The following is a 118,133-nucleotide window of genomic DNA, read 5'->3' as shown; positions in this document are numbered from 1 at the left end:
GGGACCCGGCGCTGCCGCGGTGTGAGGGGTCCGGGCTGCGGGGCACGGCGGGTCCCAGCCGTGTCTAAGGGAACCGGCCGTGAGGCCTGCCCGCGTTTCCCACCGAGTTCACCCCGCCTCTCTGCCAGGTGTCACCCTGGGGTGACAGCGCTGTCACCAGCACGAGCAGGGCTCTCACCATGCTGGAAGGAACCCCTGGGGATCAGCCAGTCCCACTCCCCTGCCTGGGGCACCCGGGGCAGGTGGCACAGGAACGTGTCCAGGTGGGTTTGGAAGATCTCCAGAGAGGGAGACTCCACAGCCTCCCTGAGCAGCTGTTCCAGGGCTCTGCTACCTTCCATGGAAAGAAGCTTTTCCTCACATTGTGGTGGAACATTTTGTGTTTTAGTTTATGGCCATTTTTCCTCCTCCAAGAAGCACCACCAAGAAACGTCTGGACCCATCCTCCTGGTACCTGCCTTGGAGATACTTGTATGCATTGATGAGATGCCCTCTCAGTCTTCTCCAGACCAAAGAGGCCCAACTCCCTTCAGACTCTTCTTGTAAGAGATGCTCCAGACCCCAAATCATCTTTGGGCCTGTGCTGGACCCTCTCCAGCAGCTCCTTGTCTCTCTTGTCCTAAGCAACCCAGGATGAGAACCAACATTGCAGATGTGCCTATCAGGGTCGAGTAGAGGGAGAGGTCACACTCTTCCTAAAGCACCCCAGGATCCCACTGTCCCCCAGGGCACATTACCAGCTCATGGTCAACTTGTCATCCACTAAGACTCCCAGGCCCTGCTTTTGCTCAAATGGGACTTTCCTCCCCACTCACCATGATCCTCATTCAAGCACAGATGACTTTCCATCTGCTCTGGCCTTCAGCCCGTGCAGGCTGTGCAAGAACTGCATTAGACCCAGAGTAACTTCACCCTTCAGGTGCCTGTGGGCATCTGTATCTCCCTTATTCTCATTTGGGTTTTCTTTTGGATCGCATTTTGCAAAGTTTTACCATCTGTGTTTATTTGTGACTCTTTCTTCAAAAGTCAACTTTTAACCATCAACAAATATAAATAATCATCTTTATTTGCTTCTAGAGAATATTTATAAGTTATGTGCATAAACTGCCCAGTATTTAGAAACATAAGCTGCCTGAGGAACAGTTATGTTCTCCCCTTGTGTATCTACTGTATCTTTTACATGTGTGACCAGGAACAGGACTCAGGAACAGCTGGAGCTGTGTCAGGGAGGGTTAGGTTGGATATCAGGAAAAGGTTCTTCCCCCAGAGGGTGCTGGCACTGCCCAGGCTCCCCAGGGAACTGGCCCAGCCCCAAGGCTGCCAGAGCTCCAGGAGCCTTTGGACAATTCTCTCAGGGATGCACAGGGTGCGATTGTTGAGGTGTCTGTGCAGAGCGGTTGGACTCAATGATCCTTGTCAGTCCCTTCCAAATAATGAGATTCTATAATTCTATCACCTATTATTAGGTGTCTTGTTAAATGAACTGCCTAAAACAAGCTGATGGAAGTCCAAAGTACACACAAATCAATAAAACTGCACTGGCACAACCAAAAACATGAAGTCTGGGGATTGTGACCATCAGGCCCCGCAGAACCAGAGACAAGTGACAGAACAGACTCAGGGTAAGGCTGAGCAGGGCTTGGGAGAACCTTGGGATGCCACAGATGCCACACAGTTCACAACTGGAGCAGGGGTGTGATAGCAGCAGCACAGGAGTTTTAGGTGTCACCTAAGCAAGGAAAAAAGCTGTGGATTATTAAATGACTGTACACGTACCAACGTTGCCTCAGACGGCCAAATTGCTGGGTAGTGGAAACCTTTAATTACAGAGGTACAGATGAGTGACACAAAGATTAGGGAGATTGCCAATCCATATGCAGATGTGGTACAGAATGTTTCTCCTCTGCTGCCTAAAGAAAAATAGAGATACGATTTACATTTAGGAGATACGATAAGCAGCAGAGTAAATAGAACAGAAGATGGAAAAGTAATGGGGATACTGGGAAACACCAGTAACAAGATTAGTTTCTGGTGGAAGCTCAACTACTTGTGTTTTTATGATTATTGACCCAACTCAACAGAAAGAAACAGCATTTTCAACACCACAAAAGGACAGGAAGCCTTCACTGCTTCACCAAATGGGGTAAATTATAGGTAGATCAGTGCAAATGTGGAACAAAAGGAAGCCTCTCTGAGCACTGTGTGTAGTTACAGACCCTGCATTCCCAACACACATGAGCTGGGAATTTCCTGGATGCAAAAGCCAAAATAACTCTTCCTGATTTATAGACCAGCCAGCAAAGCTGAGCAGAGTACCTGAGCAGGGTATTGGAGCTGTAATTTTCAGTCTCACACAACAGGAACGGTAATTTAACTCCAGCCATGCTACACAGGCAGATTTCATCCCAATTAACCTAAATTCCAGGCTGTCAGGACACCACGTTGTTGTATGTACACACAAATTACTGATTTTTACTTGCTACACTTTTCCAAAGGTGGCCGTTAATTCCTTTGCGCTGTTTTGACCACTGGCTGACCCCACATGGTGCACACCAGGTAAAGTCAACCAAGACAAATCAGAGCTAATGATACACTGCCTGAATTTCTCCATTTTCCAATTGCAATACAATTTCTGGCATGTGTTCTTAGCTTAGCATTCACCCATAAAATGTCTATTTTATGGCTTATGAAAGACTATGCAGCTGCTTAGTTTTTGTATTGAAAATATCTTGATGGGCACCCTATTAAAAAAAAATTATCTCAACCCATATTTATATTTCCCATGGTTGTTTCCATCACTGGGATCAGTTGTATGAAAAATCCAATTCTTTTCATACCCAGTACCCAGTGGTTAATGTACCGTAAGATTTTTTTTATTATTTTCAGTGTGATTCTTTTCTTTAGCAAAGACAATCTACAAGGCCATTTTAAAGTCGAAAAATCTTTATACTCTTCAAGGGTCCTTCTACCAAGGTGCCCATGGTGATCACGGCCCTGGACCGCCCCAGCCGGGGTCCCCGAGCACCCAGGGACACCGATGGCTGCTGCGGGGCTCGGGGCTTGCTCAGCCGGAGCCCCACGGGCAGACGCCGGTTTGGACCGCGTCCCGAGCACTGCGGGGCGGGGGCCCGGGCACCCCGACACCTGCAGAGCGCTGGCCGCGGTGCCGGAGGAGGCACCGCTGGGTCCGCGAGGGAAGGACAGGGAGAGGGACAGCGACAAGGACAAGGACACGACCCCGCTCCCCTCACGGTGCCCCCGGCCCCGCCCGCCGGTCACGCGGCGCGGGGGGCAGCGCGCGCGGGGCCGTCACGTGAGCGCGCGCGCGCGGGCCGTGACCTACTTTGGGCTAATGGCGGGGCCGCGGGCGGGCGCGCGCACAGCTCCCTCAGTGCCCCCCGCGCCACCCCCGGCACGGCCGAGCAGGGGTGTCCGTGTGGGAAAAGGGGCGTCCGTGTGGGAGAAGGGGTGTTCGTGTGGGAAAAGGGGTGTCCGTGTGGGAGAAGGGGTGTCCGTGTGGGAAAAGGGGTGTCCGTATAGGAAAAGGGGTGTCCGTGTGGGAAAAGAGGTGTGCGTGTGGGAGAAGGGGTGTCCGTGTGGGAAAAGGGGGTGTCCGTGTGGGAAAAGGGGTGTCCGTGTGGGAAAAGAGGTGTGCGTGTGGGAGAAGGGGTGTCCGTGTGGGAAAAGGGGGTGTCCGTGTGGGAAAAGGGGTGTCCGTGTGGGAAAAGAGGTGTGCGTGTGGGAAAAGGCATGTCCCGGTGGGAAAAGGGAAGTCCGTGTGAGAAAAGGGGGTGTCCGTATAGGAAAAGGGGTGTCCCGGTTGGGAAAAGGGAGTGTCCGTGTGGGAAAGGGGGTGTCCGTATAGGAAAAGGGGTGTCCCGGTGGCACGGGTCCTGCTGAGGGATGTTGTCCTGCCGAGGGATGGGGATCCGGCCGGGGAGGGGGCGTGAGCGGTGTCCTGCAGGAGGAAGGGAGTGCCCAGGCGGGAGGCTGCCCTGCCGGGGGCTGTTATTGTTGCCCTGCCGGGGGCTGTTGCTGTTGCCCTGCCGTGCCGTGTGTTCCTGCCGCCTTGTCCCGTCATCGCCCCCGTGTGCCCCCAGCTCCCGCCCGCCGCCTTGTCCCGTGTCCCCGTGTCCGGCCCCGGGGCACCGTGCGGGATGAGCCCTCCCTAGGGCAGAAGCGCCCCCGGCCGCTGCCGCTCGGAGCTGTTCCCGCTGGAGCCGCGCACGGAGCGCTGCGGGTCACACCTGGCTCTGGTCGTGACTGCGGGGACAGCGGGCAGTGCCGATGTCGCGTTTGGGTAACCCTTGGCCTGGCCTGCACTCAGTCCTGCCCTTAGGTCTGAATCTGTTCGTGCCCCTTTGCTGAAGGTCCAATAACCACCCCCGCTCCACTCCAAGTTATTTTAAACTCGTTTTAGAAAGGAAGGACTGCAGGCTTTAGGTAAAAATCTCCAGCACGGTTCATGAGATTCATTTTCTCCTCTGTTTTGCAGCAGTTCCCATTCTCTTATACATTGCCTTGGCATAGCCTGTAATGGAAATTGGGAATTCTGTTCTGAAATATCTCCTGGAAACATGACTGCAGGGTTTTTTCTGCATCGAGAAAGCTGGAGTGAAAGTAGATTTTTTAGGGATCCATCTGGCCAGTATGTTTCAAGGCACCTACCTGTATTTTCTCCATAAGCATGGATAAAAGTGGGGCAGGAAGATGATGCATTAATCATGGCTCAGCAGAATTATGGTCACTGATAGATGGAGAGACACCCACTGCCATGCTTGGAGACAGGTACTGTACAGTCAAGCTTATGATCTAGAACTCTGTGTGTATTTAAATACATACTGCTCTGAAGAATTCAGGCTTTTCTCTTTCTCTCTCAGGGTTAAATGGGAGCCAGTACTGTATGTGCAGTGAGAGATCTCTCAAACCTGAGATCAAAGCTTCTTAGTCAGGTATCTGTATGGTCACAGCTGAACTGCTCCTGTCACTTCATTCCTCTGTTAAATATGTTCTGTCTGGAGAAAAGAGTTACAAAAGTAGGCGGGCAGAGAACAAGCTGCAAGATGGAGAGGATAAATAATGCAGAACAAGTGTTCGGGTCAAGGCACAGGACAGACGGAAAAAGCAAATGGTTTACAGTACCTTAAATACCCACTGGTTCATCCACTGAGTGGATCTCCACTTCAGCCCTTTGGGAGCCAAAATAATGGATTAGAGGATTGAGCTGAGATGCTCAAAAAAACCCCCAAAACCAACAGAAAACCAACCAAACAAAAACGCCAAACCAAACCAAACAATTTAAAATAAAACCAAAACCAAAAACACCCCAAAAAACAACCCCCCTCAGAAAACTAAACAGGAGAGAATTGGAAAAGGCTCATGATTCAGCCTTTGTTTTAGTTCTGATTTGTCCCAAACAGTGCAAGTTCCCAGGCTGGCCTCTCAGGGCAGTGCATTTCCAGCTGTGTGACGCAGAACGTGGAGGGCCATGAAAAGCCACATGAGAACGCTCAGATATCCACACCCAGCTGAGCTGGAAAGCAGCAGCTTTTGAAGAGAAGGTCGAGAGACACCGAGGAGCAATGCCTGCCCCCAGCTCCCTCCCCTCCACAGAGGTGCTGCTCAGAGCCTCACTTGGCTTTCCAAGTGAAAGCCACTACCCACAGCACTGAATTACTGAAAAATGGATATTTACTGTCCCCTCAGCAAGCTGCTGGGGCTCCTCACAAGACAAAAAATGCCTGTTGAATGAACCACGCTCCTGCCTTTTTTTTAAAATTATTTTTTAATTTTTTTTTTTTAAGTTTAATTGAATGTGGGAGAGACAGGTTTGGAACTGCTTTTGGGTGATGGCAGAGGAACTTCTCTTAAGTAATCTGGGGTGGTTCCAAAAGGCATTCCAGTTCTCAGAAAAATAGGCATTACTAGTCATTGCTTATATGCTGTGAGTTGAAAGATTAATAATTTTCTCTGCCAAAGTTTACAGGCAGCCTTTACCATGACAGGGTAGATCAAATACATGCTCTTGCCTGGGCAGCTGACCTGGTTTGAACTCAGTAAGTGTGGCTCTCAGTGATGACTGCAGTTTTGGAACAAAACTCTGCTCTGCTTTTTAAAGCAGCCTTCCCCCTGTAAAGCATTAACCAGACTCTCAAGGCCATTCCAGGCACCTCGTGCCTTTGGTGCCTTGGCAAATTATTCAGACCCAGTAGGTGTAAGCAGCCAGATGACAGAACTGGATTGAGACAACAGATAACGGAGTAGCTGGCCCGTTTTTCAGTCAGACCTTCCCCTCAATAAGGACAACTCCCAGCTGGTGCCAATGGGAAAAACAACTTGATCCTTCCGTTTATTCCTCTGCACTCCATTCCCCTTCCTTTTTCACTCTTGGCTTGCGTGCTGCAAAAAGACAGTTTAGAAATAGCTGTTCTTACATGCTCAGGCTGTTTGATTTTGGAATTTGGCACTGGTTTTACTGGAGACAGAAGAGCACCCACGAACACAGAATAAAGCAGCCCATCCCCAGGCAGAGCTGCAGCAGAAGGGAGGAGTGAAAGGTACAGGAGCTGAGCATCATCCCCTCCTTAATCAGAGTTTCTATTGAAGTCAATGACCCAGATTTCTCTGACTTCAAATGGCTGCTTTCAGAGAGCTTGCCGGAGGCACGGTGCTGGGGAAGGTCAGGCAGAATTTCGCCTGAAGAATTCCACATGCATAGGCTTATCAGCTCGGGATCTGTACAGCTTGATACTGCAAACCCGTGCTCTCCAACGAGCTGTCTCAAAGTCACTGAAGTGATTGCTGCCCTGGGCTTCAGGCTTGCTAGGCTGCCCTAAGCTTAGGATTTCTTTCTGTGATTAATTCTGTGACATCCACCTTGCTCCCAGGTTTCCCTCTCGAAAAAACAAAATGCAGAAAGCAAAGACCAATTCTTAATCATATGGGTTTAAATTATTAAGAACTCAGAAATGTGATAAACCTTTCTTATCTTTGGCAGGAAAGCCTGACCTTCTGTGGAAGACTGGGAAAATTCCTACAGACAAAAATCAGGCTTCTAAATATAAAGGCATTAAAGTCATGCTATGTCTTTTAATGAAAGAATTACTGTAACAGCAGCAAGTAGTGCAGAAATGCACGTTATTAACTGTATGCAGTTTGTCCTGCAGGTTTGGATTAATTAAATATTGTTTCTGAGACTGGGGGTGCTCTTTTTCCCCTCTTTTTTAATGCACTCCCCCTCTCATTTCCATGCAGATTCCTGACACAGCTGCCAGCCCACAGTGCCCTGTGGGTACCCCAGGTACACCCAGCCAGGGCATTCTGCTAAATCACCACCTCTCTTATGGCCCATTTTGTTCTATTTAAATCTCTCATCAGGAATTTCAGCTGGTAACTAGTTGCCATATCATATCAGAATATGTTAAATATCAGCCTACCAGGCTTCCCAGGTTTTTGAAAACCTGCTTATGCAAATATCAGTGCAACATAGAGACTGAACACTATCTTAAGAGGCAAATGCACCCTGGATTCTGTGTGTGTTTATCTCCCTACTTTATTTGAAAAATAGAGTAAGTTGGACCTTTTTAAAAATGTATATTCCACCTCAGAAGCAGCTTTACTGATAGAAATACTAAGGCTGGATTTCAGTGGCATGGCTGAGTGTTTATCAGAAGGAAAGTTAATTGAGATGAATGCAGTGATAGCTGTATCTGAACAACCCCTCAACATCCACAGGCACAAGGAAGCAGAGCAGCTCTGCTATTGTTTGTTGCTTTGTTCTGCCTTTGACTTTTTTTTTTTTTATGCCATGATTTCTTTTAAAGTTATCTGCTCTGATCTGCAGCGATGTGGGTGCATAACTGACTGTATTTGGACTAAAGATATTCTTGTCTGTATGTTTTCTTGGCCAGGCATTTAGACTACAAGCTGTATGGAAAGCATCAGGCAGTAAGTTATGCAGAAAACATCAGACAAAACTGTTTTAATATTAAACCAGCTTTGTAATATTTTTATTCCCATTAATTTTTTAAAACCTTAAAAAAAAAACCCTACTTAATTGGCTTGCAGAGTAAGTTAGTTTTGAAGGCTTAAAACTGTCTTTTTCATAACAAGTTTCTTAGGTTTGGGGTTTTTTGTTTGTTTGGGGTTTTTAAAGAGCATAAACATATAATTTTCTACAGCCACCGGACAGCATCCATGCAGGGAGATAAAGATGTCCTCATCCTGTATTTTCCCTTAAATGACTTTGACCTGGAGAATACATTATGTTGATTGGCATGAGAAAGAAGGCTGTGATCTTATTTTTACTGTTTGTTATAGCAGCTTCAAACTTATCAAAGAAAGAAATAGAGGCTTTTTAGATGGCTGCTTGCCAACAGCACTAATCAGAATTTTAATGAGATTTTTTTGAGGCCTAAATTAGGTCTAATTAACAATGTATAAAGCTAATGTATAATGCCATAGAAGCATGTAGCCTACTGCATATAGAATGGGTTCTGATCTCTTTACAAATAGAAATGTTGAACAAAGTGCACATTTTTATGCAGGTTTACAAATCTGCAGCTCCCTAGTATTTCTACTGCTATGCCTTATTAATAAATTGCCTTTGGAAAATGTGGCCCTCAACTTCATAACAACTTTGGCATCCATTCAAGGGAATAATGCAGCAGGTTCTTATGGCTGAACTCCCTGTGTGGTTCCACTGACTGACACAGACTCCTGGGTCCTGCAGTGCTCCCTTTGCTATCCCCTCTCCCTGTGGGCCAGTGTTCCCATTGTTTGTGGGAGAGAACTGGCCTGGGACTCCCATTTCCCAACCAGCACTAAAGGCAGGGTTATATTTAGTCCACACTCACTGTTTTTCTCCAAGCATTTAAGACAGAAAATGATTAACAACTCCAAAATGTCATCCTCAAAGCATGGTCTTGTTTCTGCCCCCAAAGAGTATTTTGATGAACTAAAAGGATTTTTCTCTATACAGGAGTTTGCAGTTATTTATGGTACCACAATTCAGTTTTCTCTTTGTCTGGCTGAGCTGCTACATATAAACTATTAAAAAAAATAAATCTTGTATCCCAGTTGCTCATATGAAGCTTAATGCAATTAAACACCTCAAAGTATGGAATTGCTGCTTCTGCCTAAGTAAACATTTTTATTCACATACTCAGACCATTAACTGGGAACCCTCTTGTAAAGCCTCTTTCCAAATTTCATGTTTAATAAACAAATCTCATTTCTTTATGCCAGAAAAATCAATACCTCTTCTGATTCATTTAGCTCATGAGAGATGACCAGGAGCAGGAACAATGGGGGCAAAGAGCCCAATGGAACAGGCCAGGGCAGAATGAATATAAACCCCAAAATAAACCCTGCCCCTCTCACAAACTCAGGCTCATCAGTACTGGAAGTGTTCAGAACACTTGAATGGGACTTCAAGTGCTGCTCCAGAACAGGTTTATCTGCAAAGTTGTAACCAGAGCTTCCACTAATTAATAGAATCTGTCGTTAATGAGGCAGTCTGTCAACTGACCATAAACCTTGAACCAACATCAGACACACTCCAAGGAAGCTTAAATAGCCATTTCAGATGTGTTTTTCTTGAAGTGTTTAAATAAATATATTCACATCAAGTTTAAGGAAAGAGCCAAACCACAGGGCAGAGGGAGCCAGAATCATTTTGCATCTGTTACAACACTCAGAATAATGTTTGGGTTGATTTATGGGGGAAATATTTGTTTTTGAGCTGGAATTTTGGTAACTCGGAACAGATGTTCACAGTGTTGAAATACTGTCTGCCCATGCAGCTCTGTTAAATCAAGTGCTGCTACACATTTAAACTAATCTAGGAAAAAATTAATATACTGTGAAATTGCTAACCTTACAAAAGGTACATACTAATAGGATTCCAATTTGATTATCTTTCCATTTTATTGGAATCTCAAGCCATACAATAACACATGCAAAAAATTACCAGAGCAGTGAGATTTCATCTGGTTTGTGACCCTGAATGGAGAGGAAGTGCTTGTCTATCACTATTTCTTTCAAAGCATTTTTAAAAGTGTTGAACCAAAACAGCTTTCTGACTGCCGAGCCAGGGGATATTTAAACAGTGCGGAGAGAAGAAGGTTCTTGTAATGAGAGCGTTATTTGTGCCTCCTAAAAATCATTAAGAATTCGGTACAATATTTTTAAAAAGTCCTACTTCTATCTCTTAAAGAGCTCTGAGTGCAGAGCAGCCTGAAGGCGGCTCTTTCCCCGCTCACACCCATCGCCGCTCAGCCGGAGCAAAGAGCCCAATGGAACAGGCCAGAACAGAATGAATATAAACCCCAAAATAAACTCTGCCCCTCTCACAAACTCAGGCTCATCAGTACTGTGCTGTTGGGCTGAAGTGTTCAGAGCACTTGAATGGGACTTTAAGAGCAGCAGCGGGACGGCGTCCCCAGCCCCGTTCCCTCGGCCGGGGGAGCAGCGTGGTCTGAAACCCACAGAGGGCTTTGCACCCGCGCCAGGGGCGCTGAGCCCCCAGCTCCGAGGCAAGTGGCGCTTCTGTCACTTTGGGGACGCTGCCTTTTTGCCTTTCCCCCTTTCTTCCCAGGCAGGCAAGTTGCAGTCTCCTCTGCGAGCGCAAACATCCCGAACAATTTGCTGATGCGAATTCCAGGCTGCCAGCAGAGCTCTGCCTGATGGCTTTACGAGGGCTGCGGTTCCTTCTAGGAACTTTCAGATATTCTAGTGCTGTGTTCTTCCTTCCCAGGAGAGACCCAGGTGAGGTGGTGTGCAGCTGTTTTATGGCTGTCCCATTCGCCCATTTACCTATTCCTCCTGTGCCATCACTCTGTTTTAGTGACCGATGGCACTGCCCTTGCCAGGGCTTGCTCCTGAGTGAAGCAAACATTTGGAATTACTGAAAGCTGAGCTCTTGCAGTTGTACCCAGGTGCCCTCCTGGCTGGCACGGCACGATGCCCCCCTCATGGATGTGCTGCCGCTGCCGGGGTGCGATGTCCCTGAGTGCCACCAGCTGGGACAAGGGGAGGCAGAGCAGGGGGACTGTGGGGTCTCTCCTGTTGCACACCAGTATCTCATCCTGAGGGATGCCCTGGGAATGCCGGGTGTTTCAAGCTTGTTGCGCAAACACAGTACAAATGCAGATTTTACTCGTGTGCTCTTTGCAGGCAAGTTTGTATTTATAGTGGTGCCGTGAGTCACCTCCTCAGCTGCCATGGATACAGAGTCCCATCCGCTGGCTCCATTCAGCACAATCAGCCCCTCACAATGCTCTGCATTTGTGCTTGTACAACTCGGGGATTGTTTTTTCCCTTGGGGAAATCCTTCCTCTTTGTCCTGGAGCCATCGGGCAGGGCAATGCCTCCATGGCCAAGAAGCTTCCATGCAACAGAAACAAAACGTCAGCTGCTGCAGACTTTTAGACAAGATTTTGGGAATATTTCTCTGATGCTTTACTCAGATATCCAGCATCATTATTTTATCTTGGTCATTATCTGACTTGTCAACTATTCTGTTGTGTAAATTCTTTCCTGGAAAACCTGTCCTTTCTGCAAGAAGTTCATATTGTCTTATTATTTTTATTTTCTTGAGCAGGAGATTAAAAAGTTAAAAACTTTTTTGAACTACTGGTTTTGAAGAATATAAATTTCTTGTAATTTAAACCTTTACACTCCATCTGGAGCCTTCACTTACTGAGACAGTTCAGTGCAGGGCTGGAAGCACCAGGCTGGTGACCTTGGCTCTCCAACCCCTGCCACCACTTGCTGCATGACCTTGGAAAGGTCACTGAGTTTTCATCAGGGTTGTGTCCCTCTCTTTGTCCCTGTTCCTTGTAGGATCAGGTAGGGGGGATCTTAAGAGGGTAATGTCTGTATGCCAGGTGAGTGTTTGCCAAAGTTAACTGTGGGATTTCTTAGATATGTAAAGTAACAAGGTCTGTTCTGACACTGACAGGTTGCAATCCTCTTGTACACAGCAGCCCGGTACTTGTTTCCAGTAGGAAGTCTTACAGCAGTACATTAGACTTCTCTGAACCTCACAGGAACATCTTTTTGGATGAAGATCCTCCATCTCTCAAGCCCCTTCACTGAACTGCTCAGAGGCTGCTCAGTAACAGCATCAGCATCGACCTCAGTCACTGCAGATTTCTGCACAAATGCAGAAATCTGCATTTGTTACATTTCTCTTACAATGCTCCTCATAGGAAAACTGAACTGCTGAGACCCCAGCTGGGTTTGTGGTTTTTGATCCTGACAGGTGCTGGGGGTTGTTGAGAGCTGAGCCAACCTCAGCCCCTTGGAGCAGGTGATGGACGTGGCTGGTGGGGGTCCAGCCTGGGACAGGGACACTGTGAGATGCTGTCCTGCAAGAAAACACCTTGACTGGTCTGTGTTGTGAGTAGGTGAGACTGATTTACTTAAGAGTTGCACTGAGGTCCTTTGGAAGTCAGTCAAAGGCCTTGTTATGCTAAGATTAGTTGCTCTTGAGTAATCTCTACTACAACAGTTCAACAGTTCACTCTCACTGTTGAAACGCAGCTGCTACAGCTCCCTGCCACAGCAACTGCATTTGAAATTCAAAGAAATCTGTGGAAATGTCTCATTTCTGGCATAAGGATGAGAAAAGGGTCTATGGTGATGCATACTACTGAAAAGGGAACACTGGCTTTATTATAAACATAGGATTTGCTGTCATCTGAGTGTGCTTGTAAATTTGAATAAAAAGTAAAACATGCACAGTTCATGGAGAGGACCCTGTAACTAACACACTGTGGTTGCAGACATAAAATGCTGTGGTTTTGCTTTGTTTAGAGAACAAACTTGTCAGCAGAGACCCCTTTGTGATACAGCAGCAGCACCAACAACACTGATGGGAGTTTGAAATCAACTGAAAGACCCATTAGGCTTTCCAGTTTTATATTAGTTAACAAGAGATGTGATTTCTTTTTAATATTTTTAACACTTCCCCTCAAAATTACAGAAATCAGACTGATTTTTATTCCAGTTTGCAGGTTCTCCAGGCAGAGGACTTTGTCTACAAGAATTGAGAGCCCTGGCAGCCTCTCCCTGGCTCACGGAGCGAGGCTGTGACAGAGCATGGCAGGAGCTATTCTGAGCTCAGAAGTCCTCCCCAGTGTCACTTCCATTCAGGCATGGATTTCTCTTTTCTGTTCCACTAGCTGCTATTCCCTTTCACAAAGAAAGATGTCAGCTGGGTTTTCTGTAGCAGAGCTTGCTCTGCTCGAGCCCTGTGTGCCAGCAGCCCCTTGGTTTTTAGGTGCTGTTTTCAGCTGTTCAAGTGGCTGCTGTAAAGATCAGAGGGACAGCCTGGCACTGGCCTAATCCATCAAAACACTGGGTTTTTTCAAGAGCAGTAAAGTCTCACTCCAGCTCTGGATGTCACCAAAGCAGATGAGGTTTACTGGATGATAATGTTACTATGGATGACAATGTTTGCCTGCCTTGAGAGCTGCAGAGGAACGACGGCGTTCCCACGAGGATCAACCTTGCCGGGAGCACAAGTGAGGCTTCCCTGGAAATGTGGTACCATTCCAAGTGGAGACTCCGGGGAGAAGTCTGCCAGCAGCCTTTTCATCTTCCTGCACCCTGACTCATGAATAAACATAGGCAGAGAGGGAGGAGATGAAAAGCAGCCAGGACCGTGTTGCTGCAGAGCTGTGCATCTTCCCGGGCAGTGCGTGCCTATAAATGGCTCCTCTCTTTCGGGGCTGCCCAGGGTTTTAGCAGGTGCTCCGGTGTCTCCCTGGAGGGAAGCAGAGCAGCCCACGGCACCCACGTGCTAAAGCAGCTCCCGCTGATTTTAGGTCACATTAACAGCAAATCTGGGATTTGCTCCGCTCCCTCTGCTGCCGCGGCTCCAAGCACCAGCCGCGTCTGATCTGCCTTCAAGGGAGGCTGGAATGTCTTTGAATCCCGCTGTTACCTAGAATTTAACACCAACTCCACCTCCCAGAGCTGTGTGAACCGGCACAGGGCTATCGTGTGCAATAATCTTAAAAATCTTGGCAAGTTAATTTTGAAGAAAATCTCTGATTAGGCAGTAGCTCCTGCTAGCAATTACCAGGCTTTTATCTGTAGCTGTCAGTGCAGTGTAAAAAGTGGCAGTTACTCCCATTTTACAGAAGAAGCAGATGTTCCAGGGACATTTGAATAGATTTAATGCAGAAATTGCATGCCTAAAAGGTGTTCTAGAAAATCCCATCATTATCACATGACTGATTTTATTCAGTGCACCCAGGAATTCAGATCTGCTGGCTGTGGTTTGCTTCTCTTATTTGTTTTAAAGCAATAGTTCCTAAGTTTTCATTTTGTTTCCCTGCTGAGGCAGAGGAAGAGCTGGAATAAGACTTTTTATTTTTTGAGGCAAACTTTTAGGTATAGATTTATTCAGAAGTTCTTGAGGTTTAATTTGGTTTTGTGATCAAGAGGCACAGAAGTCACATTTGTGAAATCCAATTAGGCTCCAGCCCTGGCAGGGACACGACATGAGGCACGTACATCCATCCCTGTGCCTCCCTGCTTCTAAAGCCCTCAGCTCCATGGCAGAGCTGTGCTTCTTATCTCAGGTATTTGGGATTACCGCAAACTCAATTTACCCACTTGGGAGCTCTTAGAGCTGCAGTCCTTCCCTTGGAAAGGTGGCAGTGACAGGGAGAGTGAGCTGAGCACTGCTCTGCTCCAGGGGAAGGATCAGAACTGGCCAGGGCAGGAGAGCTGTAGATGGATGGGTCCAAGAACAATTTCTGGGTGCAGTGGGCACAGAGGGAGGAGGCTGAGCCGTGGCCAGGACTGACAGCCTGCTCTGCACATCCCTGCCTGCAGCTGCAGCTTGTTGGTGCCTTTGCAGAGCACACTCGTTTTTGGATTCAGCATTTTCCACTACAATGAGCTAAAAGTTGTCAGAGCAAGGAAGAGCTCCCCTGGTAACACTTCCTAGGATCCAGCTCTTATGGAGGTGGTGATGCTCCTGGCAGGGTGTCCCTGTCCTCACTCCAGCCCCAGAGCCCTTTCCCTTCTGGCTACAGCAAAAAAAGGAACTCAGCCCTTCTCCTTACCTGGAGAGCTGTGATTTCCCTCAGCCACATCAGAAGCTGAATTGCTGATTCCCCCTGTGCTCCAGGCAAGCGTCCCTGGCCCAGAACAGCTCCCTGGGAGCAGCCACAGGTGCTGTTCAAAACATCAGTCAGGATGACTACTGACTTTTCTTATAAACGAGAACCTGCATTTTTATGAATGCGATGAAATTACCACAGCCTTTTCCTCCAGTTTCCTGTAAGTGGGTTAAATTGTGTATCCAAAACATTGGGACAAGCAACAATAACAAACCTGGCCTGAAACAGACTTCAGGGTTTTGTACTGAACAGCCTCTGAGCACAGCAGTAAAACATTTTTCTGTTACCCTCAGCCAGCCACAGGAGTTTTCCTGTTAGGGAACATTTACTATTGATTTCATTTTTGGCTTTTGTATCATTCTCTGCAGGACTCTAAGTGGTTATTGGAAAGAGCAGAGCCTGCAGGACTGTGCTGCTTCAGCATCTGCAGCCAGAATGGGTTAAGCACAGGAGAGTTTAGGTTCAAGGGACTGGACTGCACGCCCAAAGCTGAGCAGAGGAAGGAGCAAGAGATAATTGCATTTACACATTTTCTGTTAGTACCAAAATTCCTTTTGGTTGCATCTTTCAATTAGCCAAGTAACAAGATAGGCATTCTTCAACAGTTAGGGCCTATTTCCTGATCCTCTGTATTTTTATTATTCACAAGAGTTCTGCATTGCATTGATGGTGTAATATGGTCTGGGAGTGCCAGGTCTGGGCCCCCCTGCTCCTGCCATGGCATCAGTGATGAGCAGCTGTCTGTGGCTGGGAACGTGGGAGCCCCACAGTGACCAATTACACCCCTAAGGATGGGTCCCCAGGGCTCAGCCTGGAGATTAAAATGTGCAGCTCAGCCAGGGCCTGAGATCTCCCTGTCCCTGGAGAACTCCCTGCCCCTGCTGTTCTCAGGAACAGTGGGCTTGGAAAGGAACAGGGATGCATTACCAGCCTTTGGAGTGAAAATGAAAACATCAGCAGGAACCCCAATACTTTGCTTGGATCCTTTCTCTTTCCCATAGAAGTGCTGTTATTGTTACATTTCTATTTCAGGCAGGAAACATAATTTTATTTCTTTTTCCATTTCAATCATTTTTTAATGAATTCTCTTCACATACAAGAGCAAGGATAGTTCTTGATGATAATAATAATTGGACCACAGGGAAATACTGCCTTGTGAGTAGCTGACAGGCAGGGTACTTGAGAGGAGATGAAGACAGCTCTGATCAGAGTGTAGCTTTTGGGGGTCAGGGTGAAATAGTGACTTATGTGAAACAGCATCAAAACTCTGATTTTTCATGGTTTGCTTTTAGCCAAGAAGCCTAACAATGAAACCAAAATTCCCCATAGTGACTGGCTGGAGAAATTGCATTCCTCCTCATCAGGATGAGGGGTCACTGCAGCAACCTCCCTCGCTGGAGCCCTCAGTGAATAATAAGGATTGTGTAAGTGCAGTTCAACGTCTCTATCAGATATCCTTCTTCAGGTGAAGGAAAAACACAGCTTATGTGTGCTTTGGAAAAATGCTGGACTCAATTCTCTGGAGTCTCAAGCATTGCTATAAACAGCATATTATCTTGTAATAAAATAACTAAAATAACACCTGTATCATCTTGTAATAAAATATCCTATCTTAGATGAATGTTGTGAAAATACCAACCTATTAAATCCATGCCAACATCAGCCACTGTTGGAGGAAAAAAATCTAGAATGAGCAACAAATAATCAAGCCACCAGAAAACACGAGCAGAGTCTGGATGATACAACCTGTGAGCTGGCTGGTATTTTTAGTGTTACATGAAAAGAATCCTCAGGGAAAGGCAAAGCTGGTTACAGAGGACAAAGGTGAGGCTTTAGTCACTGGTATTTGATTTTTGGTGCACTATCACTGCAAGCAGCCAGGGGAAAGATTTACTAAGGTATTTAGGTACCTAAACATGCCTAGCAGCATTTATAGCAGCATCTAAGTAGGTTAGGTGCCTAATTCCCATTAACTCCACGAACATGTTTAAGCTGCTAAACATCTCTGCAAAGCTGGCCCCAGTGCCTGGCCTGACAGGTGCCAGTCTGAACTGGTGTCACTGGTGTGACTCCTTTGGAGTGGGGAGTGTTGGGGACACACAGGGACCAGGAGCACACAACCCAACAAAGGCTCCTGAGCTGGCTTGAAATAGAGCCACACCAAAGTCACTCAGAGCAGCACTTGCAAAAAGGCCACTGAATTTTGGAGTCTGGTTTGGAGTCCTGTGTGTCTTGAGCTGAGGGTTAAGAATCCCATCAGCTCCCAGAAAATGAAACATTTCACAAGCCAAGCCAGAGCAGCATTTCCTGAGCTCCTGGAGAGTCTTGCCCACAGTCAGCCCTGCACAGCCCAGCCTGTTCCACAACCACAAATATTTTTCTAAAAGGATTTTCCTTTCCTTACCTCAGTGGCACCAGGCACCTCCTGAGTGTCAGGAATTAACCAAACCATTCCTAAAGCAGTCTGTTAAAAAAGGTTTTTCAACAGATGGAGAATGTGGGACAGATTCATTACAATATGCAGGTGTAGTTTTATTAATTTAAAGGCTATCACATGCACTTTAGTATCTTTTCCACTTAATTTTTTAAATTCAGGAATACAAATGAAAATTTGCCATTTGCAGTGCTGCATATGTTGACAACTGCTCTTTACAAATCCTGTTCCAAGTTATGCTAGAATCATTTTCTCAATATACACAGTTCAGCTTAAGCAAAATAATTTTCACAAAACTATTTCACATAAAGGAAGAGATAAGGGGAGATCAAGAGAAATAACCTAGGAAACAAGTATACCAGAGTACAAAAATAGATTGGAACATTTGGAGATGGTAGGTAAGAAAATGTATTCTCAACCCCAGAGAATGTGAACTGGTGGATTATCTGAGGAGGGAAACGCTCACTGGAGCAGCTGAAGAGATGCAGAGATCTATTTCTAACATCTTTCATTTCTAGGCAAGTTTATAAGAGCGAGAGAGAGAGGACGAGGCTGCAGGTTTGTGCCACACGGGGTGTGTGGGAGGTGGCAGTGAGAGGAGCAGGCAGATTGTCCCCGTGCACAGCAGGGCAGCACGTGCAGAGCTGTGCCCGGCAGCTGATCCACAGCACAGCCCTGAGCTGCTCCCCCTGCCCTGCAGAGCCTGCCTGAGCCCCCCTCCCCAGCCCTAGGGAGCTGCTCCCTTGGGCACCCAGGGCTGCAGGAGGCACTGCTGGCTCCAACCTCTCCTGAGCAGGGCTGGGGAGCGCAATCTGTGTGCAGGCTGGGCATCACTGGAGGAGGAACAGAAAGTGCTGCCATAAAGCATCCAAATGGCTACTACAGCAAATACCACAAGGAATTCAGATGACATATCTTCTGTAGGTCATGAGTCTGGGCCATTCTGAGAAAAGGGGTTTAAATAAAAATGCTTCTGGATTGTCCAAGCCTGAGATGAAGCACATGCTCTGTCCCTTTGGCCTGAGCTCTCTGGGAGCACAAAGGAGGCTGTGGAGCATGCAGGAGCCACTGGAGCAAATATGGCTAAACCATTCATGTGCTATTGCTAGGAGAAGTTTTCTTAGAAATGTAAGTTACTGTAGGTCTGCTGAGCAAGCTTTTTTTCCCTAATCCACACCACCTGTGTAGATTCACAGATAATTTGGGTCTGACCTAGTTGAAAGTACAAAACAAATTTTTCCTATTTGCTTATTCAATATACCCTGACATCTACTTCCTGCAAAGCCTGTGAAGGCCTCTTTTGTGGGCTTCAGGAAGAACATTTGGTGATGTGCTCTCCAGCTCTCTGGCCAAGTGCAGGAGATTACTGGGCTGCTATTCAGAGGCCTGACTTGGATTTCAAAAAAAGGTGAATTATTTTGGTTCAAAAGGATCAACTGTTCCAGGGAGCCTGACCTGGCACAGCTCTGCACTGCTGAGGACAGAGAGCATGGTCAAGGCACCAGAACTGAGAGTGAGTCTGGTTTTCATATTCATTCCTCAGAGGACAAGGATTCTTAACTCCAATGCCACACCTGCTGAAGACAGACCTGACCAAATGTGACTGCAGCCTGTGCCCTCCTCACACTGCCACAATCCCCTTCTCCCTCCTGGACTGAAGCAGAGATAGAGATTTCCTTTGGCATATCCATCGGTGCTCCTGCAGGTTCAGGTCTGTCTCATTCATTAGTAACACCCACCATTATATACACAACACACATAGAAAGAGCCTCCAGAAAAATGCAGCACAGAATCATACATTTGACAAAGCTGACATCAGACATTGTGCTGTGAATAATGAGATTTAAAATATCCTGTGCTATTGAGGTACACAGAAACCTGTTCATTAACTTGCACCCCCCATCATTTTCTTTATCCTCTTTAAAACATCACTGATGTGTACAAAATGATTTTGTTCTACTTAAAAGACCAGTTCTGAGGAGGTGACTGATTTCTGCTGATCCTGGAGGTGGTTTCACAGGTTTCATTGTACTTGAAACTTCACAGCTTCCACTGAAGTATTTGATGTGTGTCTGTATCGGTTTAGCAGAGCACAAAAGTAGAATAATTTTCATATTGCCTCATATTGTTGTCAGAGTATGATGTCCTCTATGAAAACTTTCTTTTTACTTGACAACTTATCAAAGACACATTTTCTAAATCGCAACAACCAATCTTAGTAAGTATTTGTTTAAAAAGTCATCAGGGCTCCAATATTCATAATAAATCACTGAATTTCTAGTAGCAAAACTTATTTGAAGATTTTTCCCATAGAAATATGAGTTTGCAGTTAAATTATCTCCATTATTCTCACTAACTTTGGTTCAAAACCCCACCTCACTTTGCATCTCTCAGTCAACCATCAGTGGAATGGAATCTGGAATCTACCACCAGTGGTCCCACCTTAAATCTCAAGTTGCTCAGAGCTGTGAAAATTTCAGCTGACCTGGAAAATTCTGCTCCAGGTCAGGGAAATGATGGGTCCGTGGGGAAATCATGAAAAGATGGGACTGGGCCCTAAGGTGAGACTGATCCTGTGGCACCTGCATCCTTTGTAGCACACATCAACAAACCCACCTCAAAACCAGCAGAACTTCCTCCAGCTCGATGAGGAGAAATGTCACCAGCTACTACTACATCACACTAGAAAGCAGGTAGATTAAAACCGGTGCATCTGCTCACTAAGGGACTAAAACCAGACCGACTCCTCTGTGTGCACAGCTGTCCTCAGCTCTTGGGGTCTCTGATGCCATCCTCCTCCTCCTCGGAGCACAGCAAGCTCAGGGCGCTCGTCACGGGGTGGATCCAGGACGTGGTCTGTGTCACGTGGCTGAAAACCAACAAGAAATGCTATCAGCAACCCCAAAGAGGCTTCCCCATCCCAAAACAAGGAATTCCAGCTGGAGCCTGGAGTTGTAACAATCATTAAGACACCTTCAAACAGAATTGTCTTTTTCTGGCTAAGAAAAAAAATTGTGGAGTCTGCAGAGAGCCAGAACCTGGACTGGAGGTTCCAATTCCCACTGCAATAAAGAGAATGCTTTTGTATGAGACTCCTGACACAGACTGGTGACATTTCTTGTTAATTATTGCAGCTGCAGACAATTAACACAGCAGGGTATTACCATGGCCATCTCACTGGTTACAGCCTGAGGGAGGCAGGGTGGTCAAGGGGAAGTTGAGCAAATGTGGAATCCCATTGTAGAAACACACTCAGCTTTTTAGAACAGGAACCCTGGAAGAGTCCAGGGCCAGGCTGGATGGGGCTGGGAGCAGTCTGGGATAGTGGAAGGTGCCCCTGTCCATGGCAGAGGGTTGGAATGAGGGGGTATTTAAGATCATTTCTACCCAAACAACTCCATGATTACTATTCTAGCATCATTAACTAATTCCCCTTGCAGAAAGAGTAAAAACTAAAAAAAAATTATGTTTTTTACATGTCCTCTAGCCCAAATTCTGGACGTGCTCCCACAGCCTTTACACACACAATAAAAGTGCATCAGTGCTGATTTTTAAGGTTTAAACCCTACACTTGACACGCAGGCTAAGCTGCTTTATAGTCTCTGGAAAGCTTCTGTGTGAATGGAAAGAGCCCAGGCAGGGCTCAGTAAGGACAGACACAGGGACAGGTTTGGAGTCTGTGGTGAGAACTCTGCACACCTTGTGAGTGGTGTGTGCATGTGAGCCATACTGTGTGTGGGCAACACACTGCCTCTTCTCCCTTCTGGAATAATGTGTTCTTGGGAAAGGAAATAGCTTCTTTTCACTTGGAAAAAAAAATCTTGCTAATAAATTCACAGCTTTTATAGTAAAGTCAGTGCAAAGATTAATTTTGTAATATAAGTTCACTACAAGAACAAGCTGAAAAATATTGTAGGTATAATAAATGCCATGAAGGACAAATGGCTCTTCTCACATGTCCTAACAGTGTCCCTAAAGCCCAGGTCTGCACTCACTTTCCAGGTGCATTGGTTTAATTAAATTTGAAGAGTGACTCTGGATTTACCTTTTCAAGTGAGAACAGGTTTTGTCTTTCTCTGTGTGAGAACACTCCCTTGAATAACTGAGTACAGGAACAGAGATAGTGAAGCAGGAATTCGAGTCAGGGTTCCACTACACCGAGTGATGGGTTTGAGGTCACTGTTCCCATCACCATGATCAGACTACTCACACCTTTCAGCTGAGTGCACTGAGCTTACAACCAGCTGGGTGTGATGAGGATGACAGTGTTCACCAAAAGGTAAATATAATCCTCATGTAAATCCCTGCTCTGAACAGGTGATGTGTGAATTCAGGCACTACCTCAACTGAGGCAATGCCTGAGCAAGGACCACACAAGGAAGACAAAGTGGAATACAAAGGCCATACTCTCTATTCTCCCCAAAGCTCAAGTTATGTGTAAAACCAGTTCAGAAGTGCTCTTTTGGTGGGAGCAGGACTGGATGGACTCCATTCCTTCTTTTGTTACAAAAATATGCATTACTGGGGCTGTAGGATCAGTTTCACAGGAGCTAAAACAAAAGGAAAAATTAAAAACATGTTCCTACAGAAAATACACTGCAGCAGACAATGATCCCTCTTAAGGACAGTAATTCTTTCATTCTAAGAAAGCAAATGTACTTTTTTTACTAGGAATAAGAGCAACTTGCCAAACATTTCCAATGTTTACCTTTAGAAAGTCAGGTGACAGCCAACATGAACATGAAAAGAGTTGTTTTACAATGTTTTATGAGAGACTTGGTAATAAAGTCTGTGCAACCAAGAACACTGTTTCCATTATTCCACAACACAGGGAAATGTATGCATTCATATTTATGTTATGAATATATTTACATTTGTAAATATACTCAGAAAAATATCTTTGCTGCATATTTCTGCAATGTTTTCTATAATGTCAGGAAATGCCTTGTTTCCCAATTAAAATATTCAGTCAATAAGGCTCAGTATTGGAGATGTGCTCCAAATTGAAGTCCCAGGATGTGATTTATTGGTATAACACACAGCACTTCTTCCAATACTGCAGAATTACAGGTGCTGAATGAACTGGATTCCATCCATTCCACCTCTGCCAATGCAAGACTTATTGCCTCCAGCACTGTTTTAAGTGTTTATATTGCCTACTTTTATCAAACCATTTCTGAGCAATCCATTACTGAATTTAAATAAGAACAAAATGATTTTAGAATATTTTTCTTTTTCCCATTTTACTTCCTCGTGTAGCATGCCCTGACCTGCTGTGTACCTGAAGCCCTGGCTCCATTTTCACCTGAGCATGCAGCACCAACCCTGTGAAATGGGAGGGACTGCACAGGAGTCAAGAGTTACATGGAAAGGCATCCACAGATCTTTGACATATCCAACTAAAAATTCTTTGTAAAGTGTTTCTTCTTCAGAAGATTTTTCTCCTACACTCTCCAGGGCCAGGAGGCAAATGACAGCATGCCCAACTTCCTGCTGCTGCTTTGAGAACTTCAGTTTGCTCTCACACAAATTAAATGCACAAAATTCTCCAGATTTTTAACAGTGCAGAACTGTGGCACTGAAATCTGGGTTACCTTTCTCTGTATTTGATGGCATAAGATTGTTTCATCACTGGTAAGAAAGAAAAGAACCAGTTTTCATTCATTTTTAAGACACAGGGCCCAAAAGTTTTGCTCTGTTGTCTGGCTGCAAACACTTCTGGTTTGAACCCAGCTCCTTTCAACTTGCTCTAGACTTTATCCCACGGGCAATTCTCTTAAGACAGTTTGGTTTAAACCCTTTGCCAAAATCCTTCCTAGGAAAAGAGCTCTTATAAATAAACATTAAGTCCAGATACCATGTCTCACATTGTAGACAGACACACACAATACGTGCAGATTATTTAGGTAGAGAATAAATGTATAAACCCTGCTGCTGTTTATTTTTAGCTCTCCAAAAGTGCTGTGACTAAAGAGCTTTGACATAATCAGTCCGAAGAGATAATCCCAGATTTACTGGTTTGGAGAACATTCTTGTATTAGAAATACATCCTCTCTGATTTGTGTGTTAGGGCCAGCAATAAAAAGTGAGAGGGAGTCCCAATCTACCTCTAGGTTTTGTTTAACTGATGCAACTGATTTGAATATTAAAGGAATATTTGGAAAGCCAGCATTACAAAGTTTAAATGTACAACATTTTCCATTTGCAAATGTTCCTGTTCAAAAGTCTAATTTAACATTTTCAGAGCAATTAGCAACATTTAAAGATTTTTAGGTTTTCAAACAAATCACTGCTATCGGAGGGCAGCCAAATTTATTGCTAGAAAACAGAAACATTTGATCTGGAAATATGTCAGTAGATTAGGCTGTCTTTTTAACATTAGCAAACTGCAGGACAAATTTCAGAGCTTGGGAAAACAAAACATGAGCACAGAGGGATGTTTTGGCAAAGAAATAGTAGTGGATTATTTCAAATGCCATTATAATTACTCTCCTTATGGCTCTTCCTTCTTCACATGGAAAATTATTTCTTTTGAAACTACAACCTCAGACAATCTTTTAAGAAAAGAATAACTCAAAAATTCAGAGAAAAGCTAGTGGAAAAAATATCTGCACATTTTTTAAAAGATTTTAAGCATTATCAAGACATCTTTTTCACCTTAAATTGTGCTCTCCAGCCAGGGCCAAAATCTGGAGCCTGACAGGGAACTGTGAAGTCCTGCAGACAGCACAAGTGCTGTGGGTCTCAGTGCAGGATGTTGCCCTACAAACCTAACATGAATTATTGGAAGTTGGTTTTTTTTCTCCCATTTTGATATGAGATGACATTCACAACATCTGGCTCAATGTTTCAACTGCATTCCCAGGGTTCCTGAGCTGTCAAAGGAGCCACCTTGTGCAAGATCCATTTGTTTGGGATCAGTTCTGAGAGGAGATGCCACCATAAGCAATTACTCAGTCAAACTCTCCTAATGGACAGGGACCATTACTCATTAGGGACCAAAAAGGATTTAGCTGTATCTGAACTTAAAATGCTAAATTCTGGCCTCAGATGAGCCCTGTTCTTCTCTACCAAACTGAGCAGTATGGAAGATGAAAGTGAAACTCTGCTCATGTAAAACAACAAAAACCCCATGTTTTCCTCCTTAATGAGCATACCCCATAAACTAAATCCATGTAATCCATAGTAGTAATTTCACTAAACTTTTAATCTGCCTTTGCTTTTTGATTTCCCAATCTTCACTAGCCCTTTAACACACAAGAGTGCTCAGCTGAAGAATATTGATGCTTGATGAAGCTGTTCCTGATCTCTGCAAAGGGCTGGTGGCCCCAGTGCTGCTGAGAGCAGGGACACTGCACACCCTGGGAGCTTCACCCTTTGGTGCTTCACTGTTGCTACTGCAATTTTCATTAAAGAATGCAGCAAACAGCACTGTGAGGTGTAGTAGATGCAATGGGTTTGAAGGGGATGTGCTCTACACTACCCAGAAATCTGTTCCACATGGTGCTTTGGTAGTTTTCACACTTGAACACATCTCCCTGTGGGAAGGGCTGGGGTTGCTGTGGAAGGAGGGTGTGCCATCTGCCAGAGGGCAGGGAACACCAATCCTCACTCCCTCTTGCCCACTGGCATGCAGGCCTGGGCACTGCTGGCTTGGAGGCCAATGAGGGCCAGAATACAGGGAAATAAAGAACAATGCCTCTGAATGAAGGTCCTGAAACTTAATCCTCCATGCAGAGGCTCTTCCCTCCTCCCTGCCTGCTCTAGCACAGGCTCTGTGTCACTCTGTGCTGGACTCCACACAACATTTGCTGGAATTACTGCCTTTGGCTTTTGTTGTCAGGCCCTTCTGTTCCTGCTCCCCTGGTGCTTGGGACAGCCCTTTGCTTTGCAAGGATCCTTTATCCCTTTCAAACCCTCTTCCCCAAATTTCACACCTCAGAGAAGGCTCTCAGCTCTTATTCTCATGCTTCTGTAAAGCAACTCTCTTAAGCCATGAGCAGAATTCCTTGGGCACATTTGGAAATGTTGTATAATTAGAAAATATATAATCAAACATAGATCCTGCACTATAGTGGAGCTGTCTCAGCTTGCAGCAGCATCTTAAGGACCTTCACATCCTGGCAGGGAAGGAGAATCACCCTTCCCTATCAGAGCAGGTCACAATGGAGCAGAGTTCCAGGAGTTGCTGCTCCTGAAGTCCATGGGATCAAGGCAATAGCTGGCTCCCTCACATGGCTGTGGAGTTTAGATGAATACAGCAATATTTGGTAGACAGGATGGCCAAAATGCTGGAAGTGGGTCAATTCTGTTGCCCTCAAATCTCTACCTGCTTCTAAATCACTCCATTACTCTATTAAATAGAATATGGAGCTGCTGGTGCTGCACCTCACACATCTCAGGAATGCACTTAAACTATTTCTCAGCTTTCCAGAGCCAGTGCTTTAACACTTTGCTGCTGTCCCTTATGAATTTAAACTTGGTATATTCATATTTTGTTTCTCCAGCTCTTGGAGGCAGCACACACCAGCCAAGGTGTCTGTCATGGCTGGAATCCCCTTTGGAAAGGCCAGGGGCTGGAAAGCAGACACTAAATGCTGTCAAGCACTGGAAAACTTGCTATTTTGAAGAGCAAATGCTGGGAGGATCTGCCAGGAAGAACTTATTCTGAGCTGTAACTAAAGCATTTTAATTTAGCAGGTAAGCAATTAGAGCAAAATAAAACAACTGAGTGACATTGATGCAAGTATTATCTATCAATCAATCAATCAATCAATCAATCCATCAATCCTGAGAGCATCTAAGGATGACAGATACCAGACATGAATCCTCAAGGCAGCTTGAGAAGGGTTTTTGCACTGCATTTATCAAGATAGGATTATTTGAATGGAAACATTCATTTTTTCTTTTTTCTTTTTTTGTTAAAATTCATTTCAGCCTGTACCCTCTTACAAAAGGAAAATGCAACCTCTAATAGTACCCCAGGAGATGCTGGGCAGGTCCTGGAAAATGTCAGTGACCTTAATTTTACTGGTGTAATAAGATCAAGAGCACTTGTCACCTCATGGAGCTGTGTCCTGAGGCAACATAAATGTTTCTTGTGTTTCCCTCCGAGACTGCAGATTTTGCTTGAGTATTAATTAAAGATTGAGGGATATAAAGTGAAACCCCAGAAGACAGTCTTGCTATTTATTCCTTGATTAAACCAATTAAACCCTTGTCTACTCAGAAAAATCTATGAGCCATTTCAGAGGGCACTAATCACTAGGAAGAAGATTTATCCAGCCAAATAGTGTGTGCTGCATCATTAAAAACTGTCAACAATAAACAAATTGCCTGAACTAAAATAAAATCACTAACAACAGCAGGATCTGAGCCAAGGCTGAATCAGAACTAAGGTTTGAGAGACATCCCAGGCACTTCTCAGCTTGAAAGTACCACCTGAAATCTGTCTCCCCCAGAGAATCTCTCTGAATCTACCTGAATCTACCTGAAACTCTGAATCTATATGAATCTACCTGAATCTCTGAATCTACCTGAATCTACCTGAATCTCTGAATCTACCTGAATCTACCTGAATCTCTCAATCTACCTGAATCTCTCCCCTCAGCCAATGCTGCTCCTCTGGCAGTGCTGGTTCAATGTGTGCAGTTACTCACAGTCCTGTGTCTAAGTGAGCTGCACAAGAATTCCAGTGCTGTGTATTTGCAAATGCATCAGAGCACGTTCAAGGCTTTTGTTTAAACTCCTGTGCACTAAACTGACACGAACCTGGAGCACTGACTCTGCTCAGATGAAGCACATCCTAAAAAACCTTGCTGTGTGCTTTGATCTGCTTCTGACAGCACTCCCAAAACCCAGGGAGCAAAAGAATTTCACTTTCTTGTGTTTTCTCACAAAAGAAATTTTAACAGATGCCTTCTGTGACAGGCCAGAAGCTGAAAGAATGTTTCTCCATTTTGGTTCTTGATATTAAAAAACAAACAACCTCCCAGGAAAAAAAAAGATTGCCCAACCAAAAGCAGCTTAAGGTCTTAACATTCTTGTATTACAAGCTCATGTTATCATAAAATCCAATGCCAAGTTTCCTAGTTCTACATCTGAGATTATTTTACTTACAGTCATGCAAAATGATTTCAGTGAGAATCAGAGAAACTGAATTCCAGAAATCTAAGAGAAACATGTCAGGACTAGCCAGATTCACAGGGCTTCTGCAGAAGGAGTGTGAGCTGATGCTGAGCTGATGGATGGACACAGCTCTGGGTCCCTGTACTTTAAACAGCAATAATAGCAGACAGCACCTGGTTAGTGCTCAGCCAGCTCTATTTAAATATTTGCCACTTCTTGTGACTATATAACTATTCTTTATTTTCATTCAGGAGAATTTGAGGATGACAGGTAAAAGGAATTGTTTTCAAAAACAACCTCTTTTTTAATGAAATGTACAATTGGAAAAGTCCAAATTTTAAGAGATGCAAAGTAACTGCAGCTTTCTTTGAACTTGGTGGAACCAGCACTGCATGCCTCAAATTACCCATCCCTACCCACAAAACATCAGAGTTAAGATGGGGACACCTACAATGATGACTTGATAACTGCTAATTTTGGTGCAAGTAACTTGCCTACTGCTTTACAAGGAGCTGGGAACAGAGCTGGCACTGGATTCAGTCCAGGGGAATTTCAATTCCATGCTGAAATCAGTATGGCAGATCATGAGTTTCCTTAGTTTGCTACTCTGAACTGACTGGAAACTAAGTGGAACACAGAGAAATTTACTTCTACATAAGGTCTGCTATGATTTGAACTTAACTGATTTCTTCTAGCAAGAGCCACAACCCTTGCTAGAGATAACCTGCAGATAACCAGGATATTGTAATACACCAGAGTATTCAGGAATGAATTCAGAAATGAACACACCTCAGTGTGTTGGGATTTGCATCCTTCATTTATAAAGCAGTAGAAATGTGCAGAGAATATTTAGGAAAAGAACCAATTTATATTTTCAAGTTACCATGCAGTAAGTAAAATCAATTGTGATTTATTTCCTTTTATGATGACACCTTTAACTCTGATGCTGCAAACCATCAATGTTTATACTACAGAAGTTCTTCATCTATCACACATGCTCTGCTATTCTTAGCTCAGCTAAAATGATAAACAGTTTCTATGAATGCCCAGTTTTCAGTAAAGTGAATGGTGTCTCTTTCCCAAGCAAGACCAAACAAAATAAAATTTTATAGTATCTAAATACAATGTGTCTGCTTTCCAAGTAGAAACCTGATTTGTTAGGCATGATTTTAAAATCCACCAGAACACATCATGTGTGGTTTTTATTAATCTGTATTTTCTAAGTATTGACTTTAGGCTTCTACTTAACCTGGAGCAAATTCTCCACCTTCCAATGGAGCACCTGAAGTACACAATGCCTCCATGGGAAACTTCTGATTTTTAGATAAATTGCTGAAGGATAACCCTAAACAAAGCATTACTGTTTCCCCTTGGTTGTAAGATAGAAAACATCACAGGCCCTAATACATCTAAGGGGAAAGATCCTAAAAGTTTTAAAATATTTGAACTTCTACTTGCCTTTTGTGAAAATTTAAGATAAGCATTCTTGAGGAAAATAGGTGTTAATGTAGAATATTTGAAATCTAGTCCTATTAAAATGCTAGAGAAACAGTGTTTACAGGGGCAAAATTCACAGCTGGTCCTTACAAACCACATACATATGCAAGGAGTGGGTGGGAGTAGGAGGGAGCATAGCAAGGGCCTGCCTAATTTTAGGTGCCAGCCTTATGATACAGAGCTGCCATATGTTAAAGGTGAACACAGTGGGAGGATGGAAGAGATTAACTAGAATGGATTTTCTGGGGAAAAATGAGTTTGTCCCAGCTATGGGGTTTTATGCTGTTCTTGTGTGATTTTAGACTATCAGGATGAAACCATTAATTAGCATTATGGTGCCTCCCTGGGAGGGCAGTTCTGCACAGACTCCTTCTCCTATTTGAAAATCAAACCCAGAAATTCCTAATTCACAAAATCAGTTCAGTGGCAGAATGAATAGACACTGTTTGCACTGCAGGATTTTAGTGCTGGAGCATACAGCAAAAGTGAGATTTTGTTCTAGTGGTGGTTGGTTATAACACTTTGTAAACTCATTTAACACCTGAACTATGTCTGGGCAAAACCAGCCACATGAAAACTTCAAAAGTGAATAAGATGGCCTTTCCCCTCTTTACAAAACTTTTCCCATCCTAATGCCTCCCAGCTGACTCTAAGTGCTCTCAACTCATCTGGGTGTAGGGGATACTTTATGAGGGCTCATTGGCCCCTTTGTGTTTCTGGGACTTACAGATGAAATGTCTGTTTGGGACAGAAATGTCTATTTGAAAATCAGTAACTTAAAAAATGCCTTCATCAATCACCTCATAGTCAAATTAATTAATGAACTTTTTAACCTTATTTTGTGGGGTCTCTTCAATGCACTGATCCTCCAAGTTCAAGACAGAGAAGAGAAAAATGGGGGAGGATCCAGAGGAGGTGACCAAGGTGATGAGAGGGTCGGAGAACATGGCACATGAAGAAATGTTGAAGGAACTGGGTGTGTTCAGCCCACTCTTCTCACAAGGATGTTGGGCACAGACAAGAAGCAAGGAGCACAAGTTGCTTCAGGGGAAATTTTGTCCAGGTTAACAAAATATTCTTCACTGTGAGAACAACTAAACATTGGAATGGGATACCCAGCCAGTATAAAAAGGATTGAGATTCCAAATGTAAATTGGTGAGGAAACAGGCACCAGTGCCTTGTTTCTCTTGATGGGGCATGAATCTGGTGCCATGTGTGAATGACTGGTGGTATTGCTACGCAAAAACACAACAGTGCTTGTCCTCTCTGTTATTTTAAAGTAAAACAAGTTATCTTAAAATATATCTGGGCCCAAATTCCACCTTTACTGCCTGGAAGGAGGGAAGTTACATTTGCAGTGAAGCTGATCTCTATATACTGTTGGAATTTTTGTCCTTTGGTAACTGTTAATTTATTTCATTTTAGTAAGACACTTGAACTAGTGTTTTTCCTAGTGCACACTGAGCTTTAACTCAGAGAGGCTTCAATTCCAGTTTGCTATTCCATAGTAAAGCTGTAAAAATGAGTTTAATGCCCAGCCCAGGCTCAGGTCAGTTTTAGAAGTCTAAAGGGTGGTTTCTCACACTTGCAGCATTGCCTAGTCCTGACAATCTGGTTGATTGAAAATAATTTGCTGAAGCTGAAATGATTTGCTGGATAAAAGTGGTGATTTCTAAAGTTTTCCTGAAGTCAGGATTCATGGACAAGATTCAGCTTTCCCTGGTAGGTACAGGGAGCTGCTCAGCCCGATGTAAATGTTTTATTCATGTCAATTATTCACATAAGTGGGTTTCACTTTAGTGTGTAACACAAGCCAGCTGGTTTGCTTCTTTTAAACTCTGATTTCTCATGCACCTCATATTGCTACACCCCTTCAGAGATATTTATGGAAATTTTACAGCAAGCTGTCTCAAGCTTATGTGCTATTAAGATTCCTTTCTGGGGTGTTTACTGCATTAGATTTATAATGTATAGATTTATGGACTCAGCTACTTGATGGCCCAATAAAGCATGTTGGAACTGAAGGCAACTGCTAATTAAAATAATATTTGATTGTATATTTGTATACAGGAAGTGGGCTAGTGTTGAAATACTCTTAAGCCCCTCATAGCCTTGGCTGGGCTAAAAATGAATGAAAGGATTCTAAAGTAGAATAAAAGGATTGACATTCACAGCCAAAGAGAACAAGAAGGTTACAGCATTAGTACCAGGGCTGTGAAGTATCAACTATTCTGATAATCCCCATTTAAACAATTAAGATTAAATCCTTCTGGAAAGGATCAGCTGATAAAATGGCCCCTCAAGCTAAGTTCCTTCTAGAAAAAGGATCTTTTCAGTGTTGGTTTTCACCCTGAAATCTCCACCATTTGGTGTTAGAAACAAGGGACTGTGCAAGCCGTGCTCCTTGCTCCAAACAGTTGACAGCTGATTTCATGTACATTACACAGTGTAGTAAGAGGTATGGACTGCCAGGCATGCAAACAGCCTGGCTTACACTCTGCAAAGGCATTTGGAAACAGTGATGAAAGCAAAACAAGGAAACAGTTAAAAATAATATTAATTACCATGATGTGCTATTGAAATGCTGAGTTAATTCCATTCTAATGAGCTGCATTGAGAACTCTAACACTACTTCAGTGTGGTGACTCCACTCAGAAGAAGTTTTTAACCAGTGGTCACGAAGGGTGATTTCACACCCTTCTCTGCCATTAAATGGATAAATTTTCCTTGCCTTTCTTCCTCACAAAGACTGACAGGCAGAAATTTTTAGGACAGGTTACAGAAGGTAACAGCAATGGAAAACCTGGGCACTGTCACCAGAAGCAAATGAAGAGAGTCACTAACAGTGAGATCTACAAAAATTCCTGAAAAAGCTTTTTCATGTGAACTCCCGAGTTCCAATCTGTAGTTGCAACAAGGATAACATAAGACGCAAACATCTGATGCTTTCTGCAAATTAGGCTTGCACCACCTAGAGTAGCTGAGTTTCTGCTGTTGCTAATAAGCATCTGCTTGTCACATCTGTAATGGTTCAGCATCCAAGTGAGCTCAGAAAGACCTGTCTGCACATATCCACCAAATCCAGCTTTCTGCTGAGCCACTGAGATACATAACCATGACAAACACAGGAAAAAACAAAACAAAAAAAATCCCAGGGGAGATGCTTCAAGAATGTGTCATTTGTGTCATTTCTTCTGTTCTGATTCTAAATTTTATTTGCCTTTATTGATAATACCATCTTCAAGCTCAGTTTCCAGTCACACAGATACAAACCCATAGCATTACCCAGAAAAGAGTCCAGCATCCACCTTAACTTCCCAGCTGTCCTCTCATGGCTCTCTGCATGAACAGAGAGCCCAAGGGAACAGTGCTCTATTTTGATAGAGCCTCCTGTATTTATTTCCATTGCTACGAAATTGGCTTTTAATTCACTTTCATTTCCTAAGCTATTTTTCTAGTTTTTGGGGTTTTTTTTTGTATAAATCTCATGTAGTAACCTACATCTGTCTGAAAAGAAAAGGCACCCTTTGATTAGAGCTGGAATGCAGGATCATATACAGTGTGTTTGGAAACCTCTGCAGAAAAAAACATGTCTGCTTTAATACATCTCGCTCGAGGCAGCACGGGGTGAGGCAAGGACAACTGAGCAGTGTGCTTGAAAAAAAAGGAAAAAACCCCTGCTTTTCTTTGCCAGTTAATGCATCAAGTTCAGTGTTATTTACGTGACTTTTGAAAGAGTTTGGGATAAAATAAGTTATTTGCTGCCCTTCCTCTCTTTTAGGAGACTGCAGAACAGTGTTTCCACCTGCAAAACTGTGTTTCTGGCACCTATAAGAATTAAATACCGTGGAAATTTCGGCAGCTAGAATAACTTATTATTACCTAGATCATTATATATATGGAATGGAGGTGAATTATATTTTTCACCATTTCCTTCAGTCTTTAAGAGGAATAATTATTAAAAAAACCCTATAATATAAATTAATCTTCACTATATTCTAGAAAAAACAGCATACAGTGCAATAAATGTTTCCATTAATTCCAGGACTGAAAATATATTTAGTCTGATGTGCTTCTATTTCAACTCTGACCCGTTCTCCCCAGAACTACTCACTTGATAAAATATTTGATTCCATCAGCTGTATAAGCTTCTTCCCATCCATAAGGCAGACCTAAGAGGAGATAAAGAAATAAGAAGTCTCTCAAAACTCAAGTGAAACAGAGAACATAGTTTTGAAATACTGTAAGTTACAATGCTGTCATTTCAAATATAAAAGTTTAGAAATCAATTCCTATTTTTGTAATAGATAATGATATAAACAATACAGTTTAACAAATACTTGCTGTGCCACAAAGCTACTAGTTTTGATGATTTATTAACAGATGATACTTTTTGATAAGTATCATTTGATGATACTTCTATTACTAGAATGATGATTAATACTTCTAGTAGGGTACTATTCTATATTCCTTTAAAAATTAAATTATCCTAGCAAATCTTTATATTTTTAATACCCATTTGTTCAAAACTAACTCTTTGTAAGTAACTAACTCTGAAAAGCGCTGGAGAAAGAAGCATCAGTCCCTGTGTCAAAATGCTCCTGCTTTTGTGATAATGTACTGTAAAGTACATAATGGCAAGTGCAAGGTCCTGAAAAACTGGATTTTTTGAGACTACAAATATATATAAAATTTAAATGAGCAAGATAAATTGTTCTTGAACTGTTTTGCCTGAAACTCATCTCGAAATGTTAGTGTTTTAGGAGTTAAACTATTTTTGTTCAAGTCCCTGTGTATCTCAAAGACCAGCTCATTAGAACCATCTGTGAGCCTGCTTTTGGTTTAAAACTTTTATTTGGAAAATGTGCTGGACCGCACGCACCATCTGAGCTTTGAAAGCTGCCTCCTCCCAAGGACTGCCCTAAGTGCACATGTTTATTTTTTTAAATTTCTTTTTTAAAAGGCTGACTTTCTTCTGTTGTCACACCTTTGTCCCTAGTGTGGTTCTTCTTAAAGGTCTGGAGAGGGGTAACTTCAGTTCTCCAGTATGAACAGAGCTCATTACAGCCACTGAATGAGGACTGGGCACACTGCAGCTGGTACAAACCCCCTGGGAAGGAATTACACCTGCAGGCACCCAGTGAGGAGCAACAAGGAACCAGAACTCAGGAAGGGAACTTGAGAACTGGGAACTAGAACAGCACTGCCATCAGTCAGTACAGCTTGGAAAAGAAAAAACCCATTGGATTAATTTATTTTTTTTCTATCAGTTTTACCCCCATTAGTCACTTATATCAAGCTTTTTCACATTTTCAGTTTAGAACAGATCTATACAATCTGTTCCTCAAAACACACTACCCACTGCCTTTCAAAGAGAACAATCCACAGCCACTTCCCTTTAAACACAAAGCAGCTGCTGTGTAGCAGCTCTCAGGCTCTGACTCCATTATGAAGGGAGGAAGAAAAGGATGTTTAAACTATAAATATGCCAGACATGCTCACTGGTTCTTCCTTCCTCTCCCATGAAAGATGGGACCTTTATCCAGCATGGGTATTTTCTGATTATTTAAATGGCTATGGGATTCATCCCTCAATTGCTTCCATCTGCCCTGGCCTTTCCTTTTTCCTGCATGAAGCATGCATATCCAAATAAATGACAAGAGATTTGCTCAATTATGAGTGAAAGCCCAGGATCTGCTCTGTGCTCACACAGATCCCCTACATCACCTGTTTCATTTATCAGTGATAACTGCACTTTTTTCCACTGGTGATTTGATTAAAATTATGGCCCTTTTTTCCTCTTCTAACTGAAGAACTGTACATAGGTAGCAATAAACGTTCTGTACTCTTCCCTTACGCACTGAAGACTTTGCTTTTCAAATTCACTGAATACATTTGTCACCTAGAAATGGAACTCTGGAAATATCTCCAATGCTTTATTTGCCTTTTTGACTTTGTATGCATTAGGTTGTGTATCCTATCCATTCTTTGTATGTTTCCACACTCCACATACATCTATAGGTTTTTTAATGCTTTTATTTTTCAAATTTTTTACTTGCTCTCCACTAGGTTTTTAGTGCTGTTCTCTTTATTACTTCCCTTTCAGATTTGTACTTCTATTTCTTGTATTTCCCCTGGTAGCTAGGAACCTCTCATGTTTTGCATCGTATTTCCCCAGACATCATCTCCACTTCCTCCAAGCTCACTGTCTCCATGAATCATTCATAAGTTGTTCTACTTCCTCCTGCTTTATTTTTTCACACCCTCCAGGGTCAAATTTGTTGTTTGTCCCAGGACTTGCTTTGAAAGGCTGCTAAGCTCTCACCTGGAGTAAATGGGAGGTAAAGGAGCAGAAAAAGTCAGAAAAACAGTCTGAAATATACAGGATTTAGCCTACATAAACTCCAGCAATCTCAGATTTCCTGCATATTTATAATCTCTAGTGTGAACTGCTACAGTCTCCTTGATGAATCTTCATAAATAATATATTTGGCTTCAGTTGTCTGCATAGATCATCTTAAGAAATCTTGGATTTACAGTATTTAAAAACTAGTTCATTTCAGCAGAAAACAGGGAGCTTCTTGCTATTCAAACACTTGTGACTATTTACCTTCTGCAAGGTAAAGAAAAGGTAAAACTGCAAAAGCAATTGTGCATGCAAAAGGAAGAGCAGTCTCCTGAGAGAGAGCGCTTTAGTCAAAATACACAATAACCTACCAGCATTTTGTTCTGAGTATGTGCATTTAATTAGGGTTAATGCCAAAGAAATGTCTGTAATTCTCTGTGACAAACACAACCAAGGAACCAGTTGCTGTTGTTTGTGCCCCAGCAGTCCCCAGCACAGACCCCAGGGTCCCTGGGGACTGCTCCTCCTTCCCTGAGCTGCCAGCTGGGATAACCCCTGAGTGGATAACCACTGCTCTGCAGTTACATAAAGCTGAGGGGAAATGAAGCCCTCGGGCAAACAGAACCTTCCTGATCCCTGATAAGTGTGGAGCTCATCGATCTTCATCACCTCCTTGGCCTAACAGGACAAAACCTGCACCAGCACTGACACTGTGGGTCCCAGAAAAAAACAGAGATGAGCATCAGCCCGAATGATAAACCTGTAGGAAGTGACAGACATGGAAGGCTTTGCCTGCAGCTCCCAAGAGAAAATGTGTGTGCTCTCCCTCAATAACACCACACATGACATGATCCCTCATGTGTCTAAAGGAAAAAAGGGGGAAATACAGGTATTGGGGGAAAAGCCTCATTTTCCTGGCCAGTTATGAAACCTAGAAACTGCAATAATGTAGTTGGGTGATTTCCAGCCCCCCCTAAATAATCTAGTTAAAAATTATTAAAGCAAAAGATATGTGGAGATCAGCAGATGAAAGTACTAAAGCAGATACAACATCAGAACATTCAGTTGACTCAACCACTGCAATCCTGACATCAAAATACTGCAGTCCATAAATGCTCTATTTTGCTTAATTTTTGACAAAATTACTCAAAGGAAATGAGATATTTAGAGCCTATAGTAAGAATCTCTAAAATGAATGCACTGTGCACTAGGATTCTATCTAGATTTGCCCTATTTAGATGCTTCTAGATAAGTATGTCTTTAAGTGCTTTCTTTTGGCCTTGGGGCCAGAGTTTAAAACCCTCCTTCCATTGCAGCAGGCACCAAAGAGCACTGATGGACCTGGAAGGAGTGCTCAGGGACAGCTGCATCCCAGAGGTGCCAACCTCACCCTAAGTGCTCTCCCTGTGAAACACAAACTGATTTCCAGCATTGTTCACACCTCTGCTATCCCCCATTAAAAGGGTCTCTGGCTGTGATTCCCTTCCTGCTATGGGTAAACAGCATCTGGAATATTAATCAAGTTTAAGGGATGTAGTATCTACCTGCAATGCTAAAGCCACATTGTACACATATTCTGTATCACAATGAACCACTCTTTGATCAACAACAGAAACAAGGATGTCTTTGTTACATATCCTTTTATGACTTTTTCAGTTGTACATGTCTTTTTCACATACTAGATTATGGGCCAGCTCATACCCTTTATTTATCTCCTGATAATTTATTTGTATTTAGTATCAAGTCTCAAAAATGATGGGTTTTTTTAAGAAACAGGAATTACCTCCTAAAAGGGTTCTGATACAGAAGATTTGCTAAATGACATTAAAACCAGTTTTCTCTGTCACTTGATAAATGTGGTTCTGAATTCTGATCTCTTTTCAATAGCCATCAATTTCAGCTCTTATCAACATTTAAACCTTCCTCCAGTGGGTTCAATAATAAAGGAAAAGGTGTTAATTAAGATCCCCAGTGCCTTTGGCTCTTCTCTTCTGAGCTTTAAGCAATGCAAAGAAGATGGAATGCTGAAGGACTGATTTGTTGGTTCTAACTTGCCTGGTTTCAGTCTCCTGAGTGCTACTGGAATATCCCAGAGAGGTATCATGGTGTGAGACTAGCAGAGGAACCCCTGTCTGTCACTTATGGAATTTGACACAACTAAAGCAAAAATCGGCAGAGAAATATCCACCCTTGTTCATCCAGAATGTTCAGAAGGGTGCAGGCACAAAATGGACTTTTATTTTTTGAGGCTATCAATAATATAAGCTGTTTTTAATTGGTAATATTCCTGCTTTTTTGTGAATTAAATCATGAACACTCAGGTTCAGGAAAACAGCTTTCAGCAGTGAATATGCACTTCTGGCATTTGCTTGTGTGTCACTTTAGATCATTTCAAGTGCTCTTCCCAAAACCAAATATGTTTCCTTTCATAAATAATACTCTGCTGAGGGGACATTCCATTCCTTTTTTTTCACATATCAAATTCCTTTTAAAAAAAAAATTGGTTTTCTCTTTTGTTTTTGGTCACTTAATAAAACAAAGATGACTCAGTAGTCTTCTAGTAGAGACATCTGGGAAATAGTAGCAACTGAAACTTCGGCTGATTTGGACTATGGGTGGCAGATTGGCTTGTGTCCCTTCAGTCTGTTCCTAGAAACCAGGCTTCAGGAACAGTATTTGTCTTATTTGGACACTCAGGGCATGGTGAAAGATGAGCTTGTGTTTTTCCACTACTTATTAATCATAACATATTGACCCATCTATGTTGGCAAACTCATTAATCATGGATTAAAACAATTACAACTTAAAATTTAGGAGGGGTTATTAAATAGCTTGTGTTTCATGCTGAAGGATTATATGAACAACTTTTAGATCTTTTTGGTAATTCTGAAATGACAAACTGTTATAAATGTCTTTCTTCTATTCTAATACTTGTCTGTGAAAAGCTTGGTACAGTTAATTAGAAACAGTTTGAACACAAGAGCAATTGCAATTTATGAACAATGACCAGTCAACCGAGTAAAATTTAAGGAAATAAGAATGACCTCAAACAGCACATGTGGTCAGACATTACTACAGACATTTTCCTCTCCTACCTAACAAGGAAATCCAAAGTCACAACAGACTCTGCACAATTTGAAGTTCTTCAGAAATGAGTGAGAGCTACAGTCACCTGAGCAATGAGGTTTGTGCTGTGTCTTTAAGAAGGAGAAAGAATTATCTTTAAAATTGTACCTTTTCAGAAGCTGAATGTTGGAAATACAACAGAAAAAAACCCCCAAAGTACATATGTTTCAGAGAAACTAATTATCTACTTTCACAAAACTCTTAGGTGCTTAACAAGATAAGCAAACAGAGGAAGCAATGCTCATTTTAATCTGTGCAGGACGTTAGTAGTAGTCAAAATAATTACAAAATAATTACCTCTTGGAAAAAAAGTAATTCTTTAGCAACTTGGATCAAAAAAACCAAGCTTATTTCAATATGCTTCTAATCAACTGGCTTCCAAAGTCTTTCCACATCACACATTTGATGGTCAGATGTTCAAAAAAGGCTTTTGAGGAGGCCAAGATACCATGAAGCTGCTTGTCCCTCAGTATTATAACATTTCAGTCATGGGTGCAATACATTTGTTAATGCATTAGCTCAGGAGAGCATAAACCTTCAAAAGTGAGGGATAGTGGAAGCTGGGAGGGATTTCAGACCAGCTTCTTCTCACCAAACAAACACTGGATTTTGTATAATCCACTGGCTCTTAGAATTTGCTTTTAAAATGCATTTAACATACTGATTATTTGATGCTGACTTTTGTAATTTTCACCTACACTGCTTCTTTCTAAAATGCTACTGGCTATGCAGTGAAAATACAAAAGGATGCAGTGATCAACCACTCCAAATTATGTGGCTTACTGTGGTCAAGAATCTGTTGATAAGGTGGAGACCATACAGAAAAATCAGAAAACTGAAGAATGCAGAAATCCACCTATTTCACAGAAAAGGCTGCAAAGAAAAAGAAATCTGTTCCATATCCTCCAGTGGCTCCCATCTGTTTTGTTTGCCAAGTTAAAGATGTTTTGTTTTATTTTAGTGTTAAAGGCTTCTACAGCCAAGTCTCAATTAGTGACACAGTGAGAGAAATGCAGTACCCGAGGATCACAGGGCTGGTACTGCTCCCTGCTAAGGTTGAAAAATGGTAAACACATGTTCCTCATTACATTTTTCTCAGCCCCTTCCAGTTTTTTAAAAAATATTCCTTTCTATGAATTAATTGCGAGCTTTTTTTTGCAGTTTCCCACTATTGACTGTTAACATGATGCTGTCCACTTGGGATGAGTCAAGAATGCATTATTGCTTCCATGCTGACTGAACACACTGCAAGTTACAAAGTAATTTCTGAGGAATATTTGCATAAATTAAATTGAAATTAATTTTGTTTATACCTGTGAATCTTGAACTGCTGAAGAGAACACAGGGAACACATAATTAATTCTTAAATTAGGGAAACAGTCCTGCACTGGGGAATTTTACACCAATGCCATATAGGCTAAAAAAAGTTAAATTCATGGCATTACTCTCTGGGGAACATTCTTGTTCTGAATTGGTACAAGCCACTTTCAGATTATTAAAAAGAACCTGGAATAACCCATTCTTATTGCAGAAATTTAAGGCTCTGCACACAGGGCATTCACCACCAGAACCAGGTAATTAGGAATAGCCTGGAATACTTCACTGCATGTCCCAAGAAATCATTTCTTTTCCCCCAGTTTCCTTCTTTTCTTGCTCCCTTGATTCCTCTGTTCTGGAATTCACCCATCTCCTTCCCTCACTGGATCAAGTTCTCCTGTCAGCATCCATTGTGCTTTCCACCCCCTTCCATCACTGTCAGCTGCCACTGCTCACTGACGCATGTGATCGTTAAATGCAAGTTTAATTAGAAAGCATTCATTGGTAACAAATTAAAATGACTGCCTAAAATTGGAATGGAGCAGAAATTGTCTGAGATTTAAAAAGCAATAGTATTACATGATATGCCTTTCTTGCTAAGTAATATCTCACTTTTTTTGCACTGATGATGAAATTAAACTGCAGAAGGGGTTGGCATAAACCACCTACAATAGAGAGACAGAACCACTCTGTGCTCAGCTCATCTCACAGCAAGGACTGACCAAAGTAATATTTTTTCTTTTTGAAGCAAGAATTGTAAGAATACATCCACTCAAGACATCCTTTTAGCCTGATATAAAAAAGCCTTTAGCTACACATGGGTAAATGAAGGGTTTTTAGAAATAATTTTAAACAATTTAGAAATAATGTTAAAAGTTCTTAAAATCTAAGATGGATCTCCTTTTTTGTTATAAATCCGAAGGGGGAAAAAAATCACCAAGTGCCTCCATTTAGCATACAGAACTTTACCTGAAGTGTAAAGGTAAAATTTACAGTGAAAAGAAAATTTCTGTTACCAAACACAATACCCACAGCAATCACTAATGCAAGGCAAAAATCTCCCTCCTTAACTCCCAGTTAATGATCCATATGCCTCATGCCATGAGGTAACACATCTAGTGGGAGCCATACATGCATTTTGTACCTCTTTTAGGTCTCCTTTACAAGCACCAAGTAATTATGTTTTCCTCTTGCAAATTCTCCTTAAAACACACTTTTAAAAAAGCTTCCTCTCTCATTCTTGGCAATCAACTTTCCTTGTACTTCTTTCCATTTAAATGAACACACTTGTGCGCCGTACATGTCTGAGGAACTCTGCTGGCCCTCAGCTTCTCACTCCTACCTACTGAGGAGAAGTGAAAAAATGTGACAACTGCAGGAGCTGACAGCAAAGCCTACGAGCCCTCTGAGACAAGATGAGCCCTGACAGCTCCAGCACACGCTGATTCCCAACAAAGGGAATGCTGCTCATCCCCCTTCCCCTTGTCAGCATGAATCCAGATCTCTCAGGATGCTCAAAGAAAATGAACTCAGCGCTGCCTGCCAAAAGCACACACAGTGCTTTGGGTCAGCTCCACTGCAATGGTCACTTTGGTTTTGGTCACCTTCAATGGTGGCACAGGTGCTCGCTGACACCCAGACCCACAGGGGGACACTGGGGTACCCACCCCTGCCCACAGCCTCAATCTGAGCTCTCCCTGCCAGTGCAAACAGGAGATGTCAGCCTTGGATCTGGGACTGACCCCTCAAGGATAAATTCCTGTCTCACCAGGGAATTTTCTGGCTTGCAGACACTGATCTGGGGCAGAGACCAATTCCTGCCTCCCCTGGGTGTTTTCTCCAACTTGGGAACAATTTGCATTTCCGTGCCACAGAAATTCAAAGTTTGTTTCCTCCCTTATGTCAAAACACCATGCTATAATGAAGGATTAATATATCAAAATTCTAAGCATTATGTCAACAGAAATTAATAGAGAGACAGTTTAGGAAGTATTTACCATCCAGTAAAATTGTTGAATCTGGAGAGTTTTGATTTCAGTCTCCATAGTTACCGAGAGCAAATACAACTTGTATGGCAAGAGGCAACCAAGTCAACTAATTTTTTCATAGAGGGGTCACAGTCTGAATGAAACAAGTCTGTAGATTTTTAATGAAGTTTTTTTTTTCAGAGATTAAAAATGCTGGAAATTATCCTAATGAGACTGCACTAATCTTGTTAGGTCATCTGTATTTTAAGATATTATTATATCACTTGTTTTTCATTATTAAAATGTTTTGATTTGAAAGTCAGGACAGGCAGTGCCTATTTAAAAGCTGACTCATCTTTTCTCATTAAAGGTAAGTGAATGGAGAGAGAATAATTTGCTTTTCTAGCAGCAACAACAGAGTTCTGAAATCTAGGTCACATTAAAGAACTGTCTTGAAATACAAGCTTTAGACACTGAATTGTGTTTTTCCTTGCTGTGAAACATGGGGATTAACATGCATATTCAATCACCAATAAATCAGCATGCAACTTGTTCATAACTAATATTTAAATGTATTTTCTGATTTGATCAGGGTCTAAAATTATTCTGTCCTTATTAGTGTCAGCTTTTATCTGGCTTCTCTGCTTGTCCGTAATTACTGTAATGTTCTGATACTTGGACACCAAATTAAATAAGCAGGGTCTAGTTCCCGGCCCCTGTAACAGCACCCCCAAGTAAGGCCAGTTAGGTGAAAAGAATGTCATTCCTCACTCACACTCAACAAAACGTGGGTTTAGCCCAAGGAAGGGGAGTTTGGGGATAATTCAGGATTTAAAACCCATTGGTAAAAGGACCTTTCTTTGAAATGCCATTGAAAAACAAGATTAGAATTTTGTAAGGGCTTGACTAACTGGATCAAATGTCTGAAGTAAAGAGGGTGCAGCTGGATAAAGACAACAACAAAGTGTTGTATTCAAGATGTGGATAATCAGCTGCCCAGAGGGAAGTGGGCACACCCAAATGCCTTTGGTTCTGGGAGTAGAAGTAAGTCCAAACTTCACAGGAATCAGTAACATGGAGCTACTGGGGAAAGGAAGCACCATTTGGGACATGGTGTGAGTTCATGTTAAAGCAAACAAGGTTATTCCATTTTTGTCTCCTGCAGGAAGCTCTCAAGTACAGAACTCAGTATAACTTTGATGAATTGGAGAGAAGTCAGAGAATTGCAAAGGTAAGGAAGTGGCCAGGAGAGATGTGGTGTAGAGAAAAATTCACCAAACTGGCGTCACTCATTTGGGGGAACAGCAAACTGGGTGGAGATGCTACATAATCTTCAAATATTTTAAATGCTGCCACTAAGAGGAAGTAGTGGGGTCAAGACAAGTACTAACAGGCTTTAACCACAGTGAGGAGGATTTCAGCCAAAGGAAAAGGTATCTAGGGGCAAAGATAATTAAGGATAGCAATAGCTGGCCCACAGAAGCAGTGGGATATGTCAGACAAATACCTGTTTGTCTGAGCTAATAATAATTTGTGTTGCTGGAGGCACACGGATGCACGGTCTAATTGCTGCAGGTCCTTCCCAGCTAAATCTTTTCTGATGCCTTGTTGGCAAACTCCTGAGTGCTACTTTTCTACATTTTTGTGTAATTTACATTATATGCAGACATTTGTTCTGCTTCCCATTTGCACAGCGTTTTTATGTCTTGTGTTCATGGAGGTGATACATTTTAATTATATTATGCACCAAAAAATCCTCTCTTGTCTCCTTTAAAGTATTTCTTGTAAGCCCAAGGCAATCCTGGCCAGAGAAACAGGGTTTAGAGAATGTTTTCAAGGCTCATCAGACAGCACTTGTATTCACACCCCAAAATTAACACTAAAATCAAACAAAACAACAAAACCACAGTGAAAGGTAAAACAGCAAAAGGGGGGTTTTTGGTCTTCTTTTTTCTTTTTTTTTTGGTTATTCTGAATTTTTTTTTCTGTTATATTTTTTATTAGCCTTGATTTGGCTGCACTGGCATAACTTATTTCCATAACATTATTGGCACTGCTTTAAGTACAGATAAGCACTTAAATGATAGTATTTCATCAATGATGATGCTTACAGCTTGGAAGCCTCTTTTTTTATTTATTTTTTTTTTTTTGAGTCAGAGATCACCACCCAACATCAAAACCTCTCCCAGATTATCATAACAAATCTTGCAATTGAAAAGAATAGAAAAGAGTCCAGGTTCTGCAGACAAGCTGTAAATCAGTCATGAGATTTTTGCAGCTCAGTGGCTGATGAGCCAGTGCAGCCTGCAAACCACAGCTGTAAGTCTAAATCACCTAAAAAATATGTGGATAACCACCATGCATTACAAAATGAATGTGGATCCAGCACACAGCACTGAAACTTTGCATCAGAGCTACAGTACTGAACTGCAGAAATTATGATAAAGAAGGCAAGAAACCAACTCAGTAAAATGTTGAAAGGGAGCCCATGGCTGTCTGTGCTTCCTCATCAGTCATTCCTTCCCCAATGAAGATTTCCAGGTCAGACAGTGCAAAGGTGCTCCCTGACAATGTTTCATGGTCCAGGCATTTTTGTTCAATGAAAAGTCACTGCATAAACATCACACACAGTAATGACAAACCAGAAGCAAAGAATTTTTACAAGTCACTGATAAACCTGACAGTTACCAAAGGCTGCTGGAGAATACAATCTCTAGTGTAATACTAAATTTTAGTAATTGTAGGATACTGTCCAGGAAGGAAAAAAAAAAGCTCCTTTCAGGATTTCCTATCATTAAGACACTTAATCAGAAAAAACTGTAAGTATTAAATTCAGAAGACTTTTATTAAATCCTTGAGTTTTTGTTGTTCTTACCTATGAATGAACAACTCAGCTGCTTTGTGACTCAAATTTCTTTAAAAATTGGGGCAATAATTTTAATCAAAGTGTAGGAATGACATCAGTAAAGCAGTTTGTATCAGACTTACTCACTGGAGAGAGAATGGACTTGTCTCAGACGTTTAGTGCTCCCTTTTCAAATTAATTTTATACACACTCAATTTTATTTATATTAGAATTATTTTCAATACTGTACAGTATTACATTTCTTAGTTGCAACATTTATTTTCTGTTGCAATGAAACATATTCAAATTCTTGGACAGATTTTCTTTTTGAAATTACAGTTCTATGAACACTGTCAGAATTGCAACTCTTCATTTTTTTTTTTTTACCGAGCAGGCAAAATTGGACATTTAAATGATTTCCAGAAAATTAAAAGTCTTGCTGCAAGTAAATAGTTATGTAAAAAAAAGCTTTTGCATTCTTGACTGCATCCTTGTAAAATGATATTAAATATGATTGGATTTTTTTCCTGAAGATTACAGAAGCCATTTTCCTTGTTATGCAACTTTGAATTTTAATTTTTATGCAAGTACATAAGTTGTACTTGCATAAAAATTAAAGAAACCTTTGGGTTTCTTCCTGTGATCTGATTTGCAATGAATCTAAAGAGTTGCAAAAAAGGTATCAAATTTTTAATGAAACATTCTGATTTTCAAAGGAAGGCAAAAATTTAACAAGGTCTGTAATATAATGTGAAACAGATCTACTTCTCAACTTGGATATAACTGATGTTTATTGTAAAAATTAAAATAATGTAATGCTGAGATTTCTATATTTTCTTTTTAATGTCAACTCAAATAAGATTCAACAGTAAAAAGTTCATTGAATAACCTAATCATATTACTTTTGACAAAAATGAAACTATCTTACCGTCATGTATTTTTGTTAGGAGGAAAAAAAAAAATCAACCTTCAGGGATAACAAAACTGTGAAATTTTCCTTTGAATAAAACAGTTGATAAATTTTCTTTTGGGAAAACTCACTACTTCTGTTGTTGTTAAAAGTTTCAAAGAAATAATACATATTAATGTCACCAAATCAATATTTTCTAGTGGAAGTACTGTCTCAGCTAATGTTTAGCTGACAAATATAAGCTTTTTACCTTTAAAGCACACAGCAGTGATATTAATTTTTTTGCTAGCAAAAACTATTAAAAAGGGAGCTGTACACCTGCGTTCAGGATATACTCTGTATAATTTATCAGGGCTCTTCTATTTCTGATTTCAGTAATTCACTTTAATATTTATGGCCTTGCCAGAACAATGAATACACAGAGTTATCTCTTTAGTTGTCATTATGCTGCTTCCAGTGGGGAAGGACAGGTACAGTTGTAGTTCATCAGCTGAAAGAATGTCAGAGGAATTCCCTCAATGCACACTCCTCCCACAAACTGGATCTTACAGGAAATAATTTTGCCTAATACTAAAAATACAAGAAGATACAGCATCTTTAATATCAGGAGCCAAACTAATAGAAGTTAACAGGACATGCCACAGTAACAGCTGGATTTTGATGTACAGGCAGAAGGTAAAAAGGGGAGGGGGAGCAGCTGATGTTCTGGCTGATGAACTACAGCCAATTACCTGCACAAAGTTACAGCACTGCTGTGTTCATAAAATACAAGATTCAAAAACAGAATAGCAAAAATGTATGAATAAATAATGTATAATGAATGTATAAATAAATAGCATTTATTCTGTTGTGATAGACAAACACACCAGGCCTGTGTGTATATGAATACTTAATAATACTGGCCCTTTTCAAAATAGCAAAATTGTTATTTGTGAAGCCTTGCTCCAGCTTAGTTATTTGTGAAGCCTTGTTACTCTACAGCTTAGTTCCACCCACACTGTCAAAAGAACAGGAAGGGATAACTGACACTTTCCTGACTATGGAATGGTTTTGGCATTTAAACACATTATAGCTGAAAAATCCCTAAACTGAAGAAATGGATAGATCCAATATTTCAGCTTTTAATGCCAAAGATCTAAGGCATTGCCCAAAAATCAAAAGCAATTTTAACCATCAAGAGAACAGGCACTAATGGATGCTGAGCAGCAGCAGTTTCTATTCTCTTCTTTTATCTAGTCAGCATTCAGGGAAATGAAATAAGATCCAGGCAACTAAACTTCTGCCTGTAGGATCTTCAAAATCAAATGCATAGTGACTGGCAAGATCAATATGAGTAAATTAAGTAGGAGTTTTGGAATCTGTATTAATTTGGATATCATTTGAATGAACTTCAGCATGATTGCCTCATGTCAGATCCCAGGCTGAGAGCAAATTACAGGAACGTGATGGGATAAAAAAGCTCAAAATTCAGTGCTTGAGTTCCCACTGAGTGGAGACCCTGGCTTCAGAGCACTTCCTGGATGTGGATGGTTGGAATTGTGTCAATTGCAGCAAGATTGTATTTTTGGACAGAAGTGTCAGAGGCAGAGGGAGGAAATCAGCAGCCAAAATACTTGAAAGCTGTGTTATATGAGTGCCCATTTCAAAATGCTGATTGCCTGCTCTTTGATGAGGAGATAAGTATGTTCCAGGGTTAATCAGATTTTGGTCATTACCAGTACCCAGTGTATTCCTTTTCTAAATTTGTAATAGAAAAGAAGAAAATGCTATCACTACTCTTTGTAGCATGATTTGCACCATATGGTCTACTAAGTGCAGGCAGAAACTACTTTTAAATGCTGCAGTTCTTCACTGAGGCATTATTATCCTCTGCATGATGGAAGTCATTTCAAGTGTTCAGGAGATGCTCACATTCTGCAAAGCAGAACGGCCTCTCAAGGCTTGGTTTCTAAAAAGAGCTTACACTCCTTAAAGAAGATGAAGAATGGCTCTTTCAAGGGATGAGCCTGATTATTCTGTTTATTACTTCATTATTTGCATTTGAGGTCTGGAGGATCCTGAAGCAGTAAGCCCTGGAAAAGGAGCTGTTGTTCTTTTTCCAGAGTCTTTGCCTGAAGAATCACCCAAGTGCCTTCACAGAGCTGTCACTCAGCCTGCAGAGCTGAGAGCTGATCTGCAGCAGTATCACAAGGCAACGTGTTCTTGAAGATTTTCAGGAATACACTGAAATTCTTCAAGCCTCTTCCCTCAGGCAAATGTCAGCTATTACAGAGGAAGGGGATAGTTTGTGCGGATAACTTATAAATACGTCATTATGACCTGGTTGTCAAGGAAGATTTTTTTACAAAGGAAGCAGTTTTCTGTTGGAAAAACACTCTACAACCTTTTCTTGGCACCCAGACTTTGTTTCACATGTATTGTAAATGAATCAAAGAGGAATTTTGGCTGGGGCTCCTTTAGTTCGTATTTACAAGAATGAAGCAAATAATGAAAGAGAAGTTCTATTTAGAAGGGAAAATATATCACAGAGTTTTCCCAGCCAAACATTCTGATCCACTGAGCAACCTGAAAAATATTAATCCAGTTCTCTCTCTAAGAATTCAATTGCCAATTATTATGCTGTGGACACCTTCCTGGGAGAAGGAAACCCTTCAGTCTGCACTGTAGTCTCTATTACACTTTTCTCTTTGATGGCTGATATTTATGAAATACCACATACACAAAGAGCCCACTTTCTATGACAGTTCATCTGCAAGAAAACTTCAGATCACATGGAAAACATTTAGTGAGAAGCTGGCAGAGAACACTGCAGACAGAATGCTATTACATAGTTCCTTTGCCTTGACTACTTTTTTTTGGAGGGAGAGGGAGAAAAAAGCCAGTGAGGTTTAAAGCCTTAATCTCATACCCAAGCTTGTCAGAGCCCAAATCTATCTGTAATGCTCTCCAAATCGAATGAACTCAGAAAGATGACGTTCAATCTTTAAATCCTTCTCTGCAGATCTATTTTTAATTCTCAGGTTCATAAAATGGATCCCTGCTGTGGCTCCAGAGCTTTCTAGCATGTATTCTACCCATTATGTTTGGACATAACCACATGGTAGAATTCAGCTACATTTAAAACGAAAAGTTTTCTTTGCACAATTTTCTGTGTAGTGTAATAAGAGCAATTCAGTGTGACAGAACTATGATTATCATTGGTGGAGAACCAATTATCTCCTCTCCTGGTCACTGTTATTCTTTTCACTCCACCAGTAATTCTAACTCTAATATTCTGGACACTTTTGAACAAATTTTATCTTCTTATTTTGCTTTCTTTGCCACGGAATGAGTAATAAATTAATGCTTCATAAATAACATCAAAAAACTATTTTTCATATCTTATTTTCTCAACAACCATTTTTTCAGTCTCTTTCTAAATTAATTCCTGAACAGTCCTTTGATACAAGAATTATGGACAACCATAATTAAGCACCTTTCCAAAACCTCCTGTGACGTACCATTTCTGTTCCATTTTTGTAAATCAAAATTGGATTAGAACCGACATGCCTGCTCAACTATAGGCAAATACCATCAAAATACACAATCATTTCAATGATCTGAACCAGGAATTATATGATAATTCAAACCTGTTTCTTAGACTTTCAACTGATGCAGTTTATTCCAGTCACTCTCATGAATTACCATCATTTTCACCAATGGGAACAGCTTTCTGTTCATGACCTGAGGACATACATGGATATCTCCAAATGGAACTGCTGCCTACATTCACTCCCTACAGCAACAACATCTTCATTAAAACACTTTGATACATGTTCATGCAAATCCAGCAGAATAACATTTTGTAAATATTCCAGTATGAAAAACAGAGCATTAAAGTAATGAAATTCTGCTAGTTTTACATGATTCTGGTAATCTTCATATTCCTCACTTTGGCATTAATTTTGTGCTGTAAGTTTTCCTGTGAAGAAATGTACTCTGGAATAACTTTATATTCTAATTATAGTTTGATGAAGATGCTGCCTGAGCTGACACTGAACCTGCTCTGTCCTTCCATGCTAGGAATGATTTATTCAGCCAGTTCACATCCAATTTTAAATGAAATTATCCATCTTCTTGGCTGATGAACTGATACCAGATTTCAAAGCACACAGAGATGGACACACTCACTCACAATCTACTTCCAGAATGGCACGGACAGACTTGGCAAGGTCCCTGGCTTCTGCTGCAAGAGCTGCTGTGACAGTGGGTCCGACCCTTCCCAGCCGAGCCAGAAGTGCTTTAGTGGACAACGTCCTCCTGTCACTAAGATAATAAAAAAACAAGTGTTTATTTGTAATATGATAGAGGAAACTGCTCCTTTTAACAAGGTAAACTTGTTTTGCTGAAGTATTTTTGTTCCCACTGTATGAACAAAAAAGATTCATGCTCCCAAATCAGTGGGTTAGCCCCAGCAGCAGTCCTGGCTGAACAATGAATGTTTTTGGAAATTCAATTCAAATAACATTCAGAACTCAAAATGCAGTATCAAGGACTCAGAGGGTGTCAGGAAAGGAACTGGAATGGAATTTTCATACCAGCATTTAAGAAGGGACACTGCTTCATTGGACCCAACTCTTATCTTCTCTGCTGTTAGTGAGTCAGTTAGTCACCTTGGCTTAGTATTTGATAATTAATCCATTCACTAAAATAAATTCTGTGAACTTCATAAAACAGCCAACATCGTTGTTGTGTGCAGTGCCAATGGGAACTGCATCTCACCCATTATCTACAATATCCCAGTGAGTCTGAGCCTACCTAGGTATTTTGAAATATAGTTCCAGTTCACTTCACTTAAATACATTTAATTTTCTTGAGAGCTGTATTGAAAAAAAACTGCAGGAAAGAGATGGAACAATTTTACTGTTACATAAATATTAATGAAATGCTATCTGCAATATATAGCCACAATCATGCCAATTTTCTGAAGGACCAAAAGCTGCTTAAATCTTCTTGAATATTCCCAAAAAGCAGCTTTTTAAACAAGAAAAGTAACAAAATGTAAATGGATATACATTTTATCAATTTATTTATATGCTACTGCATTCATTGTGATGCAAAATCCCCTAGGAAAATCTAAAAAAAATATTAAAAAATTATAACCCACTGTTAAGGTTCCTTGCATTTTAACTAATCATTAGTACATTATAATTACTTCATGGAAACATCCAGACAATCATAGCTATGTAATTACTAACTGTTTTAATTTAATTCAGAGGTTTTTAATGAAGCTGTATCCTGAAAGCCTAATTTATAATTCACGCCATTTCCTCTCCTTCAATAAAATGACTCTCAGAACTATACAGCAAAAATATAGAAAAAACTAGCTACAAGGCATTTCTTTGAGACTTGGAAACAATAGTGGAGTTTTTCACTATTAATATTGCCATTTCATTACCTTAAAATTGTTGAGGAAGTAGAGTTATCTGAAAGTATTTCATGCACAACCTGTTGGTCACAGTCAAGAAGTTAACAGTTTATAAATCAACACATTCAAAAAGTTAATACCTTATAGTTTGATCTTCTATTTGGGGGTGGGGGACTTGATTTGCAATTAAATAGTCTAGTTTCTCCCAGCTTGAAGGGCAAAAGTAAAAACCAAAATATTATAACCCCTTTAAATGAAGTAAATATAACCATATCCCTTTTTTTGTTGGTGTTTCATAACATGCTAAAGAATTATCAACTATTAGCTTTTCCGCCTTTTTCTTCTGAGGAATTTCATAGAAATTGAGAGAGTTTGGGTGGAAAAAATTATCTGATCATTTTAATTTGTCCAGTACAGCAAAACCCGAAGATTATGTAAACTACCAGATGGATCTGCACACTTACACATCATCTATATTTCTAGGAATCAAGGGATCTCTACAAACTGGTTTACAGCTATTTTACTATACTCATTCCTCACAAACATCAACAAAACCCTTTTCCAAATAAGATATTATTAAAAATGAAAGGCAAAGTTACCTCTACAAATTGTAGCAATTTTTCAGTGGCCACCTCAAAGGTCTTCCTGGCCGACTCGGATTTCCGCAGCTGGCAGTCAAGCACTGTAACCCTCTTTCTCAAGTCGTGAATGCTCTCCTGGGAAAAGTATTTTAGGGCTTTTATTCTAATAATTTTCCTCCCATGGCTCACACAGAGACATAGTGTGAACAGAGTGTTTGGAATGTTTAACACGCTGTTTTCTACGTTTCTGTAAAACATAAAACTGGAATGTCTGAGCAGCTGGCAAATCAGCTCCAAACGGCAACAGATTTTGGCAAATGATAGAAAGGTAAATTAAAATTCGAAGATAACAACAGGAATAGGGCTGAAAATTAAGAGAGTTTGAACTGACTGATAAAGGGATCAAAAATACCAACCTAATGGTGACAGTAGCTCAGGAGGGTGTGTAAAGAGCCAGAACAAACTCAGTCCCCTAGCTTGCATCCACACATCCATCGGCCAACACAGTAATTATGGCACATCTTGGAGGAAATTACCCCCTAGGATGTCTCTGCATGCACTTGTATAACCTATTGATCAGTGTTGTGCATCCCTCCCTCCTTCAGTACAGAAGATGTGAGCCCTGTCAGATCCAGCTCTGGAGGCTCTGGGTTTCATTAGAGTTCCTGGCACTGCTCCTGTGACAGGACCATGAGTAAAGTCCTCACGTGGACCTGGGCATGTTCTGTTCAGCACAGCTGTCTGCTGGACACAAGATCTAGAAAGATCTCTCCAAAATACAGAAAAAGCAGTAGTTAAAAATAAACTTTTTCATCACACTGCAGGTGATCATTCTGAAAGCCCACAGCCTACTCTAAAACCCCTACAAAATAATCACCAAACCCCACTTACTAACTCCACTGGAAGCAAATAATTTGTACAAAGAAGCAGAATCATCATCCCCCCTGAATGTCAAAGAATCTATTGATTCAAACACCTTTTTTTGGTAATTTCACTGTAAACTCTGGAGAAGAAGCTGGTGAAAGAACTCACTCCTTCCCACTAAAAAAGTGAGAGGGACCAATCTGATTTTTATTTATGCCTCAACATATGTTATATTCCATTTAGTGAATGTGTTTTAGGGGAAGATTTACTCATGCATTAAAGAAAAAAAACCAGGTGTGACCTTGCCTAAAACTTGGCTCCTGTAACTGACTCCCCTTTTACAGCAGGATGGGGACAAAAGGCCATAAAATGGAGTCGGGACCTATTTGATATTGCTTCTTTTGGATAAGAAATGCAGAGATTGAAATCTCCACACAGATATTGTAGTACTCAGTCAGAATTTCAGGAACTCAAGCTAGAATCTCTGGAACAAACCTCCAGGAAAGCAACCCACACTGTATGAATTTCTTAAAATTTGGCAATTTATAGAAGTCCTAGAAAACAAACAGTTTTGTACAGTCTAGATGCAAGAACACCTGACATAAAAGATGGAGCATCTTACCCAGATGTTCAGAAAAAACATCCAGGGTGTGATTTACCTCATCACTCACAATCAGATAATTGGAATTCCTCCTGGGAACCACAGGGACTTCCTAAGCTGTTCTCTGCAAGCTTGTTTATCCCAGAGCTTGACTTTACCTTCTAATGTCTTGAAATATTAAATTAATTCTCAGGATGAAACAAGTCAACATTTCAGTAGGTTTTTTTCACCAGGTCATATGTACATTCATTTTTCATGAGAAAAACAAGGTAACCTCACAAATGCCAACCTGCTTGCACTTGTTAAAAACTGTGTCAAAAACACAGGTCAGGAGTTATGAAAAAAATTTTTGAAGTGCATCAGGTATTTTATTTCTTAGCCTGTTCTGAAATGTCTTGCTGAAGATGAAGTAGAGAAGTAGACTTAAAATATGAGGTTCAATTAATTTTTTTTTTGCAGGATTAGTAGCATTCAAATCATTACCTTGATTACATCTAAATGTACTTTGGAACAGGACTGGACTTTACATGGTTGTTATTTGCCTAACAGAAACATAAACCTGAAGGCCATTTTCACATGAGTACAAAAGCATACAAATATATGCAAGGTGTACTCTTTAAAGACAATATATCTGCAGCCCAGAAACTAATCCATGCTTAATGCTTGAGATGTGCCATTCTGACCTATAACCCACATATACCAGGAGCTCCTGTTTTTCCAGCCCAAAGATGTCTGGATAAAGGAAGCCTTGTACACTTCACATTACCCTCTTCAATCCACATCATCCCAGTTATTGAATAATACAAGACAAACAGTGACCTACTTTAGAAAAGCAGATGAAAAGAAAATGAAAACCAGATACATGACAACAGCAAGGAAACCATGGTAACTCTGACAGGCTTTGCTTACTTTATTTTGGCCAGAATGCTCAGTGAGCTGAGCCTTCAGCTCTCCAATTTCAGCCTCCAAGAGGCGAATCACCTCCTCATAGTCCAGCTCCATGCCCCGGGCCTGCCTCTGAGCAGCCTCTGCAAGGTGAATTCTGCTGCGCAGGGCTCGCGTCTCCTCCACGGCTGCCTTGGCTTCCTGCAGATTATACAATTCAGAGGAGAACTTACAACTCCAGCGACCAAAAAAAAAAGAGCTGATTTAGCTCACAACCACTGCAGTGTCGCTGAAAGACACGAGAGAATACAAGTACACTACTACTTTTAAGGTGAAGGGAAAAAAAAGGGAAGTTTTGTTCTCTGACTCCAATATTTATAGTTTTACAAAAGTGACAGTGGATTGGAAGGTGACATTGACACCTCTGCAATGACACTGGTCAAATTAACGTCTATTAACTCTCTCTTCTTCTAAAAAGGAATGAAAAACAATGAGTTATTTACAGAAAGTGTGTGAGAAAGTTCACTACAACAATGTCAACATCAGAAGGCTTAGAAAAATCTTAAAAAACGAGGGTGACACTGCAGCTGGCATCAGGGCTACCTGTTAGTGTTCATGGTTAGAGGGTTCAATGGCTAATTTTTAACATTGTGATGTGCAAATGAAAAGCAGGTATGTACAGAGACATAATTTTCCTAATAAATTAAATTACAAGTTCTATAATTACTGAAAATCTACTTGAATGAAAGGTTTTCTCGAAATGCACCAGATGCTGTTGATCTGCCCCATTGCTTTCACACCAAAAATTACCTTAATGAGATGTTACTTCATTTTATTTTTATTGCTTGAATTCACACTCTAGTCACAGCACACACATCATGTGGATGGACTTTTAATGCAAGTAATTCAGTCCACACTCTTTCCAGAATCAGTGCTTTTTTTTTTAAATTTATTTTTCTGCCTCTTTCCTGGTCCTATTATGTTCCTAATATCCTGGATTACCACAGAAGAGTGATAGATAAAACTTATATATAAATAATGTACAGAAAATCAGAAACTGTTAGCTTTTAATTCAGCTAACGTAATCCCTAAATGTTGCAAAATCTCCTTTCAAGAAAGATATTGCTCAGTTCATTTTAGGACTGAATATTAATTGAAATTAACTGATTAGTAAATTAGAAAGCCAAACTAAAGGTCTGTACAATGGAGTTTGTTTACACTCATCTAGGAATAAAACAAACAAACTGCTCACCAAAATGTACAGGCTCACTGGCACCAAAATCACTGAGCCACCTTTTCCGTCAGCTATTAATTAATCTGTAGGAAAAGTCACTTTATATCAATTTTCTGAATAATTAAAGTTATCAGATTTGAACACACAAATTCACAGAGCTAGAAGTTTTTTGTAGAAGTTGCTCAGTTAATGATAGTTAGGTGAATATTCTATTCCTGGTCTACCTGTTACATTCTATAATTATAATTATATCCTGGTTGGGAACGGAACTAGAGGGAAAACAGGGGGTGTTTCTCCTCCCATAGAAGAGAAACACACTATGACTCTTTACCATGGGGAGGAAATAACCTTCCAGAACCTAGATTTGAAATTGCTGTTTCTAAAAAACCTAGATGACCAGATCTTCCTGTTTTGTGGAAGCAATTGCATATAAAAGGTGTCGTAATAGAAATGTCTAGAGAGGTCAGTTAAACTTTAAAATGCAGATTTAATTCTTTCCTAACATAGAAGCATTTGTCCTGTACAATCAATATCCTTCAAGTTAGGTTTTCCTATATTTTGTGATAATGTTCTTTCTGTAAAACGCTCCAGCAATCTCAGCTTCATATGACTTTTAACCTCTACACTGTTATTCTTAATAGACAATATATTCTGGGCCACAAATCAGTTAATCTCAGTGACATAAAACCAGTACATCATCTTCCTCATCTTTGCAATATAATATAATACCAATTTGGACAATGGCCAGGGACATCCTGGTCTCTCATAAAATAGAGCAGTGGAAGCAACCACACATGAAGAACAGCAACACCATTAGTGAACACAGGTGACATTGGTGCTGCATAATTTAGAGGTTTCTGTTACAGGGCACAAGCACTAAGAGATCCATTTAAGTGACCTTTAATTTGACAGCAAGTAGAATGATTTTCTTTTTTCCTTTGGAAGCATTTGGGTGAACTACACAAGGACCAGCTGCACCTGGAAGCACAGACTCATCCCAAGCTGAGATGTGTGTGTTTTTCCTCAAAGTTGTGTGTTTACAGCACTGAGAGCAGTGTGAGGGTCATTACTGCTCGCACTCCTGAAAGCACAGCAATCACCCCACCCCTCCTGCAAGCTGCTCCTGGCACTCCTTTTTCCTAGAAACAATTCAGGGAACACAGAGACTTCTAAGAAGTTACCAACCTACAGAAGTGGAAGTCAAATTACTGCCTTTGGGGAGGGCACTTTCTTGCCAATGTAAGAAAAAAATGAATCAACAGCAAGAAGAGCTGGGCCCTGCTGCTACAGAGGATGAGCTGGGAGCCTTCAGCAGCAAAGGCATCCTTGGGAAACAGGCTGGAGGTGGGAAAAAGATTCTTGGAGACAAAAGTGAAAAGATGCTCTGACGTTAAGTTTGACTAATATAAATGAACACAGAGGCCTTGAGAAAGGGTGGCATCTTAAAAACCCACACTTAGGAATTATTTAAATAAACTGACATGAGAAAAGTGAAGAGAAAATTGCTATTATGAAAAGGGAGGTCTTCATTTTGAAAGAAGACATCCTTGAGATAAAGGTTTAATCTCTTATAATCCAGAATTGCCTTTACTCCTCCATTGTTTTTTCGGAACCCCAGTTGTTGAATATTAATTTCTCTGTAATAGCAGACTAAGTATGACCAGATTTCAACAGTGAAAGACCTAAAGGAATAATTAAGGAACAATGGCTTCTTACATTACAATGAAACAATTACACACACTACAACTGAATTAGTAAAATTGTCTGACACACCAGAGCTGTTTGCTGGAGCAGAGGGGCACAAAGGCAAATTATTGCATTGGGTTTTTCCATTCTCCAGTTACTGGAATCGGCACTGTGAGCACACAGTGGGTTCTCTCACCTGGCAGGTAAGGGGGCCCCACCAGTGAAGAATTGATGGGTAATACCCACTTCAGAAACACGAGCTCCTGTCCCACTCAAATCTATGAAAAAAGTGTCCAAGGCCAGGCTGGCAGGGCTTGGAGCAAGCTGGGATAGTGGAGGGAGTTCCTCTCCATGGCAGGGGGAGGAATGAGATGAGATTTAAGGTCCTTTCCAACCCAAACCAATCCAGGATTCTAAGACACAACAGATAGGGGATCTGCAGCTGCTAATATTTCATTTATATAAACACCTCATGGGACCCATTGTCCTGATCTGGTATGAAGCCACTACAGCCAATAAGAAACTAACAGCTGGAGGAGAGAAGCTGAATCCTTAAAAAAGCAATTTCAAGGTACAGGTTTCTTCCTAAGCCAGGCTCTATTTCTTCCTTGGATAAATTCAAGCATAAGAAGGTTTTATCCAAGTTTTATTCCAGCCACCACAAACACCTAAACTAAGATATTCTTTTAAACTATGTGATAATTGTAGTTACAAATCAATCATGCTTGTTGATTAATTCTACAAAAATTGTATATTGAAATCATCCTTTACAAGAAGTTTGAATATCTTTACTATGTATTAAAATAAAAAACCTAATGAAATAAACCAAACACTTCTTTCTGGCAGGGTGAAATAGATTAGATACTGCTTCCAAAATAGCAATCATTCAAAGCCCCTATTTTCCCCTCAGAGAAAACAACCACAGATAGCAAATCTCAGCCCTATGAACCAAGTCCAGGGGTTTGGGGTACCACAAACAGTTTCTTATCTTCACAACCTCTCCCATTTCCTATGTTCAGCTGAGTGCTCCAGCTGACACAAAGTGCCCAGAAAAAGCTGTGGTACAGAAGGGATCATTCAGGCTGAAATCCCCAGGACTCTCAGGCAGCACAGGATCCAGCCCAACCCCTCCAGGAAGACAGAAGACATCATTACAGATTTCACATTCGTGCTCTTGGCAAGACTTCAGGTACTCGGAAATGCCTTTCTGTGTTTTGTGCCAATTCCAGCTTACATATGATTTCAAGGAAGCCCCAAAGATATAGTGCTATATCACAACTTCAAAGCCAAAATAGATCAATTAATGGATTTTAATTGTCTCATACCAATATTAGAAAATAATTACTACCTCACTGCGAGTTCAGCAGCATTTCTAATTTTAAGAGTTTATTCATGCTGTTCATTACTGAGTCAAGCACTGTTTAATGAATTGGTACTAACAAAGCATGTTCATTAACCAGAATATTTGTACCCCTGTCTTAATTAATCTGTAATCTCTGCAATTAACAATTAGTAGAAAAGAGAAATACCACAAAATATACCTCAATATACGATTGGTAACCTAAATCCTCATTTAAAATGTTGTTTTCTCAGGAAAGCAGTCATTTAAAAAAATGTTTAAATTATGCTAAAGTCAGAAGACCTTAAGCACAGCCTTAAATTGGGTTTTTTGTTTATTTTGGTTGTTTGTTACTTTTAATCAGGCCATTAGGGTTCAATAATGTACTCATTAATTCCTTTCACTAACCAGCTCAAGCAGGAATGCACATCATAAGTTAAATGGCAACTTATACTATAAGTAGCCTATTTTTAAAAAACTTATCACTGTGAATCTCAGTGCCAATATTGTTTTTAAACAACAGAAATATATATATAATAATATATATAAAACACTTGAACATGCACCAAATATAAACAGGAGAAAATGTCCATTAAAAGCCCACTTTCATCTTTTAAAATAGATCATACAATGCTATAATTATATATAATTTAGTATTTCTCTTTCACTTCACTACATGGAACCCTTTCAATGCCTACAACAAAATCAGTATTTATCCCAGGGAGGTTTGCAGGGCAAAATTGAATCTCACCACCACACGACAGTACCTGAGAAAAATAAAAGTGGGAGGACCTCGAGTGGTGGCAAATGGGCACTGCTGCCACTTAAAACATCTTAAAGCAGCCCTGTCCAAGGCTGCCTTCCCAGGAAAAGCAGGTTTGTACTGGGGATTGTACTCTGCACCAGCTTTAGCCTGGACTAATAACACTGAACAAGTGTTCTGGTCTAGAACAACACAGTCAGCCCATTAGAGATGGGAATTCAAGTGCATTACTGCAACAATCTTCCAAGTAAATTATATCCAGAAGATAACCCAATTTATTTCCCACAGTGTACAGAAGGAAACAACACAATACTAATGGAAAAAGCTTCCAAGCAAGCTCTCGTAGATTCAAGGAATAAAGGTAATAATGAAGGTGTTCAACGAATCTTAGGAGCAAGATATAAAACTAATCTTAGTAGAGGGGATTTTCAAACTTTATCTTGCATTTTTACATGATATGTGACATGAGAAACCCACAAAGAACAGGTGCAGCAGTGCAGGAGGGAAGGAAAGCAGCCAGCTCATTAGAAGGAAAAGCTGACAGGGTGTTCAGGAGGAAGAGGGAACAGGAAATTTCCTTGGGTTTGAATCCAGGCTATAAATGATATGAGACTTACATTTAATTGGGAAATTCCTTTAAGAGACACAAGGAAGCCAAATACTCTGATTTATTGGCTCATAATTATAGATAGATTTGGAGGCAGAAAAAAGACTTTCCTCAGAAAACCCTGACTACAACTCTTTTTCCTGGTAATTTTTTCACACTTAAGACTGGTTGACATATAAAGTAGTTAATGTTAGGACTGTAAATTAGGCAACTGTTGCCTAAGAGCAGCAAAATCTCTTTAAGAACACTTAAGACTAGAAAGGTTCTACTACATAATTATCCCACTTCATTGATCCAGCTGGTCTCAGGATTCCTATCTCAATTCAATAGCAGAGAAATCGATTACTGCTCTAAAAGGTGAAGAATCAATTCTCCACTTTTAATCAAAAGCTCTGTAGTAGCACAAGAACCATCTTTGTGTTGAAATCAGTGTGAAAGTATAGTCTATATGAGCACTAAGAGAAAAAGAAGTGCTCCTATCTCCCTTCCCCAAAAAATTTAAAAACTTTTACATGATTATAATTTTTAGAGATTTCAACATACTTGCTTGACTACTTGAAGCTGCTCTGCCAACTGCTTCTGTAAGTTCACAGATTCAGACAGTTCTTCCTATTAAAAAAAAAAGAATGATAAATAAGTTTGAAAGAGAAGGAGTTTTGATCCTAAAGCAATTAGATCTTTCAAAACTACAGATAACAAGACTTAACTTCTATCAACAACTTTTATAAAACCTGTGATAAAAGCATCTCTAAAAGATAAACAGCATCAGTGAACTCACAGAAAAGTTAAGTTTTTTGAGTATTTTAGAATTATTTACTGAACATTTCTGGGATGTGTGCAAAAGAGTCTAAGAAATAAGGCAATTTATGATAGGTTGATGAATGTCAGTTTTCCACATCAGCAGTTTAGGGACACCTGCTCAGTATTCCCTGTGTTCAATGTAAATGGGGTTCTTTCATTTCAGTACAAAGCTCTCCGAAGAAGAATCACTGTGCATAGAACAGAGAACTGACCTCTGGCCATTTCAACCCAATGTTTCTATCATTTACAGCAAGAAATTTTTTGGACCAATGGGCAATTTTTAAAATTGTCTTTGTCCCAAGCTCAGTACTCCTGTTGAAGAACCAGGGTTATGTAAGCTGAACACAGAACTTCCAATCTTATGGTTGTTAAAAAACAAATTCAGGACCATGGGAACGTGGTAGTAACCTGGGGTATTAAGAAATAATATTTATTGCTTTAGGACATGGGAATTTTGTAATGTCTGGGAAAATATGTATTAATTTTGCACACAGATTAATTTATCCTCCAGTTCTGATTCCTTTCAGAAGTATCAGCACACACTCAGACTCTGCAGTTACTAGCATCATTTTTAAATAAAATGGTCAAGCAAATCAGTAATTTCCATAAATTCACTTATGTGAAATATCTGCTTAGTCTCATTTCTCTATAGACCAGATTAAAAAATGTGTTAGCATTCAGCATAATGGCTAAAATACACTGTCTCCACAAATACATTGTAAGCAATCTTCAAACGTGATTAGGACTGTTTGCACTGCCATTTTATTTATCTATGAAAAACTGCACATGAAATTCAAATAACCAATAAATTCCTACACACACTCAAAAAAAAACCCCTAGTCTCTTGAATAATTTAAAGCAAATAAAAAAATAAGTGTTACCTTTAATTTGCTAATTTCTTTTAAAGCTTCATTTCTTTCTTTCTTAAGTTTTTCCACATCATCCTCCAAGGAATCACAGGTTACAAACTGTGTGCACACAAATACATAAGGTTGGAATGGATTGCTAATTATGTCTTCCATAATCTTTAACATCTTATATTAAAAGTTCTTGTTAATAAAACGAGAAGAAAATATTAATTTTAGGATGATTTATAGATCTGAAAATGCTAAAAATGTTTAATAAAATTTTAAACAACTTATCTTCCAAATGAACAATTACTTTTCCTTTTAAAATGGATTAATAAAGTGTTTTTTAAAGTATCAAGAATATGTCACTATTTCCATATTTTAAATAATAAGGCATTATATTTTAGTGTTCATATACTAAAATGCTCTTTTTTAAAGTCACCTCTAAAATAAAATGATTTTCACTGTAGCAGTAGTTCAAATCACTGGGCCCAGTAATTGTTTCTCACTCACACAGGTTGTAGCAATCCCAATTCTATTAAGAAACCTCAGTAAATCAATGTTGTCCAGACTTACAACAAACCACAATTTAATTACATTAATTGCTTTCTACAAATTAGGCTGCTTAAAAAAAGCTTCACAGAAACTAGGTTATCTTAAAGAACTCCATGCTGCAAAGCTGTTTTAAACATCTGCCCAAGATTTGGAGTTATTTTACATACAATAAACTCTCCAATAATCTCCTCCCAACTGACCAGGCACATATTTTACCTGTGAGTCCTGTAAGCTGGCAACTTCACCCATCCCAAAGGTTTCAGATTTGTGGCCATCATCAGCTTCATTTGATTGCACAGACAACAGATTCCTTGAAACTTCAATGAAATCTAGGAAAAAAACAGTTCAGATTTTGTTGTTGTAGCCTGGAAGTTCAGTTTAGTAACAAATCATTGATGCAACACAACTGCCAATATCACCACGAACAGCCACTCTGATAAATGCAGTTTTCTAAAGGAAAAAAAGACAATCAGGTATCTTCAAAGAGAAAGTTCTGGTAAAGCTGATGAGAATAAAAATGCCCAAACACATTGGAATTAAGGATCCTCAAATCAAATTGTGAAGGAGAAAAGAAAACAAAGGTGGTGTGAAGTTCACCTTCAAGGTACCTGAGAGGTTCTGCATTTGGCAAGTGTCTGTGAAAAATGAAATAAGTCTGCACACCAGGTATACACACCTGCCCTTCCAATAAGCTGACCTTACCAGAGGAGACAAGAAAAAGGAAAAATTTCCTGCTAGCTCAGAGCTCATGGTTTCCTTTTCAGACCCTTTATACCCTTGACAGAGGCTTGGTGAAATTGATGTTGACCAAGCTGAAAGTTTTAAACACAAACAGTCTCTAATGCACAATCAACATGACTTGGATTACCCATATATTTTGAATTTAAAAATTCTGCTACACTATGACAGAAATGTGGAAATATAAAGGTCAGTTTAGACCACATAAAATCTGATAGAACACCCAGTATTTTTCTTGTTGAAGATCTTTTTGGATGTTTAAGTACAAAATACTATTTTTCACACACTAGTGTTTTTCATAGACTTTAGGGAATGGGAAATTTCCATCAGTTTTAGCATCAGAACCATCATGTCTCACAGTTTCTGAAAAATATTTTTAAATTGTGCGTGTCATCAACCAAAATTGTTACAACCACAAGAAGCAACTCATTCTCATCAGAATTAGGTTTAGCTGGAAGAATTGTGATGGTCTCCCTGCAAACCTGTTTCTATATGCAATAGTTAAAATATTCTTGCTTCCCACATACTGAAATTAAGTGATCCATCTGTTTACTTGCCTCAAGAAGCTTCTTTAACCATCAAAACTCTCCCAAATAATTTCTGGAAATATTACAGTTCCCTATTGTCAGAACAAAAAATTCAAGATTTTCTGAGCACAAAATAAAACTTTCCCAAGGCTGCTCTTAATAAAATAAATTTGTGATTTGCCTTCCCATTATTTAGTTTCAAGTAGAACTTCAAGCTTATTTTTATACAGCAAAATAAGGTTCTTGCCTCAGATTATTATTTTATTTGCAGCAGCAGCCCAATACTGACAAGAAATATATTAATGGTCATTATCTATAATTTTTGTATTCCTACTTTTCATTATTTTCTATGGTAATTAACAAATTAATACCTCCAAAAGACACTGTTCCTTTAGAATCTTTATGAAGTTGCTGCCTTAGGGCTTGCTGCTGTTCATCTGTGAGCTGAATCCCAAGATAATTCAGTGCCTGGAAGGAAAAACTTATTTTGAAGTGAAAAAAGAAAGGACCAAGGATAATGACTGCAGGGACATGGGGGAGTAATTAAAGACCTACACTTCAAAGAGCCTTTGTATCCTGGTACACTCTCACTGACAACACTTTTATTCCAGAGCCACTCAGTGACTTTTCCTTCTAATTGAGAGATGTTCAGATATTATTTAACCTTGAATGCAGATGAGTGTAATAAGCAAACCCCTTTGTCCTTAATAACTGCTTTAAAAATCCTGAGGGAAGTTCTGATTCCCAGAAGAGTTAATCAGTAATTAGATTAACAAAAACAGTAATTTGCCCAATACATAAACTGAAATATTGGCCTGCAACATGAAAGATCCACTGAATAGATAATTCTGTGTGTTATTTATACTTTAAAGTTTGTCAGACTAGAAATACTGTCTAGATGTTTTACCTGCATCATGAAGGGGGAAGAAGGAAAACTCAAGATTTTTAAGTATTTACCCTCTCCAGCTTTTCTGTTTTGAGATGAATACTCAAGTTCTTTCCTTGGGGCTCATAATCATCATTCTGGCTGGGGGCAATAACTAAGAGATAAAAAAAAAAAATAAAGTAATATTAATGCAGTGGTAACTATTGCTTTGAAAAAATTTGTTCTGAAGCTCTGCTCATCAAGTGGATGCCAGCTAAATACCCACCTGCCAAAAATACATGTTAATCCTTTGACTGGCTTCTTTTTTTAAAGCACATAATTGTAATCAACAAAAATTATGGGTATCAATCACTTCCACTATTTTTTTTTTTTTTTGCATAGAAAAGTGACAGGTAGGAAATGAACAGAAAATAACCAGGAACAGCTTTCAGTGATCCATCAAGCATATGGCTTCTCCTTGTGGTATTTTCTCTCAGAGATACACAGATACTCAGGAAACAGAAAGGGAAACACACTTGTGAATTCCAAGAGAGACCTCCAAGACACACCCTCGGTGTAACTGACAACTGGAGGGATCTAGAAAAGATCTGGAAAAAAAGATCTGAAACTGGGAAAGAGAGGGAATGACCTGCTCCCACACATGGCAGGGAGCTTAGGCTGAACCCCACAGGCCCCTCAGTAATTTTTCCTGGAAAGGAACTCTTTCCTAAGAACTCCTGTCCGTCAGGCCATCACCCATCAGCCCCTTTCTACCCTTATAGTCAGAAACACAAGTTTAAATGGGTTTTTTGAACTATCACTTTGGATTTTAGATGCATGCAAATAAAAAAAAAAAATTGTTTGCATTCCTTATTTATAAATATAATGTAGGTCTTAATTCATCATTTCATTAGTGAATTAAAAAGGTACTGAAATCAAACCAGTGTTTGACAATTGCAGTTTGAGATTCTCTTGCAGTTTGAGATTCTCTCCAAAGGAACAGAAGGAATCACAGAGAATTCTTTTTTTTAAATTTTTTTTTAGTTTCACAGCATATCTGTTTCCAAGCTCAAAGTAATTTACATTCTCTTTACATGCCAAAAGCATAAACCAAAATATCTTGAAAATCTCTGACATTAACACCTCTCATATCCTATATTAAAAGTCTGAAGGCAGTGAGCTAGAACCTTGGTGGAACTGGCTCAATTTCCCTTCAGCTCAGAATGAAAAAACCTCATGTGTGAGTTGGTGCAAAACTTCTCAAAACTATGCTGATTTTTTTATAAAGTGTTAAAAACAAGAGTATCTCATCTAAGAGATGCTTTCATTTTTCAAGGTTATCTTTGAAAGTCTATCCTTGAAAAAGGGCAGCATGAAAGAAGTGGCAGGTTTTTCTAAAGATGTGCTGTTAAATAAGAAGAAAATGAAACATGACTAGAGCTGCAAGTGTTTGTGCTTTCTGCTCTACTCCCTCCCTACATTCTTCAGATGTGTTCAGAGACTGTGCCCCTCCTGGTATCTTCAAAAAAATAAGCTCCTGTGTACTGAATTATATTAACCAAGAGTCTTATATACTGAATATATTAAAAAAAAAGACTTTAGTCTTGTTCCTTTGATTCAGTGTTTGTCATAGCCAATATGTAAAAGCTGTGTGATCATTAATCTCCAGGTGTATTCAATACTAAAACTTTGCCAGTTTCAACAACCTACATTTGCTCAGCTCACCCTTCAAGGCAGGGAACCAACTGGTCACATTTGCAATATGGGAACTGTTTCATTTTAAATTTGAATATCTAATATGGGGTATAATAAATGCAGGTACAATTTAAATAATATCAGTGGAGAGATATCTGGAATGAATCAGATCCTGTGCATTTGTTCTTCCTCTCCTCAGTATGTTAGACATGAGATTGAGAAGCTCAGCTTAAGCTTAATTGCTACTGCCTGAAGAAAAAGAATATTCAGGTCTGCACAGAGAAATACAGAACAGAGTCAGTTCTATCAGTGTGCCAATGGGGACTCCCATTATTGTGTCACACTGTTTCTAAATACAACATACTTGTTTCCCACAGGAATTACAATTGTTCAGCTCAGATTTGGTTCTGACCATATTTCACAAACCCTGTTTTTCCTTAAACATTGTTTTCAAAATATTTCAAGATGTGATCAAAGTAACTCTTGTCCTTGTTACAATGTCATGACTCTAAAACACAAATATACATGATATATTGTATTTGTTACTAATGGAAAAGCTGTTAAGAGGGCTGCATGTTAATTCTATCCTTTCAATATGCTGCCCTGATTTAAGCAAAAAAGCCATGCAAGCAGCATACATGCCCAGAATTTCATCAAATCAAGAAAGCACAGTTTCTATGGCAACCTAATCTTGATCTATATGTGAGTCTTCATTATCAGGTTTCTACTGAGTCTATTATCATGACTGCTGTATAGCAAATGTTGTGATCACTCATTTTTGTTTGGTTTCAGCTGTTTGTTAGAGACAATGTAAGTTATATTTGACAGAAGCTACTAAAAATCCATTGATCTCAGTGCTTTATTTAGGAGTATAAAAACAGAGCAATATTCCCTTTTTTTTAAAGACTACTGAGTCTCACTATGCACTGTGCTCTGTTTGACTGTTATTGAATGAGCAAGGGAAAGGGTGGCAGGGAATGAAATCAGCACTTACCCGTGGCAGACACATCAGCAGGATTGCTGTCTAGAGCAGTAATTGGAGATTGCTCTCCCATCTTGACTCCAGTTTCCATCTACGAGAGGAAATGAAAAGTCATGAAATACCATTTCTAAAGCAGATCACAAGCCAAACCAGAAACACAGGTTCATGAAAAAAGGGACAGGAAGGAAGACTGGGGGAAGAAAAAAGGGCTGGGGGAGATCAAAACAACCCCAGGAGAAAGAGAAAGGCATGGAGGGGGTGGTGGTGAGAAGGAACAGCATTGGAAAAAATCAGATTGGGGCCTCATCAAAATCCTGGGTTTTGAAAACCTTCACAGATTAAGACAGCACAGTCTCTCTAGGCAACCCAGTTTATATCCCTAATAGGAAAGAAAAATGGGCAAGAATTTTAAGTACAAATATAAGATTTGAAATTCACCTGTTTTGATTTCATATTTGAGAACATTTTATTCTTCCTTCTTCTAAGGCAATACTTTATTTATCTTTAAAAATATGATAAACTGAAAATCTGCTATCAAAAGTTGAAATATTAGTTTTAAAATCTTTGTTCTCATGGTCAACATTACTTCTTTACACTAATGGTGAGCTGTATGAATTAAAACAATTGCTGCTTAGCCAAAAGAATGGGGGAAAACCCCATACTTTTAGGACTTTTTTTAGCAAAAATCTCATTGTCACAGAGCAAGTGTGAGATTGTACTGTACTCACACATATGTAGTAAGCAGGGAGTGTTTTGTCTCTGAAATACAGAACTATTTGTATCTAATTCCAAAACCTCAGAGAAACAGTGAAGGAGAACTCAGTATCTAAGAACACAGTTAATGCTTATTTAATTTGTTTTCTTACCCCAAGTCAACTAATTCCTCTCATCAGTGTGGTTTACTCTCCTGTTATACAACATGGTTTTTCCAAAAGTGTTGATAGTCCAAAGACAATATTGTGCAGGAAAACAGACAGTCATTTTCTTAATAAAATAGAAACTCAATTACAATTAGGAGAAAAACAACCATTTGCTCAGTTTGTTGTAAGAGGATGAAGAAGCACACTCACAGCATCTGGAGGGAATGGTGAAAGCAGCCTCCCAGTAGGAGAGGGAAGAGGACCAAGTGCTGCAGCCTGTTGCTCTCCATGTGCTACAGAAGATGTTAAGAGGCTGAAAGGATGCTGCAGATTCTGTGGAAAACTCTGTATGTTTTTCTGCCTAATAAAAGCTATCTCCCAAAAATTTTCAAACCTAGAATTAAAATTTAAAAAGTTTCAACATACTGTATATTTATATTATTCATAAGGTTATACTTCTGCAAAAATTACACATTTCCAAACACCGTGTGTGGGTTTATTTAATTATTTTTCTAAAAGGATGTTTTGATGGGTACATCATTACAAAGATAAATACTGTGATTTTTTAAAAAACATTAAAGTATCATAATTTTGCAGGTCTAAAAGGTGCACTCGAATCTTTTCTATGAAATAATATTACAACTGAGTATTTTAAAAAATTAGTATTCCTCATTTCTTCTAAGCACACAAAACCCCATTTCACATTAATCTGACCATAAATATGATCTATTGAACCATTTTGGATGCTTGGCTGTTTGACAGTAACAGATACCTCATCTTTGTTCTGTTGATTATACTTTTTGCCTCTTCATAGGAGACTCCAATCATGGACTCTTTGTTGATGGACACAAGCTGATCCCCAGGTTTCAATCGACCATCCTAAAATAACAAATATAAAACCAAACCCACAAACTTGATATTAATTGCTAACACTACAGAAAGAACTGTATAGTCACAGCGCTTGGACAAATTCCCCTGGTTCTATTAGGACAAAAAATATCAAGAACAGCTCTGCATTCTGCCTGTGCTTGACAATCCTCCAGAAATAAACAGATTAAACAATCATCCCTTACCGTTAAAGCAGTCATTATAAAAACTCATCAGAGAAAACAGACCTCAGAAATTGTATAAAGAAGAACTTTGGACCCAGCTAAACATTTCTGTAAAAAACCAAAAAACAAAAAGCCATGGAAATAAACAACAGATTTCTCCAGCACTGACCCATCTGACTTTAGGAAGCTTCTTTACTAATTAATTCAGCTCTGAGCTGGATTAATTTGTATTTCAAAAGCAAATGTTCATGGCAATACATTGAACTCTTCAGACACTCACCAGCCACATTAATGAGAAAACCAGATTGGTCTATTAGTAGTCTCACCAGTCAAAACCATGACAGAAATAATATTTTCAGCATTGTGCTTCTGTTGAATTAATTGCAAACTCTCTACCAGCACAAGAACTTTTCACATTTCTGTCCCAGAGCCTCTTTTTTTACAGAGAGCCCTCAACAATTCAACTGGAAATTCATGTAATTCACCTATGGTTACAGAGTTCTGACATTTGTCTAATGTAATACACATCATGTAACACACAACATGTCTCTGCTCTTCAGCTTCTAAGAAATCAAACACAAAATTACTCTATGTGAAAAAAAAATGTACAGAAGATGATACATAGGAAATAAATAAAATACCTTCTTAAAACCAGTATAATTTTACCTGCTTAACACCCACATACCATAATTTTTGCTGTGTTGTTTCACACCTATGCCAGTAATTTACTACCCTTTTTTTTGTCACTTAGTATTTTGGTTTTGGTTAAAGAACAAAGCTGTAGATCTTTCATTTTGCTCTCATCTAGCATGTTCTAAGATATCCAACGGTGCCCTCACGTGGCAGACATTTAAAATATGCTTCTTGTTTCACCTTCCCAAGCAGGATAACCAGTACTGGGAAATTACCTCTATTATTGCTAATATTAGAGCCTAATGGAAATGTCTTAGCCTCAGTCTATTGATTATCTGTGATAGGCTTTAAATTATATGTTCACAGTGAGAAAAAAATATATTTTAGAAAACACAACAAAATAGGAGAAAATAAAAGATAAATGATTACCATTTACCTACTGAAAGGGGTCTTTGAGAAATATTGCATTTGTATCTTCCAGCTTGCGTTTTAGGATTAAACTTATTCTACAGAAATTCAGTAACAAATAGTTATAAACTGCTTGGGGACAAACCCCACTGCTCATGAACTGAGCTCACCCTCTCTTGCTGGGCCAGAGGCAAAGGCTGGTTATCTGCACTTCCAAATAACCATAATTACTCAGGATGCCAGAGGAGACACTTGGATAAACAGTTCTGAGTACCTGAACCAGGATATTACATTATTTATTTACTTTTTACACTGACAAATCCCCCTGGATTTACATACTGCATTTGTCACAAATTAAAATAATAACCAACACCAATTCATATATTTTATTAGTCTGCACTTTCAGAATATTTTTTAATAATTTGCCTACACAATGATTTCCAACTGCAAGGATCCATCTAAATTAAGTCTCAGGGAAATATGATTTTTTTAAATGACCAAGAAAATAAAGAGGTGCAATCTGTAGCTCTGTCCCATCCTTCCTGCATTACTTTGCATCATGCAATCTCTTAGAGAAGTTGGTTTTGTACCTTCTCATACATAAACTGAGGAATAAGATCCTATTTACCTCAAATGAACTTATGAATAAATTTTCATTACCATGTAAATCTGTCACACTGCAGTGAGATAATTCTGTTACAAGAGAGGGCAAGGAGGAACACAAACACATTTTGTATTTAAAGTATAACTGCAGATGTAGCATACCAAAGCAATGAAGGCAAAAAATACAGGTGTCTGAAGGGGAAAGAAGGGAAAAAAGGTCTTTACCTTATGGCAATCACCACCAGGGATAATTTCTTGAATATATACCAAAGGGCCTTCATTTCTGTTAATTCCTCCCACAATATTCAAACCTAGGCTTGTTCCTTTGCAAACAGAGATAATCTGAAATGCACTGTCACTAGAGACACAAAGAGAAAGAAAAACAGAATTACTTCAGAGAACTAGATACTAAAGACTGGAGCAGTAGCTTATTTTATCTTGCAGGTTTTGCAAATATGTATTACAGTAACAAATAGAAAATATTATACATTTAATCTCAGTGTTCAAATATTACACTATTTACAACAAAATCAGCAACCTCAGGCACTTCTGACAATTACAAAAAGAATTTATACTTTATTTTACAAGGCTAAAAACTCCTGTCTATATATAGAGTAGAAATATATCCTATATCCCAAGGCTTATGGGAGTATCTGGGTACATATAAATCAAGAACATTAATTCATTAGGAGACACAAAAAAATTAACCTGATTAATCTTCTTCTGCCACATGAACAATAAATAAATAGAAAAAAAAACTTATTAGTCTGCAATGTCAATGGTATTATGAGCTACAGGACTAGAAGTTAAAAAATAAAACCAAACTTTAACACTTAGTGCTCAACCCAAATTTTCCTGACCAGCCAAATAACAGCATTTCCTGCAGCTGCCCCAAGAGAGGCTCAGTCAGTTTTGGAGATTACTTTGGAAGCTTTGGAGATGGTGGTGGCACAGAATTATTTCTGCTGCTGCTGGTGATGTTATCCTTCAACTGCAGCTGAGGACTCTGTGACCTTGAGGATGATCCAGAAGAAAGGCTGTCTCTAGATTTTGCTTCAATAAAAGAAATAAAAATAAAAATAAATAAATGAATAAAAACCACATTTGGGAAAAAGCACAAAATTTCAACTCATGTAAGGAAGTTCAGTAGGGCTATTTTCATATAAGAAAAAAGACATAATAAGAAATCAGACAACAAAAAAAATGCCTGCACAGTAAAGAACTGAGAGCCACCCAGAGTTCCAGGAATAATTTTTTAAAACATAACAAGTGATCATTTATTTCAAATTGGGTACAAAATACAAAACAAACTAATCCCCCATGCTATATAAAGGCATCTCAATTAGGCAGCAGTTCCAGAAAGATTAGAATTTACAGTGCTCTGGATCAAATTTCTATTAGCATTTTGTGGCACATTTCAGCTACAAATACAAAAAAACTTTTCATATAAATAATTGATTAAAATTGAAAGTAGATACCAGTATATTTAAATAAAGAGCTAGGCAAACTGACACACAAGTTCCTCAAGGTACATGGGTGTTTTGTTTGACTTACAGCCACTTCCTCCAATACACCTCCACTAAAATAAGGAATTTTAAGTACAAGTTTCTACTCCACCCAAGGGTGATTTTTGTCCCCCAGGATTGTTTCAGGCTGGGAAGTGATCTCTCACCAGCTAAATGATGTGTTGGAGAAGTTCTTGCAGAGGCTGTGTCACTGTGAGAGCCATACTTATCCATTAGGTCATGAAATTCTTTCCTGTGCCAAGAAAAAGATTTTCTTTGTCAGTTTGAAAGGATCCTGTGAAACCTGCACTGCTTGTACTGAACAGCTGCTCCTCCTCAGAGAAGGAAGCTCAACCTCCACTGAAAGAGGAAAGCCTTGTCAAATGGCCAGAAAAGGCAAAAAAAAAAAAGTAAAAATCATGTAATGCATGATAAAGATGGGGAAAAACCAGATTATGGACAAAATGGACTATTGGTACAAAAGCTTTATTTTTACCTCTCTTTACCCTGAATGACAAAACTTTAAAAACTTGCAATACCATCAACCACAGATAATAAGACAGTGGTACTACCGAGCTCCAGAACAATTTCTTTATATTAGAGGGAATCAGATTATACACCTATAGCAGCATACTCTTGTTTTTAAAGAATGCTTTTAGTTCAATTACACTGAACAAGAACCCAGAAAAGACTGACAAAGATATGGCTCCTTAGAAACAAGTGGACAGCAGAAATATTTATTGACTACTAAAAGCCAAAAGCAGAAATTCCTTGCAGACACCATTCACATTGTAACACACAGGCAAAGATGTACATCTTGCATGACAGGCATTGAAGAAAATCCAAAAATACCTGATTTATCTGATATTGAAGCCAGCCTAATTTAAGAAAAAAAGTTTCTAATCTGAGTTTTGATTACCTCAGTGCTAACTGATTTAAAAGATAAAAATTATCTAGAGTGATGTAAGCCAGAAACATCACCAAATTAATATACAGAATTAGCCAGAGAGAAAAGAAATTAACTAATTGCAAGGAGAGTAATTCCCAGGTAATTCCAGTTTGACTTCTGAAGGTTGCACAAAAATGCTGGGTGCATTATTTTTTTAAAAATAACATTTATTGTTATTGCTGGCCCCAGGGTACACACATAAACACAGCTGAATGTAAATCAAATAATCTTTAAGCACAGAATGTAAAATCATAAGGTGGCTGGTGAGGGACTGCATGGAGTGGCAAATTCTGCCCGGGCCACTCCACTTCCCCCCAGAGTGGTTAAAGGACTGATGGATTTTAATTATTCCAGGAGTTTACAGGAACTAGGCCAGTATGCTTTAGATCAAAGCAGATTAAGAGTGGACCTCGCATCTATCTAGGCAGTCTGAAAAAAGGAGAGATCAGAGGCTACAGAGTGATTTAGATGTTGAATTCAAGGAACAGAAAGAGGAAGCTTAACTTGGACAAAAGGCTAAAGGAATTTAGAGAAAAATCCTTTATGGGGAGATTACTCTGGAAGTGGAACATCCCAGGAAAGGCAAATAACAGCAGATACTCTTGCAATGATTATCAAAAACAATTACATAACAGCTGTTTTCCCTGAGATTTAAGTCAAAAGGGGACACAGACCTGGTTTGCCACATTGCTGATGATTCTCTGCAAACATTGGTTTATATGCTAAACTTTCATCAGTCAGGTTAAAGCAATATTTAACATAAATGTCCTTAAAATGAATATGTACTTAAAATGTATTTAAAATGAAAAGTGCTTTAAACTACCTGCTGCAGTGAATAGTTTAACCTACTTACCCAAACTATTCAAAGCTCATTAGAAACTGAAAAGCAAACTTCTGAGGGGAAAAAAACCAACTGAATCTGCCTTTTGTCAGAAGGCAAGACAAGTTTAAATCTAACAGTTCTTTGGTAGCTCTAACAGAGTCCTCATTTTTCATTATTTTAAAATGTGAGGAGTATTTAAAAAACTATCACAGCAGATAATTCTTAATAGCATTAGCTGTAAATATAACATTACAATCCTCCTCTTTCAACTGAAGTTGGCCTGAGCTTGCTACTTGAAGTGATTGACGAAAGTGATCTCAGAAGGAACAGGTATCAAACACCATGCAGTAAAATGTGACATGTGGTGGAATTCTGCAATTAAAACTAATCTGAAACAAAAATTCATGCAAGCTCACCCACCCACCCTGAGAAACAGCACTGGACTTTTATTAGTTTTGAGGTTAAAACAATTTTTCTCTTACTTTGCTTCTTCATCTCTAGCAACGAGCAGAGACATGTGATTAGAGGCTGAGGCTGTTCTCAAGATGTCAACAGCCCTAGAAGGGGGCAGAAAAAGGCCAAATAAATATACCAGGGTGCTGGCAAGAAGTGAGCAGTGCTAGAAGAGCAGGAAAATGGACAAATTGCTAAGGTAGTTAATAATTTTCATGGTCAGATACAGAGAAAAGAGCTTGGCAGCAGCAAAACTTAAAGTGAGCACCAATGAACAGAGCAAAAGATGGGCTGTGGTGCATCTGCTGACAGCAATAAACTGGGACTGACCTCTCCTTCCCTTCCCTTCTGTCCCCATCCCTCCTTGGGCCATCCTGCTGCCTTCCTGAGCCTCCTACAGGATTAACAGCCCACCCCAACAAAAGCTACTGCTCAGAATATCCCCCAGCAATACAAAATGCAATTCCTTTGCATTTCCAGTCTCCATCTCCAGCACTGAAAGCTGCACTGATCTCTGCAGATCCAGCTACAGAAACCACCTACAGCTCTTTATTTCTCCTTCTTTGTGCCATTACATGATTGCTGCCACCATTCACATTCATCACTACTGAACCAGCAGATAGTTGTATTAACAGCTTCTACTGCTGTTTTCACACACATGCTGTCATCTGTGTCATTAGAAACCAGCTGATTATGTGCTTCTGTAACAGCAGAAAGTCCTTCACTTTTTTACAACAGTTTTGCTCCATCAGATCTATAGGATAAGTTACTTGTGAGTTGAGCTCCAAGGATCTCAGGGGAGCTGTGCTCTTTCAATCAGTCACTGATAGTGTCCAAAATAACCCCAGCTCTAATAAACATCCAGGAATCAGTACAAACATACCTTTCATTTGTTACTCCAACCAGGTTTTCTCCATTGACATCCAGAATTAGGTCCCCAGTGAGCAAACGGCCTTTAAATGAAACCAACAGTGATTGATGAATCAACAAGAAAATGGTGAAGGTATTGTACTAAACCAGGTATTAACCCAGGACTTTCCTTTCAATTTTATGTGACTTAATGCATTAAACAACTTTATGACCCTTGGCACCTGATCCTAAGTAAGGCAGATAATTGAGATAAAACTAGAACCTATAAATCAATCTTACTAACAACAGAATAGCCACTAAAAATAACTGTCATTTAGCTATTTGTACTATTTACACATAGCACAAATATTTTGAGACTAGAATTTATACTTTACAATTGTGGAACTAATTTTATTTGACTCTTGCTCTTAACATTACTGTAAATTACCATGTGTAGATATATTAATGTTTTAGACATCAATAAAGTCAGCTAAAGGAATTTTTAGAACCAATTCTACCTTTAACCTCCTGAAAATCTCAAGTTTAGGAAGTGGATGCAGATTATTTCAAATGATCATTTTGCACAAGACAAGCTGGAATCTCAAAAAATACAGAGACCTAGGATGGAAGTCTGTAGCTTAATTATTGCACTCTACTGAGAGTAATTTCTTCTCTCCACACAGACCTTAACCACCAGCACACCAACATTAAAAAATAGTAATAAAAATTATCAGAACTAATTAAAAATACTAGGTTTACACAGGAAACCTCACTCTTATACCTTATACATTAGAAGTGATTCAGCATCTCAACACTCACTCAACAGAGCTGCCAATTGCCAGAAAGACTGCTGGTGGCCTTCACCAGCCATACCTAGATTTGAACACATTTTCAACACCTGAGTGTATTAAAATCTTTTTCCATAAAGGTTCCAGGTTTAATTTATGTATCTTAAAGTAAGCTAACACCTCATAGATCCTGACCAAACCATATTATTTTAAATATCCTTACCCACAAAGTAAAATAAAGACTTCTTTTGACAGCTTTTTATACACAGTGTGTTTGGAGCCAAAAAAGTTAAAATTACTTACTGTCTGTAGCAGCCACGCCCCCAGGTAGAATTCTCTTTATGAAAATCCCATAATCTTCTGCTGTTTGTGCCCGATAACCTCCAATAATTTTAACTCCTGAACAACAAACAAAAAGACAAAAGTGAAAAATTGGTTATTCCACCTGTGGTTAGAATTGGTTCTTCTATTGTGCTAAATGCACTTGGCAGTCAAATCCATGAAAGCCAAATAAACTTTCCTGATGCCAGGTATGAGCTGCCAAAGGTGTTTTCAGGTTTGATTTACTCAGAGTAACAGAATGTGCAATCTTAGTTACCTAATCCATTCTGGCAATCAGAGAAAGAGATGCGGTGAACAGCTCGATTTATTCCATGAGGGCCCATAATGGTCCTAGGGAACAAAATAAAATCAAATTACAGAAACGTAGGTAGAGCTGTGTTAACAGACAAGAAATTACAGTGACTGTGTTTTCAACTCAAATACAAACCCAAACCAACTTTCTCCACTGACAACTTCATATTGTTTGATATCTCTGAGCCACCACCTCCCCAGCCAAAAATCACTCTGTTCATCACAAATACCAGATGAAAAGGTACAATAAATATACAGAATTTACTTCCTTTTCCCCCAAAGCACTTCAGGCTGAACAGTGAATTCCACTTTGTGTAATAAAGGCATTGTGATTAAATATAAACAAAATTCCACAAGCTGGTCCATCTTAACATTTAGGCAAGAAAAACATACCATAAAATCAGTTTTCATTAGGTAATGAATATTTGAACAAAAGCATAGCTAAGCCAATGCATAAAATTATTTCCAGAGATAACTAAAATATATATATTTTTATATTTATGGACATAATCTTTTCCCAAATCTACTAATTTCTTCACTCAACATTGATTTCTATCTCTATTGTAAAAAAGGTTTCTTTCCAAACTCTTTTGCCTGATCCTCTGTGTACCTTCCCACTCCAAGGGGAAACACCAGGATGGCACTTGGAATTGTCTAAATGCAGAGAAATATTTTGAAGGCAGTTAAAAAAGAATACAAAGTAAAATTAAGAGTTTTGAAACTTAAATTTACAATTTCATCAGACTCATGACCAGCACACTGCTCTGAGAATGCAGAGTATTAAGAATGGAAATCCAGATTACCCTTTACCAGCTTTTATTTTCATGTAGATGAATTATGGGTAAAAAAAAAAAAAAGTTAGTTGTATTATATCTCCTCTGTCCTTTCACTGCAATATTTTTGAAGAAGACTCAGCAGATCCCTTCTAGAAAAGAGCAGAAGCACCACTGAGGTTTTTCTGCTTTGACCTACATATTGGTCTACATTAGATGGAGTTGTATTTTCTAGAGGGTCCTAGTGAAATGTATAAACAAGAATTCATTAGCAGGGTGGGAAAGAAGATCAAAGTGGAGGACACAGTGACCCAAATCCTTCCACACAACCTAATCCAGCACACAGCCTGAACTCTGTGCCTGAAACTGGGTACATCTGCAAAAGCCAGAGTACATCACTCAAAGGTGCTGTGCCAGAAGGGAGAGAATTCTAGAAGGTTCAAATGTTCTTCAATTCTACCACTAGCCAAGAGATCCAGCTTCTAAAGAATATCTGCAGTTCTTTTGGTTTTGGAGAAGAAAACTGTATGAGATGAGATTTTTTAATCAAATGATAAGCACCAGCTCTGAAAAGCAACAATTTCCCAAAATTTCATATTTCCAAGTATTTGCAAAATTAGCCTTTGCTTTAGAAAGGCTGGCCACAAGAAGAGACCTAATAATTCTAATAACCTTTAGAAATAAAAAGTAAACCTATGCTTCCAGCACTGTATCATTTTCACTGAAGTATTTCTTGAAGTATTTGTTTCACGGGCTAAAAAGAAATAGCAAAACCCAGTGGATGTGGTGTGTGTTTGTCAGGACTGCACAGGACCATGCCATGACATGTCAGAGAATAAGGTACCCTCAGTAAGGCTAAAAGTGAACCAAACTGCTTTTACTTAATCACAGCCTGAAAGGAAGAACAAATCCCCAAGCCCAATATTTATTTAAGAATACTCTTTGGACAACCTCCTACTCCACAACAAGAACAGAGTATTTTGCATTACTACCCAGGACTGTCACTGCAATTATTCCACAAATTGGTTTTGAGGCTGAAGGAGAGCATCCCAGTCATGCTTTGTCCTGCTCTGAAATCTTAAACAAGGTATACTGATCTTTAAAATAGGCAATTATTCAATTTTTTTCTCTCTTGCCTTTTGCTGCTACTGCTATTGGTTTTGCTTTACCATTCCCTCTCAGCAGTTTTCATACAGCAATTTTTTTTGGTAAAAATTAAAAAGCAAGAACAGAAGTTACTTCAACCTCGCACAAACCGACACAGAGGTTTTACTTTCAAAGCCTGAAAAGATCAAATCTCAGACTTTAAGTCTGAAGTTTAGAGTTTGCCAGAAATCGTAGAACCTCTTTATATACTACCATATAAAATAATAATGAAATATGATCAAATCTAAGAATAGGACAATCAATAGGAAAGAATCTACATTTTCAGAAGTAACTGGCAATGCTTTCCAAAGAGAGATCCTAATGGAACTAAAATGGATTTTCACAAAGAAGACACAGAGAACACACAACTAATTGTTATTATTAGTCAGTGGAGAGGAGTAAGATATCTCTGAAACACTGGAATTGTGATGCTGCCACCTACAATGAGAAATAATTCACATTTTGGACAGACAACTTTTACAATGTACTCAGATATGTTTATGCTCTAAAAACTAAATCCCTCCAATACAGGCAGTTTAAAGTCACTTTACCACATAAAGGCAAAACCAAAGATTTTCAAATGCCCCTAATTTGTTTAGCATATCACATCTAGTTGGCTTTCACTGTTAGGGTTTTTTTCCCCATATAACACAGATCTTCAAGTCAAGCTACTTGTCATAGTTCTAATAAAATAAACAGAGCTTTAACAATTTCACTGTAAAATTACTTGGATTCAGCACCCACCCAACATTTATTTTATGTCATCAATTTCAGTATTTGTGAAATGTTAGCATATTTCTCCCAGAGCTTTAGAAACATGCCCAACAGTATAAATAAGGAAATATGCTTGCAAACCAGTTGGCAGTAGTAACAAAAAATAATTCAATGTTTTTTGCAGAAAAATATGCAAATGAAATAATCAATTATCAATACTCATTTTTTGAGGTCAGGCAAAAGCACCTGTAAGGAAGGTTTTAGCACATAGAGAAGATGTGAGGCAAGAGATGAAATAAACAAGTAAAACTCACCAAAATTTACACTATAACCTTCTTACACTAAAAAATACTGAACTCAACATTCCAGCTGAAGTTCTGGAATGCTAACAGACTAAGTGTGCAACATTTTGTCTAGATGCTCCAGTAAAGGCAATTAAAATCAACCTGCTTCTATTACTTTTTAGCAGCATACACAAAGAAGTTCAACAACTTTGGGTTTATTTCTTTTAGTACTTATCAGAACACACAGCTCCAGATATTCATCTGATCTCCTGAGAAATTATTAGTCATTTATGTGCACAAACAAAACATTTACCTATGTTTATCAACGGGAGACTAATACACTTTACTCACAAAACACATATCACTTGACACACAAAAATCTAAATTATAAACTCTGGCTGTTGATGAAACGAAGCTGAAAATTATCAGCTTTTAAATGATCTTTCCTGTACTTTGCCCAATTACAGACCACAGCAATGCCCTCAGAACTGAACGGCTCAGCATACCAGTATAAGAGAGAGAGACCATCAAAACGCTCTGGTTCATCTTCAGCTCCTGGAGAAAGCAAGGACATCCTTCAGCACAGCAGGAAAAACAGGGACAACGCAACCGAACCGCACTGGAGGTTTCCAGCTCAGCCGGATAAAGGTTATGAGCAGGATGATTTCTGCTAACAACTAAAAAACCCAAACACAGAGCTCCAGCTGAGCGTTCTGCCTACTTAATCTTCTCTGAAAGCCTCTGCGTCACATGCGCTAATTCACCTAGAGAGGTAATGCTTACTTTTTCTCCCTTCGAAACGGCCATTTAGAGCAACTTTAAAGATTGATAAATGCAAAGGACAAAATTTACTACACTGTGATTAAGCAATCTAGATCCAGCAGCCAAAGGCAAACGCGATGATTAAAAGCAACTTATTTCCTCCTGGTCTTCTAAAATTTATTTACATACACCCTGCAAACAAGGTCAAAAGCAGTAACTCATGACCTTTCTAAAGCAATCTTCCTAGCAGACTGCATTATGCACAGCCACACAAAAGGGAAAGCCAACAAAGCAGACTGGGAGTATTAATGAAACAAATGCCATTATGCTATTACTTTTCATTCTCAATCACGGTACTGGCTTGTGCCATGATCTAATTTGATTTTTAGACTTTCAAGATACAGCAGTCAAAAGTCAACACAGAACTTGGGTTATTTATTTTTTCTGGAAATACAAGCTGACATGTACTTTTCTGTGAAAGGAAATAAAACTGCCAAATTTATGTCATTACACTGTGAATAATGTAGTTTAGGAAGTCAAATGTATCACCCTTGTTCCCAGAGGTCAGATCCTGTGATAGGAGACTTGGTCTTGCAGAGAAATGCACATTTTCAGAAATTCTGATCATTGACACCCGTTTGGTTAATGAATGTTTCCTTCCAGGCTTGCCACAGAAGTACCCCTACCACTCCCCCTCTCTCAAAAGATCATAACAAGACTGCAGCTTGAAATGCAAGCCTACTACCCTGTGTTCACTGAGGGCTTTAAGTAGAAAGGTGAATCCTCTCTAGCCAGGAGCAGCCCTGTGATCAGACAGCATCTGTCAGGCCTGGAGGTGCAGCAGGAGGGCTGGCTATGCCAGGAATGCAAAAGCTTATCTCAGGCACCTTTTTTTTTTTTTTTTTTTTAAAGCTGCAGTGACTGTGGTTTCATTAGCAGATAATCCTTCTGGGGAAAGGATCCCTTTGCTGAGAGCCAACTTGCTGAACAGCGTTCAGAGAGAGCTGTCAGTCCTGAGAACCTGCAATGCACACACAGCAGGAGAAGGGTGACCCACCACAGATTAAGGAGCAGATCAGAGACGGAAATGGGAACATAAAGCAGCCTTCCCAGTTCCCAAATAGTGAAAAACCCCACGGGCACAGTGACCACATCCATTCAGAGATGAAAATTTGCCCCTTTGCAGCATTTCCTCAGTCAGCTCACTCTGCTGCTGTTACCAGCATTACGGAAAATCCATTGATATTTTAAGCCTCATATCAATTAGATTTGCTCCAGGCAAGGTTACAGAAGATGAAGTACCAATAGATTTTCTCCAACAAAACGACCTCTGTATTTAACACCAGTGGAATTCAATTTGTGGTATCAATATCAGGAGCATTTGTCAAAATATATCACTCAGACCAAACAGCGTCCCATTTTCTGCCATAGAAATCCCCCAATTAATGCATGGCTCAAGGCTCTCCAATTTCCTTGTTAAAAAGCAAAAAGTTATTTTTATTAAACCAGACATAACAAACTTCTGCACCATTTAAGCAGATATAAAGTAGTATTAGCCTTATTGCTCTGATTTTATTAGCTATCACCAGTAATACATGACTTGTTCAGAAGATTGCTCCTCCACCCCTTCTTCAAAGTAAACTGTGCTTTGTTCAGCTTCCTGAACTCATCTCCAAGGCTTCCATCCCTCTTTACCTTCAAATTCTGTTGCTGTGCTGCTTTTAATGAATGCCAGCATTATTGCTTCTCTTGCAAGTGCTCTGCCTTTCAAGAACACGCTCAGAAGAACACAAATTACTTTTTACTTCCAGAAAGATCAAGGAAAATTGTAATTCAAAACTCCATGAAATTTAGTATAAATAAGTAAGACTAAATTTTCAAGAGCTGTCATTTGTTGTTAAGTAAGGTTCATTTCCAAACAGCTGGAAAACTATTCCATTCTAGCCACATTTATAATTACAACTTGCCTCTCCCAAGGGAAGTTTTGCAACGCTTTAGCAACTGAGATGGATTACATGATACTTCAGCAGATGACAAAAAGATTTCCAGAATCTTTGGAAGTTCAATTCACAAGATATTTTTTGTTATAAATAACCCAAAAGCCTTTTACAAAAATCCTGTACAAATCCATTATGCAACTGTAGCTTCTCTAACCCCAAATTCAGATTTTAAGGACCATAGGCAAAGGAATGCTGCATCATACACCATGGATGAGCACTCAGTGTGATCCATCCAAACCCACTCATTATTCAAAATACATTCTGCTGATTAGCTATAAAGGTCAAAAGAAATCATAGGTCATTATATGGCAACTGTTAAGCCTAAAAAAAAGCTTGGGCAACATTGTAATTGTGGAGAAGCATGAATGGTTTGAAGCTAACCCCCTGCACAGAGAAGAAAGGTATGATTTAAAGTCCAGGTAAACCTCGGTTAACATATAACCAAGTCCATGCTTGGAAGCATCATCTTCTACAAGAAATAAAAGTACACAAAATGACAGCCTGCCATCACCATGCAGCTGAAGTGCAGTTTTAGGTGCCTTTCCTGTTCATCTCTAATGTGAAAAACCACCTTTGGAATACAGTGACCTAGGAACTACTCGTGTAAACTACTCATCTTTCACATGACTCTAGCAAGGCACAGCTGTCTGGAAGATGTATCTTTGTGATCACATACCCTGAATTTCCATCAGACAAGCAGAGTTTTGGCTTCTTCAGGTCCCAGTAAAAAGCAGGTCAGCTTTTTGAATGTTTTGTGGTTTTTCTTTTCTAACCAATCAAGTTATTTATGAGGTGGCATAATTCTAAATCTATGTTAAATTTTTTTTTCTTTTATTCTTCTGAATACTCTTTGCTGGATTCTATTGCACAAGTACAACAAACATGGTAAGTCCAGCAAGAGCTGCCTGTGCCTGGTTTTAATTCTGGTTTTGATGAGAGCATTGGCGTGGTTATTTGGCAGTTTGGAAAGGGTCTGGAGTTACACTTTTCAGTCATGACTGAATCCATATTTGACATTGAGAATCTGATCCAACTTCTAAGTGGATAAGATTATGTTTTATAGAACGAACATAATTTTTTTGTATCCTGTGACATTGGTAAAAAATATAATGGTTCCTAAGTACTACATATAAAATATTAAAGGTATAGAAACAGAGTATACTGAAAAAGTAATGCACTGTAATACAAAACCTTCAGTCTTATGCTACTGCAGGTACCCCAGATGTACAAAGAAGTGACCTACTATATACAAGTATGCTTTCATAGTTCAGAAGCATTAAATTAAGAAATCTCTATGCAAGGTTTTATCTCTACAAAACAAGTCCTAACCAAGTGCCAATTAAAATAATGAAAAGCTTAAGGGACAATTCCCTCCTTAAAGTGTAAATTCACTGGTGTTGGTGTCAGCTTTCCTACAGTGTTACTGCAGACTGCTTCAATATCAAAGTTATTTTTCTTTAAGTCTTCATCAAGACAAGATCCTACCAATGAAACTGCAAAAATTTTAATATTACAATCCATTAATTGTATTTATGCATCTAGGGAAAAAAGTACTTACTCCTTCTCTGTATTTGTGAGGGGATCTGCACTGGACATCTTCTTAGAAGCACTATTAAAATAAAAGTCCATAATTAAGAGCTCAGACATATGAACAGGCTCCTACAGGATCAAAATCTTCTAAAATAGGAAAAAAACCAGATTACAATTCTAGGACAATACAACATAACTGCTGAAGGCAAAGACAATCCCTTTTTTTCCCATGTAAAGTTACTTGGAAAGGGAGTGGTGTTTTGTGTGTCTTGTTTTCTCATGTTTTTTTTAACTTACACTCTGGTATTTAGTGTCTCTGAACTTTTCACATGAAGTATGTAGAACAGGCCAAAACACACAAAATGGGCTTACACACCACTAATGTAGCAAAAGCCCCAGAAATTCACATTGTGTTTTTACTAGTACATACAACAGGTTGACAGGAACTACAACCATGGATGTACTGAACTACAGTCATTTCAAAAAAATGCTAAAAAAGCATTAATACAAAAAAATCTGTTTGTATCAGCAGTAGGAAATTTTCCTGACCTTGTGAGATGCACGGCTGAACCCTCACATGCCACAATCCAGAAGAGGAATTATTTCCAAAGCAAGTGGGGCAAGGAACTCTCCCAACACACAGGAAGGGCAGCACAGGTGCTCCTGGCACCAATGCCACACCACAGACCCTGGGTAAGATACAGCAGAACCCCCAGGTGCAGTGTCAGCCTCCACAAAACCCCTCCAATTCCTGCGTGTCTGTACTTATTGTGTGAAAAAGATGTTAAATCCGCGTTGGAATGCCACAAATGCTCCTGCAGTAAACATTTTCATGTTTTGATCACTAAAGAACCGAAAAACAGTCATATGAAGACAGGGGAAATAACACAGTATGGCTACACCGAGCCTTTACCGTTCTCTTATTCAACGTGGAAAATGAAGAAGTTCCAGGAGCTGCCAGTCCTTGTGTGATTCACCTTGTGGAACCACCACAGAAGAGAGACACAGCTCTAAAGCAGTAAATTCAAGTACTGCTACAGCAAATTTTATTACAGTGCATGGCACCAGCCGTGTGAAAAACTATTGTTTGTGAACTTGGCCGACTTTGCCCGTCCTCAGGTTACCGCTGTTTACTAACAGCGCTCGCTACCTCTGCAGCGTGTCAGCGCCTCTGCCTGAATTTGTTCATGAAATGAACAAATGAAATTAACAAGAAGTAAAGCACCGGAGGAAAAAGGAACAAACAAACAACCGGTGTCAAGCGTCTACAATAGGGGAGAAACTGCAGGCCCCGGACGGACCACCCGGAGCAGCCCCGCACCCAGCGCCCGTCCTGGGGCCGCCAGCGCGGAATAACCTGAGAGACAAGCAGGTATCAGCGGGACCCGGGTCACGCCGCCGGTACCAGGTAGCTCCGGTGCGGTGTACCTGCGGGACCACCGCGCTCCCGGTGACCCCGCTCCTGGCCGGCTCTTCCGTGCCACTCCCGTCCAGCACAGCCCACTCGGCGCGGGTAACCGGAGCCGCGGAGCCCCGCCGGCCTGTGGGCTGCTCCAGTTACCTCGTACACAACCTGCGCCCGGGCCGTCCCGCTGGCGAGCGAGGCGGGGGCAGCCACGGGCGGCTCCACCGGGACCCCTTCGGTCAGCGCGCTCCAAGGGGGCGTACAAAGCAATGATGCGATGGCGACTCAACCCGACTCAGCTCGGCCCGCCCCCGCCTCTACTTTCCCTCCTTCTCTCCCGCCCTGTTCCCGCCTCCGTCCCGCCCCGTTCCCCGCCCCGTTCCCGGCCGCCCGTCCCGAGAGCCCCCGCGCTGCGGTCATGGCGCTGTGCGGGCGGGGTTGGGCGCGCTGTGCCCGCGGGCTGCGACTCGGGGCCTTGCCCCGGCCCGGGCTCTGCGGGACCCGCGGCGTGCGGGGCTCCAACCCCTTCACCCGGCAGCAGGAGGAGGAGTGGCGGCGCCGGAACCGCTCGACCGTGGGCTACATCGCGGCGGCGGCCGTGGGCATGGTGGGGCTGTCGTACGCGGCCGTGCCGCTCTACCGCCTCTACTGCCAGGTACGGGGGGCCCGCGGCCGGCGCCGGTTCCGCGGGCGCGGGGCCCTCACTGCCCTTCCCTGACAGGCCACGGGGCTCGGCGGGACGGCGGGCACGGGGGGCGACCCGGAGCGGATCGAGCGCATGGAGCCGGTGCGGGACCGGCTCATCAGGGTCACGTTCAACGCCGACACGCACGCCAGCATGCAGTGGAACTTCAAACCGCAGCAGAGCGAGATCTACGTGAGTCACCGCCTTCCCCCCGTGCAGAGCCCTGGTCACGGTCGGACCTTTCCGATCACTCGGTCCGACCGTGCAGCCGGCACTGTAACCATTAAACCACAGCACCCAACCAGGTCCAGCGCCATGGGGACTCCGCCGCCTCCCTGGGCAGCCCTTCCCAAAGCCTGGCCACACCAACAGTGGAAAATGGTTCTGATATCTAATGGGAGTATCCCCTGTCTTGCCAAGGCCGTTTCCTCTGGTGCTCTCAGTGCAGGCACAGCAGAAGGGCCGATCCCCACATCACTACACGCTCCTGTCAGTAGTTGCAGAGACTGCTGTTCCACTTGAGCCTCCTCTTCTTGAGACCGATCAACCCCAGACATGTTCTCTAGAATTTTCATTAGATTTGTTACCCTTTGCTGGACATGCTCCAGCACGGCAATGTCCTTTTTACAGGACATTGTATGTAGCTGGCCCTCTGCCACCTCATTAAACTATCAAAAGTTATTGAAACTATATTTATATATACACCTCATGGTATATACACCACATGCACGTTGTACATTCACCATAAAATTGTGTATATATACTTAAAAATATACAGTATAACAGTGTATATAAATCTGTACCATTTCTTCTATTGCCCTATCCTTATAGGTACGTTTTTAATATTTAAAAAAAATCACAAATTAACTCTTCTGTTTCAAATTAGTTCTCAAAATAAGGAGTTATGCTTCTTAATAGTTTGAGTCCAGTACTGAAAGAATAACCTCAGAAATTAAATGCACACCATATCTAAATCTGCATATTAAAAATGCTCTGTGTGCTGTTGAACTGCTGAGGATAATAGAAGACTCAGGCAAAATGGGTAAGATTAAAAATACATAGAACAGTATTGAAACTTTTAATTTTAAATATGTGTGAATTGCATGTAATCAAAACTATTTGTGAAATAATAAATTTGAAACAGCAATAGTAGATAAAGTCTAAAGAACTTGGTTTGAGGGGTGGAGAGCTGCAGTGAATTAAAAAAAAAAAAAAAAAGAAAATCACTGTACAATTATGTTACACAGGTGGTACCAGGAGAGACTGCGCTGGCATTTTATAAAGCAAAAAATCCTACTGACAAACCAATAATTGGAATTTCCACCTACAACGTTGTCCCCTTTGAAGCAGGACAGTATTTCAATAAAATACAAGTAAGTACAAACAAAGCAAAGATTGCATTTTCCTTTACACAAAAGAAAACAGTTACCCATAAATTGCATTTTAACCCTGGGCAACACTTTTCGTATGACAACATTTTAAGAAAATACCTTGTTTTTTCAAATGGTAAAGTGCATCAATTCATTCTTAGCTTTACTGCCCTTACATCAAGCTGCTCATCCCATCAGAGTGGCTCCAAAATCTGCCATGTAGTACCACACTGAGGGCAGGCACTATGATGTGAGCTGGCCCCTTGATGCCTTTATACACTTGATTAAAAGCTAATATATTTTTTTCTATATCATCACAGTAACAAAATTACTGTCTTATTGCTCATCTTATTGATCCTTCCCAGGATTGTAGGGGTGTAAAGGGAATGAGACTTTATTTTAAACCGTTAAGATTTCTTTCAGGTTGACAGAGATAAAATTTATCATCACTGTTTTTTAATTGTGGATTTCTTTTTCCTCCCACCTGCAGTGTTTTTGTTTTGAAGAACAGAGGCTAAATCCTCAGGAGGAAGTGGACATGCCTGTCTTTTTCTACATTGACCCAGAGTTTGCAGAGGACCCTAAAATGGCTAAAGTTGATTTGATCACTCTCTCTTACACCTTCTTTGAAGCAAAGGAAGGACAGAAGTTGCCACTTCCTGGGTATCAGTAACAAGCCTTCTCTACAAAATCTGACTTTGCTACATCTGAGTGCCAGTTTTGATGCCGTTTTTCCTTGGAAGAAAAAAACTGCAGGAGTACTGTGCACTATGAAATTATACTATTAAACCTCCATGGGCACATGCTGTTATGAAAGTATATGTATATATATATATATTTTTTGAAACCAACTTAATGTATCCCTATTTCTTAGGGATAGTATTTCTTCATCAGACAGCGAAGGGAACACACTGTTCCTCAAGTAGAGTGGGTTTTTCTCAGGCCATCTTTTTGTAAGATGTTATCTGAATACCAGAAGGCAAATTTTTAAACCAATGTGTAAATTAAGATCTTCTTTTAAATACAGAAGAAAAAAATCAGTTGATAACTATCTAAAATTCCATTGCTGGCTCTGGAAAATAACTTGCATGTTAAGTTACTTTTGAAGAAGGTAAATGCAGATAATAAATTGAGGTAATCTCATAACTAAACAAAGTTAGACTGCTATTTCTGTGTGAGCCTCCCTGGCACAGGAGAAGATGGTTCAGAATGTGATGCACCCTCTCATGTTATTACTGAATCAGTAGTTCACTTGGTAAGGGCAGACTGCTCTAAAGCTGTTATCACGAGAACAGTAATTTAAATGTAAGCACATCAGATCTCTGGGATGGCTTCCATCTGGAAACACCATCTTATTTCTGTGTTGTGTCCCACTCATTTGAAGTATGTGTGGTGCTGTTGAGTGCACTTTGCAGAGGGCTGAACACTGGGCACCTCCACAAGAGACAAGCTTGGCTTGTGTCTGACATGCTTTGAGGGTAGGGCAGGGTATAAATGCTCTGAATTGCAGCTGAATGAACAACATAGGAGTCTCCTCAAAAACCAAGACCAGCCCATTCAGAGGCTGAGTTGGCCTGAGCCTGGCCAGCAGTGCAGCAGCTCTCCAGGGGGACTCTTTTACCACCAGAACACATCAGTGGTGTTTATGTAACTTTTGGGCATTATCTGTGCAGTAGGTGTAACAACACTTCATCACTGCCTTGCAAACCAGAAGCAAGTTGTAGAGCGAGGTCAAGTAGCCTCTCATTTTCAGACAGAAATTATTATCAGCCAGTATCTCTTCTGCTGGGCCATGTCTTTCTACACCTTCCAGCAGAGAAGATCTACTAAAATAAGGGTGATGTTGGTTAGCATGGACTCTGAAAAGGCAATGGTAACTTCCAGTAACTTAAGTCTCAATTATATTTGCATACAATAACTCAAAAACTGCTTTTTTGAAAATAAATGGATGCTATCTTTAAAATCCATTATTGTACCAGTTACTTGTGTTGGTTAAAGAGATTCTGGATGACATACAGGGCTTCACTGTCTCCTAATGAAAACTTCATTCTTTCATCTCTCTAATGCATTTTATTCAGCAGAACATATGAAGCCCACACAAGTGAAATATATCTGTATGAAGATGGCAGCAAGCTTTATAAATCCAGTATGCTTCAGGGAAAAAAATAGTAGCATCAAGACAAATCTCTGAATCCAGGCTAGGGAGAAAAAAACCCAACTTCTTACCTCAGTTTTCTTTAGTCCTTTGTCCTTCTGAAAGCTGAACTGATTATGGCAGTTCTCCACCCATTGCTTTATTCTGGCCACTTTCTTTAGAAGAAAAGGAGTATGCCCCTGACAAGTGGCAGTTCCATAAAAATGTGGGTTCTCTGCCTGAGTTTGAAAGCCCGAATTTGCACAGATACTGAGCACGTTCCCTCTGTAACACCAGCTCCAACCTTGGTCATTAGCCAACTCCCATCCATCTCTGTTACCATTTGTGGGATTCGCATTCTCTCAGAGAAGCAGAGAAGAGAATGATCAAAACAATTCTTGTCTCATTTGTTGCTCCTGTTGTTCGGTGAACATGTGGAATGTGCTGGAAGATTATTTACCTGAAGGAATTTGGTAATTGGATTCTGGTATGTTTTGTTTTCTTGACCAAGCTGTGTCCTGCCGCTCGGTCAGGAGACAGTCACGGGATTTTGTGCAGTTGAGTTCTTGTTCAGTTTCAGTTTGGATGTAATGTAATATAGTATAATAAAATAATTATTTAGCCTTCTGATATCATGGAGTGAGATGCATCCTACTTCCCAGACCTTGGGGTCACCCTGCTAATCCCATAACCATTGTGCTGCTGCAAACACGGAGAGGTTCCATCAGCAGCCGCCCATTGTGGATTACACTGCAACAGCCCAGTTTGATTTGTTACCCTTCACTGTGGGGGTTCTGCCAATACAACTCAGCTACAGGGGAAAAATTAAATCAATCCACCTCCAATCCTGTTTTCAGCTGTTTTCTCAGGCTGCTGTCCACACCACTACAAATTAGCAAGAAAAATGAGAGTAAAGCAACTCACCTTTTCACCTCAACGTAAAAAACTCCCAGACTCCTTCAAGGTTGTGTTTTGGATAGAAGGATGTTGTTCTAATGGTCCTGCAGCAAACTGCATAGTTTCACACTAAAATACTTTCAATGCTACCTACATTTATATTTCAGGGAATACACAAAGAGAGAAAAACTTGGAAGCAATAAGAGTTTACTTCTCAGAAAGCATTTGCTTTTATTTGGAATTTTATGCTATAAAAATTGCAAAAGCAGCTGAGAACTTCTTATCCTTAAAACTTAACATAAGGAATGTTTAAAATGCAGTTATTTCACAAAACATTAGCTTATCTGGTAAGAATATGAACTAAGTTCTCAAATTTTGTATCAGCTATAAATTCAGAGAACTATACCTGTTAAAGTGCACAGTTTACATTCAGCATTAAAATAGATAAGGCACTTACTAAAAGATAAAACAGTTATTAACAGGATTAAACAACTTAATTAAAGTAAATGGGTAACTATTGCTCATCTGCATTGTAGATGATTAATTTTTCCTTCACCAGAAGAATCTCTGCAGGGCAGGAATATTGAAAGAAACAACTGATCCCCCTCCAATATTTACTGAGTAAAGAAAAGTAACAACAACAACACAGGAACAAGAAGGTTTTTTTCCTGTTGGTTATTGATGACAGCACTTTGTGTCCCAGCTTAGGTTCTTCCTAAGACAAAAATCCAACTATACTGTGGGTTTTTAGGAAGAAAATAAAGGAAAATCTGTATTAAGGATGTAAGCAAGTAACACTGCACATCTTCAGACATCTATTAAGAGGCCAATTTTAGGGAAAAAATTTATATCTCAAAACACCCTCATAGATTTCTAGGGAGATGAACGTAGCAGTGAGGCCAAAAGAGAAAGTGGATTCTGCAGTTTCTGTGAATATAATGTGTCTTTTTTCACTCGTGCCCGGTGTCAAGTCTTACTTCATACACAGGTGAATTTGGAAGTCACATTTTGCAGACACCCAAAATACTTTAAAATAACCACGCAAGTGACCTTGAAGAGCAGACAGCTGAACATTCAGGACAAATTGTCAAGGTGTGGAGCCAAGTAACTCTTCAACTTGCACACAGCTTAGTACTCCAACACTAATTACTGTGTCAAAATGCAAAACCTCTTCTGTTATTCACTTGTAGTTACAGGAAGCACTGCACAGGACCAGCACTAGAGAGTGTTCAGGAAAGGACTCCACCTCCACTTTCAGTCCGTGTTCTTTTTAACTTCTGTCTTCAGCACAGCATCAATTTCTTCATAAATAGCTCTGAAAGAGGAGGAGTAGGATGACTCCTACATCACATTTCATTTTGACAAATGGCACCAGGGAAATCCTGCCCGAAGTTTACAGTGCAGCTTCCCTTGCAGGACGCCCAGGTCTCCACGGAAACAAAGAGCCAACCCTGCTCTGATTATCTGATTGTACATTTAATGAGGAACCTCTGGATACTGTCACTTTTGTTCAAACAAGTTTGGGAACAGGACTGCAGAACACAAAAGGCAAGGGCACCACTGTGCAATTACTGCACTAATTAAAAAAAACAATGGAAGTTTTGCTGAGATTTCCCTATCTCAAAATACAGTGGCTCCTCAGAAATAAGTTTTGTACAGATAGGTAAATTTTTTTTTTTTTTTTGCAATTTACTGTTAGAAAGGGGAGTTCTGCCATCTGTTAGGTTTTGTATTAGTTTGCTGTCTCACTATTTTGGTTTTCTGGAGAGACACAGCATCCATTCCCTTTTGTAGTTTATATTTAAATTAAGGAATTTTTTTTCATATGCAGTAGAAAAACACTTTAAAAAAAAACAATTGCTATGAACAGGAATTCATATTGTTACCTTGTTCCAGAACTACCTGTGCTGAAGTTCAATCAGCTACCTCCAGCAGGACCCTGACTATATTTCCTTCACCTTTCTATATCACTGGATAAGATTTTAGTAATTTTGATAGAGCATTACTCTTCCAGTTTTACAGATGCCAGTTAGTGAACACACTATAGTTTATTCCTTAATTGGTTATGCCAGAAATATTTGAAGAAATCATACAAAATGCAGCCACTGCCATTTACATCAATAATGCAGCTCGTCAGTCAACTCAGCCTAAGTAGAGTGGTGTGGTTTTCCTCTCAGAAGAAAAAGACATTTTGCCTTTGGTACCACAGAATTTTAAAATTCTATTTTAAATGTTACTTACTCAGTGGGAGCCAAGGGATCGAATTCCATTATCTCATAGTAATGAGGTGACTGTGACTTGTTCTTTGATGTAGCTGTAGAATAAAGAGAGACACATACCCAGATTCAAATGAGAATGAAAAGCAGGATTACTGCATGTTTTTTGTGTCTTCCCAAAAGTAGCACATTATCTGCTATGGATTCAGCTGCTTTACATGCTAAAATGGACAGAAGTGTAATGGACTCCGTGAGCAATATGACTTTGTCAATGCCTGTTGCTGTTCCTAGTCACTGACAGCCATTATATAAAGGCTTTAAGTTCTAACAAGAAAAGGAAGCATGAAAGAGGTGATTTGCAGTATTTATTACCTGCTGGTGATGGTCCATTTGATGGCACAGTCTGTCCAGCCTGCAGACTTATTGGGTTCAGAGGCACTGGGCTTAAAAGAGTCGTCAACTGAGGACATCAAGAAAAACAATGCATAAACAGATTGTTCCATGGACTGGTTTGACCTAACTTACATAATTGCTGGCTTATCTTTAAACTCTCTGACTACTGCAGGTAGAATTCCAAGGCCAACAGTTAGCAACCCAATTAATCTTCATTCTCCACACAACCTTCAAAGCAACACTTAGTCTTCTATAGCACATGTGTATAATTTACTTCTGTGTGACTTGTTCCACCACACAGATTCAAACATCTGCTTTTATTTGCAGTTTAAAATAAGGACTATGCATGTTTGTTTGGGAGCTGCTTCTAATCTTTTCTATTTCATACTGCCTTCATAACATTATCTCCAAGTCCCTTCAGGCTCTTTCCATTCCTTCTGTCATGGGTGTTTCTCTGCAGCATGACATTTGTCCTGCACTGTACTTGGGGTTTAAGTGCCTTTTTCGTGGGCTGTGTTTTTGTGGGGGCTTTGCAGGTTTTGGGGTTTTTTTGTATGTTTGTTTTCAATATCTTATTTGTGATAGAAAGTACACCACAGTAACATCATGGCAACAGGAGGAGAGCTCAGCTTGCTTTGCATAGCAACAAATTAAATAATAGAGCAAGAGCTTTCTGCAAATTCCCCTGGGATTGTGCTGGACCCAAGAAAACAGGCCTCCACATTAGGATCTGTGGCAGCAAAAGAGGAAAGTTGACCTGGTTACCAAGTAGAATATTCCCTGAGGTATGGAGAAGGGCCACAAAAGAGATCTTTGCATCTTTGCAGTTGGGGTAAATCCAGAAGTTCTCATTTGACAGCTGCCAGAAGGAATGATCATCCCAAACATAAGTATTACTCACATTGCTATAGATGTTCACATTGCTGTATGTGTGTCCAGCTGGGCTGCTTAAACTATTGTTTTGTGCTTCAGCTGCAAATCTAGGAGAGAGCAATACATTGAATATAAGTAAGAAACTATCAAAACTGTTTATTCTGATTGCTCCAATATTTTTTTGGCTGGTCAGCCTTTCCTGTGTGTTACAACTGAGAGCAGCATGGGCATATGGACCAGTGGCCCACGCACACAAATTGTAAAGACACCTCCCCTGTCTTGAACGCTTTTCCTGACCTGTTTCATGTTTCTCCCTTTCCCTGCCAAAAGTCAGCTACATTTATGTCTGTCTATGACAAAACAGTGATGCAGGCGTAAGTGTATTTTGAATCCTCTCAAACAACATCGAGCACAGAGGGAATTTTCACTTGTCTTACTGAACTAATATGTAAAAGTAGTAAGCCTGTGCCCTCAGAGATTCTTATATTCATTAGATGAATTATAGAGCACTAATACCCCTAAGGATCTGTAATCCATTCCTTGATAAGACACTACTCACGGGGACTGATGAGCTTTTGTAGGAGTTGCTGAATCCAGCTGTGGGTAAATTGATGGATGAGACCTGGTTTTATCTTCAGGGTGTGCAGATAGGCCATCTGAAATTCAAAGTGATAATTAATGGTAATTTAAACATTATTATGCAAAAGTAGCTAGTTGTACTTTGAACACTAAAAGAGTAAAGTTTTTCTTTGGAAGGCCTATACAGCTCTGAAATGGATTGCTGTTTACCACATGAAAGGCAAAGTTTTAATGACTCTGAAAAGTCTTAGATCCAAGGTATTTATCTCTATATTTAGAGCATCAGCAGAGCTCTACATGATAGATACCATTTAAAACTCTTGCTGGTATTTGTAAAGGATTAAAATTGAAATCTAGGGATTTATTCCCAGGGGGACATTCACACCTTTAGCTTTAGTATATGGACTTCCCTAAAGCAGGTAAAGGAGGGGCTTCTGCAAATAGTAATTCAGGGTACTTGAAGCCAAGTCCTTCTAACACTCCTGAAAAAACTCCTGTTTCTTCCTGCCAAGTCTACAGAACAAGCAGCTACCAGAGTGTTTTACAGGCTCACTGCAGTAGAAAACAGAGCATATTCTATTGCTCAAATCTATGTAAAAGGGGAGAAAGAATTACATGAAACCTTACAATATCTTACAATTTTGTTCCTATGGACACATTTCAATTCTCCTTTTAAGAAAATTTAAAGAACATACTTAAAGTTAAGGAGTATCTTTTTTTTTTCCTTTCTTACAAGGAACTTCTTGATTCCTCCACTAAGCTCTTGTGGGTTTTAGGGAATCAGAGTGGAAGGGAATTTCCTTCACCACTTACTTCCTGAAGGAGACACTGCAGGGTCCCTTTGCAGCACTGCAGATACAGGAGATGGAGAATCTATGGAGAGGCCAAGTAGATCACTTGAGGGAGCAGATGGCTGTTTCCTGTACAGCTTAACATTTGAAAAAGAATAAGTTACGTGGGGTTTTTCCTGGTGTTTTGTTTTTTTAAGGAATTTGCATTGTTTTTTTAAACTTGCATAGTTTTAAGCAAATCGCTGTTTTCACAAAACATTAACTTTTAAAATCTTAATATTAAAAATTGTTAAGAATAAGAGAAGATCAGGACTCTGTGTGTGTGAAATTTAGCTAATGAAATAAAATACACATTTCAGAAAAGATCAATTTCAAAAAGTAAAGAAAACCAGTTCTGAAGTAGAAAATAGAAAGGATTCAATTCTATAAAGCCATTCTGAACGTTTAGATACATGTTTGATATTGATTTTGTGATCAATCCTGTACAATTCTTTTCATGCTACTTACTTGTGTTAATGAGATTTGATATGTACTTAGGAGATTGATTTTTTCCAGACCCTTTTTGGATAGAAAAAAAATCAAAACCACAATAATGTTTCCTAGGACACAGACAAGAGCTCCCTTCCTTTCTCCTGTGAATGTGTTGGAATTTAAAACATAGCCAGCCAAAGGTTTAATAAAACCACATGCTTGAATCATACAGGTTTGGTAACACCAGATGAAAAATAAATGAATAAAAGATGATGCATTTTAAACTCAGAGTCTGCTTAATAATATAAAAATGCACAGACTGCACCATTTGGACCCAGCAGTGGATCCATCAAGCAAAACCACCCACCTACATAATCAGAATGTAGTAATAGTGGCTTTTCAAGGAAAACAAGACCATCTTCTACCTTTTTTTAATAATTGTCAGCAGTATTTCAGCATTCAAAATGCATTTTCACATTGAGTCCCAGATGACTGCACAATTATGGCTTAGAAGAAGGCAAAACATGTGCAAAACTACTTTGGGCAATATAATTAACAACCATAATTATCAATCAATAAAGGACAGTCATTAAAGATTTGCTACAAGCCATTATTCACAATTCAGAAAAAGCTTTGACTCAGGAAAAAAAATCAATAGAAGAAGTGAATTCTCAAAGTGCAGCAGTATTTCAGTCTCTGGATCATTAACAGGAAACAAATGAAAAGAACCTATGGTTTCTCATTTTTTGCATGGCAGATAATTGTGCTTAGCTGGAGAGGCAATAAATCAGCATTTGAATAAATCTCTCTCTCATTTTTTATGCCCAAGCTTCCCTCTTGCATTTGACATTATTTTCTACTTTAGTTACATGAATTTGCATGAAATTCTGCAACTGAAACTAGAAAAATCAGTAAGAGTAGCATCACTCTGCTGTCTCCTGGTACCTCTCAACTAGAGAATAAGATTCTGCATGTATCAGAAGTGTATTTTTCTCAAGGCAGAGTAAAAGGAATGTTCACAATGCTGCAGCTCAGGAGCTCATCCTTAATTACCTCCTCCCGCTCCCGCTGTATCCTCTGGTTCTCCAGGAAGCGAACTCTGTTCCGTGAGAACCTGTTGAAGAGTTAAATGTTCATTCTTACACTCCTGTGCTGTGCTTCAGAAGAATATGAAACCAGTTATAATCAACTTTTGATTCTCAAAAGGCTCCAGAAGCACCAAACAAGCACTCCAGGCGCTGTCTCTGGGGCACTTGGCTTTACGGGCAATCTGACTCCCATTCCAGGGCTGTGGTCCTGCTATCTCCTACAGCCAACACCAGCTGGCTTTTTCCTGGCCCCACATTTGGAGACAGCCATCTGCTTGTTCCTAAACAAACCCAAGGCTCCTCTGACAGTGGTTTCTTGGAAGAGAACACGTGAAAAGTCTCTGTTTCAGCCCGCACATTCAAAGAATGAGTCCGAGTTCTTCACTTCTTGGTCTCAGAGTTGTTTATTGTATCTTATCTATAAAAATTTTTCTCCTGCCCTGCCAAGGTCTGTCCAGCAGGACAATTCCAGGCACACCGACTGCCCTCAGGGCGGTGTTATCTCTGTATACTACAAACTATGTATAACATGTTTACAATTATTTTCCAGTACCTATCACCTATGTTGGACAGTGAGTTTCTACTCTAAACCAATCCAAAAGTGCCAACACCACACAGGTAGAGAAGAAGAAGAAAGGCTGGACACAGCCAAGTCTCTCCATCTTGTTCCCAAAACCCCTATTCTAAAAGCCCCAAAATCTCCTTTTTCACCTAGTGATAATTTTATTATTATGCTGCTTAAACTTCTGTGGCTTTCAGGTCTTCATACAAAGCTGGTAATTTGCTCCACGGGTCATAATCAAACCCACAGATGTTCTGAGCTGTGTGCCAGGGTCTCTGAGCCCCCTGGCAGGGGTCCCAGTAACTCTGGACACCCAAAGGGATGTCCTGAGTCCCGACAGTTTGTCTGTGCTCACACTAGACAGGTAACTGTGAACATCCACTGTGCCAAATCCAATTCCTTCTGACCAGAACACTTCCAGCTGAGTCCCAGGAAGCCTTCTGTCCTCAGAGTTCTGGGCATTCCCTCATGCCCTCCCAGGACAACCCACACACCTGTTCTGGCACACAGCCCTTTGCAAGAATTTTTTTAAAAAATGGAAACAACAAAAAAAAATCCATCTGCATAAATATGTATGTTCTAGCAGTGATAACAGTGCTATTGTGGGTCCAGAGCAGACCCACACAGGTGACACTGAACATCTGGAAGGTCACTGTGTTTCAGCACCAGGAGCCCTGAGTTGCCTGGACAGATGTATGGACAGTTTATCCAACTGCATTTGCTATTCAGGGTCACTGTACTAGGGAGGCCCAGAAAAAGTGCATAGATGCATAAAGAAACAGCAGTAAAAAAACCTTTCCAACTGCAGAGCAAAAAGTCTTTATCTGAAATCAAGAAAGAACCAAGAAGCTGCAGACACTAGAGGGAGGCACTGTTACACACATGAGCTGTTGGTTGCACAGCTGAGATTGCTCTGGATTTAATTTGGATTCTACATTAATAATCAGAAACAGAAAATGCAGCACAACTCATCCTCCAACAACATGCACAGTGTGAAACAGATGCAGCTCATTAAAATCAGCTGGCCCTTTACACACCTCATTGTTCAGAGGGAAATACAAAGAACAAATCTTATGCAACACAAAATTAACCAGATACGTTTTTTTACTTATACACTCTGAAGTGCAATAGATCTGCACTCAGGAAGACCTGTACCATACAAACCATAGCATTACATTACTAGAATACAGTCATTTTCTGTCCAAATTAATAATTCTTTCCATCACCATATCTTTAGTGAGGAATCTATTGAATTATATCCATAAACTCCTATTCACAGTTTGAGACTCCTGGCCTTAACAGTATTCATCATTTGTAACAAAAATGTAAGTCCACATCTGATTTCAGTGGATTTACATGAAAGCTGAATAAAATTCCTTTGTTGCTTATTAAAAGGAAAAACCTCCTAAAGGAAGTGATCACACAGTTCTTACAAGATAGCTGCTGTAAAATCCACCAACACTACAGTAAACAAGATTAAAGAGTAAATGAAGACATTGTCATGATTAGGCCTCAAGTTTATGCCTGACAATTAGAAGAATTACTGATATTTTCAGTGCAGCACTCAGAACAGGATTAAAAAGAAAAGATGACTAAATTATACAAATTTGCTAAATTTAATACAAAACAATTGCACTTGATGCATAATGATTCTTAGAACACTCTTTAGCCATGGAAGAGATCAGCTTCTTAACATGGAAGGGTATCTTCTATTAAATCAGAACACTCTCCATAAGTATACTCATATTATATTTTGGGGAGCAACACTGGAATTTTAAGTTGAAAACTAATTTCAGTTTTGCCAGCATGCAGTCATGCTACCAGTGCCATAACAGACAAATACCCAGGATGTCAACAGGAGCTGTGCTTTCATGTGTGAAAGAGAGAAATTTTTTCTCCCCTAAGACAAGCAGAACTCCATGTTTCAATCCAGCTAAGAACAGCAAGCAACTCTCCTAAGTATGCAATGAGGCAGAAGGCTGCTCTATGGCCAATTCCTGCAGTAAAGCTGTCAAAATTGTTTAGGAAGGAGGACAAGTATTCTTTTCTGGAAGCACAGACACTTAACAGAGATAAGCACCAGCACCAAAGGATTTGGAGCAGCTGTTGACAAATTCACTGGACTGTGCCAGAAAGGGATGTCAAATTCCAAATTATTTTTGTGTGCCTCCATCTGATTTCTTGCCTATGCTGTTAACTCGCTTTACACCACTCTAATGTTTCCTAACTACTTTCCAGAACCATTTCTGAGGTGTTTAGGAGGCAGGAAATACATAATTTTCTCTTTTTGTAATCATATTTCTTTTCTGAATTTTAGGATAAAATCTGTCTCCATGGGAAGGATCAACAATAGGCATAGGAAGCATCTCTCCAATAAGTGTATTTATTCAGGTAGGATTCCAAATGTGAGGAGAGAGGCCCTGCACTTACCTTTCATGTCCCAGGAGGACATTATTCAGATCTTCATTTACTTGTATTAGCTCAACAATTACATCTTCATTCTCCACTGTCACCAACAATTCCATGATCCTCTCCTGCATCATCCGACAGGTCTTGTACAATTTCTGCCCAAGGCAAGGGAAGGAAAAAAATTAAAAATTGTAACTGTGGTCTCTCAGTGTGTCGGCTCTGGAGATGAATGATAAGACACTCAAGCACTATAGAATCACAGGTGACATTCCTTAATTTACACAAACCACACAGGTGCCAACCACTGCAAATGGAACAATGTCCATGTCGTTGATCTCTGCAATGCAGGGTCACAGCTCCCAGCACCACATCACTCCTACACAATCTCTACCTCTCGACCCACCTTCATTTCTAAAGATATATGTGTCTCTAAAGCGCAAATTACAAATTGCAAAATAACAGAGACCCCCTCCTGGTTGAAGCTGATTAAACTCAGCAGGATACTTGGACATAATCCTGTTCAATGTCTGCTTGAAGAAAAGACAATATTAGTCTAAAGGTCAGAAGTGCTCTGTGAAAATCTCAAGCTCCAACTGTTCGTTTAAGTGGGAAGCCTGGATAAACTTAATCTATAGATTTTTGAGAAAGTAACACAAACCTTAAGAGAATCAGCAGATAGGAGAATTATGGGAGTTTATTAAGCAGAATTTTGCATTATTGCCTGGTGAAGTGGAAGACAGTCTGTTTATATTACTTTCCTCTGCAAACTCTGCATGTTCAAAGAAACAAATTCTTTAGCAACAGGAATTATAACTCAGCCAACATTTTTTCTCCTTCATACAACATTGGCAAATGCAGGCTGGCTCTGCGTAAAGTAACAAAAAAAAAAAAAGAGGGGGGGAAATGACTCTCTTTGCACACTACAATTCAGAAATTGCTTTGATATTCCAAGTGATCTGATTTTTCCTCAGAAAAATACAATACTTCATGTAAATCAATTATTTATTTAAAAAGAAATTTGCACCCTTTTGCTAAATCTGTGTCAGGACTGCAGAGTGCTCTACTTTTCAGTACTGTAGCTTCACAGCCCAGGATAAAACACACAAAACTGTCTGTAATTGCATTTAAAATCTCCCCAACTGCACACTTTACTATGTGATTCACATTTTAAAAAATGTGCATTTCTAAAGACTCCATTAAACAAGCAGACTGGCCAGTATCAATACTCAGCAGACAAGGAAATTGAGATACTAATTTCAGGCATGGATTTGTCTGAAAACTGGATTTTACAATGATGGAGTAACGGCTGGAATAACAGTCACCAGTAATTCCAATACATTTTGCTAATTCTTACCAGCTGCTGATCTGGACCCAAATTCCTGCACATCCATCCGCTATTTGTTCATTATGTCTATTCCCCATCCAGTACAAAAGTTTGTTACTCTTCTTGGCTGATCCTGAACTATTCTTTAACTACAGTTATTTATTGGCCAGCACATTATTTCCAGTGAAATATGATATCTTAAGCCTTGTCCAAAAGAGGGTGGGGAAAGAGAGGAGCCTGACCACTAATGACTATAAAGAACTGTAAACACTGATCAAGTTCACCTTGTTACAGTTTTTATTGAGGGACTCCAGATAATCTGAAGTACTAAAATCAATGTCTCCAACTCAGTCAAAGTCTAAACAAGCAGCTGTTTTAATAAAGGATTTTGTTCTGTGACAACAGAAGTCCAATCCAAGCATTACAGGTAGTGCCACAAACAAAAAGAGAACATTAAGCATTGTTCAAGGAACAGGCCGGCCGTGCCTGATGTTTTACACCACTCCTTGCACAGGGGGAAAAGAACAGAAAGAACAACAGTGAAAGGAATGAGTTTTCATTCACTCTCCTACATATGGAAACTCCACACCCTGTCCTCAACCTTTTGCCAACACTTTTATTACTGGGAGTGTCAGTAAGAATCCGCTGGTTTACTGTGGGCAGCTCAATCTGTGCACCCACATATGAAGTGTCATGGCAGGAGACAGGAAATAAAAGACAACATTTTTCTGTTTCCCAACCTTTCCAGAGATTGGACAGAGGTGGTCAAGAATAATACATCAATGTATTCTCAACAGCACCCAGTCAGGGTTCATTGCACAGGAGAATTTCTACACCAGGGAGGAGAAGCACACAAGGCTTGCAAAAATTAGATCAGTTCTTCAAAACACTTAATGCTGCAAAACTGTCAAAAATGCTTCTTCGTTGTAGCAGTTTGGAGGCAAGGTTAGAAACAGAAGGATGTAGTAAAAGCTTTTTAAGTTCTCAGAGACAACGTGAAACTGAAAAGCTTGCATTAACATAGGTCACTATTGCAATGCTGAAGTAATACTGTACTTTTAATTTCTGAACTGGAAAATACAGCATAAGCACATAATATCACAGAAGGAGCATGAACAGGTTCACTGTCACATCACTGGACTATTGCAATACACCTCCTTCGGGCTACACTTACACTGCACATGAATTCCTCTGTGGCACAGCAAGCTCCCAGTCTTTGAGGTCACACACACAAAGCCAATGCTTCATATTCTTCACCAGCCCTCAGTCTGCCCCTAAGGGAGTGGTGATAATAAAGAGAGCTCTGCAAACTCCAGGATGGATATGAGAGTGACACTGTGTCATCATCTATTCTCCAGCTGGAATGTTCTCGGGGCTGTTTGACAGAACACGCTCAACAGAGAACGCTCCATTATGAAATTCCTTTGCCACTGGAATTCCCTAGAGCTTAAATTTGCATTGCAAGCTGTATTGTCCTTTCCTGACTATCAAGATGTCAAAGGGAAGGTGAAGGAGATGAAAGAAAGCTGAGCAAAACGAGAGATAGAAACCTGTTGTTGGGTTCCATCTGTCAATCTGAATTCAGATGTTAAAAGATATAACAATTTAAAAAGCAACTATAACCAAACCAATAGCCCCATCAATGAATTATCATGTACCTGTAAAAGATTCATATCATCTGGATTTTCAGAGCCAGGAACATTTTCTTTCAATATTGATGACATGACTCTCACATTCATTTTTGCCATGTCCAGTTCACTGTACAGTTTCCCAATCTGTTGGAATTCAACAGGAGAATATTGTGTAGGTGAACAGAGCCAGCAGAATAATTTTTACCTCTAATACACACTTTTTTTCCCATTAGGTATAACATGCATTATTATTATTATTAAGCGTTGTTTTACTCTGGTAACATGACATGGAAATGAATAGAATTAGTTCAGCTTTTAAATGTGCACTCAAACTAAGATCCAAGCCTGATAGCACTACTTGTTTTTCTTACAGTTAATCCCTCTCACTGATGTCCCTGTTCCTCCTTTTACTCACATACAGGGCAAGCAGGCATGCAAGAGAGCTGTCCTTTCCTTCCTGCTTTTTATAATAACCTCTTCACACAAGCCTTATGTGACATAAGTTTGGCTTTCTCGCTTATCTCTGAACAAGCTTTTATCAATTTGCATAAGGGCACTGTAAGATGCAATTAGATATCCCCACAGTCGAGCAGTAACTGCACAAAGCCAGCACTGAGGGTCCCTGCAGGGGCACCCAGGCTGCTCAGGCCACACTTTCAGAGCACATCCCAGGTGGACCCACCCTCCCCTAAACCTGCAGTGCTGCACCTGCTCCGGAGTCAACAACAACGTGGGGCCTGTGGGAAGAGGCAGGAAGGAACGTTTGGCAGGAATGGCAGAGGATGGGGACGACTTTGCACAAGGCCGGGGTGAAACCTGTGAAAACACACAAAAAAACCAGAGCTTGGGTTGAACTAAACTGCAGCAGGCATCCTGCTGAGAGAGGAACATCTCTCAGACTACACATCTCAGACTATACATTCCTCATCATCAGTGCTCCCAGGGAATTTGTTGAGCAAGTCCTATTTAAAAAAATAAATCTAATGGATATTTTGTGATGAAATGAGGCTTGGAAATCAAATACTTTTAGAAAGGGTTTGCAAATGAGTTCCGTCGCAGGATGAAGTGGGAATGGCTTAAGAACAGCCGAGCAAGGAATAATTAAGCCATCTAAGAGCAGAGAGTCCTTCCCAGAGTGCCACTGCAATTTTGCAATGAAGGACAATTTGGAATGTGATCACACTTGGAAGCGGTAGAAAGGCTGGAGGGCCAAGTTTGGGTCTCTGCAGAAGGTAAAACACAAAAGTCTCCTGGACTGAAAAGCAGAAACAGCCTGAGGGAGCTTCACCGGCACTGCATCTGAACTGACTAATAAAAAACATCAAACGTAAACTCCAGCCTGTACTATACACTACAAACCCTTCACTTCCTGGAGACTAACATAAAAACTGTGTTCAGGTCTGCTAAGACAAACAGAAGGTTTGCCACTGATTTTTACTGGCAAGGGCATGAGGTAGACAAAGTAATCTCTAATGCACCAGGTGAGGGAAAAAATTAGTATCTATTGAGTGTGTTCTTCACACAGCTTGTTCAAACAACCTTTAAATACATAAGCTTTTGTGTACTCCACTATTCAACCAGAAGATCAAACTTAGGATAAATCTGAATTATTCCTGTCTGCACTGAGTATGGACATCAAATTCTATAATTGCAAGATTCCACACAGTGATGGATGGCTTTCACACTGCCCAAAGCTCTTGTGAAAATTCTTCTTTAAAAAAAAAATTCTAGAAAGAATGGCATTAAACCATGTACTGTATTTCCAGCTGCTGCACAATGTTCAAACCATACTTACATTTAATGTCCTAAATGCCACACAATACTACCTATGACAGAGGCTTAAATAACACTTACTGTGCAAAGCTGGAGAGATACACAGACAATAATATTTTCTCATAGATTTCTACATCTCTCCATTTAATCTTAAAGATAGATGATGCTCATATTCTCAACAGTATGTGTTTTTGTGAAAACCTTACTCATTTTTGTTGAGGCTTTCAGAAGCTGACAAGTTTGGAGCACTAAGCACTCATTTATTTTGAAGCAAACAGCATGCACAGATCTTTTAAAGTCTCAAGACAGAGATGCTTCATTCAGAACAAAACCATGAATCTGTACTTGAAAATGAAATAAACTACTCTATAGTTCAGGTTTCTTCATTGTTATCTTAGCTGTTATAACTGAAACTGATTCCTGCGCATGTGCTTAAGTAATTTGGTCATATTCTGCCCTGAAGCATTTAAATAAAAAAGCCCAGATCAAACACGCCTTCTGTGTCCCATAAAATTAACACATTTCTGAAATGTCCTTGTGTATCCTCACCTTAGATCCACCACTGCTAGTGTCAGAGGATGGAAATTCCACTCCTTTCTTCAGCAATTCCAGGTAAACTTCTTTTACTTCACTCACATCCACCATCCCTTGAAAACCTCGTGCCCAAACCTGGTTTTGAAATATCAGGGACAGTAACAGTCACAGAAATGGCCAGTCAGTGGGTCAGGAAAATGCTTTTAAAATGTATGGTCCTAAAGACAGGTCATTCCCTTCTTCCACTTTGGATAACTCCATTTAGTGCAACAGGAACCACAACAGCTCCAGAGTTAAGTGTGCTTTCAAAAGAGGTTTGCAGGATTTACACAGGTTGCACAATTAAACATTTGCCACATGGCAGAGACTCTGTGAACACCCACAGTTTACTCCAGACTCACCATGATAAAGGTCAGGATTTTCTCCTGCATATCAATGGGCAGGTTGTATCTCGGGTTCAGCAGTTTCACCAGCTTGTCTTTGCAGAAATCCTTCTTCACAACTAGAGACTGGAATCTTGGGCCACAGTTCTCCACACACATCTCAAGCAGCTGCACACACAAAACCCCTTTGATTACACAAAGAATAGGGGGGGAAAACCCACAACTTGACAGCTTTTATTTTTGTTGTTTGTTTAATTTGTTTCAAGTAGTTGTAGGGAAGAGTAGGAATGGATATGAAGCATGGTCACACTTGTTTCTATGTCACAGCACCTACTGAACACATGGTACCTTAACAGTAAGAAATCTGCCAATATCTTTAAAAAATCACTTGCGCAGGTTCAGCAATAGAATTAATTCACTAGCACATAGGTACCCTGGTCTGACAGATTGTGAAGAGCTCTGCAAGAGAAGAAAATCAGATTACTAAATGCCTGTCCTCTAATCTGCCCTGTAAGTGAGAGACTAATGATAAAATAGAAAGGAACAAATTCACCAACTTGGAGCACAATTTCTCCGTGTGTTTCAAAGGTCACATTAATTTGAAACAGATGAGCTGAAATGTTTCAATTCTCAGATTCATCTTCATGAGGGAAGTCTGCTTCCAAAAACATGCTTCAAATGCTCAGAGCAGGATCCCTGCAAGCACTGTGCCTGGCCTGTCAAACACAGCAGGATGTGGTAATGACATAACACTTCTCCCTTGTACATCTGGAGGTGGCTGATTACAATTCTCATTTTGCAGAAGAGATGTCAAAAACTGCCATTACATCCCAGTCACCCGGGACTTGGCAGGAAACTGGGATCAATCAGATCAGGTGCAGAATCAGGAAGAGAACTCATCTGGCCTGGCCCAAATCTAAAGATGGATGATGACCCACACAGGGATTGTCACTCTTGCGCTTCTTTCTCTTCAATTGAAGCTTCATTTTCACTCCCAACGTAAGAGGGAAGATAGAAAGGTGAAAGCAAAGGGCTGACATTAACAAAAGGCTGCAAAATGTCATGGGTGTTGAGACAAAATTTCCCCTGAATCATGTCACAAGACAGAATGTATTCTCAAAAGGATACAAGTGTTTAAAGGGATGGTATGGTGATCTTGATAAAAGTAGGTTAAGTATACTTTCCTATTGAGAGCAGACTACGTTTGACTAAGTGAAATCATTTTATTAACTCATTCTTTAGCCTCAAGACTCAGGGATTTTTCTCCCACTGCGATCAGGAACTTACAGGACAACAGGTTGAAGACCAGAAGAACATATATTGCCAGAATGAAAACAGGGTAGAACAAAGAGACACTGACAGACTGCTGTGCAAAAAGCTAACTTAATGACAATTACAAAAAAATCTTGGCTCAAAACATTACTTTTCATAGAGAGTACATGAAACATATGCTAATAAGCCAAGTCATTTGCCTGTGCAGTACTTCAAAGATGCTTTGTGTAAAATATTTTCAACAGTGCATGGGAAACTTGTTATATTACTCCCTATTATTAATTCCCTACTTAGGGGACTGAGTATTTATCCACTGAATGAAAGTACTGAACTAATGGTCTGGATCCTCCACTCAATTATGCCAGCCCAGCCCACTCACTCAGGGAAAAACTAAGCTGGTATAAGAAAAAGAAGAATTTGACTCAATTATTTTTAACTGGACTATTAATGAACAAGCCACTGTCATGCCAATAACACCTTTCATTAGAATTTCAACATGGGTATTTATGGTGCAAATAGGATTTCACAGTCCCAACCACTTCCACCGGAAGGAGCAGATCCAAGGTGGCCAAGCCAACCGCTCAGCTCAATGGAAACTCAACAGAAACACGTTTTAATAACAAAACTGGCAAATTAACTTCAATCAAACCATTAAACTTCCTGTCAATGGCAAACAGGATGTGAGAAGTGCTGGAATTGACAGAGCTGGTGTGTTCCAGGATAACTGATCCCAGAGATCTGCCCTCAGCAAAAGATGCAAACTGTGTAACCCAAGGCTTCTGGTTTACAGGACCAAACCACAAAACTAAAATGATAAAAGGCATCTACAAAGAGGTGAAGCTAAACTGTGAAGCAGAAACAAAAAATGGGAGAAGCTGGTGAGTATAGCAGAAGGTCAGCTATGTTCCTTATCAACAGAGACCTCACTCAGATTTCAGGACTCCCTGCACATCTAAAGCCACCAGGTTTGCTCCATAAGCTGAGCAATGGGTGCAGCTTGTGAGGGACACTTCTCAGCCCCAAGGTGGCTGCAAGAATACCCAGATGAACAGCCTGCTTCTTCCCATTTCTGACTCAAGGGGAACAAGCCATTAATCCGTCTCCAGGATTACACTCCACTGAACACATCCTGAACACATCCTGATGCCTGCCCAGCTGAGGTTTGGAACTGCAATATGCTCTTTCCAAGGGCAGCATTTAAACCAAACCGGTATGAGCAGCTCTTTCAGCTGCCAGTCACCAATTACAGTGCAGGGGCTGGGTACACTTGATCAAGGTTCAGCATTTCAAAAACACTGAATTTTCAGAAGTCTTGAATTTTTCAGATTTCACATTTCAAACACTGAGATTTGGTTTTCTTTTGCTCCTACTTGATGTCTTCTTCTTTTCTTCTTTGTCAGTATATACCATAAAGTATAATAAAATAGAGTAGTACTCTTTTAATTGAGAAGCTGGAGGACTTCCTCATGCATTTGTTTTTTAGATCCTCTGCTTTGTAGAATGTCAACAAACTAAAATCTGAAGGCCACATGTGCCATGCAAATTTTTTTCTGCATCAAAAAAATTACACACAATTAAAAGGATAAGTGGAAATATTCTTAGGAAAAAATACCTGTCAAAATGTAATTCTAGGCAATTATAGAATGGCTTATGTTGGAAGGGACCTTCAAGGTCAACTAGTTCCAATTCCCCTGCCATTCACTAGATCGGGTTGCTGAGAGCCCCATCCAACCTGGACTTGAACATTTCCAGGGATGGGGCATCCACAATTTCTGTGGGAAAATGACTTCCTTTAAAATATTTTCCAACAATGTAATACAAAGATGAAACAGTAATTTAATCTTAAATTTCTGCCCACTGCTTTGAATGCAGGAGTGAGAGGAACACATTCAATAAACAATTTCCCCGTGTGCTGTTCAGCTCCTCAAACCTTACAGGGATCAGAATTGGGGCGCTGCAGCAAATGCTTTACAAAACCAAGGGAGCTCTGTGCAGGTGACTGAACAGCTGTCTCAGTACTCATTACACAAACAGAATTTATGTACCTAAAGTCTACCAGCAATAAAAAGTCAAGTAACACACACACAGTCTGTTGGATTCCTGCCTGAAAGTTCTGATCCTCCTCACTCTGATTGCACAACCTCCAGCGCCAGCCCTGATCTCTCGGTGTTATCAAAGCCTGAGCATGAGGCAACTCCACGGCCTGACATAAACACCTCCATCCACGTGACTGCACAGGAACCTCAGCAGCTCAGAGCACCTGAAGCCAAGCACATCATCCAGCTGGCACTCAGCCTTCTTCCTCCGAGTAAATAAAGCATCATCCAAGAGCGAGGAGGAGGAACACACTGTTGAGATTTAACACATCCAGTAACAAAATCAGGGCTGACATGCGCAGTCGAGCTGCTTCCATGGAGATTCCCACACTCCACTCAGTGTGCATCCTCTGGGAATGAGCTCCTTAAGCAGCTTCATTAGAAATATTAAATTCAAGGATGTCAAGGTTGAATAGTTAGAAGTGGATCAAAGTGCACTTCTAAGAAATGTGATTTGTAGATACTTCTTAGTTTTATCTAATGTAGGTAGGAGAGACAATCTGATGTAGAGTCTCAAAAGCTAGAGGACCACACTTATTGTAAGAAATACAGGCACTAACAGTTCATCCAAAAAGAACCATTAGTTTTGCAAAACTCTGTGAGGAAAACAATTTTTAAGAGATGAGAGTTGCACAGGGAGGGAACAGCTTATGTTTCAGTGATTGAAAATTATTTCTTTTTTTCCATTTGCAGTTAATTGCTGTTGTCATCTAAGTATTTCAAAATGGAAAACTGGAACAATTTTATTAAGGCAATTAAGAAGATAAAACCAGAAGATACAGTACATAGGAAGAGTGATGTGGGAAATGTAAAAGCCACACATGGCTAGCAATGAGGTCATCAAAGGAAAAGATTTTACACATGCTAAAATTATGTCAGTACTGGTAAAAAAACAGCAGTACTGGTAAAAAAAAAAGAAAGAAAAAGGAAAAAAGCCAGAGGCACAGGGAGAGAGAAAGTATAAAAGATCTTATGCAAGAACTAAAACTAGAAAGAGAGAGTTAGAAGAAAGGCTGGAACTTATTTAAATTTAAAAAGATAAGGAAAAAATATTAAAGAACACAGGGATAAGAACTCTGCAAACAGAAAACAGCAGCTGGGCCAAGAAAATGTGACTGCCTGTCAGGCAAGTTACAGGTGTGCATGGGGAGAGGGTGAGGACAGAGAAAGGGGCTGGAACAGAACAGAATTGCACTCCCAGCTTAACTTGCCCCATGCTCTGTCTGCAATACAATGAGCTCCCAGGTCAGTGTGATAAAGTTGTTCCTTGGATAGACCTGGCTCAAGATCCTTCTCCCACTTTTACACACTCAAAAGCTAAGCTGTGGTGTCACCTTGGGTATATCTGCACTGTAAATACTCAAGAACAGCTCCCAAACCTAAAGCCTGGGTTATCAGCAGAGTCTGTGTCAGATGGTGACAACAGGACCTCGCTGCACAAGGGCTGCAGGGGACAGACCTGACTCAGGGATGGCAGGTACAGTGCAAAGCCAGTGCTCCCATTATGCAAACACACAGAACACACAAAAATGTGACTCATGAGACAGTGGAGGAGGAAGCCAGGGAAGAAGTGCGGAAACAGAGCGAGCTAGAGGTCTATATTGACATGTTTAACAATTATCTGCATCTCTAACTTGCCAGGAGACACTTGGGCAATTGCTAAGTGACCTACAATTTGGCCCTATCCATCACCCATCTTCTCTAATCACTTCTCAGCACATCTTGATATAGACTATGATTTTGCACAACAAATACCAAACCTATGAGTAATAGTACTCAAAGTGATCCAGATAAGCCTCTAAAACCTCAAAAAAGGAAATGGTGAAGAAAATACTTTTAGCCAATTAACAAAAAGCTAAAATCCTCAAGAACCTAAAATACAAAAGATATGACTCTTGTCACAGTAGCACTAGTGGTAGTCAAGAGTGATTCAAGTCAGAAACTCAGGACAGTATTAGAACTTCCTGCATTAACATACTCCAGTAAATTTTAAATTGACTGAAATCACACCAGCTCCCCAAACCCTGGGGCAGTTCAGGAACACTGTCAGTTTCTAGAGGCCACATGTCAAGTGAGGATATTCCCAGACACTCCAGCCTTTAGCCATAACGTCTGAATTTCACACAGCTCACTCTGCCTCTTGCTCCCTTACTTAACTCACCATGGTTACCTTTTCCTTCAAGTTTATCATTTATAGGTGATAACATTTCCTTTTACCAAGCACGTATCACACATTTCACCAGTGCTGCACACTGTGCTTAGTCTGACTAAGATCAGCACCACAAGGTGAGTAATAGAATGGTCAAATGTAGCTTTTATGTAATATCCTAACCTCTATGTCTTTCACAAACAGGTGGGGCTCTCACAGGACAGTCACTGGAGCAAATAAGAACTGTCCCTACTTTTACATAGAACAAGTAAGCTCCCTACCCACCTCGCCACCAGAATTTGCATCATCCAGGAGCCCATGGAATGCCAACAAACCATCTGATCTGCACTGTGGCAGTGCTGCACACACAAACAACAAAGACTGAAAACATCCTGGAGAGTTGTGTCAGAGATAATTTGCATGCCACCTTATCGTTTAGACTGTTTGCCTTCTTAGTGTCTAATTAATATAAATATAGCTGTACTTACAGACAAGGTAAGCCTGATCTCCTTGTGGTTACAGTTTTTTGAAAGCTTCTTCTTCAGTGCTTTAACTGCATCTTTAGGCCTGTGACAAGAAATGAAAGAGGAGAAGTTACCAGTGAAGTTTTCTAGTTCATAACTTCATTGAAGAACCAAAAATACCAGCCTGAGACACAGGACCAAATCCACCCCTGTGCTTACACCCACATAAAACCTGAGCAATTGCCCCATTGATTTCAGCAAAATCTCTTCAGCACCGAAGCAGAAAAACAAAGCAGTGAATCAGGTTTGTTACTGCAGACTGTGCATTACTCCAGAGACTTGTGCAGAGATAAAGTTTTGCTCTGCAAAGTCTGCTCCAAAATGGTATTTTTCCACTGTTGTAAAATAGAATTACATATCTAGCTTTTATTGCCATGAAATGAAATATCAACTGCCAGATGTATCAAGAGTTGACTGGCAGTTCTCATGTATGATGCAATTAGAAAATATTCTCCTGGGAGTGCTGTCAGGAGTAGGGGTGTCATGGATAACTTCCAATCTTATAATTGCAGGATGCACTTAAGTCATCTGAGTAACTACCAGGGATGCATGGACAACCCACTCCAGCCAAGAGACAGGGGCATTTCTAACCCAGACATTTTCATTTCTATATATACACCCCATATCTTTTAACTATCTGTGTAGGAGGAAAAGGGTGGAAGATGGTATCGAGGTTATCACACGTGGGAAGCAGTTTTGCCTCATTAATATGGACTACCTATAGTGTACAATTATTAGGGCCAGCCCAACACTCATGATCAACATAAACAAGATGTCCTAACACCTCTTTAGGATCTCTCTAGAATCTAAGATGGAGCAATAGGCCCAAATACAATGTTTCACTTAAAAAAACCCAAAGGAATCTTTGTCGAAAACATTTCAAAGTCAATGAAATTAGGTGGGTGTTTACCATTACTGCAGCTCTTTGTTTGAAGTGCTATACTTCATGAGAAAAAAAAGAAAAATAACAGGAGACATTTCTCTATTTTTCTTAATCGTATGTCACACCCAGGCACATCAGTAGAGCATCAAGTGACAGATGGCACAGGAGTGGAGAAGTTTCCCTTTTAGAGAGCTGTTCTACAATCCCACTCCTATTTGCTTCCCCCACTGAAGCATCTGGAAATGCTCTGGTCAGGAGCTGGATATTGCATTAAAATAACAATTTGCCTAATTAGATGCAGCAGTTCTGCTGCTCCTACTATTCTGTTACAGACTGTGACTAGTAGTAGCTGCCTAGGAGGAAGTTACAAGGAGCTCCTCTGCAAGCTTAAGCTGTGCACAAAAGGAAACAGTTTATTTAAAAAAAGGCTCTGTTGCATGGAAACTTTACATAGAAACTAACTCTGAGGGTCAAAGCGTGCTGTTGCTTATGGCAATAACAGAAGGAAGTCATTATTACAGACATTCCAAGTACTAAGAACCACGGGTGAGCGCATGGAATCCAAAACAAGGAGAGGAGAGAAAAGCTGATACAGTAAAAAAGACACCTGTGCAGAAAGTAAGCCATACCTCAGTGTTCTGGAGAAATCTCTTTAGCTAGTATTAAAATATGTCCCTACTAGAATGAGTTCTCAAGATGCAGTGCTGAAGCAGATCTTACACGAGAACAAGTATCCTTTTTTCCCCTTTTACAGGTGGAAACAAGGAAGTTCAGAGCAGCAAGCGGCTGAGCAAAGCTGGCTGTGGCTGTCCGGGGCAGGAGACCAGCTCAGTCCTGGGAGCACACCCGGATGGGATGGATCTCACTGCACAGGATCCCAGCCGCGCTTCACAGCCTGCCAGAGACACTGCACGGTGGCGAGCTCCAAGGCGAAAGCCAAGAGTTTTAAACATTGTTGTAGGCACCCAAGTGCTCAAAGCCTTTTTCCAGGTGGGTTTGCAGAGCATGACGAGCAGATAAGAAACCTTCGTCACCACCTTTCTCTACCGTGTGTCTATGGGGAAGAACCTTCGAGCCTAATCCGTAAAAGCCCCGATGGGAAAAAGCTTTTCCTTGGGAACCAAAGCTACGAGCTCCCTGCGCTATTTCGTTTCGGGTCGCTTCACACCAGCGTCCTACGCCGGCTGCTCGATGTCGCCCTGCCCTCGAGCGACGCCGGTGCCACCTCCGCGCCCCGCAGCCCCCGGCCCGCTCGCTCACCCCTCCTCCGTGGCGTTGATCACGTCGCAGATGTGCATGAACTGTCCCCACTCCTCCGTCTGCAGCGACCCGAGCGTGGCCCGCTCTGAAAGGCCAAGGGGAGCCGAGGGTCAGCGCCCGGCGGGGACAGCGGGGAGGGCGCGGGGGCTCCGCTGCAGGCTACTCACCGACCAGGCTGCCCACGGCGGTGCCGAACGGGTCCCGCGGCGCCTTCCCGAACGCCATGGCCGCTGCCGGCAGCGTCCCGCGGGCTCTGCGGGGCGGCAGCCGCGGCCCCGCCGCCGGATCCGGCCGCTCCCTCCCGCCCCGCCGGGCGCTCCCTTCCTGCGCTCGGGCGGGGCCGCCTCCAGGTGCAGCCGCGGCCCCTCCGACCCGATCCCGGCACCGCCCGCCCCGCGGGTCGGGTCCCACCCGCGCATCCCACGGGACAGGGCTCCCACCCGGGCTCCCCGGGGCAGGGCTCCCACCCGGGCTCCCCCGGGGACGGGGCTCCCACCCGGGCATCCCCTGGCAGAGGGCTCTCCCCGACCCCCGCCAGGCAAAGCTTTCCCTTGGGAACCGAGGCCGTCTTTCGGGTCGCTTCACATCAGCACCTTGCACCGGTTGCTCGATGTCGCCCTGCCCTGGGGCGACGCCGGTGCCACCCCCGCGCCCCTCACCCCGGCCCGGACCCAAAGCACCCCCTGACCCCGCACAGCCCCGGGCTCTTTGTCCTGCCCAAGGACCCGCGAGCCCCCCGCTCATAGGCAGAGGTGGCTCAGCCGGGTCCCAGATGGGATTTCACAACTGAATCCACGAGGAACTTGGCGTTCCGTGAGGCGAAGCTCAGGAACACCTTCAGAGCCCCTTCTGCTGCTGGTACCACGCTGCATCCCGTGTGCACCCACCGGCACACAGCCCCCGGGGCTGCCCCTGCTCCTGCAACCTCCCCAGAGGCGCTTCCAAACCCCCGCCTTCCTTTCTGATCCGCACATTTAAAAAGAATACAAGCAAAGATCTCAAATAAACGGGGAAAATTCCCAATGGTGCACCCAAGTTACATTCTTAAATTCATCCTCTTTGTGCTCAGCAGCAACCACTAACATGTTCCTCCTGTCACACGCACCTTTCTACATGTGGGACTTCCTTGCTACAATTACTATCAATGACTTCCACTGTGTCTCTTCATCACAAACCTATCTCACACCTGCACAATACCTGGGAATGAACGATGAATGAAAATTAAGATGTCAGCTGTAATTTTTGTTGGCTGACAGTTGTAATTACTTCAGTATCAAACACGCACGGAATCATATTAAATAGCCTCCGAGTAGAGCTTAATGAGTCATACAGTCAAGACATGATATAAGCAAATAAATTATTTGCCTGACATTAGAATTTAATGGATTAACAAAGCTCTATTTGCACTACGAGAGGTTTTTTTTAGGAGGAACTAATCACACTTTCTTTTCTGTTTTGTACAACTCTGTGGCCCCATCTACTGGATGGTTTTAACGTGAATGCAGGAGAAAACCACATTTTTGGTGTACCTGCAAGTATCTCTATGAAAAACAAGTCAAAGAACTCTTAGGCAAATTGATAATGTACCATGAATGTAGGAGTCTTTTTCTTACTCAGTCTGCAGTAAATGGGTGGAATCCATCATGCAGTCTGATGAGTCTCCATTTGAGACTGTTCTAATGAGCACATCTCAATTTTCCACACTTCTGTTATCCTGTTACTTGGCTAAAAGCCAGACACCAGCTGTCAAAACAGAAGTCAGTTTATTTGTTTTAGTTCACAGAATTTTGAAAGATATCCTCTAAACTTAGGTGTTTCATTCATTTGCTCTTTAACCCTGGAATTGTAATGAGGGCCTATTTAAATTAGCCCTTGTTAAACCTGCAACACAAGTCAGATCTCATTTCAAAGAGCATATTTTATTGAGCTAATCGGGGGGAAAATTCCAGTAAAGCATTTTTTCATTGGCATTTACATTGGCATTGAAATCAGCTTTTGGTATAGATCTGTGAACTCCTGCTGGGCTTCAGGTTCTGCTTGAAACAAAACCTCTCTGGCTCTTCAGCCTTCTCAGGGCTGGAATCCTCAGAATTCATGCATGAGCTGGTGGTCAAAGAGTCCCAGGAGAGCCTTGCACTTCTTGCAATTTTACTAATATTGAAGAGATACTATTACATTTATTTATTACTATTAATGGATATTTTCGGCCTCTTGCAAGCACATAGAGAGTGTTATAAAAAGAAAGAAGGAAGAGGTTAAATAACTTTGCTTTGCAAAACGTTTTGAAACAAAAGTGTTTGGTGGCATAGCTTATGTCTGCCTCAGCTCAGCTAACATGTATTATACCAACATAAGCAAGATTGTCAATGTGATTTCTCTTTCACCAGAGATTTTGATGATGTTATGTCAATTATAAATACAAAACCCCCCAAATTGCTATAGCTATGCAGAGATTCTTTTTTAATTTAGTTTTGCTGGCTTTACATTTCAGAGTTATATCTCATAAATTATTTTTAAAATCATACTTTTACCTTATTCAGGTTTCAGTCCTGTTTTTAAAGAATCACATACATGCACAGAGGACACTGAGTGAAATACTTAAACAGCTGTCATTCATAAATTGATTTATGGCATTGACCTGTACCTGCTTTTGTTTGTTATATGAAAATTAAAAGCCATTATTTTTTTTTTGGTTTTGTTTAAAAATGAGAGATTCTTAAAAGGTCCTTATTTGTTAGACATGAAGTGAGGAGCTGCAAAGCAGTGTCTCCTCCATCTCCCAAGGGCTGCATTTACTCTCAGTGCCTTCACCAGAAGCCTGTTCTAGTGTGACTCTCCCTTGTTATCCAGTGTAAGAGATGCAGTCGGTGGGATTCTCACTGTGGCTCATTAGAGCAGATGCTGGTTATGGCTGTGCTGGGAGCTTCACTTGAACAAACAGCTCCAGGGTTAAATCAAATCCCTCCTGCATCATCTCCATTAGCATCACTGCTTCACATAACAGCTAACCTAATCAGGAGCTATTTGGGCAAAATAAGTTAATGTTTGGGACCCAGTTGCACTAAGAATACAGAGCTGTCCCCAAATATCTATTTAAGTAATTACTATTTTATTAAAAATAAAAAAAAAAAAAAAGAAGAAATGTCCAAGTGCTGTTATGCCAGCAGCAGGTTTAATGTGCCTGTTTAGAAAAAGGAACAAATCTAGCAGTGCCAGAAAGAGGTAGATGCCTGCAGAGGGCAAGCTTGGTCAAGGAATCTCCTCATTTTTCATGCAGCAGCTATCTCTCAGCCATATTGGTTTTTCTTTTTTACTGAGCTTCAGGTACAGCTGCTTAGCATTGCAATGCTCTCCTGCAATTTGAAATAATTAAAAAAACCCTCAGTAAACGCCATGCATTGGTGATCAAAAGGTAGGAGAGGGTCAGGGAGGTGGCATTGTTGTGGATGAGAGTCAGATTTTCACTCGTGACTCTGCTGCATTTCCTGGAGCACATGCCCTAAGCAGCTCTCACTGCCCTGGGACTTTCAGGTGAATTTAGACAAATCTGTATTTCTCCCACTCCTAAAACACTGAGAATTTCTAATGATTTTTTTTTCCTTTTAATAATACACTACAAGAGTCTCGGCTAATTTGAAATTAAATCATGTCTACCTTCTTTTATATCAGGCTGAGGCTAGAATCTTGCAGAAAATAAGTATTTTACATCTCTTTAGGGGTTTATTTTTCTGGGTTTTGCTCATTTGTTGTTGCAGGGTTGTGTTTATTGAGGTTGTGAGGTTTTTGTTGTGGTTTTTTTTTTTTTGGCTGGTTCATTTTGTTGTTATTTTTCAGTTGGTTTTGGATTTGGATTTTTGTGTGTTTTTTGTTGGTTTATTTTTCTTCCCCAAGATATTATACATTACCTCACTCTGGGATTTTACCCTCATCATATAGTGTAAATCCAAAAACTTTCCTCTCCTCCCTTTCAGGAAACAGCTCTCCTTTTTCCCTGGATCAAAGCTGGAGATAAATATTCTATTATCTGGAGATAAATATTGTATATTCAGGAAACCTACCTAAGCCTTTTCTGAAGTTCACCTTCTCAGAGACAAAGATGCAGCATCCAGTTCCCTGAGCTTCTTTCCAGATGTGTATTTTCCTCTAATGGATTCTAGATTTATAAAGAAATTATGAAATTATTATTATACTGCAGAATATGGTGAGTCTTAAGTTTTGTGTAGTAGGGTAAATATTAAATATATAATATATCTTATCCACTAGAAGGTAGAATCCTCAACTTGACTATCACAGGAAAACTCACAAAGAAAGAAAAACTCCCTTAATCTTAAATTATAGCAATTGTAGATAGTTTTCTCATTAATAGAATGCAACTGCTATATATATGTGTATGTATATCAATATATATAATACTGCATAAAAACAAGCTCAAAATTGAAAATTAGGTATGAACTTGATAATTCAGATTTTTTGTAAACTAACATATGAGAAGTTGGGAACTTTTCTGTTCTCAAAGGAAAGTGGCAAACAAGTGGTTCTCATTTAAGCTAACAATAAAGAATGTATGAATCAGCTAAACATCTTCCTTGCATTAAAGGCTACCTGAAGAAGTTTATTTTGTGGGAGGTCCTTCAGGAATTTGGAGAGCTGTAAAACACACTTGCCCAATTAAATCAGGAATGCTTTTTGAGTTACATGGTGCTGGTGCATAGCAGGACACTGAGGTTACACATACATTGCTATGTGCTACAAGCTTAGTTTAGTTTTGTTTTCAAATTATTAAAGTTCATGATGAAAATTTCTTATATCTCACTCTGAGGTGCAATATAAATTTCTCTGCCTTCAACAAGCAAGCTTGAAAAAGCTTAATTTGTGTGCTTTTTAAAATTAAAAAATTACTTGATAAACGAGGTCTTCAGATTGATGTTTTCATCTCTAAGTGTGCTAAAATACAATAAAACTAGAAATAAGTTTGTC

The 118,133-nt window shown here is 40.3% G+C and overlaps 3 protein-coding genes across 8 annotated transcripts; 1 reads left to right on the top strand and 2 right to left on the bottom strand.

Moving 5' to 3' along the window:
• Window positions 1–18,969: 18,969 nt before the first annotated feature.
• Window positions 18,970–85,155, bottom strand: STXBP4 (syntaxin binding protein 4). Of its 6 annotated transcripts, none has more exons than XM_064728684.1 (23): window positions 85,016–85,155; window positions 83,483–83,533; window positions 76,211–76,284; window positions 75,916–76,011; window positions 74,859–74,928; window positions 74,005–74,079; window positions 71,918–72,003; window positions 71,169–71,298; window positions 70,471–70,603; window positions 68,322–68,428; window positions 67,760–67,943; window positions 66,702–66,780; window positions 64,105–64,187; window positions 63,519–63,615; window positions 62,099–62,211; window positions 61,361–61,447; window positions 60,222–60,287; window positions 54,074–54,250; window positions 51,718–51,834; window positions 51,149–51,198; window positions 49,886–50,016; window positions 33,315–33,372; window positions 18,970–20,443 (listed from the first exon to the last, which is right to left on the bottom strand). In XM_064728684.1, the coding sequence occupies exons 2-23, from the start codon at window positions 83,518–83,520 to the stop codon at window positions 20,341–20,343; spliced, it is 2,154 nt and encodes a 717-aa protein (XP_064584754.1). In that variant the 5' UTR covers window positions 83,521–83,533; window positions 85,016–85,155; the 3' UTR covers window positions 18,970–20,340. The 6 variants fall into 6 exon arrangements, with proteins under 6 accessions (XP_064584754.1, XP_064584755.1, XP_064584756.1 ...); XM_064728685.1 differs by having other exon boundaries at window positions 84,812–85,148; XM_064728686.1 differs by having other exon boundaries at window positions 84,883–85,148.
• An 84-nt stretch (window positions 85,156–85,239) lies between these two features.
• On the top strand, window positions 85,240–87,725 carry LOC135455420 (cytochrome c oxidase assembly protein COX11, mitochondrial). The gene is made up of 4 exons (XM_064728603.1): window positions 85,240–85,514; window positions 85,581–85,736; window positions 86,792–86,917; window positions 87,405–87,725. Exons 1-4 carry the CDS (start codon window positions 85,278–85,280, stop codon window positions 87,585–87,587), a joined length of 702 nt encoding a protein of 233 aa, XP_064584673.1. The 5' UTR covers window positions 85,240–85,277; the 3' UTR covers window positions 87,588–87,725.
• A 2,429-nt stretch (window positions 87,726–90,154) lies between these two features.
• On the bottom strand, window positions 90,155–113,446 carry TOM1L1 (target of myb1 like 1 membrane trafficking protein). Its single transcript, XM_064728601.1, has 15 exons — window positions 113,324–113,446; window positions 113,157–113,241; window positions 110,978–111,056; window positions 104,991–105,140; window positions 104,605–104,724; window positions 102,991–103,098; window positions 102,310–102,426; window positions 99,349–99,482; window positions 96,322–96,382; window positions 94,820–94,934; window positions 93,987–94,083; window positions 93,456–93,534; window positions 92,534–92,621; window positions 92,187–92,259; window positions 90,155–91,260 (listed from the first exon to the last, which is right to left on the bottom strand). Exons 1-15 carry the CDS (start codon window positions 113,379–113,381, stop codon window positions 91,200–91,202), a joined length of 1,425 nt encoding a protein of 474 aa, XP_064584671.1. The 5' UTR covers window positions 113,382–113,446; the 3' UTR covers window positions 90,155–91,199.
• Between the last annotated feature and the right edge of the window lie 4,687 nt (window positions 113,447–118,133).

This window comes from Zonotrichia leucophrys, chromosome 18, assembly GCF_028769735.1.
Source record: "Zonotrichia leucophrys gambelii isolate GWCS_2022_RI chromosome 18, RI_Zleu_2.0, whole genome shotgun sequence".
Lineage (NCBI taxonomy): Eukaryota > Metazoa > Chordata > Aves > Passeriformes > Passerellidae > Zonotrichia > Zonotrichia leucophrys.
Note: the sequence above shows the minus strand (reverse complement) of the source record. Positions and strands in the feature narration are given on the sequence as shown.

Coding starts and splice junctions, on each gene's coding strand:
- STXBP4 (XM_064728684.1), bottom strand. CDS start 83,520: ATGTCCAGTGCAGATCCCCTCACAAATACAGAGAAGGA. Junction 66,781..67,759: donor CACCATTCCCTCCAGATGCT/GTGAGTGTGCTT, acceptor TTCCTCTCGTAG/ATGGAAACTGGAGTCAAGAT. Junction 50,017..51,148: donor ACTTCCTCAACAATTTTAAG/GTAATGAAATGG, acceptor TTATTATCTTAG/TGACAGGAGGACGTTGTCCA.
- TOM1L1 (XM_064728601.1), bottom strand. CDS start 113,381: ATGGCGTTCGGGAAGGCGCCGCGGGACCCGTTCGGCACCGCCGTGGGC. Junction 113,242..113,323: donor CGCCGTGGGCAGCCTGGTCG/GTGAGTAGCCTG, acceptor TTGGCCTTTCAG/AGCGGGCCACGCTCGGGTCG. Junction 91,261..92,186: donor GATCCCTTGGCTCCCACTGA/GTAAGTAACATT, acceptor CTCCTCTTTCAG/AGCTATTTATGAAGAAATTG.
- LOC135455420 (XM_064728603.1), top strand. CDS start 85,278: ATGGCGCTGTGCGGGCGGGGTTGGGCGCGCTGTGCCCGCGGGCTGCGA. Junction 85,515..85,580: donor TCTACCGCCTCTACTGCCAG/GTACGGGGGGCC, acceptor CTTCCCTGACAG/GCCACGGGGCTCGGCGGGAC. Junction 85,737..86,791: donor CGCAGCAGAGCGAGATCTAC/GTGAGTCACCGC, acceptor TATGTTACACAG/GTGGTACCAGGAGAGACTGC.